At 39.6% G+C, this 144,179-nt stretch overlaps 1 pseudogene; it reads right to left on the bottom strand.

Moving 5' to 3' along the window:
* Nucleotides 1-34,327: 34,327 nt before the first annotated feature.
* On the bottom strand, nt 34,328-35,542 carry LOC128642002 (spindlin-Z-like; annotated as a pseudogene).
* Between the last annotated feature and the right edge of the window lie 108,637 nt (nt 35,543-144,179).

The following is a 144,179-nucleotide window of genomic DNA, read 5'->3' as shown; positions in this document are numbered from 1 at the left end:
TCCTGTAAAACCTGCGTTGGTCTCTCTGCATTCTCTTGCAGGTTGATGTTTGCCTCCTCTGGAGGGCAATGTATTCGTCGCCCATGGCGGAAGTCAGAGGATCTATAGGCTCTTCCCCAGCAGGGACTCTAGGCGTAGGTTCACCTCTACCTGCTGTTTCGCCTGGTGCTGCTGGGGGGATCACAGCTGGTGCTGCCGGAGGGATCACAGCTGGTGCTGCCTGAGGGATGATGACAGGCGGTGCTGCCTGAGGGATCACAGCTGGTGCTGCCTGAGGGATGATGACAGGTGGTGCTGCCTGAGGAATGCTGACAGCTCTATGCTCCTCCTCAGATGCTGGAGCTCTTCCAAGCGAAGCAGATGGTGGAGATCTCCGGATGGACTGGTAGTCCCATTGCCGGCTGGTGTGCACCCACTCAGCCTGGTGGTAAAATCCCTGGCTGGCCTGATATTGGTGGGGGGGGGGGGTAAAGACATCTACCCTTCGGGGCTGACTTGGCTCCCCCTCCAAGCCAAAGGAATAGTCCTCCGGCCAGGGCTTCTGCCAGGTATCCTCTTGCAATGCTGGCGGCATGACATCTGGATTGTCAATAGAGGCACTCCAACCCAGCTCATGCCTGGGAGCATACTCTTGCTGGACTCTCTGGACCGGTGGTTGAGGTGGAGATATTCTTTGTGGCGGTGGTGGAGGTGGATGCATGGGCGTTTGCCCCCTGGTGACTGGAGGTTCTGTGGAGTAGTCAAATGATGAGAGGGATTTGTACAGTCAGATATATATCCATGTGGGCATACAATGTACATGCTAGGGCCTATACACATTCTCATGTCAAACTCTATAACATGCATGTGCACATTGAGATTTGTGATATGAGGGTTTTTAATATGCAAAGTATACATGTATGTGTTTCATACAATAGTTCTGTGTACATGTCAGTGATGGTGAAAATGTGTTCTTTAAGTGACACTATGGTTGTGATGACTATAGTGTCCATTTACTGAAAACTCTACATGTGGCTTGTGGCCTGTGTTACTACGAGACATGTTAGTATTTCACCATTCCACCTCATATCATGAATTTCAATGTGTTAAGTAGCATTAAATGGACCCATTTTTATTCTTTCATGATTCAGCTAGAGCATGCAATTTTAAACAACTTTGTAATTTACTTCCATTACCTAATTTGCTTCATTCTCTTGATATTCTTAGCTGAAAAGCATATCTAGATAGGCTCAGAAGCTGCTGATTGGTGGCTGCACATCAATGCCTCATGTGATTGCCTCACCCATTGATATTTAATAAACTATTTAATTGCATTGATATTTAATAAACAAAGAATAACAAAATAATGAAGGAAATTAGATAATAGAAGTAAATTGGGATGTTGTTTAAAACTGTATTCTCTATCTGAATAATTAAATAAAAAGATTTGGTTTAATGTCCCTTTAATGTGAAATCTAATTGTAGATGTTTTTGTTAGTAGGCCAAATACCATGCTCCTCATTGTGTACATGAATGTGTGACATTATAGGATGTTATATCTCAAATACATATAATACTGGTGTGTGGGATATTACTCACCAGCATGCTGCGCTGATGTTGCAATCCCTGAGTCACGAGCCCCTGGAAGTCCACGGACTGCTGTGATGCTCAGGGACCTATGAATCAGCTCCTGCCACTTGTTATATTCTGCCTCCTGGTGAGGCCCACCTCCTGTTGCCCTCCGGGACATTGCTTCTTGGCCCATCTTCTCCTTGACTCTCCTCTTGCAATCGTTCCACCTTTTCTTTAGGCCATCCACAGTCCTCCTCTGCTGGGACACACCATTAACTGCCTCCTCCACCTTCAGCCAGGCATCTTTACGCCTACGGGCAACTCCTTTGCTCTTCTCTTGGCCAAAGAGGGCGGTATGGTTCTCCAGGACGGCCTGGACTAGAGCGAGGTTTTCAGCAAAGAAGAAGTTGGGGCACCTCATACGCTCCTCGTCCTGGGCCGCCTGGCTCCCTCCCTGGGATGTCCCTGGTGTGGGTTCCTCCCTATCTTCTCCCTCCTCCCCCCTTCTATCCCCATGTGCACCCTCTTCTACTGAGTGTGCCTGGCCTTGGGGCAACCCCACTCCCATCCTCCCTTCTAAGTCTCTCTCTCCCCACCCCACTGACTCCCTGACGGGGACCCTGCTGCTCTTCCTGACCATAATCCTCTCCCTGCAACTCCCCTTCCCTCCTCCCCCCCGCCCTAGCTCTCCCTGACATCCTCACACTACACACACTCACACACTCACTCCCACTTCAATCACACACAATCACAACCAAACACTCAGCCTTTCACACTGTAAAAGATAAATAAAATGTGTAAGGTGTTATACAAAATACAACATTTTTTTTATATGTGTGTATGCAAAATGTGTGCAATATGTAAAAAAGTGACAGTAATGTACAAGCTTAACAAATCCACCAAATCCGACCTAACTAAATATATGCAATGCGCCTCTCTCTCTCTACTCTAACTACTTTCTCCTACTCACTGTAGTGTGCTGTAGCTCCAAGAACCAACCAAACACACAAAAGAAAATGGCGGCTGCGCAGGGGTTTAAGTATGATTTTTGAATGGCGTAATTACGTGGCGCATCTTTTAAAACTGGCGGTTAGTTTCTACGATTCGTTGCCTAATTTGCATAAAACTACACTTTATTGAGACTTTACGTGAACAAAATACTGGCGTAAGTACTTGCGACGACTAAAATGTGTATTTGCGCACATTTTAGCTGATCGCCGGTTTTTCATACTTATGCCAGTTTAGCATCTGACGGCGCAGTATATTGGATAGGTCGAGTTGCGAGGTGAAATTACGGGCTGGCTATTCTAGACTTACAGAGAAGGGGTGGGCATATCCTTATGCTGCAGAAGACTCATTTCAAAACTAAACATAAACCCACATTTTTCTCCTCATACTATCCACATCATTTCCACAACTCTCACCCCTCCAAGAAAATTAACGGGGTTAGTATTCTAATCCATAAATCCATTTCTTTCACCAAGACTCATGTAGAACATGACAAAGAGGGGAGATTCTTATGCATCACAGGGCTCCTCTTTGGCAAGCCTATTACTCTAGCTAACATTTACGCCCCTAATAAATTTCAAAGTAAATTCATTAGCTCCATCATAGCTCACACTAAAGGATCCCTGATTATTGCAGGCGATCTTAACGTACCTCTTAATCCCCTGATGGATTGCTCCAATCCGGACACACAATCTAAAACACCTAATATGCACAACATATGGCAAAATTTTAAATTGTGCAGTTATAATTTTTTCTAGGATTGGAAATGCTAGAAAATGCTGCTGATACCGAATTAATGTAAGTTAAGCCTGAATACAGTGATTTAATAACGACTGGTATCATGCTTACTCTCAGGGGTATTACCCTTATATAAATACAATATAAAATGTTTGCTGGCATGTTTAATCGTTTTTATATGTGTGTCTGGTGATAAAAATTATCGGGGCCTAATTTTTTCCACATGGCTGGCTTTATTTTTGCCTACAGTAGAATCAAAATAATGGAAAACAGCACACCAATTTACCTCTTTCAGTGGGGCACGGAGTAGCAGACTTGCCAAATCTCACCAAAGTCCATAAATTTCAAGAAACTCCAGCCACCAATTTCTTTTAAAAGACCTTTATTCTTTTGTCATGGGTCCCATTGATATACAACGTTTCAAGCCAGCATTAAGCTCTTAGTCATGTACATGACTAAGAGCCTAATGCTGGCTTGAAACGTTGTATATCAATGGGACCCATGACAAAAGAATAAAGGTCTTTTAAAAGAAATTGGTGGCTGGAGTTTCTAGAAATTTATTTTTGCCTAGTAACAGTTTCCTGAGGCTTTCCACTGTTGTAGTATGAGTGGGAGGGGCCTATTTTAGCGCTTTTTTGCGCAGTTAAAATTACAGACTGAGACATCCAGTTTTCCTCAGAAGTCCCATGAATGTTGCAGGACATCTCAAAAGGGCCTAAAGTCATATATTGGGAAGGTATGGCCACAGCAGAGCTGTGGCAGTTGATTGTGACTGTTTAAAAACGTCTATCTCGTTTTTTTTATCCGTTTTTTGAACTAAGGGGTTAATCATCCATTTGCAAGTGGGTGCAATGCTCTGTTAGCTTATTATACACACTGTAAAAATTTAATTTGTGTAACTGCCTTTTTTCCCCGTTTTTCAAATTCTGACAGAATTTGTTTCTCTTAAAGGCACAGTACCGTTTTTTATATTTGCTTGTTACCTTGATTTAAAGTGTTTTCCAAGCTTGCTAGTCTCATTGCTAGTCTGTACAAACATGTCTGACATAGAGGAAACTCCTTGTTCATTATGTTTAAAGGCCATGGTGGAACCCCCTCTTAGAATGTGTACCAAATGTACTGATTTCACTTTAAGCAATAAAGATCATATTCTGTCTTTAAAAAATTTATCACCAGAGGATTCTGATGAGGGGGAAGTTATGCCGACTAACTCTCCCCACGTGTTAGATCCTTTGACTCCCGCTCAAGGGACTCACGCTCAAATGGCGCCAAGTACATCTAGGGCGCCAATAGCGATTACTTTACAAGACATGGCGGCAGTCATGGATAATACACTGTCAGCGGTATTAGCCAGACTACCTGAATTTAGAGGTAAGCGAGATAGCTCTGGGGTTAGACGAAATACAGAGCATACTGACGCTTTAAGAACCATGTCTGATACTGCCTCACAATATGCAGAAGCTGAGGAAGGAGAGCTTCAGTCTGTGGGCGATATTTCTGACTCAGGAAAGATACCTGATTCTGATATTTCTACATTTAAATTTAAGCTTGAACACCTCCGCGTATTGCTCAGGGAGGTTTTAGCTGCTCTGAATGACTGTGACACAATTGCAGTGCCAGAGAAATTGTGTAGACTGGATAAATACTTTGCAGTGCCGGTGTGTACTGATGTTTTTCCAATACCTAAAAGGTTTACAGAAATTATTACTAAGGAATGGGATAGGTCAGGTGTGCCGTTCTCTCCACCTCCTATTTTTAGAAAAATGTTTCCTATAGACCAGCGGTCGCCAACCTTGACACCATCAAGCAGAGATTAATATGATGGTGTCACCCCATCATGCTGCAACTCCCTACAGTGCCTGGCTGGACATCAGTAAAAAAAACACAGAGGAGGAGTTAAATTACAATTTCCCTACGCACGTTGCGTAGTACGGCACAACTTGTGTAGCTAGATTGTATTGTTAACTCCTGTCTGGCCCAGTGCTCAGAGGAAGATGATTTTTCCCACTTTCTGCCTCTGTTTCCAGGTAAAACGTTGGCACTCACCTTTCATCTGTCATTTGGAAGTATTCTCTCAGTTCTGTCACTCAATCAGTTAATTCCAAAAATAATTCTTAAAAATGTGTAAATACATACATTATGTAAACTTAGCTATGGTTATACTAGTTATTTACAGTATGTGTGTGTGTATATATATATATATATATATATATATAATTCATGTTAGTGATCAACGGAATTCAAAATTGTGAGTTTACTGGTCCCTGAGGTCAGAAAGGTTGGCGACCCCTGCTATAGACGCTACCACACGGGACTTATGGCAGACAGTCCCTAAGGTGGAGGGAGCAGTTTCTACTCTTGCAAAGCGTACTACTATCCCTGTCAAGGACAGTTGTGCTTTTTCAGATCCAATGGATAAAAAATTAGAAGGTTACCTTAAGAAAATGTTTATTCAACAAGGTTTTATTCTACAGCCCCTTGCATGCATTGCTCCTGTCACTGCTGATGCGGCGTTCTGGTTTGAGTCTCTGGAAGAGGCTTTACAGGTAGCGACTCCATTGGATGACATACTTGGCAAACTTAGAGCACTTAAGCTAGCCAATTCTTTTGTTTCTGATGCCATTGTTCATTTGACTAAACTAACGGCTAAGAATTCTGGTTTTGCTATACAGGCGCGTAGGGCGCTGTGGCTTAAATCATGGTCAGCTGACGTGACTTCAAAATCTAAGCTGCTTAACATTCCCTTCAAGGGGCAGACCCTATTTGGGCCTGGTTTGAAGGAGATTATTGCTGATATCACTGGAGGAAAAGGTCATGCCCTTCCTCAGGACAGGTCCAAATCAAGGGACAAACAGTCTAATTTTCGTACCTTTCGAAACTTCAAGGCAAGCACGGCATCAACTTCCTCTAATGCAAAACAAGAGGGAACTTTTGCTCAGTCCAAGACGGTCTGGAGGCCAAACCAGACCTGGAACAAAGGTAAGCAGGCCAAAAAGCCTGCTGCTGCCTCTAAGACAGCATGAAGGAATAGCCCCCTATCCGGTAACGGATCTAGTAGGGGGCAGACTCTCACTCTTCGCTCAGGCGTGGGCAAGAGATGTTCAGGATCCCTGGGCGTTGGAAATTATATCCCAGGGATATCTTCTGGACTTGAAAGCTTCCCCCCCAAAAGGGAGATTTCACCTTTCATAATTATCTGCAAACCAGATAAAGAGAGAGGCATTCTTACACTGTGTACAAGACCTCCTAGTTATGGGAGTGATCCATCCAGTTCCAAAGGAGGAACAGGGACAGGGTTTTTACTCAAATCTGTTTGTGGTTCCCAAAAAAGAGGGAACCTTCAGACCAATTTTGGATCTAAAGATCTTAAACAAATTCCTCAGAGTTCCATCATTCAAGATGGAAACTATTCATACCATCCTACCTATGATCCAGGAGGGTCAATATATGACTACAGTGGATCTAAAGGATGCTTATCTTCCCATTCCGATACACAAAGATCATCATCGGTTTCTCAGGTTTGCCTTTCTGGACAGGCATTACCAGTTCGTAGCTCTTCCTTTTGGATTAGCTACAGCCCCAAGAATCTTCACGAAGGTTCTAGGGTCGCTTCTGGCGGTCCTAAGGCCGCGGGGCATAGCAGTGGCCCCTTATTTAGACGACATCCTGATACAGGCGTCAAACTTCCAAATTGCCAAGTCTCATACGGACATAGTACTGGCATTTCTGAGGTCGCATGGGTGGAAAGTGAACGAGGAAAAGAGTTCTCTATTCCCACTCACGAGAGTTTCCTTCCTAGGGACTCTGATAGATTCTGTAGAAATGAAAATTCACCTGACGGAGTCCAGGTTATCAAAGCTTCTAAATTCCTGCCATGTTCTTCATTCCATTCCGCGCCCTTCGGTGGCTCAGTGTATGGAAGTAATCGGCTTAATGGTAGCGGCAATGGACATAGTGCCGTTTGCACGCTTACATCTCAGACTGCTGCAACTATGCATGCTCAGTCAGTGGAACGGGGATTACACAGATTTGTCTCCTCAACTAGATCTGGATCAAGAGACCAGGGATTCTCTTCTCTGGTGGCTATCTTGGGTCCATCTGTCCAAAGGTATGACCTTTCTCAGGCCAGATTGGACAATTGTAACAACAGATGCCAGCCTTCTAGGTTGGGGTGCAGTCTGGAACTCCCTGAAGGCTCAGGGATCATGGACTCAGGAGGAGACACTTCTTCCAATAAATATTCTGGAACTGAGAGCGATATTCAATGCTCTTCAGGCTTGGCCTCAGTTAGCAACTCTGAGGTACATCAGATTTCAGTCGGACAACATCACGACTGTGGCTAACATCAATCATCAAGGGGGAACAAGAAGTTCCTTAGCGATGTTAGAAGTCTCAAGAATAATTCATTGGGCAGAGATTCACTCTTGCCACCTATCAGCTATCCATATCCCAGGTGTAGAGAACTGGGAGGCGGATTTTCTAAGTCGACAGACTTTCATCCGGGGGAGTGGGAACTCCATCCGGAGGTGTTAGCACAATTGATTCATCGTTGGGGCAAACCAGAACTGGATCTCATGGCGTCTCGACAGAACGCCAAGCTTCCTTGTTATGGATCCAGGTCCAGGGATCCCAAGGCGACGCTGATAGATGCTCTAGCAATGCCCTGGTCTTTCAACCTGGCTTATGTGTTTCCACCGTTTCCTCTGCTCCCACGACTGATTGCCAAGATCAAGCAGGAGAGACCATCGGTGATTTTAATCCTGAATAAATAATATTCTCCCATAATTAATCCACCAAGACCAGGCGGGCTTTGTGCCTATCTAGGGAGGCGAAGGATAACACTGTAAAAGTTCTCAATCTTAAAGACTACGTTTCCAAGAATGAAATTCCAGCACTATTTCTTTCCACTGACGCCGAGAAGGCTTTTGACAGACTTGACTGGACTTACTAACAAACGACTCTAAGACGGTTTAATTTTCCCACTCAGTTTATCCAAAAAATAATGGCCTTATATACTAATCCAACAGCTCAGGTAAGGGTGAACGGGACTCTATCAGAGGCTTTTGAAATAAGAAACGGGTCTAGGCAGGGTTGTCCCCTTTCTCCTTTACTTTTTATTTTGTCATTAGAACCTCTCGCAATCAAAATTAGGGCGAACCGTCATATCCAAGGAATACAGGTAGGAGTTAGACATCATAAATTAGCCATATATGCAGATGACCTATTACTAACGTTGACCGACCCTCTTAAGTCTATTACACACGCAATGACAGAACTAACCTCTTTTGGTAAGGTATCCAACTTTTCAGTTAATATGTCAAAATCCGAATTTCTGCCGGTAAGGGTCCCACAGCAGACGCTAGAGGATATTAGGGCGCAATGCCCTCTAAAAGTGCAACCTAGATGTCTTAAATATTTGGGTACCTATTTAACCCCGGATAAGCATTCCACGCATAAATTTAATTATGGGGAGTTGATCAATGAGTTTCAATCCCTGACCTCCTCTTGGTTATTAAAAAATAGCTACTGGTTGGGCAGGATACAAGCCACTAAAATGGTGTTACTACCTAAGGCACTGTATATTCTTCAAACTGTATCTATCCAACACATAGACAGAGAGATTGACACTTTACAAAAGATTATGAATGACTACATCTGGCGGCGCAGACCACCATGTATTAACAAAAGCATTATATACAAATTACCAATACAAGGGGGTCTAGGGATACCTCCTCTCAGTTCGTATAAATTGGCTATATCTCTCCAAAGAGTCTTAGACTGGTGTAGATTCAAGGGAGAACAGTCTAAAGGGTGGGTGCAGATAGAAACTTACCTTGCAGGCACAAATCACCTGGGCAATAAATGTTGGAACTCCCTAGCCCTAAAAAATCCCATTGTCTCCCAATCTTCCATTACCAATGAAACATGGAGGGACTGGTTATCTGTTCTTAAATCGTACCAAAAATATCAACAAAATACTCCCCCCTCATGAATTTATTATTAAATCCTGAATTCCCTCCAGGTCTTAAAGCAGAGAAGTGCGCAGACATCTTGTGCTCATCCTCAATACAGATACACTCATTATTAGAAAACAATAAGTTAAAAACAAAACAGCAAATCGATTCACTGTCTATCCCTTTCTTTGCCTCATGGTTTAATTATCACCAAGCCAGACATTTCATCCTTTCACACAGATGTAAAGCTTATTTCTTAGGGCCTCTTACAGAGTTTGGGCAAGCTTGCTTGAGCGATTCGAAATCTCTTAAATCAGTTTCAACACTATATAAACTAGTACTAGAAAACAGGTTTCCAAAGCTACCATCTTACATGGTAGGATGGGACAAGGAAATGGCCTCAAACACATCGCCTAAGGAATGGCTTTGTCATGATCCGGTGTACATGCGCTCAGGACACAGACCCTCGGGGCAGTGGGAGGGATTTGAAGACACGGACCCCTGACCCGGGGAAGAGTATCCTGGACGTGGATAGATGATATTCTGTGATTCATAGTTGCTAGAAGTTATTGTAGAATAAATGGAGAGTGCAGCATTTGTATACAATATATTCTGAGTTCACTGTGACTTATAGTTAGTTAATAGAAGTAACTGCAGGATTCAATGAGAGAAAAATATAGCAATGTGGAATGTTCAGGCTTCAGAGTAATCTGGTAAAGATTGACACTTAGATGCAAACTAAGGTTTGTTGCAGGTTCACAGTAAATAATATTATATAAAGCTGTATGTCAGAGTTAAAGCACAGCTGCACAGGTACTTAGACAAGCTGCAAGTTTAGGCATTAATTACTGTTTGTGCATTTAGATGCAAACTTGGTTTGTTGCAGGTACACAGTACATATTATTATAAAGATCTGTATGTCAGTAATTAGCAGAGCAGCACAGGTGAAAGTTAGGTTTAAGGCATCAATTACTGTTTGAACATATTTTGGAGAATCACATGAAAGCTTTTAATTGAACACATAGATGCAGAGTTCAGAATATGTTAACATATTTGCAGCAGGATATTTCAGCAATGACAACTTGTAGCAGAGAAATAGTTATAAAGTTCTGAGTAAGATGCTGTTGTAATTAGAGAGTGATGATAACCAAAAGTATGCTTGATTTATAATAAAGTTCTGAGTTTGTTAAGTAGCAGTGTCCAGGAAACAGAAAATGGAATTATTTGGATACTTGCGATTTGATGATTTTAGGCATTGGAATAGAAAATGCTGTAGGTTGAAATAGTTGGTAAATTCAAACAGGAAACAGTCACAGACCTCTGTTGTTCAGGATCACAACTTCAATGTTAATGCCCTGCACATTAGACCTGAGAAGGCTTAAAAAGAGGCTGAGGTAATCAGGTGCATGAATGATTAATCAGGCAGGCAAGCAAGGTGAATGTGAATACTGCCCAAATGCAGCAGTCAGAGAAGGATTTCTTAAAGGGATAGTGACATAGGCTGAGATATGTTACAGATTCCCCTCCTTAAAGGCGACCTCCGGGCGCCCAATACTATCCAAAAGGAGAGAGAACAAAATTGATATGGAGAACTGGTAGTAGGTGTATGGAGGTAGTGAGTCCAATCGGAAATCAAGAAAGGAGGGTTGGAGATCTCTTGAAAAAGTTGAATGACGAAGTAAAGGCCATGTAATTCAGGTATCAAAAGATCTTGACAATGATGAGAGCAAAACTTGAAGTCAACTTTTTTGTAGTCATCGTGAGAATGCATGAACGTAACATACAATGAGCTTCCTACCACAGAATCATCCTGAGGGTAGACAGGCGGATGTTCTTCATGATAGATGACCATGTACATAGCCAATGAAAAGGCAGCCAGTCCTAGAGATATGAATAGGCTTTCCTCAGCTTCAGAAATAGAGATGCAGCATTCTGGATTGATAACCAGATTAACCACCTTTGGGTCAGAGATTTGAGTATCCTCAGAATTAACCTCTTGGCTGAGGATTAGATATACTCCAAAAGAAAAAGCTATAGCCACTTCTAACGCAATAGCAGGGCTTTCTTCAAAGTAGGAGATAGGAGTGTAGAGTGCAAGATTTGTCCAGTTCTTGCTATCTTCTAATTCAATATGAAATGTCTCCTTACTGGATTCAGAATCAAAAGTGTCCTCACTAAGAACAGGTATATGAATGCCCACACCAGGGCAAGGTTCAGGAATATCCTCAGTAGGATCGGGTGAAGGAATGCCCATGCCATGGCAAGGTTCAACTATAGAGAAAGAAAAAGAACCCACTTTAGAGCCAGGAACCATATTCTCTTCTGAGCAGAGGGCAAGGCTTTCTTCAGGGTTTATAAACGAAGAATTAACAAGACCCACTTTACAGCCAAGAACCATACTCGCTTCTGAGTAGAGGGCATGGCTATCTTCAGGATCAAGTATTATTACACCCATTTCTGGGTTAAACAAAGGAATACCCATACCAGAGTCAAAAACAGGAGAGTCCACCTTGATGTCAGGTTTAGTAGTATAATCATGGAAAACAGGAATGGGCACAGGGGAATCTTCTTGAAGAACTTTTGTACAAGTTTCAGGGTCAAGAATGTCCACTTGCGAACTTGGTTCAAAGTTGTCCTCACAGGATTCAGTATCAGGAATTCCTGTACAGGAAACTGATGTAGTAGAAAATGTAGGTTGATGCAAAGTATCTCCCAAGAGAAACAATTTTTTAGATGCAGTAACAGAAGAATTTTGAGAAGATGAAGTGTACTGAAATATGCCACACTCAGGTAGATGCGGAGGAATCGTGACACAAGATTCTGACTGAGAAGTTATCTGGAGTTCAGCAGGCATGCTTATTTGAGTTTGAATATCAGAGCTAAATTCTCCAAGAATTATCTCTGGTAAACTGAAAGGTTGTTTATCTGGAACAAAATTATCTTTTGCTTCTAGCACAGGGTTTACAGGCAATGAGGCATCATGAGAGGGATATGAGAAATCAATATTTAGAAACAGTTTTTGTAGTTGTTGTAGAGTCTGAGAAGAGATACCATTAGATGCTTTAAGAACAGACTGATAGTGACTATAGACATCATCCAGCTCGGTGTTGACAGTGTCAGGAGGCAAGAGAGGGTCTGGTACAACGGAATCTAAAAAAGGGGAATCAGGCTGAGTTTCCTCTTTGCACTTCTGATTTTCTGTGGGCAGAAGGATTTTCTTTTTCTTCTTCTTTTTCTTAGAGAGCTTAGATTTCTTCCCATTATGAGGCTTCTTAGGTTGCTCCCATTGTGGTTTGTAGTAAGGTTGAGAACAGAAATCCTCTTCATCACTGGATGCATAATTCTGATGTGATAAATCAGCATAGTAGTTGAGGGGACCTTTACTCCTAACAGCAGTCTGTAAACCAGATGTCCTTTCTTCCAGCTCTGAATCTGTCCAATCTAACAAATCCATGGTAATATCAGAAATAGGAAGATCAGTATTTCCATGAGAGGTTTCATGATGGGAGCTGTCTGTATCATCCATGTTGTAAATATAACAACCAAGGATGTCATTATAGCAAATAGGTTGAGGTCTTGTCTGAGTTTGTGGCGAATTAAAGTTGCGCTCATACCAGTCTAATGCCAGTTCAGCTGGATCTGTGAATTCATCCTCCATGTTGACATATTCAGAGTCAGAATCAGTATCACCAGGATAGGAATTACAAACAGGAGGAGTAGATGGTTTTCTGGAACAGTAGTCCTGTCTCTTTAAATCTTTAAAGGTCTGAATTTTTTCTGCTGAATCTATGAATGCATCCTATTCAGTTTCACCAAAATGGAAATCACGAACATGAGGAACAGATGAAATTCTAGAATAGTGGTTCTGTCTCTTTAAATCTTTAAAAATCTGATTTTTTTCTGCTGAAGCTATGGTTAAATGCTCTTCATTTTCATAGTCAGATTCAGGATCAGTTTCACCAAAATGGTAAGCACGAAATTGAGGAACAGATGACATTTTAGAAAAGTGGTTCTGTCTCTTTAAATCTTTAAAAATCTGAATTTTTTTCTGCTGAAGCTATGGTTAAATCCTCTTCATTTTCATAGTCAGATTCAGGATCAGTTTCACCAAAATGGTAACCACGAACTTGAGTAGAGGATTGTCTAGAATGGGAGTACTGTGTCTTTAAATTTTTTAAAGTTTGAAAATCTTCTGTTTTTCCTTTAGGGATTGCTTGGGTCTGAGTTATGTTGTAATTTTTTATTTTCCTTTGAGGGTCGGTGCATCCACTACCACTGCGGATCCCTTTTTTGGGCATTAACATTCTGTCATGATCCGGTGTACATGCGCTCAGGACACAGACCCTCGGGGCAGTGGTAGGGATTTGAAGACACCGACCCGTGACTCGGGGAAGAGTATCCTGGACGTGGATAGATGATATTCTGTGATTCATAGTTGCTAGAAGTTATTGTAGAATAAATGGAGAGTGCAACATTTGTATACAATATATTCTGAGTTCACTGTGACTTATAGTTAGTTAATAGAAGTAACTGCAGGATTCAATGAGAGAAAAATATAGCAATGTGGAATGTTCAGGCTTCAGAGTAATCTGGTAAAGATTGACACTTAGATGCAAACTAAGGTTTGTTGCAGGTTCACAGTACATAATATTATATAAAGCTGTATGTCAGAGTTAAAGCACAGCTGCACAGGTACTTAGACAAGCTGCAAGTTTAGGCATTAATTACTGTTTGTGCATTTAGATGCAAACTTGGTTTGTTGCAGGTTCACAGTACATATTATTATAAAGATCTGTATGTCAGTAATTAGCAGAGCAGCACAGGTGAAAGTTAGGTTTAAGGCATCAATTACTGTTTGAACATATTTTGGAGAATCACATGAAAGCTTTTAATTGAACACATAGATGCAGAGTTCAGAATATGTTAACATATTTGCAGCAGGATATTTCAGCAATGACAACTTGTAGCAGAGAAATAGTTATAAAGTTCTGAGTAAGATGCTGTTGTAATTAGAGAGTGATGATAACCAAAAGTATGCTTGATTTTAGTGATGCACCGAAATGGAAATTCTGGACCGAAACCGAATCCGAAAATCCGGGATGCACTTGGCCGAAAACCGAAACTGATACCGAAAATGTATTTTTTCAAATTTTTTTCAAATTATTTTTTTTAGTTTTTTTTTTTTTTTTTGTATAATTAGAGCCAATAAAAAAAGCCCACACTTTTATTGAAAGTAACACACTAAAATTGGACAAAAATATCTTAAAACAATAATATGCTACACAATAGTTTTACCAAGAAAAAAAAAAAAACAGGCAAAAAATGCAATTTTCGACCAAAATGTTTCTGCGACCAAAATTTTGGTGCATCCCTACTTAAAACAATTATAAATATCAATATACTGTATTATTCTTCATTTAGTTCTATGTAACATAATCATATTTAACAGGTTGTTTTTTTTTACCAATTATCCAAATAAAGTATAATCCTAGAAAACTCATTATATGCAGAACAGTAAGTGAAGTAATAAACGTAAACAGCAGCTCTAGGCTAGCATCAAATTTGAAATATGCTACACAATAATTTTACCGAAACTAACAGGCAAGAAAACCGAAAACCGAAATAGCCAAAAATGCCATTTTCGGCCGAAACTTTCTGCGGCCGAAATTTCGGTGCATCCCTACTTGATTTATAATAAAGTTCTGAGTTTGTTAAGTAGCAGTGTCCAGGAAACAGAAAATGGAATTATTTGGATACTTGCGATTTGATGATTTTAGGCATTGGAATAGAAAATGCTGTAGGTTGAAATAGTTGGTAAATTCAAACAGGAAACAGTCACAGACCTCTGTTGTTCAGGATCACAACTTCAATGTTAATGCCCTGCACATTAGACCTGAGAAGGCTTAAAAAGAGGCTGAGGTAATCAGGTGCATGAATGATTAATCAGGCAGGCAAGCAAGGTGAATGTGAATACTGCCCAAATGCAGCAGTCAGAGAAGGATTTCTTAAAGGGATAGTGACATAGGCTGAGATATGTTACAGGCTTGTTAGATTTAAAAAACTAGCGCAATCTGCCCATTCCTCAGGAGCGAAAGAAACAAATATTAAAATTTGCATGTGGTGGTACCTGACCCCAGCAAAACTCAAGCATATATACAAAACAAGATCTGGAACGTGCTGGAGAGGCTGTGACCAAGTGGGGCATATAAAACACATTTGGTGGGATTGCGCACCTATTAAAAACTTTTGGCTAGAGATCTTTAAAGATATCAATCTGGCACTCCATACTCAATTAAACCCAAACCCGGGGATGATTCTCCTTCAGCATACACCTCAGATAGCATGTAAAATAAGCAGACAGCTTTTTCAGATCATGATAAATGCAGCAAAACAAATGATTCCCAGATACTGGAAATCTACCAAACTACCTAATATTAGTTAATGGAGGAGATTAGTTAATTTAGATTTAATGTTAGAAAGATTTCACTACCTAAAAGTAGGTAACCTATGCCTAGATTTAGAGTTCTGCGGCCAAAGGGGTGCGTTAGCTACGCATGCTTTTTTCTGGCCGCACCTTTTAAATTCCGCTGGTATTGAGAGTTCACAGAATGGCTGCGTTAGGCTCCAAAAAAGGAGCGTAGAGCATATTTAACGCAACTTCAACTCTCGATACCAGCGGTGCTTACGGATGCGGCCAGCTTAAAAAACGTGCTTGTGCACGATTCCCCCATAGAAAACAATGGGGCTGTTTGAGCTGAAAAAAAACCTAACACCTGCAAAAAAGCCGCGTTCAGCTCCTAACGCAGCCCCATTGTGTGCTATGGGGAAACACTTCCTACGTCTGCACCTAACACTCTAACATGTACCCCGAGTCTAAACACCCCTAACCTTACACTTATTAACCCCTATTCTGCCGCCCCCGCTATCGCTGACCCCTGCATATTATTATTAACCTCTAATCTGCCGCTCCGTAAACTGCCGCTACTTACATTATCCCTATGTACCCCTAATCTGCTGCCCCTAACACCGCTGACCCCTATATTATATTTATTAACCCCTAATCTGCCCCCCACAACGTCACCTCCACCTGCCTACACTTATTAACCCCTAATCTGCTGTCCGCACGCCGCCGCTACTATAATAAAGCTATTAACCCCTAATCCGCCTCACTCCCGCCTCAATAACCCTAAAATAAATAGTATTAACCCCTAATCTGCCCTCCCTAACATCGCCGACACCTAACTTCAAGTATTAACCCCTAATCTGCCGATCGGAGCTCATCACTACTCTAAGAATTTTTTTAACCCCTAAAGCTAATTTTAACCCTAACCCTAACACCCCCCTAAATTAAATATAATTTTATTCTAACTAAATAAATTAACTTTATTAAATAAATTATTCCTATTTAAATCTAAATACTTACCTGTAAAATAAACCCTAATATAGCTACAACATAAATTATAATTATATTATAGCTATTTTAGGATTAATATTTATTTTACAGGCAACTTTGTATTTATTTTAACCAGGTACAATAGCTATTATTAAATAGTTAAGAACTATTTAATAGCTAAAATAGTTAAAATAATTACAAAATTACCTGTAAAATAAATCCTAACCTAAGTTACAATTAAACCTAACACTACACTATCAATAAATTAATTAAATAAAATACCAACAATTATCTACAATTAAACCTAACACTACACTATCAATAAATTAATTAAATACAATACCTACAATTATCTACAATTAAACCTAACACTACACTATCAATAAATTATTTAAATAAAATATCTACAAATAAATACAATGAAATAAACTAACTAAAGTACAAAAAATAAAAAAGAACTAAGTTACAAAAAATAAAAAAATATTTACAAACATTAGAAAAATATTACAACAATTTTAAACTAATTACACCTACTCTAAGCCCCCTAATAAAATAACAAAGCCCCCCAAAATAAAAAAATGCCCTACCCTATTCTAAATTAAAAAAGTTCAAAGCTCTTTTACCTTACCAGCCCTGAACAGGGCCCTTTGTGGGGCATGCCCCAAAGAATTCAGCTCTTTTGCCTGTAAAAAAAACACATACAATACCCCCCCCAACATTACAACCCACCACCCACATACCCCTAATCTAACCCAAACCCCCCTTAAATAAACCTAACACTAAGCCCCTGAAGATCTTCCTACCTTATCTTCACCATACCAGGTTCACCGATCGGTCCTCGGAAGTGTTGATCCAAGCCCAAGCGGGGGGCTGAAGAGTGACGTCCATCCTCGGGCTGAAGTCTGGATCCAAGCGGTGGCTGAAGAAATCCATCATCGGGCTGAAGTCGGAAGTCCATCATCGGGATGAAGTCTTCAAGCCGCATCTTCAATCTTCTTTCTTCTGGAGCGGAGCGGAGCCATCTTCTTCCAAGCCGACGCGGAACATCCTCTTCAAGCGACGCCTACTCGCCAAATGACGGTTCCTTTAAATGACGTCATCCAAGATGGCGTCCCTCGAATTCCGATTGGCTGATAGGATTCTATCAGCCAATCGGAATTAAGGTAGGAATATTCTGATTGGCTGATGGAATCAGCCAATCAGATTCAAGTTCAATCCGATTGGCTGATCCAATCAGCCAATCAGATTGAACTTGAATCTGATTGGCTGATTCCATCAGCCAATCAGAATATTCCTACCTTAATTCCGATTAGCTGATAGAATCCTATCAGCCAATCGGAATTCGAGGGACACGATCTTGGATGACGTCATTTAAAGGAACCGTCATTCGGCGAGTAGTGTACTTTAGAGCACAGTAGTTAAGAGCTTTATAAACCGGCGTTAGCCCAGAAAGCTCTTAACTACTGACTTTTTTCTGCGGCTGGAGTTTTGTCGTTAGATTTCTAACGCTCACTTCAGCCACGACTCTAAATACCGGAGTTAGAAAGATCCCATTGAAAAGATAGGATACGCAATTGACGTAAGGGGATCTGCGGTATGGAAAAGTCGCGGCTGCAAAGTTAGCGTTAGACCCTTTCCTGACTGACTCCAAATACCAGAGGGTGGTAAAAACCAGCGTTAGGAGCCTCTAACGCTGGTTTTGACGGCTACCGCCCAACTCTAAATCTAGGCCTTAGACTTCTTTGATGACATGCTCTTTCTCTGGGAGTCTTTCACATATGGGTTTAACTAAGATGTTGCATGCAGTCAGCTAATTAATCATACAACATATTAAATTCCTTCTTACTTCCCTTCTCTGCATGGTCATATATGGGTTTAGTTGAAAACTCAATCTATGTCCGAGTGCACGGGGTTCTTTTATTTATAATTTATAATTTTGTAACTGTTTATACTTCAGTTATTTGACACTGTAATGATGAGGCTTATATTTTATGAACATTGTTAAAGGCTGTTGTGTCTATAAATTGCAGTCTTGTATTCTAGAGCTTAGGCATCCAATATTAAGTAAACTTCAAGAAATCCCCATTAGGATGGATAGCCAAGAACTATAGCACAAATGAAAAGAGAGAATTCCACATGGACTGCCTTCATGAGTAATGAGAGTTTTCATAACTCTCAGTTACAGCTGTACAATCTACACAGCCTTTCCTTTTGGAACCAATGTAATTGTGCCTTTACATGTTTGTTTTTTTTTGTTTGTTTTTATTAGTTTGTTATGAAAAATTTTAATAAAAATTGAATATATAAAAAAAAAACTCTATTTGTTGGGAGTCATTTTTGGCACTAAACTTCAAAAAGGATATCGCACTTTATATTGCTTTTTTTAATGATAAATACATAATCCCTAGGTTTTTAAATGATTTGATTTATCAATGAAGTACAACGTATCTTTAACAAAGGAGCTAACTTTAGTAATCTCAGGGTTTTACACAGATTTCAGTAGTTATTTGCTGCTTTTTTTTATCTTGGCTGCCATTTTGTCTCACCTGTTCTCCTTGCCTGTAGCAGAGTGTGTAATGCTGTTCACTACTCCCAGGCTTCCTCTTATGGCCAAACTGGAGGACATCATCAGAGAGAGACAGGTTGCAGTCCAAGGATGATGATTTCATCACTCTCTATTTAAACTGCCTCAGTCCTGCTTGTCATTGCCCTTGCGCTGTCTCTGATCTCTCTGTGAGTTCCTGTGTTCCTATCTCTGTGTTTACTTGGCTTATTTGACATCCCTTCTGGTTCCTGATCCCTGGCTAGTTCCTAACTTCGCTGATCTTTGTATTCCTGCCCCCGGCTCGTCTGACTATCTGATCTGGCTTTGACTCCTGGCTTGTCATTTGGAATTTGGACTTGTTATTATTTTTTGTTATTTTTTTAAATAAAGATGTGATTAATTTAGCATTTACGTCTCTGTCTGTTTCCTGGTACCCTGACAAGTAATTAGTGGGGACTAGATTTTATCTAAAATTTGAGCAGCTGGGCTTAGTAAGGATCCTATTTTAGCTACTATAGGACGCCCAGGTGGATATTCAAGATCCTTGTGTATTTTGGGGATTACATAAAATGCTGCTATGATAAGATGTTTAGTAGTTAATCAACTCTAATTTAACAGCATTGTCTAACAGTTTTTATTTTATTTCATATTAACACTGTGGCAGGGCCTCTATTTAGTATTTGATATACCTGAGTATCACTTAACTGGCGTTGTATTTCTTGTTAATGTTTTGCAGTTTTCATGACAACCAAAGCTCCACCCTTATCAGTGGGTTTAATGGCGATAGAGCTATCTTTAACCAACACTTTTAATGCTATTTTTTTTCCACTCAAGTTAGTCTGTTCTCAACCCACCAATTTTTTATATTGATGCTGTACTACTTTAATAAATGTTTCAACAGCCTGATTAACACCAGTTGGATTAAAGGTACTTTTCTTGGTCCAAAGTCAGATATATCAAGAGTCCATAAACCCTCATTTTAATTCCTTTCAATATTGTTTGGAATCAATTTGTTAGTGTCATCAGAAAAAAATGCTTTAAGTCTCAATGTTCTAAAAAAGCGTGTCAGATCAACAAACATTTCAAAACAATCCGGCTGCTCAATAGCACAAAAGGAGAGTTCTTTGCTTAAAACACTAATGTCTGTGTCACTTAGCAAGTGATTGGATACATTAATTACATTTACCTCCATTTACTTGGCTCCAGATCTGGTGTCCATTCTTCCATTTGCCCCTGTCTCTCCACGTTTTTCTCTTCCTCCTTCTGGTGTCAAAATAAGAGCCCCATTACACTGTTCTTTAAGGCACTGTAATGATTCGTATCAACTAGTATCCTGATTATTATAGGACCACTCAGTCTCACACCTTACCTGGGGTTCACTCAGATTTAACTTATAGGAACCCTGTTGTGCTCATAGATCTGAAGGGTCACTACTGTAGGTATACAGTGTGAAGTTGTAAGGCCAATAACAGAGAAGGTATGCCGCACACTTGAATAAGTAGTATTAGTAAGAACAGTCTATAAGTATCCTGTGAGTTGTTTAAGTTGACAGCTAAATGTATTCCATAGTAAGTTTTCCTTCCATACCATTCAAATAAAATATATACAATTCACCACTCACACAATCACTCAGATCCTAGCAAATGGGTTGCTCAGGCTTCTATTAACCAATATCTCTTATGCACATTTAAGTATAGTGACATCCAGGTTAACTCTGGTAAAAGTTAATAATGGAGGTTAGTAATACCAATCAGCAGTAGTGATGTCCCGAACTGTTCGCCCGCGAACGGTTCACAGCGAACATAGCTTGTTCGCGTTCGCATTTGTGGGCGAACACATGGCGATGTTCGATCCGCCCCTATGTGTCATCATTGTGGAAACTTTGACCCTTTATGTCACAGCCGCCTGACACATTAGAGCCAATCAACATCAGACACTCCCTCACAGACACTCCCAGCTACTCGGAATCCGCCATTTTAGACTCATAACGACCTTGCTTTTTTAATGAGAGGACGTGTTGTGTTTTTGCTCCTGACATTAATAGGAAAAACATAGCTAGGCTAGTGTATTTACAGTCCAGAAGGACTCCACTCATCTCTGCTGCAAGCACAGCACCCCAAAAAGCCCTTTTTAGGGCTATATTTCGTGCCGTTTTTTTTTTTTTCGTTTTTTTTTTATTAGCATTTGCCTGGCTTTCAGCTGTGTGTTTAAGGCTCACAGCATATGCTGTGACTACTGCCACCACTGATATCTCCCTAACAACATTAGTTTAAATTTAACTAACCCAAAAATATAATTATTTTTCTAGTGTAATTTTTTTTCATTTTCTATCAGGCCAGTGTCACACAGCATATACTCTGGTTCATTGCTCTGTGCCAGCCAGCAGCCATCAGTGTTAATATCCGTTTATAACATTATTTTAAATAAAAAAAAAATATATATATATTTTGCTAGTGTAATCTAATTACATTTACTATCATGCCTGTGTCTGTCAGGCTCACTCAGCATTAATATACCTCTTTTTTTTCAGTCTTTTGGTTAATTGGTCTGTGCCAGGCAGCCACCCACCACTCATATCTATTCTCCTTCACCTTAATTTTAATATAAAAAAAAAAAGTTTAAATTTGTTTGCTAGTGTAATCTAATATAATTTTCTATCCGGCCTGTGTGTTTTGCTGACATAGGCCTAGATTTGGAGTTCGGCGGTAAAAGGGCTGTTAACGCTCCGCGGGCTTTTTTCTGGCCGCACCATAAATTTAACTCTGGTATCGAGAGTTAAAACAAATGCTGCGTTAGGCTCCAAAAAAGGAGCGTAGAGCATTTTTACCGCAAATGCAACTCTCGATACCAGAGTTGCTTACGGACGCGGCCGGCCTCAATAACGTGCTCGTGCACGATTCTCCCATAGGAAACAATGGGACTGTTTGAGCTGAAAAAAAACCTAACACCTGCAAAAAAGCAGCGTTCAGCTCCTAACGCAGCCCCATTGTTTCCTATGGGGAAACACTTCCTACGTCTGCACCTAACACCCTAACATGTACCCCGAGTCTAAACACCCCTACCCTTACACTTATTAACCCCTAATCTGCCGCCCCCGCTATCGCTGACCCCTGCATATTATTATTAACCCCTAATCTGCCGCTCCGTAAAACGCCGCCACCTACGTTATCCCTATGTACCCCTAATCTGCTACCCCTAACACCGCCGCCCCCTATATTATATTTATTAACCCCTAATCTGCCCCCCACAACGTCGCCGACACCTACCTACACTTATTAACCCCTAATCTGCCGAGCGGACCTGAGCGCTACTATAATAAAGTTATTAACCCCTAATCCGCCTCACTAACCCTATCATAAATAGTATTAACCCCTAATCTGCCCTCCCTAACATCGCCGACACCTACCTTCAATTATTAACCCCTAAACTTCCGATCGGAGCTCACCGCTATTCTAATAAATGGATTAACCCCTAAAGCTAAGTCTAACCCTAACACTAACACCCCCCTAAGTTAAATATAATTTTTATCTAACGAAATAAATTAACTCTTATTAAATAACTTATTCCTATTTAAAGCTAAATACTTACCTGTAAAATAAATCCTAATATAGCTACAATATAAATTATAATTATATTATAGCTATTTTAGGATTAATATTTATTTTACAGGCAACTTTGTATTTATTTTAACCAGGTACAATAGCTATTAAATAGTTAAGAACTATTTAATAGTTACCTAGTTAAAATAATAACAAATTTACCTGTAAAATAAATCCTAACCTAAGTTATAATTAAACCTAACACTACCCTATCAATAAAATAATTAAATAAACTACCTACAATTACCTACAATTAACCTAACACTACACTATCAATAAATTAATTAAACACAATTGCTACAAATAAATACAATTAAATAAACTAGCTAAAGTACAAAAAATAAAAAAAGAACTAAGTTACAGAAAATAAAAAAATATTTACAAACATAATAAAAATATTACAACAATTTTAAACTAATTACACCTACTCTAAGCCCCCTAATAAAATAACAAAGCCCCCCAAAATAAAAAATTCCCTACCCTATTCTAAATTAAAAAAGTTACAAGCTCTTTTACCTTACCAGCCCTGAACAGGGCCCTTTGCGGGGCATGCCCCAAGAATTTCAGCTCTTTTGCCTGTAAAAAAAAACATACAATACCCCCCCCCAACATTACAACCCACCACCCACATACCCCTAATCTAACCCAAACCCCCCTTAAATAAACCTAACACTAAGCCCCTGAAGATCTTCCTACCTTGTCTTCACCATCCAGGTATCACCGATCCGTCCTGGCTCCAAGATCTTCATCCAACCCAAGCGGGGGTTGGCGATCCATAATCCGGTGCTCCAAAGTCTTCCTCCTATCCGGCAAGAAGAGGACATCCGGACCGGCAAACATCTTCTCCAAGCGGCATCTTCGATCTTCTTCCATCCGGTGCGGAGCGGGTCCATCTTGAAGCAGGCGACGCGGATCCATCCTCTTCTTCCGATGTCTCCCGACTAATGACGGTTCCTTTAAGGGACGTCATCCAAGATGGCGTCCCTCGAATTCCGATTGGCTGATAGGATTCTATCAGCCAATCGGAATTAAGGTAGGAATTTTCTGATTGGCTGATGGAATCAGCCAATCAGAATCAAGTTCAATCCGATTGGCCGATCCCATCAGCCAATCAGATTGAGCTCGCATTCTATTGGCTGATCGGAACAGCCAATAGAATGCGAGCTCAATCTGATTGGCTGATTGGATCAGCCAATCGGATTGAACTTGATTCTGATTGGCTGATTCCATCAGCCAATCAGAAAATTCCTACCTTAATTCCGATTGGCTGATAGAATCCTATCAGCCAATCGGAATTCGAGGGACGCCATCTTGGATGACGTCCCTTAAAGGAACCGTCATTAGTCGGGAGACATCGGAAGAAGAGGATGGATCCGCGTCGCCTGCTTCAAGATGGACCCGCTCCGCACCGGATGGAAGAAGATCGAAGATGCCGCTTGGAGAAGATGTTTGCCGGTCCGGATGTCCTCTTCTTGCCGGATAGGAGGAAGACTTTGGAGCACCGGATTATGGATCGCCAACCCCCGCTTGGGTTGGATGAAGATCTTGGAGCCAGGACGGATCGGTGATACCTGGATGGTGAAGACAAGGTAGGAAGATCTTCAGGGGCTTAGTGTTAGGTTTATTTAAGGGGGGTTTGGGTTAGATTAGGGGTATGTGGGTGGTGGGTTGTAATGTTGGGGGGGGGGTATTGTATGTTTTTTTTTACAGGCAAAAGAGCTGAAATTCTTGGGGCATGCCCCGCAAAGGGCCCTGTTCAGGGCTGGTAAGGTAAAAGAGCTTGTAACTTTTTTAATTTAGAATAGGGTAGGGAATTTTTTATTTTGGGGGGCTTTGTTATTTTATTAGGGGGCTTAGAGTAGGTGTAATTAGTTTAAAATTGTTGTAATATTTTTATTATGTTTGTAAATATTTTTTTATTTTCTGTAACTTAGTTCTTTTTTTATTTTTTGTACTTTAGCTAGTTTATTTAATTGTATTTATTTGTAGCAATTGTGTTTAATTAATTTATTGATAGTGTAGTGTTAGGTTAATTGTAGGTAATTGTAGGTAGTTTATTTAATTATTTTATTGATAGGGTAGTGTTAGGTTTAATTATAACTTAGGTTAGGATTTATTTTACAGGTAAATTTGTTATTATTTTAACTAGGTAACTATTAAATAGTTCTTAACTATTTAATAGCTATTGTACCTGGTTAAAATAAATACAAAGTTGCCTGTAAAATAAATATTAATCCTAAAATAGCTATAATATAATTATAATTTATATTGTAGCTATATTAGGATTTATTTTACAGGTAAGTATTTAGCTTTAAATAGGAATAAGTTATTTAATAAGAGTTAATTAATTTCGTTAGATGTAAATTATATTTAACTTAGGGGGGTGTTAGTGTTAGGGTTAGACTTAGCTTTAGGGGTTAATCCATTTATTAGAATAGCGGTGAGCTCCGATCGGAAGTTTAGGGGTTAATAATTGAAGGTAGGTGTCGGCGATGTTAGGGAGGGCAGATTAGGGGTTAATACTATTTATGATAGGGTTAGTGAGGCGGGTTAGGGGTTAATATCTTTATTATAGTAGCGCTCAGGTCCGCTCGGCAGATTAGGGGTTAATAAGTGTAGGCAGGTGTCGGCGACGTTGAGGGGGGCAGATTAGGGGTTAATAAATATAATATAGGGGTCGGCGATGTTAGGGGCAGCAGATTAGGGGTACATAGGGATAACGTAGGTGGCGGCGATTTGCGGTCGGAAGATTAGGGGTTAATTATTTTAAGTAGCTGGCGGCGACGTTGTGGGGGGCAGGTTAGGGGTTAATAAATGTAATACAGGGGTCGGCGGGGTTAGGGGCAGCAGATTAGGGGTACATAAATATAACGTAGGTGGCGGTCGGCAGATTAGGGGTTAAAAATTTTAATCGAGTGGCGGCGGTGTGGGGGGACCTCGGTTTAGGGGTACATAGGTAGTTTATGGGTGTTAGTGTACTTTAGGGTACAGTAGTTAAGAGCTTTATAAACCGGCGTTAGCCAGAAAGCTCTTAACTCCTGCTTTTTTCAGGCGGCTGGAATTTTGTCGTTAGAGCTCTAACGCTCACTTCAGAAACGACTCTAAATACCAGCGTTAGAAAGATCCCATTGAAAATATAGGCTACGCAAATGGCGTAGGGGGATCTGCGGTATGGAAAAGTCGCGGCTGTAAAGTGAGCGTTAGACCCTTTAATCACTGACTCCAAATACCAGCGGGCGGCCAAAACCAGCGTTAGGAGCCTCTAACGCTGGTTTTGACGGCTACCGCCGAACTCCAAATCTAGGCCATAGAGAGCCTACTGTGTTTACTTGCTGCCCTCCCTAGTCTATGAGCCACGACTCATATGTGTTTAACCTTTTTTTAATTTCCCCCCCAAAAAAATTATTTCAATCATTTTTCTAGTGTAATCTAATAGTATTTTCTATCAGGCGTGTGTGTATCCGACATACAGAGCCTACTGTTTTTAATAGCTACCCTTCCAAGGCTATCAGCCACGACTCATATGTATGTGCTTAACCTTTTTCTTAAAATTTCCAAAAAAAAGTCTTTAAATCATTATGCTAGTGTAATCTAATTGTATTTTCTATCAGGCCTGTGTCTAACTGTCTATCTGACTTACACAGCATACTGTTGTTATAATTGCTGCCCTACGTAGCAGCCAGCCAGTGCGACCACTCATAGAGTGCATTGCACTTCTTAACATAATTTTAATATTAAAATCTAAAATTTTAAAATATTTTGCTAGTGTAATGTAACTTAATTTTCTATCAGTCCTGTGTTTTTGTCACTTACACAGCATACTGTGTTAAATTGCTGCCCTACCTACCATCCACGACTCATATCTGACAGCCTGTCTGCCAGGCCCAAGTAGCCAATTAGTGGCACCAATCACAATTCTTGTAACAGTAATAAAAAAAAAATCATAATTTTTTGGACTGCAAATATTCAGTCTCCTAGTGCCATTGAATTTCATTTACCTCCTGCCTGCCACTGCCAGCCTTTTGTGCCAGGCTGTCTAGCCAACTATTTACACCAATCATAATTGTTGTCACAGTCAGACACAGTCAGTATAGTTATTAATTTAAATAAAAAAAATGTTTAGTGTTGATCTTAATCCTCAGTTTGCTTGTGCCTTTGAATTGCACTTTTCTACAGCCTTCCAAGCCTGTGTGCCAGGCCTACTTAAAAAATATTTACACCAATCATATTTGTTGTGACAGTATTCTAATAATTAAAAATTAAAATTTTTGGTAATAGTTGCTGTGATTTGAATCCTCAGTTTGCTGGTGCCATTGAATAGCACTTTCCTCCTGCCTTGCAGCCTGCTGTGAGCCAGGCCCACCTAGCCAATTGTTGTCAGCAATCATATTTCTGTTAACAGTATTGCAAAAATTGTCAATCATCACTGTTTAGACTGTCAGTAATCAGTCTCCTAATGTCCTTGAATTGCATCTACCTCCTGCCTGCCATCCTTTTGTGCCTGGCCGTTTTTCCAACTATTTACACCAATCCTAATTTTTTGTCACAGTATAGTTACTAATTAAAATTAAAAAAATCTTGATTGTTGATGATCTTAATCCTCAGTTTGCTCGTGCCCTAGAATTGGACTTTTCTACAGCCTTCCAAGCCTGTGTGCCAGGCCTACTTAAAAAATATTTACACCAATCATATTTGTTGTGACAGTATTCTAATAATTAAAAATTAAAATTTTTGGTAATAGTTGCTGTGATTTGAATCCTCAGTTTGCTGGTGCCATTGAATAGCACTTTCCTCCTGCCTTGCAGCCTGCTGTGAGCCAGGCCCACCTAGCCAATTGTTGTCAGCAATCATATTTCTGTTAACAGTATTGCAAAAATTGTCAATCATCACTGTTTAGACTGTCAGTAATCAGTCTCCTAGTTTCCTTGAATTGCATCTACCTCCTGCCTGCCATCCTTTTGTGCCAGGCCGTCTTGCCAACTATTTACACCAATCCAAATTTTTTGTCACAGTATAGTTACTAATTACAATTAAAAAAATCTTTATTGTTGATGATCTTAATCCTCAGTTTGCTCGTGCCTTTGAATTGCACTTTTCTACAGCCTTCCAAGCCTGTGTGCCAGGCCTACTTAAAAAATATTTACACCAATCATATTTGTTGTGACAGTATTCTAATAATTAAAAATTAAAATTTTTGGTAATAGTTGCTGTGATTTGAATCCTCAGTTTGCTGGTGCCATTGAATAGCACTTTCCTCCTGCCTTGCAGCCTACTGTGAGCCAGGCCCACCTAGCCAATTGTTGTCAGCAATCATATTTCTTTTAACAGTATTGCAAAAATTGTCAATCATCACTGTTTTGACTGTCATTAATCAGTCTCCTAGTGTCCTTGAATTGCATCTACCTCCTGCCTGCCATACTTTTGTGCCAGGACGTCTTGCCAACTATTTACACCAATCCTAATTGTTGTCACAGTATAGTTACTAATTAAAATTAAAAAAATCTTGATTGTTGATCTTAATCCTCATTTTGCTTGTGCCTTTGAATTGCACTTTTCTACTGCCTGCCAGCCTGTGTGCCAGGCCCAACTATCCAATTAGTGCCAGCAATCATATTTCTTTTAACAGTATTGCAAAATTTGTCAATCAACACTGTTTTGACTGTCAATCTGCAGTCTACTAGTGCCCTTGAATTGCATTTTCCTCCTGCCTGTGTGCCAGTCCCAACTAGCCAATTAGTGCCACCACTCATATTTATTGTAACAGGATTGGAATTTTTGTTAATCATAACTGTTTTGACTGTGATTCTTCAGTCTCCTAGTGCCATTGAATTGCAGTTTCCTTTCTCCCAGAGTGTGTGCCAGACAGGCCCATTTGCCAAATAGTGCCAAACAATCATATTTGTTGCCACAGTACTTGTAAGTTGTAATATTTTAAAAAATTAACAATTTGTGATTTTTAAAACATCTGTCTTTTTTGTTGTTGTCAGTCTCACAGCATATACTGTGCCCACTTTCACAGTGCCACCACTCAATTGGTGTAATAGTATTGTTAGTGTTCATTTAAAAAAAATTACAGGCAGAGGCAGGCCACCCCGCAGGTTCCGTGGTCATGGTGCTGTGATTCCTTTAGACCCTACAAATATGCACATTGTTCAGACGCCGGGTGCCAGGGGGGACGCAAAAACTTCTGAGGAGGACCAAGTTGAATGGCTAACACAGGACACCCAATCTTCTTCAGCTTACGCTGCTAGTCCTCCTAGCCTTGACGCACCATCTAAGTCCAGCTGTGCTTTGGGCAGGTCTCAAGTGACCAGTGCCACTCTGCCGCCTGTCGCCACCACCAACACTAGCACCACAGCCGCTTCACTTGATCTGTCACAGGAGTTATTGACACATCATTTGGAAGAAATGAGTAATGCGCAACCATCATTGACAGAGGATGTAGATAATAGTGATCAGTCTCAGTCAGGCAGCATTACCGACATGGAGGTACGGTGTGATGATGATGATGATGATGTTGTACCCGCTGCTGCTTCCTTTCTTGATGTTTCAGATACAAGTGAAGCGTTTGATGATGATGTGTCGGTAGATGTCACGTGGGTGCCTGCTAGAAGAGAAGAAGAAGAGGGGGAAAGTTCAGATGGGGAGACAGAGAGGAGGAGGAGACGATTTGGAAGCATGGGGAGGTCGTTTCAAGGAGCTAGTGGAACAGTCAGACAGCATGCATCGTCACCAGGGGTCAGCCAGACAGCACGCCGACGCCCATTAACGCATGCTGTTGCCACCACCAGAATGCCGTCATCACAGAGCTCAGCAGTGTGGCATTTTTTTTGTGTGTCTGCCTCTGACAACAGCGATGCCATTTGCAACCTGTGCCAAAAGAAACTGAGTCGTGGGAAGTCGAACAGCCACCTAGGTACAACTGCTTTGCGAAGGCACATGGTCTCCCATCACAAAGGCCGATGGGAAGAACACATGAGTAGAAGCAGCACACAAAGTGAAAGCCGCCCTCCTGCTCCAGCATCTTCAGCCACGTCAACCAGTGCTGTCCTCCTTGCCCCCTCTCAACCATCCTCCACTCAGTCTCTCTTACGTAGCAGTTCCTGGTCATCTGCCCACAGTCAGGTGTCTGTCAAGGACATGTTTGAGCATAAGAAGCCAATTTCTCAAAGTCACCCCCTTGCCCGGCGTCTGACAGCTGGCTTGTCTGAACTCTTAGCCCGCCAGCTTTTACCATACAAGCTGGTGGAGTCTGATGCTTTCAAAAAATTTGTATCTATTGGGACACCGCAGTGAAAGGTACCTGGAAGAAATTTCTTTTCACAAAAGGCAATCCCAAACCTGTACTCTGTTGTGAGAAAGGAAGTTATGGTATGTCTGGCACACAGCGTTGGGGCAAGGGTCCATATGACCACGGATAGCTGGTCTGCAAAGCATGGTCAGGGCAGGTATATCACCTACACTGCGCATTGGGTAAACCTGCTGACTTCTGACAAGCATGGAATGCGTGGCTCTGCAGAAGAGTTGGTGACACCGCCACGACTTGCAGGCAGGCCTGCTGCTACCTCCTCTACTCCTCCTACTCCATCCTCTTCCATAACCTCTTCCTCGGCTGAGTCCTCTTCAACTTCTGCGTCTTGCTCCACATCTATGGCACCCCCCCAGCTCCCCAGGTACTATGCTACATCCCGGGTACGGCAGTGTCACGCCATCTTGGGGTTGACTTGCCTGAAAGCGCACCAGCACTCCTGACCACCCTGAACGCACAGGTGGATCAGTGGCTGACTCCGCACCAACTGGAGATTGGCAAGGTTGTTTCTGACAATGGAAGTAATTTGGTGGCGGCATTGAAATTGGGCAAGTTGACACATGTGCCGTGCATGGCACATGTGTGTAATCTAATTGTACAACGATTTGTCCATAAGTACCCAGGCTTACAGGACGTCCTGAAGCAGGCCAGGAAGGTGTGTGGCCATTTCAGGCGTTCCTACACGGCCATGGCGCACTTGTCCGATATCCAGCGTCGAAACAACCTGCCAGTGAGGCGCTTGATTTGCGACAGCCCGACACGGTGGAATTCAACACTCCTAATGTTTGACCGCCTGCTCCAACAAGAAAAAGCTGTTAATGAGTATTTGTATGACCGGGGTGCTAGGACAGCCTCTGGGGAGCTGGGGATATTTTTGCCAAATTACTGGACGCTCATGCACAATGCCTGTAGGCTCATGCGTCCTTTTGAGGAGGTGACAAACCTTGTCAGTCGCACCGAAGGCACCATCAGCGACATCATACCATTTGTTTTCTTCCTGGAGCGTGCCCTGCGAAGAGTGCTGGATCAGGCAGTAGATGAGCGTGAAGAGGAAGCGGGAGAGTTGTGGTGTCCATCACCCCCGCAAACAGCCGAATCAGCATTGCTTGCTGGACCTGCGGCAACGCAGGAAGAGGATTGTGAGGAAGAGGAGTCAGAGGAGGAATGTGGCTTTGAGGAGGATGAGGAGGAGGAAGACCGAGCACAACAGTCATCCCAGGGTGCTCGTTGTTGTCACCTCTCTGGTACTCGTGGTGTTGTACGTGGCTGGGGGGAAGAAGATACCATCAGTGAGATCAGTGAGGAGGAGGAACGCGACATGATTAGCTCAGCATCCAACCTTGTTCAAATGGGTTCTTTCATGCTGTCGTGCCTGTTGAGGGAAAGCTGAAGGAGAACGACCTGTACTGGGTGTCCACGCTCCTCGACCCCCGGTATAAGCATAAAGTGCCTGAAATGTTACCAAATTCCCGCAAGTTGGAAAGGATGGAGCATTTTCATAATAAATTAAAAACTATGCTTTACCCAGCGTATAAGGGTGATGTCACAGCATTACGGGAATGTAACAGGGGAAGAGATGAAATTAATCCTCCTCCTCCCACGACCACGGCGGCAAGGACCGGGCGCTTTCCTGACGTCTTGTTGATGGAGGACATGCGTACCTTTTTAACTCCCATGCACCATCAGAGCCTTTCGGGATCCAGCCTTAGAGAAAGACTCAACCGACAGGTAGAAGACAACCTAGCTTTAACTGCAGATCTCAACACTCTCAGGAGCGATGGACCCCTTGACTACTGGGTGTGCAGGCTGGACTTGTGGCCTGAGCTATCCCAATTTGCAATGGAACTTCTGGCCTGCCCCGCTTCAAGTGTCCTGTCCGAAAGGACTTTCAGTGCAGCAGGAGGTTTTGTCACTGAGAAGAGAAGTTGCCTAGGTCAAAAAAGCCTTGACTATCTCACTTTTATAAAAATGAATGAGGGCTGGATCCCGAAGGAACTGACATTGGGCGATACATTTGAATAAAATATGCCTGATGATGAGATGAGCTGACTTGGGCTACAATTGGTACACAGGCTGGCCTTTTTCTTTGGTTATAAAGCCGGAGGACTTGCTTGACTTATCCGCCAACAACTAGTGTTCAAGCCACAAGCTTTTAGGGCACTTTTTAAATTTTTTACAAACATCAATTTTTCTGGCCTCTGCTACAGCAGTTGCTACAACAATACCCAATTTTTTCAGTCATTTGTACATTCCTAATTTTTCTGGCCTCTGCTGCAGCTCTGTGGGTACAAAACTCAAATAAAAAAAATAAGGCACATAACACTAGTGATTAAACTACGAAAAAAATTACGAATTGTACAACTTAGCATTAGCAAACCACTCATATCTGTTGGACCATTAAATTGAACGCAAAATGCCACAAATTTGAAGGAGGAGGACTGACCAAGCATCTTTATCCATCTCTTGGTTGCTTTAAATTATCTCCGTGTTCCATCTATGCCATACCTGTACTCTATTGTGCAAAAGGGTTGCATATGTGGTGTTTCATGCTGTTGTGCCTATTGCGGGTCGTGGCCCATGGTATAAAAAGGCTGAAGGAGAATGACCTGTAATGGGTGCCCCAGCAAATTTTTAGAAAAATGTTCCTGGTTCCTCTCAATTATCTCTGGGTTTCTAAAATGGATGCCATACCTGTACTCGCTTGTGCAAAAGGATGGCATATGTGGTGGTGTTTCCTGCAGGTGCTGGACCCTCTTATAAAAAAGCTGAAGGAGAACGACCTGGAGTGGGAGTCCAAGCATGGTTTTTGGGGCTATTTCACTTTTCAAAAAAATTATCTGTGGGTTTCTAAAATCAATGCCGTACCAGTACTCTATTGTTCAAAAGGATGCCATATGTTCTCTTTACTGCTGGTATTTTGTTTGAGGGTCCTGGACCCTCTTATAAAAAGGACTAAGGAGAAAGAGGTGTACTGGGTGTCCACTCAATTTTTTTTTCTATTTCACTTTTGCCCAAAATTATCTCTGGGTTTGTAAAATCAATGCTGTACCTGTACTCTATTGTTCAAAAGGATGCCATACATCCTCTTTCCTGCTGGTGTTTTTTTTGAGGGTCCTGGACCCTCTTATAAAAAAAAGGCTGAAGGAGAAAGAATTGTACTGGGTGTCCATCAAATCATTTGTTTGATTCAAATTCCCGGTTGCAACAAATTATCTCTGGGTTTCTAAAATCAATGCCTTTCCTGTAATCTAATTTTCAAAAGGATGCCATATGTCCTCTTTCCTGCTGCTGGTTTTGTGTAGGGTCCTGTAGCCTCTGCTAAAAAAAGGCTATAAATAAGTGTACTGGGTGTCTAATCAATCTTTTTTTAGATTTCACGGTTGCAACAAATTATCCCAGGGTTTCTAAAATCAATGCCTTTCCTGTAATCTATTAGTCACAAGGATGCCATATGTCCTGTTTCATGCTGTTGTTTCTGTTGAGGCTCCGGTAGCCTCTTATAAAAAGGCCTAAGGATAAAGAAGTGTACTGGGTGTATATGTTTTTTGAGATTTCACGGTTGCAACTAATGAATGATCTCTGTGTTTCTAAAATCAATGCCTTTCCTGTAATCTAATTTTCAAAAGGATGCCATATGTCCTCTTTTTTTTTTTTTGCTGAATAATCGTTTTTACTGGGATGGGATAAAAAAAATGGAAATAAGTTGTCAATTGTTGTACTATAACAAGATTTCTGACAAAACAGGTACAAAAAGTAACAAAATATTATGAATCAGAAAGTTGTAACAAGAGGGACCAAAGAAAAAAAAGACCCTACATCACTGGGCAGCTGGATAACTGAACTGCAGCACAACACTCCCACACATTATAAGACATAAGTAACACTGGGAAAAATACTTTTACTTGAAATACATACTGATAACTATGTTAAAGTAGTTAGATATACCAAACTGGACTTGTATTGATGAGGAATGAGTGCTTATGAAATACAACAATTACATTTTTATAACCTTTTTTTTCCCCCACTTTGGGAATTCGCCCAGTTTGTCTCTTGCATCCATGCTTCTTTTGTTTGAATTCACCACTACTAGATCAGATTCCTTCTAAAGGATAAATTCCATTATGCAAAATGAGTTGTAATTCACAGAACGTGGTTTGTTTCCTTTTGATGTGGTAATTTTTTTTTTTGTTCTTAGCAACAAAACTGCGTTACTTCCTTTAAGGGGTTGCGGGCTTGCCTGGAATCTGAAGCGTCATATAATTGGACAGAAGTGGACAGGTTTGTCTACATATTTTACATTTAATAAATCCACCTGTTTGGCAATAAGTCAAATATTACATCTACGATGTCTTCACCAAATCGTAGACATAAATATGGAAATCGTCATCAAATTTTATGAAATAAACAGAGGGTTTGGCTTCCACTTGGTGTATTACCATGCCAGTCCTTTTTGAGCCATCTTCTTTGGCATACTCCACTTGCTTTCCTACAAGGCTGTCCACAACTTCTCCTGGTTCTCTTTCTACTGGAGGGGAATCATTAGAGTCTGGCATGATGCAGAGATCTCCTTCTTTCTAGTCATCTAATTGCTGATACATATATAAAACTGGGTCCTTCTCGTAGGTTATATAAAACCATGTGTTCATTATGGGAGCTCTTGCTAAGACCATTCCTCTCCACTCATCCTTAGAACCATCTTCTGTTTCAAACATGTGTTCAACAGCTTTACCAATCATTGCTTCTGCCAAGTGAGCATCACTAATTCGAGATGAAGCAACTCTATCTGGAAGAACTTCAAGAGCAGACACTCGCTCGTCCTTGTGGAATTCTAGTCCATAGACACAATCAAATCCATCATATTTAATAAGATAAAGGGATGGGTTGACTGGCACTTGATCCAATACAGTTCCTTTCCATTGTGTTATTGGGCCACTACCTTCTTTCCAACCATGCTGTATTCTGCAACCTACAATATTCCTCCGGGGCTGGGAAATTGGTTTGCTTGGACCAACATTATTTCGATGCTTCTTGTGAGAAGTCCTTTTTTTCATCATACTGGCAGACACACCTGCATGTGCTGCATCACCTCTGGCTCTCTGACCTGCTGCCTTTCCGAATGGGGTCTTCATTCATCTGTGTATAAAAGGGCAGCAAAGCTGCCAAACTAGGGTAAAAATCCTATTCCTCCAATTTCCCTTTTTTGTTCCAGTCTATACAAAGAAACTGTGTCCTTTTAGTCCACCATCCAAGCAAGATTTCTGTGTTTCAATCCACAGCAAGTGGTTCCGATGTCAGGCTACTCCAACCTGAAGAGTGCTGCATAGACGTAACATTCAGGTTACTACACAGTCCCTCCAGTCCTTGCGATTTGTTGCAGTACTCTGTCTCAATGATATATTATTTTTTTTTTAGTGTCCTAACCTCCTCCCTTTTTTCTGCCTGCCTTATCCGTCATAGGTTTTGTCGGCAGCACTAACAGCAACTAACGCCTCAAGCTCTCCTGCTGAACTTCCAGACCCGGCCCATACCCTCACATTCCAGTTCCTCGTTTTCCTTCATCCTTGGAACCCCTCCCCCCACTACATTTCCTCTGCCAGATCCATATGTCCTCTTTCATGCTGCTGGTTTTGTGGAGGCTCCGGGAGCCTCTTCTAAAAAGGCCTAAGGATAAAGAAGTGTACTGGGTGTATAATCTAATTTTTTTTAGATTTCATGGTTGCAACTAATGATCTCTGTGTTTCTAAAATCAATGCCTTTACTGTAATCTTTTATTCAAAAGGATGACATATCTCCTCTTTCATGCTGTTGTTTCGGTTGAGGCTCCGGGACCCTCGTATTAAAAAGGTCTGAGGATAAATAAGTGTCACGGGTGTGTAATCAATGTTTTTTTCTAATTTCACGGTTGCAAATAATGATCTGTGGGTTTCTAAAATCAATGCCTTTACTGTAATCTTTTATTCAAAAGGATGACATATCTCCTCTTTCATGCTGTTGTTTTGGTTGAGGCTCCGGGACCCTCGTATTAAAAAGGCCTGAGGATAAATAAGTGTCACGGGTGTGTAATCAATGTTTTTTTCTATTTCACGGTTGCAAATAATGATCTGTGGGTTTCTAAAATCAATGCCTTTACTGTAATCTTTTATTCAAAAGGATGACGTATCTCCTCTTTCATGCTGTTGTTTCGGTTGAGGCTCCGGGACCCTCGTATTAAAAAGGCCTGAGGATAAATAAGTGTCACGGGTGTGTAATCAATGTTTTTTTCTATTTCACGGTTGCAAATAATGATCTGTGGGTTTCTAAAATCAATGCCTTTACTGTAATCTTTTATTCAAAAGGATGACATATCTCCTCTTTCATGCTGTTGTTTCGGTTGAGGCTCCGGGACCCTCGTATTAAAAAGGCCTGAGTATAAATAAGTGTCACGGGTGTGTAATCAATGTTTTTTTCTATTTCACGGTTGCAAATAATGATCTGTGGGTTTCTAAAATCAATGCCTTTACTGTAATCTTTTATTCAAAAGGATGACGTATCTCCTCTTTCATGCTGTTGTTTCGGTTGAGGCTCCGGGACCCTCGTATTAAAAAGGCCTGAGGATAAATAAGTGTCACGGGTGTGTAATCAATGTTTTTTTCTATTTCACGGTTGCAAATAATGATCTGTGGGTTTCTAAAATCAATGCCTTTACTGTAATCTTTTATTCAAAAGGATGACATATCTCCTCTTTCATGCTGTTGTTTCGGTTGAGGCTCCGGGACCCTCGTATTAAAAAGGCCTGAGCATAAATAAGTGTCACGGGTGTCTAATCAATGTTTTTTTCTAATTTCACTGTTGCAAATAATGATCTGTGGGTTTCTAAAATCAATGCCTTTACTGTAATCTTTTATTCGAAAGGATGACATATCTCCTCTTTCATGCTGTTGTTTCGTTTGAGGCTCCGGGACCCTCGTATTAAAAAGGCCTGAGGATAAATAAGTGTAACGGGTGTGTAATCAATGTTTTCTTCTATTTCACGGTTGCAAATAATGATCTGTGGGTTTCAAAAATCAATGCCTTTACTGTAATCTTTTATTCAAAAGGATGACATATCTCCTCTTTCATGCTGTTGTTTCGGTTGAGGCTCCGGGACCCTCGTATTAAAAAGGCCTGAGCATAAATAAGTGTCACGGGTGTCTAATCAATGTTTTTTTCTAATTTCACGGTTGCAAATAATGATCTGTGGGTTTATAAAATCAATGCCTTTACTGTAATCTTTTATTCAAAAGGATGACATATCTCCTCTTTCATGCTGTTGTTTCGGTTGAGGCTCCGGGACCCTCGTATTAAAAAGGCCTGAGGATAAATAAGTGTAACGGGTGTGTAATCAATGTTTTTTTTCTATTTCACGGTTGCAAATAATGATCTGTGGGTTTCTAAAATCAATGCCTTTACTGTAATCTTTTATTCAAAAGGATGACATATCTCCTCTTTCATGCTGTTGTTTCGGTTGAGGCTCCGGGACCCTTGTATTAAAAAGGCCTGAGCATAAATAAGTGTCATGGGTGTCTAATCAATGTTTTTTTCTAATTTCACGGTTGCAAATAATGATCTGTGGGTTTCTAAAATCAATGCCTTTACTGTAATCTTTTATTCAAAAGGATGACATATCTCCTCTTTCATGCTGTTGTTTCGGTTGAGGCTCCGGGACCCTCGTATTAAAAAGGCCTGAGGATAAATAAGTGTAACGGGTGTGTAATCAATGTTTTTTTCTATTTCACGGTTGCAAATAATGATCTGTGAGTTTCTAAAATCAATGCCTTTACTGTAATCTTTTATTCAAAAGGATGACATATCTCCTCTTTCATGCTGTTGTTTCCGTTGAGGCTCCGGGACCCTCGTATTAAAAAGGCCTGAGCATAAATAAGTGTCACGGGTGTGTAATCAATGTTTTTTTCTAATTTCACGGTTGCAAATAATGATCTGTGGGTTTCTAAAATCAATGCCTTTACTGTAATCTTTTATTCAAAAGGATGACATATCTCCTCTTTCATGCTGTTGTTTCGTTTGAGGCTCCGGGACCCTCGTATTAAAAAGGCCTGAGGATAAATAATTGTGTAACGGGTATCTAATGAATGTTTTTTTTTATTTCACGGGTCATATAAATGATCTCTGGGATTCTAAAATCAATGTCTTTCCTGTAATCTATTATTCAGAAGGATGACAGTACTACCAAAATACAGCCAATGAAGGGCCTTAGGAAGACTGAGCCAAGGTTGGATTGTAGTATTTAATTAGGCTAATCATGATGGCCATGTAGACCACCACCACCGAGAGTCCTGGAAGTAACAGGGATGAGATGAAAGAGCTAAGAATAGTAGAACTTGAAACAACAGAGTTAGCCATGGGTGTTAGTGCAAAACCGCTTGGCTTTTTTTTGGCTTTGGGTGTCTAATCAATGTTTTTTTCTAATTTCACGGTTGCAAATAATGATCTGTGGGTTTCTAAAATCAATGCCTTTACTGTAATCTTTTATTCAAAAGGATGACATATCTCCTCTTTCATGCTGTTGTTTCGGTTGAGGCTCCGGGACCCTCGTATTAAAAAGGCCTGAGCATAAATAAGTGTCACGGGTGTCTAATCAATGTTTTTTTCTAATTTCACGGTTGCAAATAATGATCTGTGGGTTTCTAAAATCAATGCCTTTACTGTAATCTATTATTCAAAAGGATGACATATCTCCTCTTTCATGCTGTTGTTTCGTTTGAGGCTCCGGGACCCACGTATTAAAAAGGCCTGAGGATAAATAATTGTGTAACGGGTATCTAATGAATGTTTTTTTTTTATTTCACGGGTCATATAAATGATCTCTGGGATTCTAAAATCAATGCCTTTCCTGTAATCTATTATTCAAAAGGATGACAGTACTACCAAAATACAGCTAATGAAGGGCCTTAGGAAGACTGAGCCAAGGTTGGATTGTAGTATTTGGTTAGGCTAATCATGATGGCCGTGTAGACCACCACCACCGAGAGTCCTGGAAGTAACAGGGATGAGATGAAAGAGCTAAGAATAGTAGAACTTGAAACAACAGAGTTAGCCATGGGTGTTAGTGCAAAACCGCTTGGCTTTTTTTTGGCTTTGAGTGCGGCTATTCATGCAGGCCATATAGAGCTGACAGCATTCGGTGTCGTATCAGCTATTAAACTAATAAGAACAGTACTACCAAAATACAGCCAATGAAGGGCCTTAGGAAGACTGAGCCAAGGTTGGATTGTAGTATTTGGTTAGGCTAATCATGATGGCCATGTAGACCACCACCACCGAGAGTCCTGGAAGTAACAGGGATGATGAGATGAAAGTGCTAAGAATAGTAGTACTTGAAACAACAGAGTTAGCCATGGGTGTTAATCCAAGACCGCTTGGATTTATTTTTGTATTGGGTGCGGCTAATCATGCATGCCATATAGAGCTGCCACCATTCGGTGTTGTATCAGCTATAAAAATAATAAGAACTGTACTATCAAAATACAGACAATGAAGGGCCTATGAAGACTGAGCAAAGGTTGGATTGTAGTATTTTGTTTGGCTAATCATGATGGCCATGTAGACCGCCCGTAACAGGGATGAAAGTGCTAAGAATAGTACTAATTGAAACAACCGAGTTAGCCATGGGTGTTAGTCTAAGACCACTCGGCTTTTTTTTGGGTTTGGGTGCAGCTAATCATGAAGGCCAGATAGACCTGCCACCATTTGGTGTTGTAACAGGTATGAAAATGCAAAGAACAGTACTACTTAACACAACCTACTTACCATGGGTCCCAGAGCATATGTTTGGTTGTTATATTTTGTAAGGGTAATCATGCAGGCCATATAGACCTCCACCGATAGGGTGAGTATGAGTAACAGCTATTAAAATGCGAAGGACATTACTAATTAACACAACATAGTTACCATGGGTCGCAGACCAAGAGCAGATGTCTTATTATTATATTTTGTATGGGTAATCATCCAGGCCGTATAGACCTCACCAAATAGGGGGAGTTACAGAGATTAAAGTGCTAAGAATGGTAGTACTTAAAACACAACCTAGTTAAAATAGGTAGCAGACCACATGTCTTATTATTATAATTTTTCAGGTTAATCTGGCAGGCCATATAGAACTCCCCCGATAGGGGGGGGGGACAGGGATTAAAGTGCTAAGAAAATTACTAATTAACACAAGCTAGTTGGGTCCAAGAACGCATGTTTGATTATTAGAATTTATTAGGGTAATTATATATCTAACAAATCTATCTATTTCTCTTCTATCGATTCTATCTAACTATCAATCTATGTATATCTATCTATCCTATCTATCAATCTATCTTCTGTCCGGGATGTTTTGAGACAGCCACTTTGGGAATGTTAGTTGATTTAGACCCATTATGGCTTAAAAGCAGACTCTGCATAAACTATGTAATTTTCCATGGGAGTTTTGCCAGGGATCCCCCTCCAGCATGCAACAGTCCAGGTGTTAGTACCCTTGAAACAACTTTTCCATCACTATTGTGGCCAGAAAGAGTCCTTGTAGGTTTTAAAGTTCGCCTGCCTATTGAATTCAATGGCGGTTCGCGCGGTAAAATTTTAGGTTCGCGACATCACTAATCAGCAGACCGGAACTATATGCAAGTGAAACAGAGAGTATTGGAATGCAAAGTTCAATGTATACAGTGATAACAAACAATACAGTCAGGATGGTTATGAGGATAAACCAAAATGTTACCAGTTCCAGTGATGATGGCAAACAGATCAATTTGTACTTAGCGTATGAGTAGAAGGATGCCTGTGAGGGAGACCGTTGATGCTGCAGAGCAGGAGCACTGAGCGGAGAGCATGTGTGAGCGGCAGAAGCAGAGAGATGCCGGGCGTGATGTCACACGCTGGAAGCCAAACAAACAAGACAGCTCCGGAACATGGCTGTGTTATTGTGGTTAGTAGAAACAACACAGAGTAAAGTGGTAACGTAGTAGGATGCAGGAGGCAGCCTAGGTAGTTGAGGAGAATAAAGGATAAGCAGATCAAATCCCAGCGTAACAGCAGGAAAACGGCTAGGTGTCTTCATAGGTACACAGCATACACAGGTGCACAACAAATTACCAAGCAACGAAGAAACCAGGGAGGAGCCTTAAATAGGGAAGCACAGTTCAGGATTTAAAGACACAGGAACATATAAGCCTAAATCCCTGACAGGCACGTAATGGATATGGATCAATCCGATCCTGTGGATGACTCTGAGGGGCATATTTATCAAGCTCCGTATACAGCTTGAGGCCCCTTGAGGCTCGCCAGAAACAGAAGTTATCAGGAAGTTATGCTCTATAATTTGTCCACCTGCTCTGAGGCGGTGGACAGAAATCAACCCGATTGAATACGATCAGGTTGATTGACACCCCCTGCTAGCGGCCGATTGGCCACGAATCTGCAGGGGGTGGCATTGCACCAGCAGTTCACAAGAACTGCTGGTGCAATGATAAATGCTGACAGTGTATGCTGTTGGCATTTATCGATGGGCAGCGGACATGATACGCTACTTTGTGTCATGTCCGCTCGCACATTGTTAAATATGCCCCTGAGTCTGAATCTACTCCACTTTGAATACGTGGGGCTGTTCTTTGGTTAGCCATACCGGTACCTCTTCGGCGGCCTCAACCTCCCTGATACACATGACCTTACGCATAATCCTGTTCATTCATCGCGTCAGAACATCCAGCGTTTGCCTTGAACGCCCCCACATTATACTTAGTGGTTTAACTAAAAATTGTTGTAGCACTCAGCACTGCCAGTCTGCCACTGAGTACTAGCGGGGGGGGGGGGGGGTGTTATAATATTATTAGAATATTAACTTGTTACTGGCACTGGCAGTTTGTACTTGCACCCCTCCTCACTCACCAGCAGCTAGCTTGCCCATCATAAATAAATTATTTGTAAATTTTGCAGCTTAATTATTTCAGAATAAAATAAATTATGTATATACCCTGTCTCACTAGTTATTTGCAATAGCAGTCAGGAATAATATATTTGATCTAAAATTGTTGAACATCTTTTATATAGACATCTGTGTACAGTCACAGAGCAGCTCTGTCTATATAAAGGTACACAATCTTACATCAGCTATATATTCTGCTTTGCAAATAACTTATTTATATCTTTCTCTATCACTCTGTCTTGTCATGGCTGTGGGACATATCATCTGCACTGGCTGGGTTTTAAAGGCTGGGTTTTAAAAAGTTTTACTAAAGACACACTGTGTTACTGACGCTGCTGGAGACAGTGCACTTTGTTTTAGCACTTGGGGCCCGATCCAATATGCAGCGTCGCCCGCAAAAGCCACCGACGCCGAATTTTGCGCGGGTTTGGTATCCTATACCTAGAAGTTACGCGCGTATATTTCTGCCTTCGCCCGTAGTTTTTTGGCCCATAGACTGACATACAAAACACGCACAGTTTGGTATCCAATATACAGCGTAAGGACTTAAGCGCGCAGATTTTTGAAAATCTACTCCATTTCCATCTCGCCACAAATTGCAGGCGCAGTAACCCTTGCACTAACTAACAAACCAATGTAACTCTCTGAGGGCTTAGCAAACACATACATAATCACATACATATAAGCAGCTGATCTCAAACAGTTAAACCTCTTCTAAGCATTCATAATTCCTCCCCCTGCAAGTGTGTCAAACCAATCACAAACAGCACAACCTCTCACCTGCAGCCTTAAAACACCTGCCAATGCACACCCTCATTAGCCACCATGTTTCCCCTGCATTATATTGCATACTTAGAGAGACAGCATCGTGGGGCACAAGGGGTGCTGGAAGCCCTACAAGCCCCTATTTTGGATGATATACCTGCTGCTGAGGTCCCTGATGGTGCTGTGGCCATCCCTGCTCCTGTTGCTGCTGCTGCTGTCCCTACTCCTCCTGCAGTTGTCCCTGTTCCTGGTGCTGCCCCTGCTACTGTTGCTGCAGCTGGCCATAGACCAGCAGGGCCTATAAGACGAAGGCATCAGCAGAGGGGAAGAGCACCAAGGATACACAGGGTTAGGGTCACCCTGTTTGGGATGACAGAAGTGGAGGTCAGGGAAAAATATCGCTTGACATCTGCAAGCCTCATTGACCTATATGAGATCTTGAAGGATGATATTGACCCTCAAGCGAATAGGAACCGAGCTCTGACTGGTATGCAGATGCTGTTGTGTGTTGTACACTTCCTGGCATCCGGCTCATACCAGTCAACAGAGGGGCTTGTGTCTGGCCTAGCGCAGTCTACCTTCTCCAGGATTTTAGGGGAGGTTTTGACTGCTCTAGATAACCAGACACAGCAATACATTCATTTCCCCCATACCCCCCAGGAATGGAACCGTCTTAAACAAGGCTTCTATCAACTGGGGGGTATTCCCGATGTCATGGGGGCAATTGATTGCACACATGTGCGTATCGTGGTCCCACATAAGGAGCCACTCCTCTATATTAACAGGAAAGGGTTTTACTCATTGAATTGCCAGATGGTCTGCGATATCACTCTGAAATCACACATGTGTATGCAGGCTTTCCAGGCAGGACCGTCTTTAACACAGGGCAAAAGGGGCAGCTGCCCTGGGCCCAGTCTCTGTTGAGGGGCCCAAGAGTCCTAAAAAAAAAAAAAAAAAAAAATTTTTTTTTTTTTTTTTTTTTTTTATGGTTCATACCAGACTGCTGATGTGACATGGGGAACACACACATTCAGTCCTAATACTGTCACAGTCAAAAGTACTCTACTTATATATTTTTTAAAAACTGTGCCAGACCGTGCCGGTGTCATGTGACATGCCAAGCTAGTGCCATGTGCTGTTTTAGATGTGCACTGTGCAGCACTGAATGCAAAGCCCTAACTCGGCATCCAGCCATTTCCCACTGCATCAGAAAAGGTCCTACTGGGGTTACCACTGTTACCAGGTAACTGCTCTGGTGGTGGGGATTGTTTCTGGGTAGGGCTGACTGTAGGCGCATGCAGCAGAAAGCTGGAGCGGCAGGCACATGAGGATTTGAGCATCTGTGCAGCTGCATACACTGCTCTCTTCAGTCTTGAGGCCGTGTGACTCATCTCACACTGTATCCATGCAGCCTTGGACAGACAGCATCCAGTCTACTGGTCCCCTTAGCCCTGCTCTTTCTGCTGTGGCCCTAAGATCAACTAACTGAAGTTTGTTAGGGGAATAGTGCTTTGTAGAAAGGTGTCAGTGGGAAGAATAAGTGAGTGCACACACGCCCCTCCCCATGCAGCATTGTCTAGTTCAGGGTGAGATGGAACTTGTTCCTAGCAAAGAAGTGACATGTGCTGGTGTGGCTGATGTATAGCGTCATGCTGATACTTCACACATTAATGTAAGGTTTATTTTTATAGTAGTTCTGCTGTTCCAGTCAGTAAACTTATATTTGTCTGCACCTCCATGCTTCCTCCTTTACCTTGCTTTGCTCCTGTTGGCTGCCCTAAATCTCTTTAACCAGCTAACCTCACACCAGAATTCATTCAAAAGAATATTAAATGAATCCACAGTGGAGGAATTTATATATTTATTTACTTATTAGTACTGCTTAGGTCCAGTTTCACATATTGCATTTTTTTTTTTAAATGATTAGCCCAGCAGTGGATGATCCATCGCTGGGCTAATAATAATAAAAAAAATTGATTTAGTTGTTTTTTGGGATGTTGGGGTGGAGAGCAAAATTGCATGGGGGGGGGGGCAAGAAAATTTTTGCCCAGGGTCCAATCAATATTAAAGACGGCCCTGTTTCCAGGGAGTGCACATGATTCCTACATCCTGCGCCAGACCTCCTTATTCCATGAAAATGGAACACTCTCAGGAGGATGGCTGCTTGGTGAGTACCTTCATTCTGTCTGTATATTTCTACTAAAGGGACACTAAACACAAAATAATTATCTCATGTTTCAGATAGAGAATACAATGTTAAACAACATTACAATTCACTTCTATTATCTCATTTGATTTATTCTTTAGATATCTTTTGTTGAAAAAATAGCAATGCACATAGATGAGCCAATCATATGAGGCATCTATGTGCAGCCAACAATCAGCAGCTAATGAGCATATCTAATATGCTTGTCAGCAAATGATATCAATAGAATGGAGCAAATGACATAATAGTAGTAAATTATAAAGTTGAAGAAAATTGCAGGTTCTTTTTAACTCATGAAACAAGAAATGTGTGTTTCATGTCCCTTTAAAGGGAAAGTATACTATAAATAGGTTTTCACTTAAAAGGACATTTTCTTAAAATGGCATGTTCTATCTGAATTATTAAAAGGGCATGAAACCCAATATTTTTCTTTCATGATTCAGTTATAAAATAACATTTTAACCCCTTAATGACCGGACCATTTTTCAATTTTCTTACCCTTAATGACAATGGCTATTTTTACATTTCTGCACTGTTTGCGTTTAGCTGTAATTTTCCTCTTACTCGTTTACTGTACCCACACATATTATATACCGTTTTTCTCGTCATTAAATGGACTTTCTAAAGATACCATTATTTTCATCATATCTTATAATTTACTAAAAAAAAAAATTATAAAATATGAGGAAAAAATGGAAAAAAACACACTTTTTCTAACTTTGACCCCCAAAATCTGTTACACATCTACAATCACCAAAAAACACCCATGCTAAATAGTTTCTAAATTTTGTCCTGAGTTTAGAAATACCCAATGTTTACATGTTCTTAGCTTTTTTTGCAATTTATAGGGCAATAAACACAAGTAGCACTTTGCTATTTCCAAACCACTTTTTTTCAAAATTAGCGCTAGTTACATTGGGACACTGATATCTGTCAGGAATATCTGAATATCCCTTGACATGTATATATTTTGTTTTAGAAGACATCCCAAAGTATTGATCTAGGCCCATTTTGGTATATTTCATGCCACCATTTCACCGCCAAATGCGATAAAAAAAAAAAAAGTTCACTTTTTCACAAATTTTGTCACAAACTTTAGGTTTCCCACTGAAATTATTTACAAACAGCTTCTGCAATTATGGCACAAATGGTTGTAAATGCTTCTCTGGGATCCCCTTTTTCAGAAATAACAGACTTATATGGCTTTGTGGGTGCTTTTTGGTAATTAGAAGGCCGCTAAATGCCACTGCGCACCCCACGTGTTTTATGCCCAGGAGTGAAGGGGTTAATTAGGGAGCTTGTAGGGAGCTTGTAGGGTTAATTTTAGCTTTAGTGTAGTGTAGTAGACAACCCCAAGTATTGATCTAGGCCCATTTTGGTATATTTTATGCCACCATTTCACCGCCAAATGCGAGCAAATAAAAAAAAAAACTTTACATTTTTCACAATTTTAGGTTTCTCACTGAAATTATTTACAAACAGCTTGTGCAATTATGGCAGAAATTGTTGTAAAAGCTTCTCTGGGATCCCCTTTGTTCAGAAATAGCAGATTTATATGGCTTTGGCGTTGCTTTTTGGTAATTAGAAGGCCGATAAATGATGCTGCGCACCACACGTGAATTATGCCCAGCAGTGAAGGGGTTAAATTAGGTAGCTTGTAGGGAGCTTGCAGGGTTAATTTTAGAGATCAGCCTCCCACCTGACACATCCCACCCCCTGATCCCTCCCAAACAGCTCTCTTCCCTCCCCCACCCCACAATTGTTACCGCCATCTTAAGTACTGGCAGAAAGTCTGCCAGTACTAAATAAGAGTTTTTTTGTTTTTTTTAAAATAAAAATTATAAAATATTTTAGTTGTGATGGACCCCTGCCTTAGCACCAACCTCCCTGATCCCCCCCCTCCAGCTCTCTAACCCTCTCCTCTACCTAATTACCGCCATCTTGTCTGCCAGTACCCAGTTTGGCCCCACAAACCAAACTTATTTTAATTGTATTTATAACTGTTATTTGTGTTTAATTATTTCTGTAGTGTAGCAGCCCCCCCACAATACCCCCACCCCCTCCCCCTCACAGATCCTTTTAAATATAAAAAAAATAAAATAACTTTTTTTCCCCTTACTTTTTCATTGGTGTCAGTGTGGCTAATGTGCGCATGTGCACGTGCACGCGCGCCCACGTGCACGCGCGCATCGTGCACGCGCGCGCACACGCTCCCTCCTCCCACCGGTCAGAGGCACCATCGGCACCATCACTACCGGTGCAGAGAGGGCCACAGAGTGGCTCTCTCTGCATCGGAGTCTTGTAAAGGGGTATTGCAGGATGCCTCCATATCGAGGCATCACTGCAATACCCTCAGAGCTGCTGGAAGTGATTGTGATCACTTCCAGCACTCTGTTAGACAACTGACGTACCAGGTACGTCCATTGTCATTAACTGATTGTTAATGCATGACGTACCTGGTACGTCAGTTGTCATTAAGGGGTTACATTCCAGTTTACTTCTTTTATTTAATTTGCTTCATTCATCAGATATCCTTTGTTGAAGAAATAGTAATACACATGTGTGAGCCAATCACACAAGGCATCTATGTACAGCCACCAATCAGCAGCTACTGAGCCTATTCAGATATGCTTTTCAACAAACGATATCATGAGAATGAAGCAAATCAGATAATATAAGTAAATTGGAAAGTTGTTTAAAATTGCATGTTTTATCTGAATCATGAAATAAAAAAATTGTATTTCATGTCCCTTTAAAATAGAATTTTGGTCTAGACTAATCCTGGCATAAAAGTAGATTGCTTACAATGCACCAATTTAATGTTTTGGTTAAATACATCTTTTAAATGAAATCCATGTTATGTCCCTTTAAGCACATGATGTACCTGTAGTAATCAGAATACATATGTTACATGACAGGTGACACAGGGTATGGCTGCAGACCATGGCTATTAACCCCCTTGGTGCACCCCCTTACAGAGCCACAACTCAGGTACCGGGAGGCCCACATACGAACAAGAAATGTAATCGAAAGGAGCTTTGGCCTATTAAAATCCAGATTCAGGTGTCTGGATGTTACAGGCGGAGCTCTACAGTATAACCCCAACAAAGTGTGTTCCATTGTCAATGCTTGTTGTATTCTACACATTGCTGTGGACACACGTATATTGGGGGGCATGGAACCAGACCAAGAGCAGCAGCAGCAGCTGGTTCCTATACCTGAGGATGTGGACAGGGGGACACTGAGGGGGGATGAAGTGAGGGATTCTGTCATCCCGGAATACTTCACCTGTAAGTTACTTGTTCATAAGTACAGTAAACTGTAACATTCACATGTATTATGATGTTTGACTGTACCTCACCAACCATTGCATGTGTATATATATCATGTCTTGCAGAATTACATACTGCGGATTTCCACTGCATGTAAGTGAAACTACTACATCCCAACCCCCTTCCCTTAACCACCCTAATTACTGTATATTTCTTATTTGTTTAATTCATGTTTAGGTCAATATGATTTATTGACTATCATTAAGAATGATGAAAATGGATGTTTATACCTTATGTTCACACCTTCTGTAAATACATTATTAGTTAGATATACCCATGTGTCAATTTATATTGGATGTGAGAAACCTTGATTTACATCTTATAAGTGAATATTACTATATGTACCCTTCATACACAACTATGTGATGTGGTTTATAGAACATGAATATGTCATAGAAAGTCAAAATCCTGTGTGAGCACCTTAAGCTACTGCACAGTCTTATGATGTGAATTATGATAGCATAATGTCCCAATATGTATAAATGATCGGACCAAGTTATCTTGAATAAAGACTCACCCAGCTGGAGGATAGATCCGGATCACCGCCAAGTATCACTGCCACAAAAGAGAGAAGCCCGTCCACAGAGAGCGTGCTTTCAGATCCAGGTATACCTGAGGCGACGGGTTGACTCAATCAGAGCCCTTCTTTGCGCCTCCGGCTTTTCCACTGCTCTCCTCCTGGGTCTTACTCCACTCGCGGCTACTCGGCGTCTGACGTCACCGGCACCTCCGTTCGCGGCTTCTTTGTCCTTCAGCTGTTAGATCAATCAGCGGGTGCTGGCTTTATGAAATAGCGGTTTACAGGTAACCAGTGTGCATGCTCCGTTTCAAGGATTCCATATAACAAAGTGATGAGCAACGACTATGGCCTAACGGGCTGAAACGCGTCAGCAATAGTTCTTTAGGTGTTATCCTCACACACCACTATGCCCCCATCTTTTGTTGAGAATATGCTTCCCTAGGGAAGTTTCTGTGACTCATAATAAAAGTTTTATGAAGTACCTTGGTGCAGCTCATCACTTTGTTAAATGAATATGTCATAAACATGATAATAATACCTTTTTTTGGACATTTCCACACAGGTATTATTATATGTTTTAACAATATTACTTTATTAAAACACACCTCACATGGATGTGAATGACAATTATATGGTAAATAACAGAGGACAAGAATTATGGTGAACTATAAGAATATTTATTTTTTTCTTGGCTTCTTGGATGACGGGGCTGAGGTGACTGGAGTGGATCTCCTGTTTCTCCTGGGTTGTGTGGATTCAGATGATTCTGCCGGAGTGCTAGCCACAGATGAGAGGCTGGAGGCAGTGTCCTGCTGGTGTGTGAAGTGCTCCACCAACACACCCAGGAGTTGGTTTTGTTCCCGCCATCTGTTGTCAATCTGCATCTGCATATCTGATATAACTCTCATAATCTGAGACTGGTTTTGGACTACTCCATTTAAGGATGCTGCCATGTCCCTCTGCAGCTCGATGGTATGCTGGAGTAACCTCTGTTGGCTCCTGTGAAACCTGTGTTGGTCTCTCTGTCTGCTCTCGCAGCTTGCTATGAGCCTCCTCTGTAGTAAAATGTATTCATCTCCCAGGGGAGAATACATTGGATCTATAGGCTCTTGAGCAGCAGGGATTGTAGGTGTAGGTTCAGCTCTAGCTGCTGGTGCATCATGGACATCCTCAGCTGCTAGTGCATCATGGACATCCTCAGCTGCTGGTGCATCATGGACATCCACAGCTGCTGGTGCATCATGGACATCCTCAGCTGCTGGTGCATCAGGGACAACTACAGCTGCTGGTGCATCAGGGACAACTACAGCTGCTGGTGCATCAGGGACAACTACAGCTATATGCTCCTCTTAAGATGTTGGAGCTCTTCCAAGGGAAGAGGATGGTGGAGCTCTCCGGGTGGACTGGTAGTCCCATTGACGACTAGTGTGCGACCACTCAGCCTGTCCAGTTTGCATTTCCTGTGCGTAAAAGCCATGACTGGCCTGATATTGGGGGCTAAAGACATGTACCCTTTGGGGCTGACTTGGTTCCCCCTCAAAGCCAAAAGAATAATCCTCTGGCCAGGTATCTTGCCAGGACCCCTCTGACAATGTTGGTGGCATCACGTCTGGGTCCTCAACAGAGGCAATCCAACCCAGCTCATGCCTTTGAGCATACTGTCCTTGTTGCTGCATTCCTCGGACTGGTGGTGGAGGTGGATGCATTCTTTGGACTGGTGGTGGAGGTGGATGCATTTCTCAGACTGGTGGTGGAGGTGGATGCATGCCTGTTTGCACCCTGGTGACAGGAGGTTCTGTGGAGGAGTCAAATGATGAGAGGGATTAGTACAATCATATATATGTCCATGTGGGCATACAATGTACATTGATACATGCCTATACTCATTCTCATGTCAAACTCTATAACATGCATGTGCACATTGTGATTTGTGATATGAGAGATTTTAATATGCAAAGTATACATGTATGTGTTTCATACAATAGTTATGTGTACATGTCAGTGATGGAGAAAATGTGTTCTTTAAGTGACACTATAGTCACACAATTGTATGAAATGAATTAAATGAAATGTATGAATTTTGAATCGTGTAATTACGTGGCGCATCTTTTAGAACTGGCGGTTATTTTTTACGATTCATAGCCTAATTTGCATAAAACTACTCTTTATTGAGACTTTACGTGAACAAAACACTGGCGTAAGTACTTGCGACGACTAAAATGTGTATTTGCAAACATTTTAGTTGATCGCCGGTTTTTCATACTTACGCCAGTTTAGCATCTGACGGTGAAGTATATGTGATAGCTCGAGTTGCGAGGTAAAATTACGGGCGGTGCGGGTTCCCTCGATTGCGCCGAAAACTACGCCGTATATCGGATTGCGCCCTTCATGTTTTAATTTATTGTTGTCTGTCTACTCTGAACTGCCTGCCTGCTGGGCTTCTGCCAAATTCTCTCTCTGAGTCAGAAAATAATGTACTAGTAGTGCTTTACTGCTTCATTGTGTCCTACTTTTTGGCCAAGTGACTAAACTGTTTGCGCAATTCTTGAGTAGTCAAACTTGAAGATATTGTAAATGTAGTAACAGCACACTCACAGTGGGACTGATCCAGCCATCAAAGGGACAGTCTACTTGAAAAAGTGTATTGTTTAAAATGATAGATAATCCCTTTATTACCCATTTACCAGTTTTGTATAACTTGAGGTCTGTTTAAATTGTTTGAACTCTAGAAGTGGCAAATCTGTGTCACCTTTATTCCCTTTAAACCTTTCAAAATGTTTCTAAGCAGAGATTCAGATATTAAACTGTAGAAAATATTGATGTTTACTGTAGTAAACTGGCATGTGTTTAACTTGTTGCACCTGCACCAAATCTTTGTTTTTTGGGCTACTATGTCCTGTTTAAATAGTTTGAACTTTAGAAGTGGAAAATCTGTTTATATAACATTTTTTTTTCAATGTAAACCTATCCTGGCAACATGTGTTGTGTATTAAACTGTATAAAATGATGTTTCTTGTTAACTGCCGTGGCCATGTGTAAGTTGCATTCCACTTCTATTTACCTATTTATTTATTTGGCTAATGTCATTTTAACTTATTGAACTCCTAAATGTGGAAAATTATGTGGCAAAACATCTTAAATTTTTTAATAAAATGTGTTTAACTAATGCAGTTTGTGTGTCTGCATGAAATTTTGTCAATAAAAAAATCTCCCTTATGCCAAAAAGGCGTTTGATCGGTTGGATTGGACATTTTTGACATGCACCTTACACAAATTTGGCTTACCAAAAGATTTTATATCTAAAATTACTGCACTATATACTGTCCCTACAGCCAAAATCAAGGTCAATGGCCTCTTGTCAGATCCCTTCCCAATCCGAAATGGTACTCGTCAAGGTTGCCCTCTTTCTCCCTTGCTATTTGTTTTGTCTATGGAAGTTCTGGCTGCTATTTTACGCTCCTCAAATTTAGTGGAAGGTATTAAAATCAAAACTTCCGAGTACAAACTGGCCCTATTTGCAGACGACCTCCTTATGACGCTCACAAATCCTGTAAGATCCCTCAAGGCGGATCACTCAATTCTCAAGGACTACGGAGACTTCTCTAATTTTTCTATAAATTATGAGAAGTCAGTCATTCTACCAGTTCACGTCACTCAGACAGACTTAATACACCTCCAATATATTGCCCCATTCACATTCAATACTCAATCCTTAAATACTTAGGCATATATCTATCCCCAACTCAAGAGGAGTTAATCAAACTCAACTATGACTCACTAACATCACATATACTCTCAAACACTGAGACTTGGTCCCCTAAATCTATATCCTGGTTGGGTAGAATAGGAGCAGCTAAAATGACATTACTCCCTAAGATTTTATATATTTTGCAGACTGTACCCATCCCCATCCCAAAATCCATGATCCCAAAACTCCAAACAATCATTAATGCTTATATTTGGAAAGCCAAACCACCAAGAATTGCCAAATCAACCCTATACAGAAACACCACCCAGGGAGGCTTGGGGGTCCCAAACATAAGGGAATACAGAAACGCCATATTTCTTTCAAGAATTATAGATTGGTGCTCGATTGAAGAGCATCATCATAAACAATGGGTTAAACTTGAGCATGAACTCTCTGGTTGTACCCAATTGGGCTCTATGTGTTGGACTGATATATATCCAAGACCAAATACCTTAATAACCCAATCATACATGAGACTTTTAATACATGGATAGAGATAGTTAAAACACACCCTAATTTGTCGTCAATACCCTCCCCACTGACACCTATACTACAAAATGATAACTTTCCATTGGGACTCACTTTCACCCCCACAGGTACCAAGGACATTCATCTTCTGTTACCAGCCTATGTATTGACAGAAGGTGACAATTTACTACCTAGACATTCCATGGAATCCTTGAGCAATGGATTTTTCAGTATGTGGTTTCGTTACCTCCAACTTAGCCACTACTTTCAGTCCTCACATAAATCCCCCTAAATAGGCAACGAACACAATTTGAGATACTGTGCAGTTCTTCCTCTTCTAACTTTCACACAATTTCTCGTACATATAAACTATTGACTACACCAATTGAAACCGATTTACCAACATTTACTAAAGCTTGGAATAGAGATTTACCATTTTTAATCCCAATTACAGAATGGCATTCAATTTTCACAGCGGTGAAACGGTCGGCACATTCGGCTAAACTTATAGAAACCAACATGAAATTATTAACTAGGTGGTATCTCACACCACAGAGACTCAAGCATCTCTTTCCTGGTTTTTCTAACCGCTGCTGGAGACAGTGTAGGGAAGAGGGCACGCTATTCCATATTTGGTGGGCCTGTCCTAAAATTCAAGCATTTTGGACATCTATTATACCATGGCCTCTAGTTATCAAGCCGTCAACCGCAAATATGCTGGAATTCCGCAGCGTATTTGTGGCGAGGCTGATTTGCCTTAGTAATCAACCCCTACTGCCCAGCAAAAGTACAATCTAGTGACGTAAGCTTCGATCCACCGGACTCAGTCCGACACAGATCGATGCTTACGTCACTACAGATGTTCCGAATGCAAGTTCAGCACAATCTGACTACTTTTGGTAGTTATTAAACTACTACCAGGTATGCTCGCCACTATTCCGGGCCAGCGTACCTGGATTTCAATCCGCCGCCCTGGAGGCGGCGGATCCCATAGGAATCAATGGGAGTCTGACCATAGCATGTTTGCTGCTGCCCGATATCCCATTGATTCCTATGGGAAATGTCTACACCTAACACCCTAACATGTACCCCGAGTCTAAACACCCCTAATCTGCCCCTCCCCCCTACACCGCCACAACTAAATAAATGTATTACCCCCTAAACCGCCGCTCCCGGACCCCGCCGCAACTATAATAAACATGTTAACCCCTAAACCGCCGCTCCTGGACCCCGCCGCCACCTACATGATACATATTAACCCCTAATCTGCCACCCCCTATAGCACCGCCACCTACATAAACTAATTAACCCCTATCCTGCGGACCCGGACCCCGCCGCAACTAAATAAATTGTTTAACCCCTAAACCGCCGCTCCCAGACCCCGCCGCCACCTATATTAAACTTATTAACCCCTATCCTGCCCCCCCTATACCGACGCCACCTATATTAAAATTATTAACCCCTAAACCTACGTCTTACACTATCCCTAACCCCCCCTAACTTAAATATTATTTTAAGAAATCTAAATAAAAATTACTATTATAAACTAAATTATTCCTATTTAAAAATAAATACTTACCTATAAAATAAAACCTAATATAGCTACAATATAACTAATAATTATATTGTAGCTATTTTAGGTTTTATATTTATTTTACAGGCAACTTTGTATTTATTTTAACTAGGTACAATAGCTATGAAATAGTTAATAACTATTTAATAGCTACCTAGTTAAAATAATTACAAAATTATCTGTAAAATAAGTCCTAACCTAAGTTACAATTAAACCTAACACTACACTATCATTAAATTAATTAAATAAATTACCTACAATTACCTACAATTAAATTAAATAAACTGAACTATAGTGCAAAAACCCCCCCACTAAATTACAGAAAATAAAAAAGAATTACAAGAAGTTTAAACTAATTACACCTAATCTAAGCCCCCTAATAAAACAATAAAGCCCCACAAAATAAAAAAATGCCCTACCCTATTCTATTACCAAGTAACCAGCTCTTTTACAAGCCCTTAAAAGGGCTTTTTGCGGGGCATTGTCCCAAAGTAATCAGCTCTTTTACCTATAAAAAAAAATACAACCCCCCCAACATTAAAACCCACCACCCACATACCCCTACTCTAACCCACCCAAACCCCCCTTAAATAAACCTAACACTAACTCCCTGAAGATCATCCTACCTTGAGCCGTCTTCACCCAGCCAGGCCGAAGTCTTCATCCGATGGGGCAGAAGAGGACATCCAGACCGGCAGAAGTCTTCATCTATCAGCCAATCGGAATTAAGGTAGGAAAAATCTGATTGGCTGATTCAATCAGCCAATCAGATTGAAGTTCAATCCGATTGGCTCATTGGATCAGCCAATCGGATTGAACTTCAATCTGATTGGATCAGCCAATCATTGGATCAGCCTCATTGGCTCATTGGGTCAGCCAATCGGAATTCGAGGGACGCCATCTTGGATGACATCATTTAAAGGAACCGTCATTCATCGTTAGTCCGTCGGCCAGGAAGGATGCTCCGCGCTGAAGGTCTTGAAGATGGAGCCGCTCCTCATCAGATGGATGAAGATAGAAGATGCCGCTTGGATGAAGATGTCTGCCGGTCCGGATGTCCTCTTCTGCCCGGATAGGATGAAGACTTCTGCCGGTCCGGATGTCCTCTTCTGCCCGGATAGGATGAAGACTTCTGCCGGTCTGGATGTCCTCTTCTGCCCCATCGGATGAAGACTTCGGCCCGGCTGGGTGAAGACGGCTCAAGGTAGGATGATCTTCAGGGGGTTAGTGTTAGCTTTATTTAAGGGGGGTTTGGGTGGGTTAGAGTAGGGGTATGTGGGTGGTGGGTTTTAATGTTGGGGGGGGTTGTATTTTTTTTTACAGGTAAAAGAGCTGATTACTTTGGGGCAATGCCGCAAAAGGCCCCTTTAAGGGCTGGTAAAAGAGCTGGTTACTTGGTAATTTAGAACAGGGTAGGGCATTTTATTATTTTGGGGGGCTTTTTTTATTTTATTAGGTGTAATTAGTTTAAACTTCTTGTAATTCTTTTTTATTTTCTGTAATTTAGTGTTTGTTTGTTTTTTGTACTATAGTTTATTTTATTTAATTTAATTGTAGGTAATTTATTTAATTAATTTAATGATAGTGTAGTGTTAGGTTTAATTGTAACTTAGGTTAGGATTTATTTTACAGGTAATTTTGTAAGTATTTTAACTAGGTAGATATTAAATAGTTAATAACTATTTAATAGCTACAATATAATTATTAGTCATATTGTAGCTATCTTAGGGTTTATTTTACAGGTAAGTATTTAGTTTTAAATAGGAATAATTTAGTTAATAATAGTAAGTTTTATTTAGATTTATTAAACTAATATTAAAGTTAGGGGGGTGTTAGTGTTAGACTTAGGTTTAGGGGTTAATAAGTTTAATATAGTTGGCGGTGGGGTCCGGGAGCGGCGGTTTAGGGGTTAAACATTTTATTTAGTTGCGGCGGGGTCTGGGAGCGGCGGTTTAGGGGTTAATGAGTTTAATGTAGGTGGCGGCGGTGTAGTGGGGAGCAGGATAGGGGTTAATAACTTTAATATAGGTGGCAGTGGGCTCCGGGTGCGGCAGTTTAGGGGTTAAACAATTATTTATTTACGGCGGGGTCCGGGATCTGCAGGATAGGGGTTAATAAGTTGAATATAGGTGGCGGCGGTGTAGTGGGGGGCAGGATAGGGGTTAATAGGTATAATAATTAGATCAGCTGAATCCCCGCACACATAAGGGTTATGTAGATAGGGTGAATGTAAATAACGTACCGCCAGTCCAATGGCTTAAAAATAAAAAGCTCCTTTATTTAGAAATCCACATAAAAGGCATACACGCCAGCAAGGTAACAAGGTCAAACGCGTTTCATAGTTGTAACTTCTTCAGTGACCTGCTGCAGAGGCAGTGAAGACACAGCACGCATGGCATTGAGAGAGGCGAATGGAATTGCCAAACAATTGAGCGCTTACTCACGGATTCTGGCACTGAGTTAATAGGTATAATGTAGGTGGCGGCGGGGTCCGGGAGCGGCGGTTTAGGGGTTAATACATTTATTATAGTTGTGGTGGGGTCCAGGAGCGGTGGTTTAGGGGTAATAACTTTATCTAGGTGCGGGGGGCTCCGGGAGCGGTGGTTTAGGGGGTAAAACAGTAGTTTAGTGTGGGTGCTTAGTGACAGGCTATCAAAAAAGCTGCAAAGAAGCCGATGAGCAGCGAGATCGATGACTGTCAGTTATCAACAGTCCGCTGCTCATCGCTCCGTACTTGGTGTGCGGCTTCTTGACAGCTTTTTTGATAACTTTGGAGAACGTATTCAGGTCCTCAGCGGCGATGGTAGGTGAACTTAGGCGAGCGTATTGGGCTTAAGGTAGTATATAGGCCCCATATATACAAAACACCATTGGCACTTCGATGCCTCACGACCCGACTATCTACCTGTTCCACAAATACCCCAAACTTAACTCACAACTACACTATAAACTACTACAAATAATGATTAACAGTGCAAATCAACTAATTCCAAGACTGTGGAAAAAAGAATCAATTCCCACCCTAGCTCAGTGGATACAAGAGATACAACTCAATCTTAAGCTGGAAAGATATCACTATCTTTTAATAAACAAATTAGACACTCATGCAGAAATATTGTTTCTGTAGGATTCTAGACCCACTTAGGGCCCTACCATGACTCCTTTGTATACACTAATCAACTACATACAGACTACTCAAGACGAATCCCTCTACTTTCCTAAGACGATGTTGTGTTCTATGGGTTGTAACGGACTTTCACACTCCAGGCTTAGATGTTAATACTCCTTAATGTCATATTGCGTTGATACCAGAGGTATTTGTTTAGATGAAAATACACGGTTACATGTATGCTTCGACCAAGAATTAATGGACACACATGGAAATTATAACTGTTCAATGTTTACTGTTACTAGTTTACTTTGGTTATTTTGTTACAAAAAAGAAGGAAAAATTGTGAAAATGCAAGGCCCTCAATGTTGGGAACTTTACTGGGTCATCTTTCAAAGGGGTTCTAAAGTTTGGACTCTATTGAACTCCTTATGGACTCACTTATCTGAGATATGTATGGACTCTATATTTAACACAAGGCCTAAGCCTTTAATCTTTGTTTTGCAAATGATCATCATATTTTTTTTTTTACACATGTATGTTTTAAACAGAAATAAACAATTAACAACAAAAAAAAATCTCCCTTATTTTTTTTTAAAAAAAATGACAACCCTAGTTCTATCTGAAGCATGAAAGAAGAATTTTGGGTTTCATGTGGCTTTAAGATGAAGAGTTGGTCACGTCTTAAAAAGTTGCATATTTTGTATAATTTTAAGTGACACTGATTTAAACTATGGCCTAGATTCAATAAAACCCACCTGTGAAACAAATATCTCCACCAAAAAAATTCACTGCAACATTGCGACTCAAAAATTGCGTAATTTATTGGTTCATAATCACCGATCGTCACAGCAACAAGTTTGGAGTTTGTGGGTTTTATAGCCCTTTAAAATACATAGAATAATCAACACTGAAATATGTACAAAAGAAACAGACCAGAGGCTGCACTTCCAGTTTTAATAGGAGTTGAAAAGCCCATAATTGTTTTTAATATTATTTGTCCGTTTTTGTATTATTGTAAATAGTGATATAAATCATTCTCTCTTCAAAACATTTTTTAGTTGGCTGTCACTGGAAGGTTAATGATCTGCTTAGGTAATTAAGGTTTTTAAATGGAAGATATTACATTGCTCTGTTCTGATTTTGAATTAATGGAAAATTATCAAGTTTTGATTTAATATGCCAAGTTGCTTTTATAATTAAACAGAACACACAGGGAGCACACAGAAATAAGGCAACAGCACCTTTATTGAGCAACGTTTCAGGGATCCTGCCCCTTTATCAAGCTTGATAAAGCCCTGAAACTTTGCTCAATAAAGGTGCTGTTGCCTTATTTTTGTGTGCTCCCTGTGTGTTCTGTTTGAAGTGTACATTAGGACCCTGGAAAGGGAGGTCCCCCAGGTTCTGCACCAAGACTTACTCTTATACAATTTATAACAAAATAAACTTTTCAAATATTGCTTATGTGTATTCACTTTCACAGAAGTGTGTTTTTACAAAATAATAACGATACATGTTTTTCATAATATGTATTCGCTCTCACTAATAAAGTAGAACAGGATTTTTAAAATGTTAAAGATATTGGGCTTGATTACAAGTGGTGCGTTAATGTTAGTCTAGGACATGATAAGAAGTATTATAAGTTGAAAGTAAAAGGTTTTGCTTGAGTGCAAACAGAAACTGCGCTAGAATAATTAGCGTGACTGGAGACATGTAAGGGTTCAAAACAACTGTACACGTAACACATCCAAAACTTATCTAAATAAACTTTATACACTTATATATACAATTTTTAATTAAAAAAAATTGTAATTTTAATAAAAATGTCTTATAAGGGTTAAAGGGGATATGGTATATAACAAGGTGTTTGACTGGAAGTGTGTATAAATATGTGTATATGTATATACATGTGTTTACATGTGCATTTATGCGTATATGTGTAAATATGTTTTTACACATATAAACACATATATACACACATGTATACACATACACTATATACACTTGTGAGCCCTTTCCAGTCAACTACCTTTAAAGGGACACTAGATTTTTCTTTGCATAAATGTTTTGTAGATCTATTTATATAGCCCATCTGGGACTGTTTTTGTAACAATGTATAGTATTCCTTATTTTTTATTAACATTGTACTGATTTTCAAACTCCTAACCAAGCCCCAAAGTATCAGATGTAGACCCAATTTTACAACCTCCTGATTGTGTAATGGGTTTTTTCATAAACTGGGGAGGGAGAAAGAGTCTGCTCTTCCTGCATTCACAGCCTCTTTCAGTGGGAGTCCCAGCCTAACCTAATCAACAGTGCTAAAATGGGAGCTTCCAAGTAAGTTTTTAAAGGTTTTATACTGGATTTTTAAATCAGTATCTGTGCATATTCTTTTTTATATTAGTGTCTATTACATGCAATTATATGAACACTGGTGTATGCTGTCCCTTTAAACATGAAACATAATTTTAAATCAAAATGTATATGTTTTATTGTGTTTTGAATAGAAACACTTTACATTACAATGTTCTTTACTTAGAAGAAAATGTTCTTTTTATTTTTAGCTATTTCCATACATATCTGTATAGATAGCCTTTGCTAATGTTGGCATCCTTGGTAAATATGAGCAAAGAAGGCTCTGAAAATTGTCTTTTTTGTTTAACCTTTTGATTTTTTGTTCAAAATATACACAAAAATACTCTGCTCTCATGGATATCAAACAATTGCAAACACAACATAGGTTTATCCAAAAATGTTAAATATACAGTATGTGTGCCACAATTATTGGCACCCCTATGAATTCATATGAGGAAAAATTTATTTGAACTATATTCCCATCAATATTTTACATTTTTTAGTACACCTGGGTGACTAGGAACAGGAAATTGTTCAACGATGACTTTCTGTTTCACATGGGGTCAGTGGCGTATTTAGGTTTTGTGCTGCCCTAGGCAATCAAAATTCTGCTGCCCCCCCCCCCCCAACCCCCCACCCTCCCTAGGTTTTAGGCTGTTTTTTGGCCACAATAATTTTTGGTCAGATTATAATGTGACTTCTTTAAGATTAGGACACAAGGAAGGAACAATTATTTCCCAATGTTGTTAATGTTCACAACTTTTTCACATTCACACATTTACACACACACATATGTATACACACACACACAAACATACATTCACCAATTTGCACACACACACATACACGTATTTACACACACACAAACATACATTCACACTACAAGAGAGAGGGGTGTACTAAGGCACTACTATTAATGTAATACAGGAATTGTATTAACTCTGAATAAACCAGCTTGATATTGTCGCTGGATTATATAATGAAGAGACAATTGGGGTGCTATGTACTTTAATTTTGAACTAGAACAAATCAGTATTATACTGATAAAAATGTACATCTGTTTAGCACTCACATTCCTGTGATAGAATTTTGATGGATATTGACTATAATGAGACTCCTCGGCGGAGTTCTGAGCTAGGATATTAAAATTTAACTTTTATTAGGAATTATTCAAATATATTACAAACGCACAAAGACAAGACTTTTAAAATTAACGTCTGCTGTTGAGATTAGTTTCTTTATTGTGTAAACTCGCAATAGGACTAGGCAGGTAACAAGTGATTTATGGGTTCCAGTGATAAGCTAGCCTATAGCTTAGTAATTCTAAAATAGAATAATTAATGGCTTTTCCTGAGGTATGAATAAATTTTATAATAGTGTAGGTTCTTAGGTTACTAAGATTATGATTGTCTAATATAATACTAGGGTTAGAGTAAAGTGTGTATTGCTACCATTCACCCTATATTTCCATTGAATTAAATAATTCATCTAAGAAAGTATCACCAATCTTAATATGAACCTACAGATCCTTTATTTAAAAAGGTAAGTACAATTTGCCAGTTTAACAATAATAACGGATTTTAGTTTTTATACCTGATATAGTGAGAAAGTATTGCCTTAATTGCCTGGTATTGCAGAGAGTTTTGTTGATTTTCTAGATCAATTGGACTTTTTTCTATATAATCAAAAAACTATGTTAACAATAGTGGATATTCAGCACCAAACTGCCTAAATTATTATGTTAAAACATAATTTATGTAAGAACTTACCTGATAAATTCATTTCTTTCATATTAGCAAGAGTCCATGAGCTAGTGACGTATGGGTTATACATTCCTACCAGGAGGGGCAAAGTTTCCCAAACCTCAAAATGCCTATAAATACACCCCTCACCACACCCACAATTCAGTTTAACGAATAGCCAAGAAGTGGGGTGATAAGAAAGGAGCGAAAGCATCAAAAATAAGGAATTGGAATAATTGTGCTTTATACAAAAAAATCATAACCACCACAAAAAGGGTGGGCCTCATGGGCTCTTGCTAATATGAAAGAAATGAATTTATCAGGTACGTTCTTACATAAATTATGTTTTCTTTCATGTAATTAGCAAGAGTCCATGAGCTAGTGACGTATGGGATAGCAGATACCCAAGATGTGGAACTTTCACGCAAGAGTCACTAGAGAGGGAGGGATAAATAAAGACAGCCAATTCCGCTAAAAAAATAATCCACAACCCAAATCAAAAAGTTTTAATCTTATAAAGAAAAAAACTGAAAACATAAGCAGAAGAATCAAACTGAAACAGCTGCCTGAAGTGCTTTTCTACCAAAAACTGCTTCAGAAGAAGAAAACACATCAAAATGGTAGAATTTAGTAAAAATAAGCAAAGAAGACCAAATTGCTGCTTTGCAAATCTGATCAACAGAAGCTTCATTCCTAAAAGCCCAGGAAGTAGAAACTGACCTAGTAGAATGAGCCGTAATCCTTTGAGGCGGGGTCTTACCCGATTCCACATAAGCATGATGAATCAAAGATTTAAACCAGGACGTCAAAGAAATGGCAGAAGCCTTCTGACCTTTCCGAGAACAAGAAAAGATAACAAATAGACTAGAAGTCGTTCTAAAATCTTTAGAAGTTTCAACATAATATTTCAAAACTCTAACTACATCCAAAGAATGCAAAGAACCTCTCTAGAGAATTCTTAGGATTTGGACACAATGAAGGGACAACAATTTCTCTACTAATGTCGTTAGAATTCACAACCTTAGGTAGAAATTTAAATGAAGTCCGTAACACTGCCTTATCCTGATGAAAAATCAAAAAAGGAGATTCACAAGAAAGAGCAGATAACTCAGAAACTCTTCTAGCAGAAGAGATAGCCAAAAGGAACAATACTTTCCAAGAAAGTAATTTAATGTCCAGAGAATGCAAAGGTTCAAACGGAGGAGCCTGTAAAGCCCTCAGCACCAAATTGAGACTCCAAGGAGGAGAGATTGACTTAATGACAGGCTTGATACGAACCAAAGCCTGTACAAAACAATGAATATCAGGATGATTAGCAATCTTTCTGTGAAAAAGAACAGAAAGAGCAGAGATTTGTCCTTTCAAGGAACTTGCAGACAAACCCTTATCCAAACCATCTTGAAGAAATTGTAAAATTCTAGGAATTCTAAAAGAAAACCAAGAGAATTTATGTGAAGAACACCAAGAAATGTAAGTCTTCCAGACTCGGTAATAGATCTTCCTACACACAAATTTAAGAGCCTGTAACATAGCATTAATTACTGAGTCAGAAAAACCTCTATGACTAAGAATTAAGCGTTCAATTTCCATACCTTCAAATTTAATGATTTGAAATCCTGATGGAAAAAAATGGGCCTTGAGACAGAAGGTCTTGCCTTAACGGAAGTGTCCAAGGTTGGCAACTAGCCATCCAAACGAGATCCGCATACCAAAACCTGTGAGGCCATGCTGGAGCCACCAGCAGTACAAATGACCGCTCCATTAGGATTTTGGAAATCACTTTTGGAAGAAGAAGTAGAGGCGGAAAAATATAAGCAGGATGATAATTCCAAGGAAGCGACAACGCGTCCACTGCTTCCGCCTGAGAATCTCTGGATCTAGACAGATACCTGGGAAGTTTCTTGTTTAGATGAGAGGCCATCAGATCTATTTCTGAAAGTCCCCAGATTTGAACAATCTGAAGAAATATCTCTGGATGAAGAGACCATTCGCCCGGATGTAACATCTGGCGACTGAGATAATCCTCTTCCCAATTGTCTATACCTGGGATATGAACCACAGAAATTAGACAGGAGCTGGATTCCGCCCATACAAGTACCCCAGATACTTCTTTCATAGCCTGAGGACTGTGAGTCCCCCCTTGATGATTGACATACACCACGGTTGTGACATTGTCTGTCTGAAAACAAATAAACGATTCTCTCTTCAGAAGAGGCCAGAACTGAAGAGCTCTGAAAATCGCACAGAGTTCCAAAATGTTGAGTGGTAATCTCGCCTCCTGAGATTTCCAAAACCCCTTGTGCTGACAGAGATCCTCAGACAGCCTCCCAACCTGAAAGACTCGCATCTGTAAAGATCATGGTCTAGGTTGAAAGAACCGAAGAGACCCGTAGAACTAAATGATGATGAACTTAACCACCGATCAAAGATAGTTAAACATTAGGATTCAAAGATATAAAAAGTGATATCCTAGAATCCCTGCACCATTATTCAGCATAAAAAACTGAAAAGGTTTCCTATGAAAATGAGCAAAGGTAATTGAATCCAATGCTGCAGCCATGAGACCTAAAACTTCCATGCATATATAGCAACTAAAGGAAATAATAGAGACTGAAGATTCCGACAAACGGAACCCAATAATTGTCACTTGTCTGTTAGAGACAAAGACATTGACACAATCTATCTGGAAACCTAAAAAAAGGTGACCCTTGTGTGAGAGGAATCAAGGAGCTTTTGATAAAAAGATCCTCTAACCATGACTTGAGGAAACAACAAGTTAAATCGTATGAGATTCCGCAGAACGAAAAGACTGAGCCAGTACCACGAGACCGTCCAAATAAGGAACACTGAGAACCTTGAAAAGATTCTTAGAACTGTCGCTAGACCAGAAGGAAAAGCAACAAATTGGTAATGCTTGTCAAAAAAGAGAATCTCAGAAAATAAAAATAATCTGAAATGAAAAAAAGAAGATATGCATCTATTTTATCTATTGTAAACAAATAATGCATCACTGATAAAAAAAGGCAAAATAGACCATATAAACACCATTCTAAAAGATGGTATACTTATATGACAATTCAAAAAGATTTTCTATCTTTAGAACAATGTTTAGTCTTGAATAAAACCCCAAAACCCATTTCCTAAAAATGGAACTGGAATAAATACCCCAGAAAACTCCAGGTCTGAGCAGCGCTTGAGCCCCAACGGGTGACCAGCCGCGCTTCACCAATACCCAAAATATATAGGTCTGAAACACACTTAAGGAAAGTGTTAGCCTTACTGGAATAGCTGGAATATAATAGAGAAAAAAAAGACTTCTTAAAGACGGTTTTACTCTGAATCTTATTCTGTACCCAAAATCTAAGAAATTTGGAGCGAATAGAAACAAACAAATTTCAAATAAAGTCTTAACCTGCCCTTTACCAGCCAAGCTGGAATACGACACATACATGCAAATTTAGGGAGCTGATTTTGAACTGAAAAAATTTCCAATTAATAACATGTTACTTGGGTAAGATTTTAGGATTTCGTTCCTTAGTAAGAACAACAAAACTAATATAAGCTTAAAGTTTTAGTCTTAGAACTCAATCTTGAAGCCCAGAGTAACAGTTAAGAATTGAATCCAATTATGAACCAAATAATTGATTATCTTGGAAAAAAAGAAATATGGATTTTTTAGAAATCACAAAATTCTTCTAGCTAAAACAGCTAAAGACATAGATTAAACCTCATTTGCGAAAATATTCAATAAAATGAAGACACAAATGAAATTATTAGCATGTTAATCAAGTTAAAGGACCAGTCAACACACTGGACTTGCATAATCAACAAATGCAAGATAACAAGACAATGCAATAGCACTTAGTCTGAACTTCAAATGAGTAGTAGATTTTGTCCCTTTAACAATGCTAAATAAATCATAATCCGATACTTAATCTTAAAGTATCCAAACAGAAAAATGAAGCAATTGCAACATCATCCAAATAAATTACAGGTCCAAGAAAAGTACCTGAAAATAAATAATTTTCCTTAAATAAGATACAACCATCTGAAGGAAAAAAATAAATACTATTTTGCTATAGAAACAATAGCATATTTAGCAGGAGTAGTGATAGCCCCATTAAATTGGGGAACCCTCAAAACTGAAAACTAACTGCCGGCAAAGAATATAATTTAAAACCCTTGAAGAAGGAATAAAAGAAAATTCTCAGCCTATTCCATTCCCTAGTATCAGGAACTGGAAAAAAACCTCTGAAAACACAGAAGATTAATAAAGCAGAAATAAAATGTTAGCTAGTCTTGAAAAAGAACTAGTTACCTCAATATCCAAAATAATCAACACTTTTTCAACAAAGAACAAATGCACTCTAATAAAAATAAAAAAGTAGATTTGTTAGTGTCAATATCTGATGAAGAAAATTCTGAATGAGAAAAAACACCATCAGAGAAGGATAATTCAGTATGTTGTTGGTCATTTGAAACTTCATCAACTAAAAAAGAAGTTTGAAAAAGACCAAAAAATGTTATTAGAAGGCGGGATGTCAGACAAAGCCTTTAACATAGAATCAGAAAAATATTCTTATAAATTTAGTATTAAGTATTTAGTATTAAGTATATCTTGTACATAAGATGTAAAAAGAATAGCAATATATGAAGCATAAATACTAATAGATTCTGCATGTAAAAGTTTATCATGATAACTTATTACAAACCATAGCTAAAGATAAACATTCATAACATTAAAATAAATGAACTTAGCTTTGGTAGGACTGATATCAGTCAACAGGAATCCGTTAGCAGATTCTGATTCAGGAACAGTATGTGAAATATCTTGCAATATGTAATAGAAAAAAACAACATATAAAGCAAAATTATCAAATTCCTTAAATGACAGTTTCAGGAATGGGAGAAAAATGCAAAACAAACAAGCCTCTAGCAACCAGAAGCAGCAAAAATATGAGACTTAAATAATGTGAGAAAAAGTGGAACAAAAAAGACGCCCACATTTTTAGCGCCAAGTATGACACCCACATTATTGGCGCCAAATACAACGGCCATATCTTTTGGTGCCAAGTATGATGCCACATCCTCTGATGCCGAAACCGATGCCCACATTTTTTGGCACCAAAAAAAACGTCTGAATACACATGCGTCAAAAAATGAAGTAACTATGAACAACTTCCGGCGTCAACAAAAAAGTTCGCGCCAAAAATGACGCAATAAAATGAAGCATTTTCTGCCCCCGCGAGCCTAACAGCCCGCAGGGAGAAATAGTCAATTGAAAATTTTCAAGGTAAGAAAAAATATATATTCATATGCATTATCCCAAATAATGAAACTGACAGTCTGAATGAAGGAATACTGATTATCCTGAATCATGGCAAATATAAGTTTAAAGACATATATTTAGAACTTTACATATAAAGTGCCCAACCATAGCTTAGAGTGTCACAAAAAATAAGACTTACTTACCCCAGGACACTCCTCTACATATAGTAGATAGCCAAACCAGTACTGAAACGAGAATCAGTAGAGGTAATGGTATATATAAGAGTATATCGTCGATCTGAAAAGGGAGGTAAGAGATGAATCTCTACGACCGATAACAGAGAACCTATGAAATAGATCCCCTAGAGGAAGACCAATGTATTCAAATAGGCAATACTCTCTTCACATCCCTCTGACATTCACTGCACTCTGAGAGGAAAACCGGGCTTCAGCCTGCTGCGAAGCGCATATCAACGTAGAAATCTAGCACAAACTTACTTCACCACCTCCACGGGAGGCAAAGTTTGTTAAACTGAATTGTGGGTGTGGTGAGGGGTGTATTTATAGGCATTTTGAGGTTTGGGAAACTTTGCCCCTCCTGGTAGGAATGTATATCCCATACGTCACTAGCTCATGGACTCTTGCTAATTACATGAAAGAAATATAGATAGTTACCGCTAAAGACCACAGCTTGTTGCCTCTAGTAAAGTGCATATAAATACTGGGAAGGTGTTGTTTTGTAAATTTTAGCTCGTCTGTTGTTTGAGACTAAAGGAGGTGTAGGGGTTATCTTATAATTTAAAACTATTAAGGCATGCTGCCATCCCCGCAACCTCAGTATTTATATGCACTTTACTAGAGGCAACAAGCTGTGGTCTTTAGCGGTAACTTTTTCCCTGGTATTAATTGGTAACCTGCAATATCAGTAACGCTGCTATATTAATGATTGCTCACTTGGTATAGGCCGGTAAACTCCTTAGTAAACTAGTTTACTTAACCTGTCATTGCAAAGTAAAATAAATTCCTATCTCCAAATCTGGGTATAGACCGGTAATTCCTATGTTTAAACTTAGATGTTATACCCCCACTAAGGCATAAATCAGCTATGTCTAATACGTGATAAAATCACAGTGGAGGGGGCGCAGAATGGTATACAATTCAGATGGTAGTTATTGATAACCCTTAAAGACAATTTAAAACTTAAACAAACTAATGTTATCTTATGAGGTGAAAAATATATCAATATAAGGTTATATAAATCCCTTTTGGAGTATACAGGAAAGAAAATGTCTCTTTTTACAAATAAGTTGATAGCTGAGCGGCGGCTGCCTCCTCTCAACCGGATGAACCAGGCAAGAACTAGGAGAAATAAAAAACAGAGGGGCGCCTCATGTGTGGTATAGTCTGATTGAAGACATAAGAAAAAGCAACAGAATAGCCAAATGAGTACTCACATACTCCACGAGCACACTCATGTGCTGGTAGGGGCAGGCTGTAGATTTAGATGGGTGTGACAGCTCACCCTTTCAAGGATACTTCCAATACTGTAGTTCTGCAACAGGTGTAAAACAAACAGAGAGCACTATATGTGCAGACCATTAAGGATAATACATAGAAATGAGCTTTATAGTATAAAGTGGGTACTCACATACTCCCAAAGCACACCAATGTGCTGGTAGATACAGGCTGCAGATTCAGGCAGGTGTGGCAGCTCACCCAAACAAACGATCTTTTGGTATTAATGCAGTGAAAACAAAGGCAGGTTTAATGCTTCTCAGTAGCTGTGCACTTAATAGTGATTGCAGGCAGATGGTAGGAAATGAGATCCACTCCAAAAGTAAAAATTTGCAAATATTTATTAAAAACAAAAATTTAAAAACAACACCAGGGTTGTTATACAAAGTGGATTACAGGGTCACCCAGTTGGCCCCAATGATTGCAACGCGTTTCTCGGTTGGCAAACCGTTTCATCAGGCATATCATAATCATTCCTACCTCTGCCTTTTATACCCTACAAACAAACAATTGTGTCCATTCTAAGAGGTGTGTTCCTAATTGATTCTCACCTGTGTGAGCTATCAGGTGTCTCTGAGGCTAATTGGTTGTTCACTAGAAAAAAATATACTTTGCAACTAAAAAATTGACTTTGCAAAATAAAAAATTGAAATATTCACCCTTTTGTGTATACCAAGTTGTGCATTAATGTGTTACATGTAGAAGAAAAGAAAGAAAGAAAAAATGTGTAGTAAAATAATAAATATATTCCAGTTATGTTACCAATCAATAATATGGCAATCCCTTTTCTGCTAATGCACACAGAAAAATTGCAAAGGGCAGCTGCATAAAAGGCTGCTGTCTATTTGTGTTTTTTTGGCATTTTTATTTCAATAACAAACTGAATATAAACTTCTTAGTATGTTATAATATTCACCCTTTTGTGTATACCAAGTTGTGCATTCATGTGTTACATGTAGAAGAAGAGAAAGAAAGAAGAAATGTGTAGTAAAATAATAAATATATTCCAGTTATGTTACCAATCAATAATATGGCAATCCCTTTTCAGCTAATGCACACAGAAAAATCGCAAAGGGCAGCTGCATAAAAGGCTGCTGTCTATGTGTGTTTTTTTGGCATTTTTATTTCAATAACAAACTGAATATAAACTTCTTAGTATGTTATAATATTTTTAGTAGGTTGGACAGCAAATGCGCGATCTTGTCCTATTGTGGGATATAGAACGTGAGCAGTTTAGTCAGAAGTCTTTAAATAGTCACTTGTGCAGCAATGTGAAAGAAAAAAAAAAAAAAAAAAAAGTGGAAGTGGAACTGTGATAATACTGTAAGTAGTGTCTTCTGTAGAGTTAGTGCCCTAAAAAGGTGACATTAATATTAATATATGACCATTGATATGGGCCTAAAAGAAAAAAAGATGAAAAGAAAAAAGAAATAAGAGCAAATCCTACGTGTGTGTGTCTATGTGCTTAACAAAGCCAATTTTGCTCAGAACTGCAAAAAACACAGTTCTACACTACACTACATTCTTTTGAAGATTATAGAATGTAGTGTAATGTAAGTTATGATTACAAAGGCCCTAATGGAGGGTCACTAATATATTAAAACTAATTGATGGATAGAGAATAGTGATATTTGGATCTAAGGGTGGATAATGTTACGACCCATACTCTTAGGGATAAGATAAGGGGGGTGATATATGACCGGATAGCTGAATAATAGAAGATGGTGGTGCCTTCTAAAAGGCTGCCTAATCTAATACTTCGTTAAGGCCAGAGGGAAACAAAGACTGGAACTTGAAGATCCAGTATGTCTCCCTCTGGCGCAAATGAGTATATCTATTGGTTCCCATTTTGGAAGGGATGAATTCCAGTGGAGTGATGCAAAAAGTATGATGGTGTCCTTGATGCTGGGTCGTAACATTATCCACCCTTAGATCCAAATAGCACTATTCTCTATCCATCAATTAGTTTTAATATATTAGTGACCCTCCATTAGGGCCTTTGTAATCATAACTTACATTACACTACATTCTATAATCTTCAAAAGAATGTAGTGTAGTGTAGAACTGTGTTTTTTTGCAGTTCTGAGCAAAATTGGCTTTGTTAAGCACATAGACACACACACACGTAGGATTTGCTCTTATTTCTTTTTTCTTTTCATCTTTTTTTCTTTTAGGCCCATATCAATGGTCATATATTAATATTAATGTCACCTTTTTAGGGCACTAACTCTACAGAAGACACTACTTACAGTATTATCACAGTTCCACTTCCACTTTTTTTTTTTTTTTTTTTTTTCTTTCACATTGCTGCACAAGTGACTATTTAAAGACTTCTGACTAAACTGCTCACGTTCTATATCCCACAATAGGACAAGATCGCGCATTTGCTGTCCAACCTACTAAAAATATTATAACATACTAAGAAGTTTATATTCAGTTTGTTATTGAAATAAAAATGCCAAAAAAACACACATAGACAGCAGCCTTTTATGCAGCTGCCCTTTGCGATTTTTCTGTGTGCATTAGCTGAAAAGGGATTGCCATATTATTGATTGGTAACATAACTGGAATATATTTATTATTTTACTACACATTTCTTCTTTCTTTCTCTTCTTCTACATGTAACACATGAATGCACAACTTGGTATACACAAAAGGGTGAATATTATAACATACTAAGAAGTTTATATTCAGTTTCTTATTGAAATAAAATTGCCAAAAAAACACACATAGACAGCAGCCTTTTATGCAGCTGCCCTTTGCAATTTTTCTGTGTGCATTAGCAGAAAAGGGATTGCCATATTATTGATTGGTAACATAACTGGAATATATTTATTATTTTACTACACATTTTTTCTTTCTTTCTTTTCTTCTACATGTAACACATTAATGCACAACTTGGTATACACAAAAGGGTGCATATTTCAATTTTTTATTTTGCAAAGTCAATTTTTTAGTTGCAAAGTATATTTTTTCTAGTGAACAACCAATTAGCCTCAGAGACACCTGATAGCTCACACAGGTGAGAATCAATTAGGAACACACCCCTTAGAATGGACACAATTGTTTGTTTGTAGGGTATAAAAGGCAGAGGTAGGAATGATTATGATATGCCTGATGAAACGGTTTGCCAACCGAGAAACGCGTTGCAATCATTGGGGCCAACTGGGTGACCCTGTAATCCACTTTGTATAACAACCCTGGTGTTGTTTTAAAAATTTTGTTTTTAATAAATATTTGCAAATTTTTACTTTTGGAGTGGATCTCATTTCCTACCATCTGCCTGCAATCACTATTAAGTGCACAGCTACTGAGAAGCATTAAACCTGCCTTTGTTTTCACTGCATCAATACTAAAAGATTGTTTGTTTGGGTGAGCTGCCACACCTGCCTGAATCTGCAGCCTGTATCTACCAGCACATTGGTGTGCTTTGGGAGTATGTGAGTACCCACTTTATACTATAAAGCTCATTTCTATGTATCATCCTTAATGGTCTGCACATATAGTGCTCTCTGTTTGTTTTACACCTGTTGCAGAACTACAGTATTGGAAGTATCCTTGAAAGGGTGAGCTGTCACACCCATCTAAATCTACAGCCTGCCCCTACCAGCACATGAGTGTGCTCGTGGAGTATGTGAGTACTCATTTGGCTATTCTGTTGCTTTTTCTTATGTCTTCAATCAGACTATACCACACATGAGGCGCCCCTCTGTTTTTTATTTCTCATAAATCAGCTATGACATCTTTATGATAGTTACCTAAGGTATAGGCCGGTAAACCACTATATGAACTCAGCAATGCTATTACTATGATATAGACCTGCGAGTGAAACAGGTCAGTCCTTAAAGGTATAGGCCGGTATATCATTATAGAGATTAAATATTGACAACTTATTAAATAAAGGTATAGGCCGGTAACTCAACTATCTAACTGAATACAAGGTAAAAATTGGTAACGGGAACAGAAAACAATTGCCCTGTGATAAAAATCAATAAAAATACTTAGCTTTCTTATGGTACACAACAAGTTAAAGCACAGCTAAAACCGTGCACACAAATATTCCTGCAATAATAAAAACGTTGTAGTTATTTAAAAATCATGTGAAAGCCAAGGAAAGCTTTAAATAAATTAAATAAGAACTAAAAGTGTAAAGCTTTGAACTGAAGAGAGAATCTATACATACAGATTCTCAGGAACTTTAACTTAAGAATCAGATCCGATACTATGTAATCAAATATAGCAACATCATAGCATACAATGTAACATTATGTTTCATTTTATGTGATCACTGACTGCCCAAACTAAGTTTCAAATTATTCTCCAAGTATCTATCAGACATTCAAAGCCAAATATTATCGAGCTGCAATACGATTTAACGACATTGGAAATGCTCATAAAGCTCTTTAGTAGGTATTAGGGTTAACAGTAATCCGCAAATATACTCATACCAGCATCTTCAGTATTCTACACACGCTCCCTACATCCTGAGTTTTTGAATGTACAAATTATACACTGGACGTTATTTTTAGCATTCACTAAAGGGAGAATGTACATTACAATACTGACATCTAGTGGGGAATAAAAACAATTACAAACTATATTTAACATAATAATTTAGGCAGTTTGGTGCTGAATATCCACTATTGTTAACATACGGCTAGATTTAGAGTTTTGTCAGTAACGACCCGCGTATCTAACGCTGGCTTTTTTTCGCCCGCACCTTTTAAATACCGCTGGTATTTAGAGTTCTCTGAAGGACTGCGTTAGGCTCCAAAAAGGGAGCGTATCGCATATTTACCGCCACTGCAACTCTAAATACCAGCGGTGCTTACGGACGCGGCCAGCTTCAAAAACGTGCTCGTGCACGATTCCCCCATAGGAAACAATGGGGCAGTTTGAGCTGAAAAAAAACCTAACACCTGCAAAAAAGCAGCGTTCAGCTCCTAACGCAGCCCCATTGTTTCCTATGGGGAAACACTTCCTACGTCTGCACCTAACACCCTAACATGTCCATATATTATATTTATTAACCCCTAATCTGCCGCCCCCAACATCGCCGCCACCTACCTACAGTTATTAACCCCTAATCTGCCGACCGGACCTCACCGCTACTATAATAAAGTTATTAACCCCTAATCCGCCTCACTCCCACCTCAATAACCCTATAATAAATAGTATTAACCCCTAATCTGCCCTCCCTAACATCGCCGACACCTAACTTCAAGTATTAACCCCTAATCTGCCGACCGGACCTCACCGCTACTCTAATAAATGTATTAACCCCTAAAGCTAAGTCTAACCTTAACCCTAACACCCCCCTAAGTTAAATATAATTTTAATCTAACGAAATAAATTAACTCTTATTAAATAAATTATTCCTATTTAAAGCTAAATACTTACCTGTAAAATAAACCCTAATATAGCTACCATTTTAAATTATAATTATATTGTAGCTATTTTAGGATTTATATTTATTTTACAGGCAACTTTGTAATTATTTTAACCAGGTACAATAGCTATTAAATAGTTAATAACTATTTAATAGCTACCTAGTTAAAATAATTACAAAATTACCTGTAAAATAAATCCTAACCTAAATTACAATTAAACCTAACACTACACTATCAATAAATTAATTAAATAAAATACCTACAAGTATCTACAATTAAACACTATCAATAAATTAATTAAATCCAATACCTACAAATAAATACAATTAAATAAACTAAAGTACAAAAAATAAAAAAATATTTACAAACATTAGAAAAATATTACAACAATTTTAAACTAATTACACCTACTCTAAGCCCCCAATAAAATAACAAAGCCCCCCAAAATAAAAAAATAAAAAAAAAATGCCCTACCCTATTCTAAAATTAAAATAGAAAAGCTCTTTTACCTTACCAGCCCTTAAAAGGGCCCTTTGCGGGGCATGCCCCATGCCTCATCACAGGAACAGCCACGCTCAACAAAAAGTCACCCAGTCCTGAGCCCACTGCCACCTTCATAATGCCTCCATATAAGCCAGGTAATTTTAACAGTTTCAGTTCCAGTGTTAAAGAAAATAATGGGGAATGTGCCTTTCATAAGAACTCTCTCTGTAAAAGAGATGTTATTACATTCTTACAACTAGTTATTCACATTTACAATAACTTTCTGCCATATTGCATACCTTAAATAACACCTGTTTAACATTCTTATTTTAGGAGGGTCTCTAAAACAAGCACCTATGGCAAAGTAATAGTAAAACTCCAAATTGTTCTTTAATGATTCAGATGGATGATACAATTTTAAATAACTTTCCAAATTACTTCTATTATCAAATGTGCTTATTTTAGGAGGGTCTCTAAAACAAGCACCTATGGCAAAGTAATAGTAAAACTCCAAATTGTTCTTTAATGATTCAGATGGATCATACAATTTTAAATAACTTTCCAAATTACTTCTATTATCAAATGTGCTTCATTCTTTTGGTATCCTCTGTTGAATGAGCAGAAATGCACTACTGGGAGCTAGCTGACCACATTGAGTGAGCTAATGAGAAGAGCTAAATATATAGCTATTACCGATCAGCAGCTAGCTCCCAATAGAGCATTGCTGCCCTGAGCCTACCTAGGTATGCTTCTTTTTTTAACAAAGTATATCAAGAGAACAAAGCAAATTAGATAATAGAAGTACATTAGAAAGTTGTTTAAAATTGAATGTCTTGTCTGAATCACAAAAGAAAAAATGTGGGTTTCTTGTCCATTTTATTATTATTTTATAGTAAATTATAAGATATGATGAAAATAATGGTATCTTTAGAAAGTCCATTTAATGGCAAGAAAAACGGTATATAATATGTGTGGGTACAGTAAATGAGTGAGAGGAAAATTACAGCTAAACACAAACACCGCAAAAAACATAATTTATGCTTACCTGATAAATGTATTTCTCTTGTGGTGTATCCAGTCAACGGATCATCCATTACTTGTGGGATATTCTCATTCCCAACAGGAAGTTGCAAGAGGATCACCCACAGCAGAGCTGTTATATAGCTCCTCCACTAACTGCCATATCCAGTCATTCGACCAAAAACAAGCAGACAAAGGAGAAACCATAGGGTGCAGTGGTGACTGTAGTTTAAATTAAAAAATTACCTGCCTTAAAATGACAGGGCGGGCCGTGGACTGGATACACCACAAGAGAAATAAATTTATCAGGTAAGCATAAATTATGTTTTCTCTTGTAAGATGTATCCAGTCCACGGATCATCCATTACTTGTGGGATACCAATACCAAAGCTAAAGTACACTTATGAAGGGAGGGACAAAGCAGGTACTTAAACTGAAGGTACCACTGCCTGTAAAACCTTTCTCCCAAAAAAAGCCTCTGAAGAAGCAAAAGTATCAAATTTGTAGAATTTTGAAAAAGTATGAAGCGAAGATCAAGTCGCCGCCTTGCAAATCTGTTCAACAGAAGCCTCATTTCTAAAGGCCCATGTGGAAGCCACAGCTCTAGTAGAATGAGCTGTAATCCTTTCAGGAGGCTGCTGGCCAGCAGTCTCATAGGCTAAGCGGATTATGCTTCTTAGTAAAAAAGAAAGAGAGGTTGCCGAAGACTTTTGACCTCTCCTCTGTCCAGAGTAGACAACAAACAAAGCAGATGTTTGACGAAAATCTTTAGTAGCTTGTAAGTAAAACTTTAAAGCACGAACCACGTCCAGATTGTGTAATAGACGTTCCTTCTTTGAAGAAGGATTAGGACACAAAGATGGAACAACAATCTCTTGATTGATATTCTTGTTAGATACCACCTTAGGTAAAAACCCAGGTTTGGTACGCAGGACTACCTTATCCGCATGGAAAATCAGATAAGGAGAATCACATTGTAAAGCAGATAACTCGGAGAGTCTACGAGCCGAGGAAATAGCTACCAAAAATAGAACTTTCCAAGATAAAAGTTTGATATCTATGGAATGAAGAGGTTCAAACGGAACTCCTTGAAGAACTTTAAGAACCAGATTTAAGCTCCATGGCGGAGCAACAGGTTTAAACACAGGCTTGATTCTAACTAAAGCCTGACAAAATACCTGAACGACTGGAACATCTGCCAGAAGCTTGTGCAAAAGAATAGACAGGGCAGAAATCTGTCCCTTTAAGGAACTAGCTGACAATCCTTTTTTCCAAACCTTCTTGGAGAAAGGATAATATCCTGGGAATCCTGACCTTACTCCATGAGTAACCCTTGGATTCACACCAATAAAGATATTTACGCCATATCTTATGGTAAATTTTCCTGGTGACAGGCTTTCGTGCCTGTATTAAGGTATCAATGACTGACTCGGAGAAGCCACGCTTTGATAAAATCAAGCGTTCAATCTCCAGGCAGTCAGTCTCAGAGAAATTAGATTTGGATGATTGAAAGGACCTTGTAGTAGAAGGTCCTGTCTTAACGGCAGAGTCCAAGGTGGAAAGGATGACATGTCCACTAGATCTGCATACCAAGTCCTGCGTGGCCACGCAGGCGCTATCAAGATCACCGATGCTCTCTCCTGCTTGATCTTGGCAATCAGACGAGGGAGCAGAGGAAAATGGTGGAAACACATAAGCCAGGTTGAAAGACCAGGGCGCTGCTAGAGCATCTATCACCGTCGCCTTGGGATCCCTGGACCTGGATCCGTAACAAGGAAGCTTGGCGTTCTGGCGAGATGCCATGAGATCCAGCTCTGGTTTGCCCCAACGATGAATTGTGCAAACACCTCCGGATGGAGTTCCCACTCCCACGGATGAAAAGTCTGACGACTTAGAAAATCCGCCTCCCAGTTCTCTACACCTGGGATATGGATAGCTGATAGGTGGCAGGAGTGAATCTCTGCCCAGATAATTATCTTTGAGACTTCTAACATCACTAGGGAACTCCTTGTTCCCCCTTGATGGTTGACGTAAGCCACAGTCGTGATGTTGTCCGACTGAAATCTGATGAACCTCAAAGTTGCTAACTGAGGCCAAGCCTGAAGAGCATTGAATATCGCTCTCAGTTCCAGAATATTTATTGGAAGGAGTGTCTCCTCCTGAGTCCACGATCCCTGAGCCTTCAGGGAGTTCCAGACTGCACCCCAACCTAGAAGGCTGGCATCTGTCGTTACAATTGTCCAATCTGGCCTGCGAAAGGTCATACCTTTGGACAAATGGACCCGAGATAGCCACCAGAGAAGAGAATCCCTGGTCTCTTGATCCAGATTTAGTAAAGGGGACAAATCTGTGTAATCCCCATTCCACTGACTGAGCATGCATAGTTGCAGCGGTCTGAGATGTAGGCGTGCAAACGGCACTATGTCCATTGCCGCTACCATTAAGTCGATTACTTCCATGCACTGAGCCACCGAAGGGCGAGGAATGGAATAAAGAACCCGGCAGGAATTTAGAAGTTTTAATAACCTGGACTCCGTCAGGTAAATTTTAATTTCTACAGAATCTATCAGAGTCCCTAGGAAGGAAACTCTTGTGAGGGGGAATATAGAACTCTTTTCCTCGTTCACCTTCCACCCATGCGACCTCAGAAATGCCAACACTATGTCCGTATGAGACTTGGCAATTTGGAAGTTTGACGCCTGAATCAGGATGTCGTCTAAATAAGGGGCCACTGCTATGCCCCGCGGCCTTAGGACCGCCAGAAGCGACCCCAGAACCTTCGTAAAAATTCTTGGGGCTATAGCTAACCCAAAGGGAAGAGCTATAAACTGGTAATGCCTGTCTAGGAAGGCAAAACTGAGAAACCGATGATGATCTTTGTGTATCGGAATGTGAAGATAAGCATCCTTTAAATCCACTGTAGTCATGTATTGACGCTTCTGGATCATAGGTAGGATGGTACGAATAGTCTCCATCTTGAATGATGGAACTCTGAGGAATTTGTTTAAGATCTTTAGATCCAAAATTGGTCTGAAGGTTCCCTCTTTTTTGGGAACCACAAACAGATTTGAGTAAAATCCCTGTCCCTGTTCCTCCTTTGGAACTGGATGGATCACTCCCATAACTAGGAGGTCTTGTACACAGTGAAAGAATGCCTCTCTCTTTATCTGGTTTGCAGATAATTGTGAAAGGTGAAATCTCCCTTTTGGGGGGGAAGCTTTGAAGTCCAGAAGATATCCCTGGGATATCATTTCCAACGCCCAGGGATCCTGGACATCTCTTGCCCACGCCTGGGCAAAGAGTGAAAGTCTGCCCCCTACTAGATCCGTTACCGGATAGGGGGCCGTTCCTTCATGCTGTCTTAGAGACCGCAGCAGGCTTTTTGGCCTGCTTACCTTTGTTCCTGTTCTGGTTAGGTCTCCAGACCGTCTTGGACTGAGCAAAAGTTCCCTCTTGTTTTGCATTAGAGGAAGTTGATGCCGCACTTGCCTTGAAATTTCGAAAGGCATGAAAATTAGACTGTTTGGCCCTTGATTTGGACCTATCCTGAGGAAGGGCATGACCTTTTCCTCCAGTGATATCAGCAATAATCTCCTTCAAACCAGGCCCGAATAGGGTCTGCCCCTTGAAGGGAATGTTAAGCAGCTTAGACTTTGAAGTAACGTCAGCTGACCATGATTTAAGCCATAGCGCTCTGCGCGCCTGGATAGCAAAACCAAAATACTTAGCCATTAGTTTAGTCAAATGAACAATGGCATCAGAAACAAAAGAATTGGCTAGCTTAAGTGCTCTAAGCTTGTCAAGTATGTCATCCAATGGAGTCACTACCTGTAAAGCCTCTTCCAGAGACTCAAACCAGAACGCCGCAGCAGCAGGGACAGGAGCAATGCATGCAAGGGGCTGTAGGATAAAACCTTGTTGAATAAACATTTTCTTAAGGTAACCCTCTAACTTTTTATCCATTGGATCTAAGAAAGCACAACTGTCCTCGACAGGGATAGTAGTACGCTTTGCTAGAGTAGAAACTGCTCCCTCCACCTTAGGAACTGTCTGCCATAAGTCCCGTGTGGTGGCGTCTATTGGAAACATTTTTCTAAAAATAGGAGGGGGAGAGAACGGCACACCTGGTCTATCCCATTCCTTAGAAATAATTTCTGTAAACCTTTTAGGTATTGGAAAAACATCAGTGCACACCGGCACTGCATAGTATTTATCCAGTCTACACAATTTCTCTGGCACTGCAATTGTATCAGTCATTCAGAGCAGCTAAAACCTCCCTAAGTAACACGCGGAGGTGTTCAAGCTTAAATTTAAATGTAGAAATATCAGAATCAGGTTGCATCATCTTCCCTGAGTCAGAAACATTACCCACAGAAAGAAGCTCTCCTTCTTCAGCTTCTGCATATTGTGAGGCAGTATCAGACATAGCTCTTAAAGCGTCAGTATGCTCTGTATTTCGTCTAACTCCAGAGCTATCTCGCTTTCCTCTAAATTCAGGTAGTCTGGCTAATACCGCTGACAGTGTATTATCCATGACTGCCGCCATGTCTTGTAAAGTAAACGCCATGGGCACCCTAGATGTACTTGGCGCCATTTGAGCGTGAGTCCCTTGAGCGGGAGTCAAAGGATCTGACACGTGGGGAGAGTTAGTCGTCATAACTTCCCCCTCGTCAGATTCCTCTGGTGATACATTTTTTAAAGACAGAATATGATCTTTATTGCTTAAAGTGAAATCAGTACATTTGGTACACATTCTAAGAGGGGGTTCCACCATGGCTTTTAAACATAATGAACAAGGAGTTTCCTCTATGTCAGACATGTTTGTACAGACTAGCAATGAGACTAGCAAGCTTGGAAAACACTTTAAATCAAGTTAACAAGCAAATATAAGAAACGGTACTGTGCCTTTAAGAGAAACAAATTTTGTCAGAATTTGAAAAACAGTGAAAAAAGGCAGTAAATCAAACGAAATTTTTACAGTGTGTATAATAAGCTAACAGAGCATTGCACCCACTTGCAAATGGATGATTAACCCCTTAGTTCAAAAAACGGATCAAAAAAACATTTTTTAACAGTCACAACAAACTGCCACAGCTCTGCTGTGGCCCTACCTTCCCCAATAAACGACTTTGGAAAGCCTTTGAGCCCTTTAGAGATGTCCTATAGCATTCAGGGGACTCCTGAGGGAAGCTGGAGTCTGTAATTTTAACTGCGCAAAAAAGCGCTAAATTAGGCCCCTCCCACTCATGCTACAACAGTGGAAAGCCTCAGGAAACTGTTTCTAGGCAAAATTTGAGCCAGCCATGTGGAAAAACTAGGCCCCAATAAAGTTTTATCACCAAAGCATATATAAAAACGCTTAAACATACCAGCAAACGTTTTATATTGCAAAATTATAAGAGTATTACCTCTGAAAGTAAGCATGATACCAGTCGCTATTAAATCACTGTATCCAGGCTTACCTTACATAAATCCGGTATCAGCAGCATTTTCTAGCATTTACATCTCTAGAAAAAATTATTAACTGCACATACCTCATAGCAGGATAACCTGCACGCCATTCTCCCGCTGAAGACACCTCTCTCCTCAGTCATATGTGAGAACAGCAATGGATCTTAGTTACAACCTGCTAAGATCATAGAAAACGCAGGCAGATTCTTCTTCTATTTACTGCCTGGGATAAAATAGTACAACTCCGGTACCATTTAAAAATAAAAAACTTTTGATTGAAGAAAAAAATAACTTTATTTCACCACTTCTCTCTTACTACCTCCATGCTTGTTGAGAGTTGCAAGAGAATGACTGGATATGGCAGTTAGGGGAGGAGCTATATAACAGCTCTGCTGTGGGTGATCCTCTTGCAACTTCCTGTTGGGAATGAGAATATCCCACAAGTAATGGATGATCCGTGGACTGGATACACCTTACAAGAGAAATGTAAAAATAGCCTTGGTCTCAAATAGACAGAAAATGGAAAAGTGCTGTGGTCATTAAGGGGTTAAACTCTCTGATCACATTGGTTATTGGTAAGGTGGCAAGCAACCGTACTGTGAGTGATGTTGCCCTCTGCCCCTTGCTGGGCCTTTAGGGAAGAGCTTCTGCGTTAGATTTAAATTTTTCCTAATGATTCCCTGCCCAAAAAATATTATGGCCAAAAAAGGCCTAAAACCTGCAGGGAAGCAGAATGAGTGTCTAGGAAAGCACAAAATCTAAATACGCCACTGGCTGTTGGTCTAGTGGCATATCAGGTTAGCATTCAAGTGAACTGCTTTTTATAGCTCATCTTAAGTTGATGGGGAAAAGTTAGCACGGTCGCGGTATCCGAAGTCCTAAGATTAGCGTACCTGATTTTTACTTTCAACTTGTAATACACACAAAAACCCGGCCACGTTAAAATTTAACTGAGTACAATTAGTGCACAAGTGAACAAATATTTAGGGCCAGATTACAAGTAGAGCGCTATTTAAAGCTCCCACTCAAGCATGAATTGTGCTAGAAGAAAGTTTTTTGCACACATCGGGTTTTGCTCGCATTACAAGCTGAAAGTAAAAAGTTATCGCACACACGCTAACCCAACAAGCGTAAAAATCCAAACTTAGAATATTGCACGCACGATAATGTATTTCCCATAGAAGTCAATGTAGTAAAAACGTTGAAAAAAAATAACACCCTACTCATGTGCAAACCCGATCGCATATTCTCAAGTGGCGACATGAAAATATGAATATAAAAGAATGTGTTCTATTTATTCATAAATATATATATATATATATATATATATATATAACATAATTTATGTAAGAACTTACCTGATAAATTCATTTCTTTCATAGTGGCAAAAGTCCATGAGCTAGTGACTTTGGGATATACATTGCTACCTCACTCATACCTTAGTTTAACCTGTAGCCAAGAACTGAGGAGTAAAAAGCATACAAAAAGAGGAACTGGAAAAAATAAAGTGCTTTATACAAAAAATCATAACCACAAAAAATAGAGTGGGTCTTATGGACTCTTACTACTATGAAAGAAATCATTTATCAGATAAGTTCTTAAATAAAATATGTTTTCTTTCATGTAAGTGGCAAGAGTCCATGAGCTAGTGACGTATGGGATATAATACCCAAAATGTGGAAAACCACAAGTCACTAGAGAGGGGGGGATAAAATAACAACAGCTAAATCCGCTGAGAAATTAAATTCAAAATAATTAAGTTTTCTTTAAAAAACTTCAAAAGAAAACTCAAATCAAAGGTATTAGAATCAAACTGAGACAACTGCCTGAAGAACCTTTCTACCAAGGTTGCTTCCGAGGAAGCAAACACGTCAAAATGGTAACATTTAGTAAAAGTATTCAAAGAAGACCAAGTTGCTGCTTTGCAAATTTGATCAACTGAAGCTTCATTCTTAAATCAGATAAGGAGACTGACAAGAGAGAGCAGACAATTTGGAAACTCTTCTAGCAGAAGAGATAGCCAAAAGAAATAACACTTTCCAAGAAAGTAGTTTAATATCCAAAGAATGCATAGGCTCAAAAGGAGGAGCCTGCAAAATCATCAAAACCAAATAGAGACTCCAAGGAGGAGAAATAGAGTTAAAAACATGTTTGATACGAATCAAAGCCTGAACAAAACAGTGAATATCAGAAAGAGCGGAAATGTGTCCTTTCAAAGTATTTGCAGACAAACGCTTATACAAACCATCCTGAAGAAACTGTAAAATCCTAGGAATTCTGAAAAAATGCCAAGAATAATTATGAGTAGAACACCATGAAATATAGGTTTTCCAAACCCAATGATACATTTTCCTTGAAACAGACTTACGAGCCTGTATCATAGTGCTAATCACTGAGTCAGAGAAACCTCTATGACAAAGCACTAAGCATTCAATTTCCATGCCTTCAAATTTAGAGATTTGAGATTTTGATGGAAAAACAGCCCTTGAGACAGAAGGTCTGGTCTTAAAGGAAGTGGTCAAGGCTGGCAACTGGACATCCAGACAAGATCCACATACCAAAACCTGTGAGGCCATGCTGGTGCTATCACAAACACATGAGATTGTTCCATTATAATCTTGGAGATCACCCTTGGAAGAAGAACCAGAGGCGGAAAAATATAAGCAGGTTGGTAAAACCAAGGAACTGCTAAAGCATCCACCATCTCCGCCTGAGGATCTCTGGAGCTGGAAAGGTATCTTGGAAGCTTCTTGTTTAGACGAGAGGCCATCAGATCTATTTTTGGAAGACCCCACATCTGTACAAGATGAAAAAACACATCTGGATGAAGAGACCACTCCCCCAGATGTAAAGTCTGACGACTGAGTTAATCCGCTTCCCAATTGTCTATGAATCGCAGAAATAAGACAAGAGTTGGATTCCACCCAAAAAAGTATCCAAGATACTTCTTTCATTGCTGAAGGACTGCGAGTCCCTCCTTGATGATTGCCATATACCACTGTTGTGATATTGTCTGTTTGAAAATGAATGTAAAGTTCTCTCTTCAATAGAGGCCACACCTGAAGAGCTCGGAAAATAGCATGGAGTTCTTAAATATTGATTGGTAACCTTGATTGGTAACCTTGCCTCTTGAGGTTTCCAAACCCCTTGTGCTGTCACGGACCCCCAGACAGCTCCCCAACCTATAAGACTTGCATCTGATGTGATCACAGTCCAGGAAGGAAGAACAAATGAGGCCGCTTGAACAATAAGATGATGGTCTAACCATCAAGTCAGAGAGAATTGAGTGTTGGTACTTAAGTATATCAGTTGTGATATCTGAGTATAATACCTGCACCATTGGTGCAACATGCAAAGTTGTAGAGGTCTCATATGAAAACGAGCAAAGGGGATCGCGTCCGATGCTGCAGTCATGAGACCTAAAACTTTGCACATAGCCACTGAAGGGAATGATAGAGACTGAAGGTTTAGACAAGCTTAAAATAACTTAATTTGTCTCTTGTCTGTCAGAGAAAGAGTCATGAATACTGAATCTATTTGCAAACCTAAAAAGGTGACCCTTGTCTGAGGAATCAAGAAACTCCTTTGTAAATTGATCCTCCAACCATGTTCTTGAAGAAACCACACTAGTTGTTTTGTGTGAGATTCTGCTAAATGAAAAGATTGAGCTAGTATCAAGATATCGCCCAAATAAGGAAACACCACAATACCCTACTCACTGATTACAGATAGAAGGGCACAGAGAACCTTTGTAAAGATTCTCGAAGCTGTTGCTAGGCCAAATGGAAGAGCGACAAATTGGTAATGCTTGTCAAGAAAAGACAAAAATCTGTGAAAGGGAATCACAAAAGAGAGGGCGCCTCCTAGTGCAACATTGCAAGAGTAAAGGCACAGAATAAACGATTATGATGATGTTATACTCACAAAGAGAGCAGCACCCATGTGCTGATTGAGACAGGCTGGGGAATCACAGTGACCCAGCTACACTGATCCTAAGCAGGATAATAAACTCCAATGTATCCAAGCAAACAAACAGGCTGAGGCTTCCATAAAAAGTAGCAATTTATTGATACAATTGTTAAAAGTTTAGGGGATGCAAACAGTTACACCCCAATAGGTAAAACAAATGTTAAAAAACAGTTGCAACGCGTTTCTCAGCCAGGCTGGCTGCTTCCTCAGGCATCCAACCCCAGAAAGCTGTTCTCAACCTTTAACTACCTTCTACGTCCGCCTGCATCCCTGCCCACTACCAACCTCACTGCTCAGATTATTGCTGATCACTTCAAAAATAAAATTGACACCATTATAAAAGAGATTTGCACCTTACAAGCCTCAAACCCATCAATCCTACCCACCTCTTCTATTAACAAAACTCTATGCTACTTCCCTCCTGTAACAGAGGAAGAAGTCTCTGCACTCCTTTCCTTGGCTCATCTCACAACCTGCCCACTTGACCCTATTCCTTCACGACTTATTCCCTCTCTCTCTGCTTCATTAACCCCTACCCTAACTCATCTCTTTAACCAATCTCTCACCGCTGGCACATTTCCTGACACATTCAAGCATGCGTCAATCATACCAATCCTAAAAAAGCTCTCGCTTGACCCCTCCATGCTTGACCCCTCTCGCTTGACCCCTCCATGCCTTCTAACTGTCGAGCGATCTCCTTACTTCCCTTTGCTTCAAAATTATTGGAAAGACTAGTCTATAATCAGTTAACTCAATTTCTCACAACTAACTCCTTACTTGATCCACTACAATCTGGTTTCCGCCCTAAACACTCAACAGAAACCGCTCTTGCTAAAGTAACAAATGACCTGTTATCAGCTAAAGCAAAAGGCCATTACTCCTTACTAATTCTTCTTGACCTGTCCGCAGCTTTTGACACAGTTGACCATCCTCTCCTCCTAAAAATACTACATTAATTTGGCATCCATGACACAGCCCTCTCCTGGTTTGCCTCATATCTCTCAAACCGCTAGTTTTCAGTTTTCTTTAACACCATATCTTGTTATCCTATGCCTCTCTCAGTTGGAGTACCGCAAGGCTCTGTCTTGGGCCCCTTGCTTTTCTCTCTCTATACACCCTGCCTTGGAAAACTTATAGCCTCCTTTGGATTCCAGTACCACTTATATGCTGATGATACCCAAATCTATCTTTCCTCTCCTGATATCTCTCCCTCTTTACTCAACCAGATTTCTGACTGCCTCTCTTCAATTTCCTCTTGGATGTCTTCACACTACCTCCAACTCAATCTGTACAAAACTGAGCTTATCTTATCCCCCCCTCTTCGAGACATCCAACACCTGACATTTCTCTGACGGTTGGAGACTCTATTCTCAACACCTCACCCCAGGTCTGCTGTCTTGGGGGTCACACTAGACTCATAACTCACATTCAACCCACATATACAAACCTTTACCAAATCCTGCCATTCACACCTACGCAACATTTCCAGAATTCGTCCCATCCTTACCCAAAAAACTACAAAAATACTTATTCATTCCCTCATTTTGTCATGCATTGATTATTGCAATCTACTCCTAAATGGCCTTACAAAACACCGCCTCTCCTCCCTCCAATCTATTATGAATGCTTCTGTTAGACTCATCCACCTAAGTCGCCAATCTACATCAGCTGCTCTGCTCTGCCAGTCTCTACACTGGCTCCCCATATACTCCAGAATACAATTTAAAGTATTAACCCTAACTTACAAATCACTCAACAGTCTAACTCCCAACTATATTTCCTCTCTCATCGTTAAATATTCCCCATCCTGTCCTCTTCGATCAACCTCCGACCTACGTCTGTACACTCCTGTTATCTCTACATCCCACTCCCACCTCCAAGACTTTGCACATACTGCTCCTGTCCTCTGGAACTCTCTACCCCGCTCCATAAGACTGTCTCCAACCTTGTATAGCTTAAGACACTCCTTGAAAACTCAACTATTCAGAGAGACTTACCATCTCTCCTCCATCCCTCATCCGAACCAAACTAATACATGTACATGAACTGCCTGACTCACTGCTGCAACTTCAACCAATGTAACAAGCTACCCCAACCTTATGTCTCTGCACCCTATACCTATAGACTGTGAGCTCTCCAGAGCAGGGCCCTCTTGCTCCTGTACTAGATTTGTTTTGTATTTTATCACAAATCTTTGTCATTGTATACCCCTATCATTGTACCCAGCGCTACGGAATTTAGCGGCGCTATACTAATAAATGATAATAATAATAATAATAATATCAGCATTCCAAGATTTAAGACATAAAGCTCTTCTAGGCTCTAAGAATATAGCCAGTATGTAAATATGTTTTTCTAAGATAGGATTCAATCTTCCTATCTAAAGGATCCTTAAAGGAAGTACTATCTTCCATAGGAATAGTAGTATGTTTGGCCAAAGTAGAAATAGCTCCATCAACCTTAGGGACTTTTTCCCAAAACTCTAAATTAGCCACAGGTAGAGGTTAAAGCTTTTTAAACCTAGAAGAAGTACCAAGTTTAGACCATTCCTTAGTAAACATATGAGAGATAGCATCTGGAATAGGAAAAACTTCAGGAGTAACATCAGAAGTTCAAACGTTTCCTATTCTTGTTATCAGGATCACTAGATTCCTCAACACGCAAAGTAAACAATACTTTCTTTAAAAAAGAACAAATATATTCAATCTTAAAAAGAAAAGTTGATTTATCAATTTCAGTCTCTGAAGTAGGATCCTCTGAGCCAGAGAAATCCTCATCAGCAGAAGATACTTAAGTATGCTGTTGATCAATACAAGCTTCATCAGATTTATGAGAGTTTAGGAGACCTTTTACGTTTATAGCCTTCTATATAGCTGCAGCAATATAATCTTTTATATGTACAGGAATATCATGTACATTAGATTGTGAAGGTTTAACAGTAGAAGTATTTGTACTTATAGAAACATTATCAGCATGTAATGATTTTTCGTAACAAGTGCCACATATTTGAGCTGAAGAAGTAAGTTCAGCTAATTTACAACATACACACTTAGCTTTGGTAGAATTGTGTTCAGGCAGCTTAGTTCCTACAGTAACATCAGAGGCAGGATCAGTCTGAGACATCTTGCAAAATGTAACAAAAAAGAAAAAATAACATTTAAATAAAATATCCAAATTCCTCAAAGTAGCAGTTTCAGGAATAGGAAAAAATGTTTATGATAAAAATAAGGCAATAATCAAAAGCAAGCAACTTAATAATAATCAAAAGCAAGCAAGAAACAAATGAGAGCAGAGATCAAAGAATTTTGCAAATGCAGAAAAAACTTTTTGGCGCCAAAGCTTTAACAAGTGAAATGACGAGACTCACATCATAACAGGCGTGATTTTGCGCCAAAAAACATTTGTAACAATAAAGTAGCAAAAAATTACATGACTTCACGCCAAAAGTTGCAATAAAAAGTAACATTCTGCGTCATCGCAAGCCTAAGCCCACGAAAATTTTTAAAGAAACAGTCTCCAAGTTACAACTAACTGGGAACCCCAGGTAAGTCTAAAAAAACTCCCATAAACCTAATTTCCATGCTGAAACTGTTAGACTGCAAAAGGGAAATACACAGACCTGACTCATGGCAAATATATACAATATACATTTAAAATTGTAAAAAATAAAGTGCCAAACATAGCTGAGAGTGTCTTAAAAAATGATATATACTTACCAGAAGACACCCATCCACATATAGTAGACAGCCAAACCAGTACTGAAACATATCAGCAGAGGTAATGGTAGAGGAGTATAATGTCAATCTGTAAAGGGAGGCAGCAGATGAATCTCTGCGACCGATTACAGAGAGCCTTAGAATAGATTTCCCATAGGTGAAAACATGTGGTCATCAGGCAATACTCCCTTCACATCTCTCAGACAAACATTGTACTTTGAGAGGAACTGGGCTTCAATATGCTTAGAAGAGCCTATCACAGAAGGAAATCAAGCACAACTTGCTTCACCACCTCCACAAGGAGGCAAAGTTTGTAAAACTAAGGTATGAATGAGGTAGGAGGTGTATTTATAGGCATTTTGAGGTTTGGGAAACTTTGCCCCCTCCTGGTAGGAATATATATACCATACATCACTAGCTCATGGACTCTTGCCACTTACATGAAATAAATATATATATATATATATATATATTATGGTTTTTTTGCACAAATACTGTATATATTTATACCTTTGTACATAGATGATTATACAGTATATAGGAATAGATATATACAGATATATGTAGGAATATCTATGTATAAATACATAGAACATATTTTGCTATGTGCAGAACATAGGAATGTGAAATATTAACAGTAAATGCACACTATAACACTATAAATATTAATATTGCATAAATATGCTTTTACATGTTTTTATCTACTTGACTGCAAAGGGCTCTAATGCACCTGAGACCTCATAACTTTGAGCCCTTATACCTTTTTTATGAAATATTTTCTTTTAAATAATATTTATTAGATGTGTTATTATGAGTGTAAGTGTACTTTTTCCATGTATTATTTATGTGTTTTGTGATCCTTTTTTGGTTTTGCAAACTCTGAGGGCGCGCTAACCAGACGCAAATAAACTTAAATTGTGCTCAAGCTATCGTGTTTACTTGTAACTTGTAATACGAGTGAAAAACCACACGCGCAAACACCCATGATAAACCCCCTTTCATAACTGTTATCGCACCACTTGTAATCTGGCCCTTAGTACGTCACTTGTAATCTGACCCATTGTCTAATATCTATTCACCATTACAAGGAAAGTATTTCAAATTAACTTCTCTTCATTATTTCTCTCTTCATTATTTTTTCAACTATAATGAGAATATATATATATATATATATATATATATATATATATATATATATATATATATATATATATTAGATATATACATAAATTATTTTTGTACTGTTCACTACAACTTTGTTTATTAAATGTTTGTTAAAAACAAAAAAAGCTGCTTTGATTTCTGAGTTCCTTAAAGGGATAGTTTACCCAAAAATGTTCTCCCCTTTAAATTGTTCACAAAGATCCATTTTACCTGCTGGAGTTTATTCAATTGTTTACAAGTAGCTAATTTACCCCTATTTCGGCATTTGAAATAGCTGTTTTAGGGCTACAAATCTGCCTGTTTGTGGACGCACAATAAATAACCAGCCATTACAATCAGATCTCCGATTAATTTTATAAACGTGCTCCAAATGCCCCAGTGAGGAGAGCGTGTGTCTCATGACATGGTGTCAAAGGTTTGTACCTGCGCTTCTACTTTCTGATTAATTACGATGTCGAAATTCACTCCATCTGAGCCATTTGATTTCTCCCAGCCTGCAGCATGGCCCACTTGGCAACAGAGGTTTGCACGCTTCACAATTGCGTCCAAGCTGGACAAGGAGACTGGTGAAGTACAAGTTAATTCTCTTCTATATGATATGGGTAAAGATGTGGAACCAGTTTATGTGTTGGTACATATTACATTTAAAAGATGTGGAACCAGTATATAATGCTTTTACATTTCGTGAAGGGGAAGAGTTTCATTTTGAGATAGTTATGAATAAGCTCAGTGCCCATTTTGTGCCCAAAAGAAATGTGATTCATGAGAGAGCCTGTTTTCACAAATGGGCCCAACGAGTGGGGGAATCTATGGAGTCTTTTGTATGTAGCCTTTTTGAACAAGCAGAGTTCTGTGAGTTTGGGGCCGCCAAAGAGGAACAAATCAGAGACAGAATAGCCATAGGCATTGCAGACGCTGGGGTCTCATTAAAGTTGCAGTTAGAGGCTGAATTAACGCTTGATGAAGCTATTCAGAAGCCTGCAAGAGTGAACTGTTGAAAAAGCAGCACATAGGCCCAGAAACAGGTGGGTACAGCAAGCTTGTTGCACGCGGTGTAACCGCACCCACAAAACAAATGTCATATGCCCTGCTAAAGACAAGAGGTCCATTTTAAAGTGGTTTTTCAGAACAGAGTCTATTAAAGAGATGCAGGTAGACAGCAAGTAAGAAACTCAAGAAGTGTCTTTTGTGGGTCTGTAGTAGATCAGTCCGGCTCAGATGAAGACTGGTGTGTTACCCTCACAGTGATGGGAGCCAGGGTTGCTTTCAAGATTGACACAGGAGCAGATATCAAAGTTATGTCCCTTGTGCCATACATGAAACTGTTTCAAGAGCCTCAGCTCGAGAAAGTCACGACTAAAGTTCACAGTCCTGGAGCCCGCATTGATTGTGCCGGGAAGTTTCTTGCTAGCAGTACAAGTAGAAGAAATTTACCATATGGGTACATGTTATTAGAGGGCAGTGTGTTAATAACCTTTTGAGTTGGAGAGCAGCCTGTAGTCTGAGCCTTGTTGCAAGGGTGAATGAGATCACGGAAGACATGTTTGGAGAATTGGAGCCAGTCCAAATATCCCTAAAAAGAGATGCAGTTCCATATAGTATCACCCCCCCTCGGAGAATTTCATTTCCACTTTTGCCACAGGTGGAAGCAGAACTCTTGAGAATGAAGAGTATGGGAGTTATCGAAGAAGTTGTGGAAGTAACTGACTGGTGTGCCCCCCATTGTGCTAATTGCGAAGAAGAATGGGAAGGTACGCATCTGCATAGATCTGAAATGGCTAAATGAGGCTATGAAAAGAGAGAGATATGTATTGCTGACATTAGAATATATAGCTCTGAGATTGACAGGGGCAAAATTCTTCTCTACACTTGATACTTTCAGTGGATTGTGGGAGATAACCCTAGAACCAAAGAGCCGCAAACTGACTACCTTCATTACATCAGTAGGTCGGTTTTGCTTCTGCAGACGCCCCTTTGGCATATTCTCTGCTCCTGATATCTTTCAAAGAGAGATGAGCTACCTCCTAAGGGACCATAAGGGCACTGTAGTCATCATGGGTGATATCCTGGTGTATGGGTCCACTCTGGAGGAACATTATCAATGATTGCAGTGTGTGCTACAGACTATAAAAGTCTGCTCTGAAATTGAACAAAGAAAAGTGTTATTAGGAAATCTGAATTATGCTACTTTGGGCACATCATTAGTAGATATGACAGTAAGGCAAACACCATTAAAGTCCTTGCTATAGAGAACATGAAAAGACCTTCAGATGTACATGAACTGAGACAAATATTGGGCCTTGTGAATCACGTAGGCAAGTTTCTACCTGACCTGTCTTCAGTACTATATCCTATCACCGAATTATTGAAGAAGGATGTTGCTTTGGTCTGGGGGCCTCCACAAGAGGAGGCCTTTGCCTGAGTCAAGACCATGCTAGCATCTGCCCCTGTGTTGGGGTTTTATGACCCTTCCAAAAAAACTGTGGTCAGTGCTGATGCTAGCAGTTATGGGCTAGGTGCTGCTCCTCTACAGCTGAATGGGAATAAACTACAGCCCATTGCCTACTGCTCATGTACACTGATTGCAGAAGAATTGAAGTAGCCAAATAGAGAGAGTGTTTGACTGCAGTTTGGGCCTGTGAGCACTTCCAATGCTATCTGGTGGGCCTAGAGAGATTCAACCTAGAAACCGACCATACCGCTGGTTCCTCTAATTATTTCTTATGATATTGATAAGATACCCCTTAGATGTCAGAGACTCCTGATGAGGCTGCTCAGATTACACGTTCAGGCAGTGCATGTGCTGGGGAAACAACTGGTAGTGGCAGACACACTCTCCAGGCTCCTGCTGAAGGGTCCTCGACTGAGTCAGAAGTAAAAGTCTATGTGGATTCAGTACTGGCATCCAAATCTATCTCTTCAAGGAAATTAGAGCAGATAAGAACGGAGACACGTCTTGACACAGATCTTCAGGAAGTTATAAAGTATATAAAGGTAGGCTGGCCTGAGAGCCGGGCAGCCTGGATGTCGTTGAGCTCTTACCAGTCAGAGAGGGCACAGCTCACAGAACTGAATGGTTTGTTGTTGTTTCAAGATCACATTGTCATACCTGTCAGCATGGGACAGGAAATGCTGAGCAGAATTTAAGATGGCCACTTGGCATTTTAAAGTGCAGAGAAAGGACAGCTATGGCAGTGTGGTGGCCTGGGATCCATACAGACATCGCAGGATACATTTCAAAATGTGCCTTTTGCCAGGAACGTCGGCCTACTCAAGAGGAGAGAGACCTTAATTTCCACCCCAGTGCCTGCAAGCCCCTGGCAGATCGTTGCGAACTCAATGGAAAGAAATTGTTGTCAACTACTATTCCAGGTACCTTGAGATCACACCCTAGTGAAGCCCTAGTCTGGCTGTCATCACCCACCTGAAAAGTATGTTCACCTGGTGGGGCATACCGATGGAGTTAGTGAGTGATAATGGGATGCAGTTTGCTTCCATAGAGTTCAGTTCCTTCAGCAGTTAATATGATTTCTTTCATTCTACTTCAAGTCCGCATTACCCACAGGCCAATGGAATGGCCGAGAGGGCAGTTCAAACCACCAAGTTCATTTTGAAGCAATCAGAACCCTTTCTAGTTCTCCTAGCTCATAGGGCAACTCCTAATCAAGCCACGGGTTATAGCCTGACACAGCTGATGCTAGGGTAACAGATCCACACCACGTTACCTTCTGTGGGTGAATTTGAGTCCATTTCCCCTATACCCTGTGAGGAAGTTCTTAGGAGGGATGAAGAGATGAAGAGAAACTACTGATTCTTTTACAGCAGGAGACATTCTGTCCAGCCCTTACCAGATCTGAACACAGGCCAGAGGTTCAGAGTTAATTTGGATGATGAGAAAAAATGGAAGACACCAGCCACAGTAATAGGGCGCTCCCAAGAGCCAAGGTCATATGTAGTCCTTACAGAAGGGGGGACTGTCACCCGCCGAAACAGGAGACACCTACAGCCAGTACCTGAGGGATTAGGAACTGATGGGTTGGGACCACAGTCGGTGGGATTCCCAGTCATTAGAGGTGCACCCTCTCCGCAACAAGATTCTGGTGGGGATACCCCACTACCTCCATTGGACTCTCAATTCAGCTCTTGCAAAACGACATCAAGTGGAAGAGTTGTGAAACTTCACGCTCGCTATCGAGACTAATACTGTAGTTAGAACCGTGACCAGAAGAATGGGCAGAATAATCCCATAGTCACTGTGGACTAGGGTAGTCTACCCCGATGTCCAAGTCAGGATTGTATTTTCATTTTTATATGTGTTCTTATATATTGTTGGTTGTTATATTCAGAAAAAAATGTGGTTTTGTCCTTTGAAAGGGGGAAGATGTGAGGAGAGTGTGTGCGTGTGTGTGTGATGTCACAGGAAGTGGGTGTGGCAGTAGAGATCATTGTATTCAGTTGCAGCCATCAAGCTGTATACATGGCAAAGTCTGTTAACTTTGATGCTACAATAAAATGGGGTTATACCTTCTCCCTTGTGTCCTGTATCTCATGACAGCCCCCAAAATACAAAAATTTAAATTGTAGCATTTTTAATTTTTTTTAATAAAATAACTGCACTTGGCAGTTTTGGGATGTTAGAAAAAAAACAGCACTGAAAATTGCCTTTACATTGCGGTCTATTGTAACTGTGTGTTCCCAGTAAATATATATATGTATATGCTTATATACATATATATTAATGTGTTAATATGTTTATATATACAAATTTTAACACGTAAATATATATGTATAACTCATATATATTTACAATTTGCTGCCATCGCTGCATGACTTACCCCCTTCGCTGCGCTAGTTCTCATGCCATGACTCACAACATGAAAACGAGGCTCCCACTGGAGCCTATGAAAGCATACTTTCGTGATCGCAATGCTTTCCCGCAAATATCACTTTCACTAAAGAGATACTTAGCGCTCCACTTGTAATCTGGCCCTTAGCCTGTGTTATCCCCACCTATACTGAAAATTTCTATACTAGAGTCTATGCTATTGATAAGCCTATGTAAACACAGTGAGCAGAAGAAATTACACTCTCAGTGAGGGTGCAGGATAGTTAAAGGGACAGTAAACTGTAAAATTGTTTTTATATTAATGTATTTTCAATGACTTGTTATACCAGCTGCAGAGTATAAAAAGTATTAGAAATTGCATTTTCAGGTTTATTTGTGTATACAGTATGAAGTACCTGATTTTGTGCTTTTAACACACAGCCGATTACAATGGGTTGAGTGTAAGGTAATATTATATCTCATTATGTTATCACTTTGTGTACACATACTTGCTTCCTTATCTTATATTTGCTTGGAAAACTAAAGCTCAATACATAGAGAAAACAATGAAAAACTATCCTGCACTACACTGTGAGTTTAATTTCTTCTGCTGGCTGTGTTTACTTAGGCTATTTAATAGCTGAGACTCCAGTATAGAAACTTTCAGTATAGGTGGGAAACCAAAGGCTAAATCAGCTATTTCAAAGGCCAAATAGGGGTAAAGGAGCTACTTGTAAACAATTTAATACACTCCAGCAGGTAAAATGGATTTGGAACAATTTAAATGGGGGGAAATTTGGGGCGAACTGTCCCTTTAAGTAATAAAATATTCATTTTCCATTGTTCTCTCCATGTATTGAGCATCGTTTTACAGACAAATATATCATAATAAATCCTGACATTACCTGCAAAATCAACCCATTGTAATAGGCCATGGTTTAAAAGCACAAAACCAGCTAATTCATATACACAAATAAACCTGAAAATGTAATTTTTACATACATTTTATACTCTGCAGCTGGTATAAGTCATTGAAAATACATTATTATAAAAAAGAAAATTACAGTATACGGTCCTTTTAACCATCATATGGACCAGTCTCTCTCCTCTTTAGTACTCTTATAGGGAAGCAGCCAAATATTTTGACAGGCTACATTCAGGCACACCTATCGATGTTTAATAAAAAATTATATTTAAAATAAAAATAAAAAAATGTAGTCTCTATCTGAATCATGAAAGAAAAAAATGTGGGTGTAAAAACCTACATTTTTTTTCTTTCATGATTCAGATAGAGAATACAATTGTTTTTTATTTATTTTTAAATATATTTTTTTTATTAAACATCAGATAGATGGTTACAACAAATGAAAAGACATTTCCAATGTGGAAAACAGTAAATACAATAGTATACATCAGTTAACGATATCCTGTAGCATCACTGTTCATGTCTAAAGTCCAAAGAGTTCCACTGGGTTCCTCCAGATCAGTCTAGATAATTATCCAACCATCAACATTTACTTTTTTTTTTCTTAAGGATATAACAGTAAAAACAACCTGTATTCTTGAGAATGGCACAGGGTGTAAAAGAATAAATTGCATTAAACTCAGTGTTAAAAGCAAAGGTACAATATAACATATGTGTCAGTTATCTTTTCCAAACATTTAAACAACTTTAACAAATTTTGCAAACTTGTAGCAATCAATAATCAATAAAGCTGTGAGAGATCCTAAGATGCACCAGATCTGTTCATTCCCATATATTCCACTCTCCCCTCAAGTTTGCCTCCAGCATATATATAGTGTTTCTAAAAGGAGTCAACAGCTGTCTTTTGGCGGACAAGTCCAGCATATCTAGATATAGCTACCACTTATCTAGGAAGCATGGAGTCCTTGCAGAAACATCAGACATAGTATCAAACTGTTCATAGGTTACATATTTGAATAACATTTGTTTGAAAAACACAATAGAGAGTGCTTTCTTCTGCAGCCATTTGCAGAAAATGCATTTCCTAGTTATTAATAGGACAACTGACATTAATCTCCGGTTGTGTCTCCTACAAGGCAGCTTGTCTTAGAATAATATATGTGACATTGTAAGTAACAGCTGTTGGCACAGCATCCTAAACATTCAGTGCGAAATTTGGCTCCAATATCTCCTAACTTTAGGACAATACCCCAGGTAGTGCAGGAAATCGGCATCTGGGAAGGAGCATTTCCCACATACATTAGAGAAATCTTTCCTCCATTTGCTCAGTCTACTGGGGGTGATGTAGTCTTGATATATCATTCTAATCTGGGATTCCCTGAGTTTAGCAGCCAGGGTAGCGGTCCAGGTCAGTTTGAGACTATTGTATATGGTATCCGTGGTTTGAAGTCTGAGTGTGTGCTTATTCCACGTGGTCATTAAAGGGACACTGAACCCAAATTTTTTCTTTCATGATTCAAATAGAGCATGCAATTTTAAGCAACTTTCTAATTTACTCCTATTATAACATTTTCTTCCTTCTCTTGGTATCTTTATTTGAAATGCAAGAATGTAAGTTTAGATGCCGGCCCATTTTTGGTGAATAACCTGGGTTATTCTTGCTGATTGGTGGATAAATTCATCCACCAATAAAAAAGTGCTGTCCAGAGCACTGAAACAAAAAAGAAGCTTAGATGCCTTCTTTTTCAAATAAAGATAGCAAGTGAACGAAGAAAAATTGATAATAGGAGTAAATTAGATAGTTGTTTAAAATTGCATGCTCTATCTGAATCACAAAAGAAAAAAATTGGGTTCAGTGTCCCTTTAAACCCTGTCGTGAAGCAAGTAGGTTAGTCTGTAATAGTAATTGGTATGTTGGGCATATGGCAAAGTTATTTGCATGAAATAGGCTATATATAGGTCCTAATGGGGTAACATCCCAAAACGTATCACAAATACGCAAAACCTGGTTTGTGTAGTGGCGCAGTTGAAAGTAAGCAAATCTCTGATTAGGGTGAACAGAGTAGGTTCGGCATATAATGTGGAAGGGCAGAACTGATTCTATGTCTAGATGTTTGGTTACTAAACGCCAGGTCAAGAGTATGTCTCTAAACATCGAGGGAGTTAGTAGAGAGGGTGGTAACTCTGTCCGAGTGGCATGTGGTATGAAGGCTAGTGAAAGTTGTTGTGGTAGTGTCTCCTCTAAGCCAGTGAGAAGTGTTGTATAGTTAGTGTCCAGTCTAACATAAATTTTGTCAGAGATGCCCAGTTGTAATAGAAGAAGTTGGGCAGCCCTAGTCCACCTTTTGAATAAGGCAAATATAGTTTTGTAAGGCTAATCCTTGGTTTGCTTCCCTTCCATAGGAAGGCCCGGGTAGTGCATGACAGTGTGGATAGGTCATATCTCTGGAGCCGTAACATTAGCATTTTCATAGGGTACTGGAGTTTAGGGAGAATGAAAAATTTTCTTATATGTATTCTTCCTGTTAGAGAGATTGGTAGATTTTGCCATGTGTTAAGGTCACTTTTGATTTTGTGAAGAATAGGGATAAAGTTATGTTCATACCATTTATGGGAATTGGCAGATACATGTATGCCCAGGGAAGTAAGATGTATGTTGACTTCGCAAAAAGGGTAAGGGAATGGGTGTTCTGTTGGAATTTTGTTTAACCACAAGATTTCCAATTTGTTAACGTTTACTTTATACCCGGAGAATTTCCCGAACAATGTGATAGCATCTAAGATTTGGGGAACATAAGATTGAGAGTCTGAAATGAAGAGGAGCATATTGTCCGCATAGAGCGCTATTTGTAGTGTATGTGAGTGGAGGTCAGGGCCGCCATCAGGGGGTGATAGGGGTGACTCCTGTCAGGGGCTCAATGGGCCAGGGGGGCCCCATGAGGCAAATTTTTTTTTTAATTTTGGCAGCCACCAGTGGGTACTACAGCAGAGTGCTAATTGAGCATGGGAAATGCTATTACAAGGAGTAAAGTATTAGTATTTGAGATGATTTTTGAGTGTGCACTAAACCACTATGCACAGTGTGAAACAGACTAGGCACTTTGTTTGTACAGTGTGTGCCTGAGTCAGACAGCAGATCCCTTTCATTTGCAGAGGAGGCAGGACTTACTTAGCAAATGTTTTTTATTTATTTGTGCAATTTCAGATTGTAACTTCAGTGTGGTAGTAGTTGTATGGTGGGGCCAGGGGTCCATAAAAACACATTTATTTAGCAATATGTAGCAGTGTATTTATGATTATTTGACAATGCTGTAGAAATTCTATATTTAAAGCCATTTAGAAATGTTTCCTCCTCAATACACAAATGGTAGGTGCCCTTTTGGCAGATATTAGTTTTTTTTATTACTATATATATTTTCATTACATTCCAGTTTACTTCCCCTTTATGCAAGGACTTTCCAGATGCAAGGAGGCATGTTATCTAAGATTTTTACATCTGCATAAAATGTTACTCTCAGACTAAGATTGCTCAGTGTTTGAAAGGTTAACTTAACACTGTTCAGTTTACACTACAGCTGACTTAATTTTGAAATACATACCAACAAGCCTAAATCCTGCATTTAACCAGATCTAATGGTATGAGTACCACAGCTTATGGTTTCACTAAGACCATACAGAGTACAGCATTTTCAAAATACATAAGTACGGCTGACAGATGGGAACATTTGTACACTATATTTGAAGTGGTGCTCTTGGTTGGGGAAAATGGGGAAAAAAACAAACAAACATATGTCAACCTTTTAAAAGTACTTTTCTTCATCTAGCCATCTACCCAGATCATTAATGTACAATTTTGAATTCACAGAATTATTTTTATTTACACATTTACAAATATGATTCTTTAAAAAGTGTTCTCTTAATTTCTGCAATTTTTTTATCGTGCATGTCACACACTGTTGATTTAGGGGATGCAAGGTGCATAAATGTTTCCTCCTGTGAGTGTTTTTGTGGGTGTCTGTGTTTATGTCTTTGTGCTATGGTTTGTGTCTCTATGAGTGAGTATGTATTTTTTTTCTGTGGGTCTCTCTGTGAGGGTGGGTGTGTATGTCTTTGTGCATTTTCTATGGATGTCTGTAAGGGTGTGTGCATATGCCTTTGAGCTTTTTCTATGGGTGTCTATGTGAGGATGTGTGTATGTTTGCCTTTGTGTATTTTCTCTGGATGCCTCTGTGAGGGTGGGTGTGTATGTCTGTTTTTTGTGGATGTCTCTGTGAGGGTGTGTGTGTGTGTATGTATGTCTGTGTTTTCTCTGGATGTCTCTGTGAGGTTGTGTGTTTTCTGTGGGTGTCTCTGTGAGGGTGTGTATTTTCTGTGAATGTCTCAGTGAGAGTGTGTGTATGTAGGTCTTTCTGTGTTTTATGTGGTTGTCTCTCTGTGTGTGTATGTCTTTATGTGTTTTCTGAGGCTGTCTCTGTCGGTGTTTCCTTGGGTGTATGTGCAAGTTTGAGTTTGTGTGTGTGTCTATTGTCTGTTCCTTTTTAGGACATTTTGACCTTACTACTGATTATTCACATCTTTCCACAGACTTTGAGACTAATGAGACCTTTACGGAAGTCACCAATCCACCATTTAACCTTTAAATTATTGTTTAGGTAGTTCAGGGCCCTTCCTTTCAGCCACTGCATGCTGTTGTCATCATTTAGTTGGCATCTTCCTTTACAAAAAGATAATCAGAACTCCATATTTTGTTTTCTAAATCTCCTTGTTTTACAAAACTGTAGTCTACCTCATTACTTGTCAGGTCAATGTAATCAAGTGCTTAGTGTCTGTTTGGGTGTCTGTGTCTGAGTGTGTTTGTTTGCGTGTCTGCTAGAGTGTCTATATGTGAATTCTTATGTGTGAGTGTGTGTTTCAGTGTATGAGTGTGTCTGTATGTTACTACCTTTACAACATTTTCAAGTTTAAATAGACACTTAAGAATAAAGTGCATATACGTTTTAGTCACCTGGTCAAAAATTGCACATGTCAAAGGGGGGGCCCTGATCAATGGTTAAGTCAGGGGCCCCAAAATTTCTAGTGGCGGCCCTGGTGGAGGTTATGCCAGGAAAAGTAGACGTAAGGTATACTGCCAGGGGTTCCAATGCCAGATTAAATTAAAGCTGGGACAATGGACAACCCTGCTGGGTGCCTCTCTGGGGGGCTACTGTGGGGGGAGTATATATTGTTGCTCAGCAAGTAAGCAACAGGGTTTGAGTAGATGTTCCTAATAAATTCAGCAAAACAACCATGTATTCCAAATTTCCCCATAGTGTGAAATAGATGATACCACTCCACCCTTTCAAAGGTCTTCTCTGCATACAAAGAAAGCAGGAAGGCCTCTGGTCGGTCTATCACAACCTCTCCCAGTTTTTCATTCCAATAATGGGCTACTGCATGCAAAATACACCGAATATCAGTGACCGGACAACGTCGGGCTACAAAGAGAGTTTGGTCAGTGTGTAAGACATGTGGTAAAATGTGTTAGAGATGGTTAGCTTTCAGTTTCATTATTCATTTATAATCTACGTTGAGTAGAGAGATGGGTGTTTACCTGATTTATGTATGACCGATATGTTTGCTGTGGAAAAATGCGTAGAAGGTTATTGTTGGTGTGAGAAATAGCGGTTAAAAAGATTGGTTAGGATGGGGGAATCTTGGTCTGTGAGCAAGTGATAAAATTCTGTGGGGAGTCCATCCGGTCCAGGAGTTTTCCCAAGTGCCATTGATTTAATCGTTATGCGTAGTTCGTCTATGTCAATCAGGGCATTCAGGCTGTTTATTTGATCTGTAGATAGTTGGGGGAGGGCCAACCTTGTCCCAAAATTTGGTTTGAGCGTCTGTGTTAGTAGGTTGTGCCGTGTATAGTGTAGAATAATATTTTGTGAATTCAGTAATTATGTCATTTGGGTCGTGAGTGAGGGAGCCGTCTTTCTTAGATGTCGAGATGCCTCAGATGGCTTGCTTAATTTTAATCAAGGTAGCTAGTTTTTTACCCATTTGATTGCCATGTCTCAGAAATCTAGCCTGCTTTTTATTCTCTTGGTATACAGTATTCTGTAGAAGAAAGATGTCCCTGTCTTTTTTTGCTTGGAAGTAGGCGAGTCTGTGTGCTATGGTTGGGGACTGACAATAGGCTGTGTAGGTTTTGGTTAATGTATCCTCGTATAATTTTTCCTTACTGTCATGCACATGTTTCTTTCTAGTAAGGTATCTCCTCTCAAGACAGTTTTAGCCGTTTCCCAAAATAACTCTGGGGTTGCTATGTGTGTTGAGTTGTTAGATGTGAAGTCATCTCACTGTTTGATAAGATACATATGGAAGTCAGGGGATTTGAGTAGGTGAGTTGGAAAGAAGAACACTCATTTGTTGGAGGAGTGTGGGGCTGGAAAGAGTCTCAGGGAGATAGGGGCATGATCTGATATAGTAATATTATGGATTTTAGTTTCAGTGATCAAGAGTTTTAGGGAGATTGCGGTGAGAAATAGATCAATGTGTGATAGTGTGTTATGTGCACGAGATGCACATGTAAAATCACGTCCCGTGGGATTCTGTTTTCTCCAAATGTCACACCCAGAGCTGAATATATAAAGTCAAAGACTTTGAGTGAGTATGCAGTGGAGGTAGGGGACGGTTTCTTAGGGTTGTAGCTACTAGGGTCTCTAAACCTGTCTAGCAATGGGTTGGGTGTTAGGTTAAAGGCACCAGCAAGAATAAGATGGGTGTCTATGAAAGGGGCCACATGTCTTGTTAGGGTTTGCCAGAATTCTAAGTTACGATGGTTAGGGCCATATTTATTGCACAAGGTATACCATTTATCCTGCCATTTGAATTTTACAATGACAAATCTCCCTTCAGGGTCAACTATCTTGATGTCTAGCTGATATTGAAAGTTTTTATGAAAAAGCACCGCTGCACCTCTACTGGAGTTGTTATAGGGGGCAGCAATTACTTCTGTTATCCAGTATGTTTTAAGTTTTGCATGTTCACTTTCATTGAGGTGGGTCTCTTGTAAACACATTATATCTGAGCAAGATTTTTTCAAATAGGTCAGAACCGATTTTCTTTTAATAGGGGAATTAATTCCCCCTATGTTCCAGGATAAGATCTTCACTGTCATTTTAGGATTTTAAGGGTTATCAAATGGCAAGAGCCAAAGAGTGGTATCAGAGAGGGGGTGGGTGGAGCTATCCAGTAGAGGCGAGCATGTACTAGCGCGAAATCTAAGAGGTCAACAAGTTTCACAGCCATAGCATAGCATAACCACATAACAATAAACAGTAAACCATTAAAAAAGCAAAACACACAAAATTTAACATACAACCTTAATACGATCCATGCCATGTCGGGTCCTTGAGTAGGTAGGAGGTCCCTTATCCCCTAAGAGGGGTACATATGTTGTAAGCTTGAGTAGCAATAGTTATCAAGAAGGGTCCTGTTGAAGAGTTTATGGTTGTGATGAGAGGTTTTTCTCTTGGTCCAAGAAAGCTTGGCATATTTAGGTGAATCAAAGAATCTGGGCCCTTTTGGGGTGCTGAGGTGCAGGCGTGCTGGATACAATAAGGTAGCCTGGCGATTTTCCTTGTGGAGGGATGTGCACAAGGGTGCAAAATCTTTCTTTCTCTGTTGAACATCAGATGAATAGTCCTTTCTGCAGGTTGTCTAGTTTGGCTAGAAGCAGAGAGTTCAACTGGTGTTCCGAGGGAGATACTTGGGTATTTGAAGTTGTGGCTGTAGATGGAACTGTCGGAGATGAGGGTAGGGGTCAGACATCCCTTTGTTCTTTTTTTCTTGATTTTTGGTCCTGTGAGACATCTTGTTAGGGGTGAGGAACCTGTCCATGAACAAGTTCTCATTCAGAATGCATTTATTCAGGTTGAAAAAGGCAGATTTTCAATTAGTAGGCTAGCACCAGTGTATTTATCAAGTGACTGTTATGTACAGGAGAGTACACTGTGGTAAGAGACAGAGTTCATATGACCACAAAGTAGATATGCCACAGTCTTGCCGTGAATTAACTTTCAGGGTCTTTGGTAGTACTGTGCCGCTTCACAATAGTAAGGGCCTGAAAGCATTTCCAAGCTTAGGCAGGATTTAATAGCCCAGGTCTTGATCTTGAGTAGAGGTTTATAGAATATGGGTGTGGGAGTAGGTTCTGAGTAACAAGTGATCCCGTCAGTGCTTTTGCTCTATTAAGCTTATGTTTGTTCCGCTTTCCCCAAGTTGCTCTGTGAGGTGGTGTTAGTGCACTCAGATTCTCCGATTATGTCCTTAAATAGGTGGTAATAGCTGAGGGCCAATGTCCCTATGTGGTGTCAGAGGGCTGTACTGTCAGCAGGACTTTATTTCAGGGTCGTGTAAGCCAAATATGAAGCCCACATGGGTCACTGAGCTGTGGGACGGCTGTCATAGGGGAGCACCGTGTCCATACTATGTGAGCAGCTAGATTCACTCACCAGCCTTGATGGATCAGGTCGATCAGTTGAGTCGCTGTTTAGGTCCCAGTTAGGAACTATAACTAGGTTGGAGCCAGCCGACCATTGCGTGGGCCACGTGGCGATGTGTGTGCGATGGAGATCGCTGGTCTGCGGTCCTTCCGTGGTGAGGGAGGTGGTGGATAACCTCTCAAAGTGTGACACTGAGGAAAAGTAGTGTCTATTGTTGCCAGCCAAGGATGCTTTGAGGACCAGTATGGCAGATTTTAGTTACAATGTTTCCAGGAGCTCCTCTTCACGCCGCCATATTCGAGGCCGCCCACCGGAAGTCAAATAATACAATTTTAAACAACTTTCCAATTTACTTGTATTATCTAATTTGCTTTATTCTCTTGGTATCCTTTGTTGATGAAGAAGCAATGCACTTCTTGGAGCTAGCTGAAAACATTGGTGGGCCAATAACATGAGGTGTTTTTGTGAAGCCACCAATCAGCAGCTCCTGAGCTCTTTTCAACAAATGATGCCAAGAGAACAAATCAAATTAGATAATAGATGTGAATTAGAAAGTTGTTTAAAATCACATGCTCTATCTGAATCATGAAAGAAAAAAATTGGGTTTCATGTCACTTTAAATCTATCAATGTCCTAATCTACTAAAATCAAAATAAGCATGGTCAGGCCTTGCAGCACTAGTCAAGTTAGGCAATGTATTTCCATATACTAAGTCTGTGGTTCCTACTTAACAGAACATTTCTTGTCCTTTGCACTGGAGCAACGCCTCATATAACCAGAAAATGACTCTCTCACATCTCTTTCTCAGTGAAAATTTAACAAAAATATCCATAGAAGTGTAAATCAAACCTGGCACCTACTAGACTGGAGTAACTTTTAAGAATCTGTTTGATGGGGGGGGGGAATAATAAATAAATAAAAAAAATACTTTATCTTATTTGAAGCACATTAACAAAATTGAACTGATAGAAAAAAAATATCACTCTAGCTGAAAAGGGCTGCAGGGTCATAAGTCCAAACTGTGGTGTGATGTGGATGATTGACTCATAGCTGCTGCAGGGCCATGCATTTTTTTTGGGTTCCAGTCTGGGAATGTGGCTAACTGGGGTTATAGAACTGTAAGGCCTGATCTAAAGTCTAATGTAAGCATGTGACTGAAGGGGATACAGGACCATTGGGTCTGATCCTAAGTCCACTTATGTGGACATGTGTATGAGAGGAGCGGCAGGGCCCTAGAGTCTTTTGAAAGTATGTGGCTGACATGGGTAATAATGCCAGGGGGCTGATCCGAGGTCTGATGCAGACTTGTAGCTCACATTGACCAGGGTTTCTTATCTGATTATTATTATCATCATGTATCTCTATAGTGCTTCCAAAATTATGTAGGCTAATTCCATGTACCACACTTTAGTATGTTTGTGGAGGAACGTTGGAATCCTTAGTCATAGTGGTAACTGACAACCTTATCAGTCTGCTCCTTGTCCTCTAACAGAGTGAAGAGATAAAATCCTTACCACTGGAAATTAAAACCAATCAGTAGCCTGAACTGATTACAGTTCTCTGGGAATGTAAGCTACAACTACGTTATCTATCAGGTATGTGAGGTCTGCAATTAAATGAAACCACATTTCATATTAGAAGCCTAGTACACCATTTAGAGCTAAAATGTATCACCTGTTTAATTATTCATATCTTTTGTATTGTGTGTGCAATTACTCTTTGTAGACCCTTTATTGTGATTTAACAGCACTTTTATTATAGGTGGCTATGAAAACTATATTTTTTTCCCTGTCCATTAATATGTGGCTGGTACAGGGCAAGGACTTGGTCCTCCAAACATAACACACAGTAAAACAAATGTTCCATTTTCTGTCAGTTATACTGGAGGTGCTGTGACATGGTTCCTCAGACCTAGATGTTTCATTTAGTGGGGCAATGCTTTCTTACATAATTGTGAGGAAAAAGACAGTCTACACCATAATTTATAAAAGATAGATAATCCCTTTATTACCCATTCCCCAGTTTTGCACAACCAACACAGTTATATTAATATACTTTTTACCTCTGTGATTATCTTGTATCTAAGCCTCTGCAAACTGCCCCTTTATTTCAGTTCTTTTGACAGACTTGCAGTTTAGCCAATCAGTGCCTGCTCCCAGATAACTTCACGTGCACAAGCACAGTGTTATCTATATGAAACACGTGAACTAACATCCTCCAGTGGTGAAAAACTGTTAAAATGCATTCTGAAAAGAGGTGGCCTTCAAGGTCTAAGAAATTAGCATATGAACCTCCTAGGTTAAGCTTTCAACTAAGAATACCAAGAGAACAAAGCAAAATTGGTGATAAAAATGAATTGGAAAATTGTTTAAAATGACATGCTCTATCTGAATCATGAAAGTTTATTTTGGCCTAGACTGTCCCTTTAACTTTTTTTCCATACAAAATATAGGGGGGGAAATGATCAAGATTACAAGTAGAGAACCTGTCTACCTGCAATCACCACCTGCGATGCAGCATCGCATGGCAAAATATAATATTGCACAAGCGCTCTTGTGTGCAATCCCACCCCCTGCTCTCACACAATCAATTATGTGACAGCAGAACATGTCAATCACCCCACACAAGCAAAGTTGAGGTGATTTATCCCACAGTTTTTGGTGTGGGGGAGAGGCTAAAGAAGCAGCTTCTGCTTCTTAAATTTGTGGATGCAGCTGCAAAGCCTCAAAGGTTGCAAATGCAGCTTAATAAATCTTCCCTGTAGCGTTTAAACTATTTCTCTATCACAATCCCCATTCTATTTAAAGGGACAGACTAATCAAAAATAAACTTTCATGACTCAGATAGGGCATGTAATTTAGGCTCATATGATAATGTCTAAGCCCTTGAAGGCCGCCTCTTATCACATGCTTTTTTATTTGCTTTTCACAACAGGGGAGTGCTAGTTTATGTGAGCCATATAGATAACATTGTGATCACGCCCATGGCTTGTGGCTAGGGTAACCATATTGCCACTTTTCAAAAGGGACACATATGAAAAATACATATGTCAGGGTTGTTTTCAGGGCTGTTTAAAGAAATGTTTTGTATAAAGACCCTGGCATGTATTTTTCATATGTGTCCATTTTTAAAGCGGAAATATGGTCACCCTACTTGTGGCAGACACTGCACTAATTGGCTAAAACGCAAGTCAATAGATAATAAATAAAAAGTCATGTGATCAGTGGGCTGTCTGCAGAGTCTTAGATACAAGGTAATCACAGAGGTAAAAAGTATATTAAAGGGACATTAAACCCCAATTTTTTATTTCATGATTCAGATAGAGAATACAATTTTAAACAACTTTCTAATTTACTTCCATTATCTAGTTTGCTTTATTCTCTTGATATTCTTTCATGAAAAGCATATCTAGATATGCTCAGTAGCTGCTGATTGGTGGCTGCACATAGATGCCTCATGTGATTGGCTGACCCATGTGCATTGCCATTTCTTCAACAAAGGATATCTAAAGAAATAAGCAAATTAGATAATGTAGGTAAATTGGAATGTTGTTTAAAATTGTATTCTCTGTCTGAATCATGAAAGAAAATACTTGGGTTTAATGTCCCTTTAATATAACTGTTGGTTATGCAAAACTGGGGAATGGGTAATAAAGGAATTATCTAACTTATAAAACAATACACATTCTGGTGTAGAAATGAAACGTGCATGGGTGCATTTCAATTTGAAATATAAGCATTTTTGCAATATACTTTTTTTTTGTGGCATATGTACATATCCTGTAAAGGCCCCTGCACCTGTATTCAAACACCACTCTTTCTCAGAGAGTCAGCAGTGATTTGTACGACACAAATCAAGCAAAAGCAATACACCACGCCAGCTCTCTCAGCAGGCATTGGTGCACGAGCCCTCACAGGATATGTGCGTATGCTGCAGAAAAACAGTAATAACTTTCATTTTTGACCTTTCTATCAATTTATTTTAAGTGAGCCAGCTTTGTATCAAGATTTAAAAAATGACAGAAATATAAAAGTGAGATAAAACAATTTTATCTTATCCTTTGGCATTTATTCACTACCAAAAAGAACAATCGAAATTAAATAACAGAAGTTATGAAGCAGTGGTCTAAAGACCGGTTCTCCATAACCTGACTGCCTGCTCTAAGGCGGCGGACAGAAATCAATCCGTTTGAATACGATCGGGTTGATTGACACCCCCTGCTAGCAGCCGATTGGCTGCGAATCTGCAGGGGGCAGCATTGCACCAGCCGTTCACAAGAACTGCTGGTGCAATGATAAATGCTGACAGCGTATGCCACTATGGGTATTCATGCCATAGAAATGATAGAGCAAAGAGAGGAAACGGCATTGTAATTTATGTTGACAATTCCACAAAGTACACCCCCTTACAAAAATCTAGCTCTCCTGCCACCTTTGATTTCCTTTCTGGCACAATTGAGATCCCATGCAGTAAATCAATAATTGTTGCAGGAATCTACCGCCCACCTAGCTCCCCTGTACATTCTCTTTCTGACATAGCACATCTCCTTAGTGAATCCATAACTCAAACCCCAAATTGTGAAATTTTGGTTTTTGGAGATTTTAATATTGATTGACAAACTAATAAATGACACGCATCCTGGGGAAAAAAATGTGGATCAGGCCCCCACTAAATCAACATAGACCCAATATAGAGAAGTTCAATTTTAGACCTGTACCCATCAATGTCGTTAAGAAACACCTTAATAATCTAAAAATTAAAAACCAGTCTGGACCTGATCAAATCCCAGCAATGCTGTTGAAGCTCAGTGCGGCGGCAATTGCTAAACCTGTCACAACCCTAATTAACGAATCCTTGGTGTCTGGATACATACCCAAACTTTGGAAAACTGCAAGAGTAGTGCCTATCCATAAAAGTCGGGAGTTAACCTTGGTTTCTAATTATCGCCCTATATCTTTGCTCCCAATATTGTAAAAAAATCTTAGAAAAATGCGTCCATACGCAACTATGTGAGTATTACCAACAATCTAACTATCTGACCCCTGATCAATCAGGTGTTCGCCCGAATCACTCCACTACAACTGCCCTCCTAAAAGTTTGCAACGACATCCAAACTGGCATGGAACAAGGAGACCTAACTGGAGCTATTTTCCTTGATTTTGCAAAGGCCTTTGACACAGTAGACAACGACATACTACTGCTCAAACTAAAAAACTCTGGTATTGCTGATTGTCCGTTAACCTGGTTTTGATCATATGTATCGGATCGATCACAATGTCTCCATTTCTGACAGTGACTCCCTCCCTCTCCCAGTCACGTGTGGTGTTCCCCAAGGTTCCATTCTCAGCCCCCTACTATTCACATTAATGATAAAGGATCTGCCTAATGTCTGCAAATCCTCAACTGTACACATGTACGCAGACGACATGGTAATCTATGCAAACAATTCCGATCTGTCGCAGCTTGAAGCAGTGCTCCAAGACCAGTTCACAGAGGTAGAAAAGTGGATCTCAAAAAACAAACTCTTCCTAAACACTGACAAAACTGTCACAATGATCTTTGGAACGGGACCTAAATTACACAAATTACAAAATTCCCATCTACGCATCAAAACAAAATCCAATAGCATGCTGACCGCAGTCCACTCTTTCAAATACTTGGGTATGTTGTTAGACCCCAATCTATCTTTTGGCCTCCACATAGAAAAACTTGCATCTAAACTTTATCCAAAACTAGGTGCCCTGTACAGAAACAAATCCTGCCTCAGCCCTACAGTAAAGGAAAAGATTGTACAGCAAATGCTGATGCCTATCATGGATTACGGGGATGTAGTATATGCACCTGCACCGCAAACTCACCTTAATAAACTTAATACACTGTATAACTCGTTCTGCCGCTTTGTGCTACAATGTAACTACAGGACCCACCATTGTGACATGCTAAAAGAACTAAACTGGCTGTCGCTGGAATCCAGATGCACCCTCCAGCTTTCCTGCCTTGTATTTAAGAGCCTTTCTGGGAAGCTCCCACCCTACCTGAGCAGAATGCTATTCCCACCTCCTATAACCTCCGATCCAATACCAGCACATTATTTAGTTTGCCTCAATACAAAAAGAAAGCAGCTCTATCCTCCTTTTCCTTCAGAGCGCCACAATTATGGAATAACCTCCCACACACTTTCAAACATTCCCCAAGCCTAATATCCTTTAAGAGATCCCTCTCTACATATCTCAAAACAGAATGCACCTGTCATGGTTGATTATATATTTCCTACCTGTTCTATGTTAAATTTTGCATTTATTATGTATTAATATTCGGCTAGATTATGAGTTCGGCGTTAGCTTTAAAAAGCAGAGTTAAGGGGTCCTAACGCTGCTTTTTAACGCCCGCTGGTATTACAAGTCTGGCAGGTACAGGTGTACCGCTCACTTTTTTTCCGCGACTTTTCCATACCGCAAATCCCCTTACGTCAATTGCGTATCCTATCTTTTTAATGGGATTTTCCTAATGCCGGTATTACAAGTCTTGGAAGAAGTGAGCGGTACAGACTCTACCTCCAAGACTCCTACCGCATATAAAAGTCAGTAGTTAAGAGTTTTATGGGCTAACGCCGGAACATAAAGCTCTTTACTAAAGTTCTACAAAGTACACTAACACCCATAAACTACCTATTAACCCCTAAACCGAGGCCCCCCACATCGGTCTGCAGATTAGGGGTTAAAATTTTTTATTTTAGTGTTTGCGGACATCGCCGCCACTATAATAAATGTATTAACCCCTAAACCACCGCACTCCCGCCTCGCAAACACTATAATACATTTTATTAACCCCTAATCTGCCGTCCCTAACATCACCGCTACCTACCTACAATTATTAACCCCTAATCTCCCGCCCCCAACGTCGCCGCTATTATAATAAAGTTATTAACCCCTAAACCTAAGTCTAACCCTAACACCCCCCTACGTTAAATATAATTTAAAAATCTAAATAAAATTACTATAATTAAATAAATGAATCCTATTTAAAACTAAATACCTATAAAATAAACCCTAATATAGCTACAATATAACTATTACTTACATTGTAGCTATTTTAGGATTTATTTTTATTTTAAAGGCAACTTTGTATTTATTCTAACTAGGTACAATAGTTATTAAATAGTTATTAACTATTTAATAACTACCTAGCTAAAATAAATACAAATATACCTGTAAAATAAACCCTAACCTAAGTTACAATTACACCTAACACTACTCTATAAATAAATTAATTACCTAAATTAAATGAAACTAATTACAATTAAATTAAATAAACTAAATTACTAAAAAAAAAAAAAAACTAAATTACAGAAAATAAAAAGAAATTACAATTTATTTAAACTAATTACACCTAATCTAATCCCCCTAATAAAATAAAAAAGCCCCCCAAAATAATAAAATTCCCCATCCTAAACTAAATCACAAAGTAATCAGCTCTTTTACCAGCCCTTAAAAGGGCTTTTTACCTGTAATCAGCTCTTTTACCTGTAAAAAAAAGAAATACAATACCCCCCCAACATTACAACCCACCACCCACACACCCCTACTCTAAAACCCACCTGACCCCCCCTTAAAAAAAACTAAAACTATCCCATTGAAGATCATCCCTACCTTGAGCCGTGTTCACCCAGCCGGGCACCAATGGGGCAGAAGAGGACATCTGGGCCGGCAGACATCTTTATCCAGGCAGCATCTTCTATCTTCATCCTTCCGTAGTGGAGCTGAGCCATCTTCTATCCAGCCGACGCGGACCCATGCTCTTCAATCGAAGTCCTAACGAAGAATGAAGGTTCCTTTAAATCATCCAAGATGGCGTCCCTCAAATTCCGATTGGCTGATAGAATTCTATCAGCCAATCGGAATTAAGGTAGGAAAAATCTGATTGGTTGATTTAATCAGCCAATCGGATTGAAGTTCAATCCGATTGGCTGATTAAATCAATTAAAGCCAATCGGAATTCGAGGGACGCCATCTTGGATGACGTCATTTAAAGGAACCTTCATTCTTCGTTAGGACTTCGATTGAAGAGGATGGCTCCGCGTCGGCTGGATAGAAGATGGCTCCGCTCCGGAAGGATGAAGATAGAAGATGCAGCCTGGATGAAGATGTCTGCCGGTCCGAATGTTCTCTTCTGCCCCATCGGTGCCCGGCTGGGTGAACATGGCTCAAGGTAGGGTGATCTTCAATGGGGTAGTGTTAGGTTTTTTTAAGGGGGGATCGGGTGGGCTTTAGAGTAGGGGTGTGTGGGTGGTGGGTTGTAATGTTGGGGGGGTATTGTATTTCTTTTTTTTTTTACAGGTAAAAGAGCTGATTACTTTGGGGCAATGCCCCGCAAAAAAGCCCTTTTAAGGGCTGGTAAAAGAGCTGATTACTTTGTAATTTAGTTTAGGATAGGGAATTTATTATTTTGGGGGGCTTTTTTATTTTATTAGAGGGCTTAGATTAGGTGTAATTAGATTAAACTTCTTGTAATATTTTTTGTAATTTAGTGTTTGTTTGTTTGTTTTTTGTAATTTAGTTTAGTTTATTTAATTGTATTTTATTTTAGATCATTGTAGTTAATTTATTTAATTCATTTATTGATAGTGTAGTGTTAGGTGTATTTGTAACTTAGGTTAGGATTTATTTTACAGGTAATTTTGTAATTATTTTAACTAGGTAGCTATTAAATAGTTAAAATAAATACAAAGTTGCCTGTAAAATAAATATAAATCCTAAAATAGCTACAATGTAACTATTAGTTATATTGTAGCTATATTAGGGTTTATTTTATAGGTAAGTATTTAGTTTTAAATAGGAATCATTTATTTAATTATAGAAATTTTATTTAGATTTATTAAAAATAGATTTAAGTTAGGGGTGTTAGGGTTAGGGTTAGACTTAGGTTTAGGGATTAATACATTTAATATAGTAGCGGCGACGTTGGGGCGGCAGATTAGGGGTTAATAATTGTAGATAGGTGGCGGCGACGTTGGGGGCGGCAGATTAGGGGTTAATAAATATAATATAGGTGTCGGCGAGGTTAGGGGCAGCAGATTAGGGGTTCATAGGGATAATGTAGGTGGCGGCGGTGTCCAGAGTGTCAGATTAGGGGTTAATAGTATAATACAGGTGGCGACGATGTTGGGGGCGGCAGATTAGAGGTTAATAAGTGTAAGATTGGGGGTGTTTAGACTCTGGGTTCATGTTAGGGTGTTAGGTGTAGACATTAAAAGTATTTTCCCATAGGAAACAGTGGGGCTGCGTTAAGAGCTGAACGCTGCTTTTTTGCAGGTGTTAGGTTTTTTTTCAGCCGTCTCAGCCCCATTGTTTCCTATGGGGAAATCGTGCACGAGCACGTTTTGCCAGCTTACAGCTACCGTAAGCAAAGCTGGTATTACAGGTAGAAGTGGCGCTAAATTTGCTCAATACTCACTTTTCTGAGGCTAACCCAGCCATTCAGAAAACTTGTAATACCAGCGTTGTTTAAAGTGAGCGCTGGAAAGAAAAGGAGCGTTAGCACCGCAAGTTTTTACCGACAAAACTTGTAATCTAGCAGATTGTTTTTGTATTTTATTGTATCAATGCAATGTTTTGTGTACCCAGGACATAATTGAAAACGAGAGAAATCTCAATGTATCATTCCTGGTAAAATATTTTATAAATAAATAAATATCGGATCATATCCACTCGCACCATAATAAATACTATAAATAGGCCTCTCTCTATTTAGTGAATAATATGATGTTGAGATGCTATGTTCAGCAGACAGTAATTAGCAAAAACAACAACAAAAATAATAAAAAAAAAATTCACATGACAGGTAATTAAATATAGGTGATTAATGATTCACAAGTAAGTTATCATTTTAAATGTTATGAGTGAAATAACATTAATAATATATAGTTGCCCATATTCTCTACTGCATAAGCTTGAAATGTACTTTCTCAGCCATACAACTGATTTCATGCTTAATGACTAAATGCACAACATTAAGTGATAAATCTTATTGTAGCAGTTTAGCTAACCCCTTCAGTGCTTTGCCGTTTTAAACCTTGGTGCTATAGCTGTTTTGGCTATTTGCACTCATTGCACTTACAAATTTCAGTTTATTTCTGTGAAGTACCCATACAAATCATATCTTGTGGGGGCAGAAAATGAAAGCAGTACTTTCTAGAAAATAAATTTATTTTGTAGAAATAACGAAATTCAGAAATGTAAAAAAGGGTATGTTTGTGTACCATCTTCTATAGAATATGTGGTAAATATCAGCATAGGTCCAAGTATTCCAAACACATTTAACATCAGTTTACCTTCCCAAAACACTAAGGGCCAGATTACAAGTGGAGTACAATATAGAGCATATGCAAGCGCAATATTTGTGCTCCACTCAGCAATACCAGCGCATTGCCCGGAAGCCAAGCGTTTACGAGAGCACACATCCATAGGTTCCTATGGGAGCCTAGTTTTTATGTAGGCAGCCACTGCAAACCACCTAGTATAGCGCAGTGGGAAAATCGCACAGTGTTGGGCAGCAATAATTAAATATATATGTATAGACTTATATACATATATATTTATGTGTTTATATATTCACATCCCCTCACTTTAACCCCTTATAATTGATTTTTTTTATATAAAGATACTCACATATATATATATATATATATATATATATAAATGTACTGTCCTCTTTATTTTCGGTGCAATTGAGGCAACTTTTCATTTTAACCAGAGGTCTGATCAGGCAAATTTGCCCCTTTACGTGCACACTCACGCTTTTACGGGCGCACGTTAAGATAGCGCCTCACTTGTAATCTAGCCATAAAAAAGTAAACTAAAAATAAAGTCTATTATTTTTGTCATTTTGTACCATCTGGCATTTTTGTAGCAAATTAGGAGGAATTAAATATCTAAACATATAGGGCTAGATTACAAGTGGTGCGCTAACGCAAGTGATATTCGAAAATAGCACCTGCATTAATTTGAGCGCATATTACACTTTGTAATGAAATATGTTCGCATGAGCGCAATCAAATTTAACACAGATCAGGTTAGCGCAACTGAAGACCTTGCGTAAAGGGTTAGGGCTAAAATAAAATTGCACCAAACACAACATAAATATATTGAAATAAACAGTTACACTCATATTCACACTATCTGATAAAAAAAAATATTCATATAAATATTAATAAAAAATGTTTTTAAGAGTTCAAAGGTATATGGTATATAACCATGTATTTGACTGCAATGGGCTATAATATATATAGTTGTAATCAAAATTATTCAACCGCCATTGCAAATCAGGTTTATTGTCAAAATTCACAGACTTTCAGCTGTTTGCAATGAACAAATCAAACAAAAGCAATTGAAATAGTTCAACACAATGGGGCATATCTATCAAGTTCCGTATGGAGCTTGAAGCCCAGTGTTTCTGGCAAGCTTCAACGATCGGGTTGATTGACACCCCCCTGCTAGCGGTCGATTGGCCGCGAATCTGCAGGGGGTGGCGTTGCACCAGCAGTTCACAAGAGCTGCTGGTGCAAAGCGGAGAGGGTATTGTTCTCCACATTCAGCGAGGTCGATCGGACCTGATCCGCTCTGCCGGATAAGGTCCGACAGAATATTGTTGAATAGGCCCCAATGAATGCTCAAAGCCCAAATTCAACTGAAAATGCAACTTCTAAAGAATTCTGCAGTCTCAAAATTATTTAACCCCTTCATGGCAAGCATCTTTAGTACTTCGTAGACCTGATGCAAATGAGATGCATGCAAAAGACACCAGCTTCTGGCAGTTCCTGAGGAATCAGCTCATTCCTCATGAGACTTGAGCAAAAGCGCTAAATAGTAATCTAGCCCATTTTATACACACACACATATATATATATATATATATATATATATATATATATATATATATATATATATATATATATATACACCGTATATTTATTTATTTATTTTTTTTTTTTTTTTTTTACACAACGCAAAATCCTGATTTCATTACAGGGTGACAACCTATTTTCACAAATGTGTTCATGTACCTACGCCTGTCCAAACTCATTTAGCATAGTAAAAACTAATTTAAACAACCCATCAAACATAAATACTGACATCCAAAAAAACATATAAGTATTTATAGTATATTTTGCAAAATGTAATCTATTTACAATCACTTAGTTATGTCATTTTTGGATGCATGCAGTTCTTTATTAGCTCAGAGAAACATGAATATAGTTCTGACATCAAAAACACAACAACAAAATTAGTCTAGCAGTTGCTGATTTTGATCATTAGTAAGAGGAAGGCTGTAAGGACATGAATACCCTTATTTGAATGAGAGTTATGACATATTTCTAAGGTAAGGAGTGATAAGTCACCAGAACTCTCCAAACTGAACTAATGTTAGATATTACATGTCAGATACAGGACTGCTAATTTGAAAGAGGAGATTAGCTGCTTTAAAATAAGGGTGAGTGTTATGTTTCTCCCTCATGATTTTTTTCCCAATGCCTACTATCACGTGATCAGTTTTGCCATGGTGAAACCATTGTAGCCACCTGGGTGTGTTGCCCTTCATTTGAAAAGATAGGTCAATTTTAATTAAATCATAGGGGAAGATAGGGGTTCTGCATCTTCATCTTTTATGAAATTGGTGTGCGTGATCTCGGACAAAAATGTTTTGGGGCAAATGCGAGTATTATCCTCATATAGGCTGAGTAGCTTCTCTGAGTGGTCTGGGTATACGGTAGCAGGCGGTACTTGCTCAAATGCCTCTGCGAGTACGTGCATTAAGTTGCAGAAATGAGTATCTATAAGTGCTATGAGTTCCTTCTCCCACAAGATCAGCGCCATCTTGAAGTTCTCGGGTGACCAGCTTGCTCAGCAGTTTGTCTTGTAAACAGGTGATAGCGAGCTTTTGTATGCTCCCGGACTCATGCCTGAGAAATATGTGTGATTGGGAGTCGTCTCTAAGTAACTTTGGACCAAAAAATAAAGTATAGAAATCCCTTTAGTATATCCAGAGCAGGGAGCTCAATAAGGATGCGACCATCCGCTTCTGCAGCTAACTCCGCCCCCCCTCCAGTAACTTTTTAGTTTGGAAATAATTCCTATTAAAAATTAAATACTTACCTGTAAAATAAACCCTAAGCTAGCTACAATATCACTAATAGTTACATTGTATCTAGCTTAGGTTTTATTTTTATTTCACAGGTAAGTTTGGATTTATTTTAACTAGGTAGACTAGTTAGTAAATAGTTATTAACTATTTACTAACTACCTAGTTAAAATAAATACAAATTTACCTGTAAAATAAAACCTAACCTGCCTTACACTAACACCTAACCTTACACTACAATTAAATCAATTACATAAATTAAATAAAATTAACTAAATTACAAAACTAAAAAAACCCCATTAAATTACACAAAATAAGAAAAGAAAGATATCAGATATTTAAACTAATTACACCTAATCTAATAGCCCTATCAAAATGAAAAAGCCCCCCCAAAATAAAAATAAAAACTAAACTACCAATAGCCCTTAAAAGGGCCTTTTGCAGGAAATTGCCCCAAAGAAATCAGGTCTTTTACCTGTAAAAAAAAAAATACAAACAACCCCCCAATAGTAAAACCCACCACCCACACAACCAACCCCCCAAATAAAATCCTAACTAAAAAACCTAAGCTCCCCATTGCCCTGAAAAGTGCATTTGGAGGGGCATTGCCCTTAAAAGGGCATTTAGCTCTTTTTCCGCCCAAACCCTAATCTAAAAATAAAACACACCCAATAAACCCTTAAAAAAGCTTAACACTAAACCCTGAAGATCCCCTTACAGTTTTTGAATACCCGACATCCATCCTCAACGAAGCCGGCAGAAGTCCTCAACGAAGCGGCAGAAGTCTTCATCCAACTGGGCAGAAGTCTTCATCCAACCGGGCAGAAGTCTTCATCTAGACAGCATCTTCTATCTTCATCCATCTGTCGTGTAGCGGGTCCATCTTCAAGACATCCGGCGTGGAGCATCCTCTTCAATCGACGTCTTCTTGAACAATGAATTCTCCTTTAAGTGACGTCATCCAAGATGATGTCCCTTGAATTCCGATTGGCTGATAGAATTCTATCAGCCAATCAAAATTAAACGTGATAAAAATCCCATTGGCTGATGCAATCAGCCAATAGGATTGAGCTCGAATTCTATTGGCTGATTGGAACAGCCAATAGAATGCAAGCTCAATCCTATTGGCTGATTGCATCAGCCAATAGGATTTTTTTACCTTTAATTCCGATTGGCTGATAGAATTCTATCAGCCAATCAGAATTCAAGGGACGCCATCTTGGATGACGTCACTTAAAGGAGAATTCATTGTTCAAGAAGACATCGTTTAAAGAGGTTGCTCCGCGCCGGATGTCTTGAAGATGGACCCACTCCATGCCGGATGGATGAAGATAGAAGATGCCGTCTGGATGAAGACTTCTGCCCGGTTGGATGAAGACTTCTGCCGGCTTCATTGAGGATGGATGTCGGGTCTTCAAAAACTAAGTGGATCTTCGGGGGTTAGTGTTAGACTTTTTTAAGGGTTTATTGGGTGGGTTTTATTTTTAGATTAAGGTTTGGGCGGAAAAAGAGCTAAATGCCCTTTTAAGGGCAATGCCCATCCAAATGCCCATTTCAGGGCAATGGGGAGCTTAGGTTTTTTAGTTAAGATTTTATTTGGGGGGTTGGTTGTGTTGGTGGTGGGTTTAACTGTTGGGGGGTTGTTTGTATATATTTTTTTACAGGTAAAAGAGCTGATTTCTTTGGGGCAATGCCCCGCAAAAGGCACTTTTAAGGGCTATTGGTAGTTTAGTTTAGGCAAGGGGTTTTTTATTTGGGGGGGGGGCTTTTTTATTTTGATAGGGCTATTAGATTAGGTGTAATTAATTTAAAAATCTGATCATTTCTTTTTTATTTTGTGTAATTTAGTGGGGGGTTTTTGTAATTTAGTCAATTGTATTTAATTTATGTAATTGATGTAATTGTAGTGTAAGGTTAGGTGTTAGTGTAAGACAGGTTAGGTTTTATTTTACAGGTAAATTTGTATTTATTTTAACTAGGTAGTTAGTAAATAGTTAATAACTATTTACTAACTAGTCTACCTAGTTAAAATAAATACAAACTTACCTGTGAAATAAAAATAAAACCTAAACTAGATACAATGTAACTATTAGTTATATTGTAGCTAGCGTAGGGTTTATTTTATAGGTAAGTATTTAGTTTTAAATAGGAATTATTTAGTTATTAATAGTAGGTTTTATTTAGATTTATTTTAATTACTTTAAAGTTAGTGGGTGTTAGAGTTAGAGTTAGACTTAGGTTTAGGGGTAAATAAATTTATTATAGTGGCGGCGACATTGGGCGTGGCAGATTAGGGGTTAATAAGTGTAGGTAGGTTGCGGCGACATTGGGGGCGGGAGATTAGGGGTTAATAACATTATGTAGGTGTCGGCGACGTTGGGGGCGGCAGATTAGGGGTTAATAATATTTAACTAGTGTTTGCGATGCGGGAGTACGGCGGTTTAGGGGTTAATATTTTTATTATAGTGGGGCGATGTCCGGAGAGGCAGATTAGGGGTTAATAATTTTATTTTAGTGTTTTTGATGTGGGAGGACCTCGGTTTAGGGGTTAATAGGTAGTTTATGGGTGTTAGTGTTCTTTTTATCACTTTAGTTATGAGTTTTATGGTACGGCTTTGTAGCATAAAATTCATAACTACTGACTTTCAGTTTACTTTATGGATCTTGAAGTTTTAGGCTGTACCGCTCACTTTTTGGCCTCCCAGGCAAACTCATAATACCAGAGCAAAGGAAGTCCCATTGAAAAAGGACTTTTTGAAAGCTGCAGTAGTTACGTTGCGTTATGGCCAAAAAAGTGTGCGGTGCCCCTAAACCTGCAAGACTCGTAATACGAGCGGGAGTGAAAAAGAGCCTTAACGCTGCTTTTTCACCCATACCGCAAAACTCGTAATCTAGCCGAATGTGAATTATAGAAAAGAAAATTTCACTAATGAATAACTTCCCTTGTGCAGGTAGAGAACACTGCCAGCCTCAGTCACTACTCCACCGTTATTAATGTAATTGTCATAGAATGGCATTCCTCTCCTCCTCAAATCAAGCAATCTGACCTTCCGTCTTCTTGAGATAGCCTCAGAGAGAAAGGATCCCAATATTGCAGTATAGTCAAGCGAAAATGATGCAATAAGTGCGGTATACTCACAGAGGATGAGTTGAATCAAATGTCTTTATTCAGAAACCAACTGGAAAAATGTAGTAAATAAAAATCCAGCTTTACTGAAATTTAAAAAAAAGTTTACACAATAAAAAATCTTTTACATAAAAAATGCTCAACCGAGCTCTCCCCCATGGGAGTTTTGGCCCATGAGGCAGGTCTCCACTAGCAGGGTGTGTCCGGGCAGCGTTCAAGATCGGACGCAATTTCTGGAGTGCCTGCCATAAGAAAACTAATCCGCCAAGTAGTGTTAATCTATTACTTCATCCTTGGATAAATTCAACATTTTCTATCACTATAAGCCCTGCTGAAGAGAATGATACTTCCATATTTCCATAGCACACTAACAACAGTGGCGCAGTCCCCAAGCTTCATCCTTCATGTCTGTATGGCGGTATACACATAATAGTCGGTGCAATGAACATATCTAACCTCTATATTAGTTAAACTATCCTTACAGCAACAAAGTGCTATATACATTATTTCTATACTGTACATTGAAGCATTGGGACCATGAAATGGACTCGATAGAGACATTTCCTATATGAAGCATATATAAGAGGCCAATTAAAGATAAGTGTCTGTGTACCTTTTACTGGGCACAATTAATACTCAAATGGTATTGTGATTGTGCCACATTCCACTTTTTTATGGAGCTTTTTATTATATGTGCAAATGTCTATTTTCCTCCACGTGGATAGAATTAAGCTAAATATTGAGTACTAGTGAAGGCGCACTGACATCTAGTGGACACGTGAAATAACACTATTGCTGCAACACAAGATATCAATATTTCTTGAAGATTCTCTTGGGACTTACCATACCATTTGCATAGATTCCTTTCAGAGGGCTATCAAGTTAATAGTTAAAGGGCCATAATACCCAAATGTTTAAACACTTGAAAGTGATGCAGCATAGCTGTAAAAAGCTGACTAGAAAATATCTCCTGAACATCTCTATGTAAAAAAGAAAGATATTTTACCTCAAAAGTTCCTCAGTAGCCACATCCCATTGTAAAGGATTTCTAAGCAGCATATTAGTATGTCTGTCCTAGGACAGCTGAAGGGATGAGCCTCGTGCATTCTCATATTATTTCACCAATCAGGTAAAGGAAGTTTACAATGAAATCTCATGAGAGTCAAGTCAAATCTCATGAGATCACAGTAAAAGTTCATGACCTCAGCACTGCTGATGCTGATTGGCTGCTGTTCATTTCTTCGTTGTTAATTTTTTTTTTTTTTTTACCTGTAGCTGGGAGCAGGTGAAGTATAACTTCTTACACAGAACTTACTCTGCTGAGCTGAGGAGATTGTGAGGTAAAATATCTTCCTTTTTTACATAGAGATGCTCAGGTGATATTTTCCTGTCAGCTTTTTACAGTTATACTGCATCAGTTTCAAGTGATTTAGCATATTAGTATTATGTCCCTTTAAGATATAAATAATATCTGCTACAATGTCTACCAAAAAATTACCTAATGCTGAAAAATCAGGGAAATCTTCTGTCATGAACCAGTATTTTAAAATAACAAAAGGGGATAAACAAATAGACTCCCTAGTTCAGGAGGAAACAGAAGATGAAGATACTTCCTCACAACAACAAAACTTATCCTCTAACTCACAACCTCTCACCAGAGCAGACTTTAACCTGCTAGTATCCAAACAAGATATGCCCAAAAATTTTAATAAATTATGGGACAAAATTGACAACATGCACAAATCAGTTTCTGCAAGCCTGGCAGACATCAAGCAGGAAATAATGGACCTGGGCTCCAGAGTTGATGCACTAGAAGAGTCCAAAGACACATTAATGGATGATGTAGAGACTACAGTAAACCAAGTGTCCCAACAAACCAATGACAATATCACACCTTCTATACAAGCTAGAGGACATGGAAAATAGAAGTAGAAGATGCAACATCAGAATAAAGGGAGTCCCTGAAGAAATCAACGCAGAGGAGTTACCAGCTTACCTTCAACAGCTATTTACTATGCTTGCAGATGTACCAATTGACACAGAAATAGACCTGGAAAGAGCTCACAGAGCATTAAAACCCAAACCTAAACCTAATGCCCCACCACGAGATGTAATAGTGGCCTTTCTTAGGTTTCCTGAAAAGGAAAAAAATCTTCAGAACAGCAATGAAGCAGCCAAAACTTAAATTCCAAAGAAATGTATTGCAACTATACCAAGATTTAAGCATCAGGACATTACAAAGAAGAAATGCTCTGCGCCCATTAACATCAATGTTACGCAAACAACAGATCACCTATAGATGGGGGCACCATTTTGCCCTAATTATAAACAAGGACAATGTAATATACACAGTTAAAGAGCCCCAAGATATTCCAGATATATGTGCAGCAATAGGCCTGGAGGCCCCAGAACAGTTGACAATGCCCAGCAGTGAGGAACCCACTACATCTGCATCCCAACAAGGAAAATCACAGAGATCCCTCTGGACAAGAGTTCCTAAGAAAAAGACAAAGAATACGTGACAGACATCTATTCATGGAATATTAGGAACCTTACACCCTACTTAGTTCAGTGGAGACTTTGTTACTGAGTCTCATTGTTGTGCCATACAACAAATCATAACTTAGAATTTGTTGAAGGGATAACACTTACCACTAACATTCTCACATTTCTCGACTCTTTTGCAATCACCCCTGTGAGTTAGGTCTCTACCTTAAACATAAGACTTCTCAGGTTTACAATATAGAGGTATATGTGGAATATTGGACTGAACTTTACAAGCTAGCGCCTAGATTTAGAGTTTTGCGGCCAAAGGGGTGCGTTAGCTATGCATGCTTTTTTCTGGTCGCACCTTTTAAATACCGCTGGTATTTAGAGTTCACAGAAGGGCTGCGTTAGGCTCCAAAAAAGGAGCGTATAGCATATTTACTGCAACTCTCGATACCAGCGGTGCTTACGGACGCGGCCAGCTTCAAAAACGTGCTCGTGCACGATTCCCCCATAGGAAACAATGGGGCAGTTTGAGCTGAAAAAAAACCTAACACCTGCAAAAAAGCAGCGTTCAGCTCCTAATGCAGCCCCATTGTTTCCTATGGGGAAACACTTCCTAAGTCTGCACCTAACATGTACCCCGAGTCTAAACACCCCTAACCTTACACTTATTAACCCCTATTCTGCGGCCCCCGCTATCGCTGACACCTGCATATTATTATTAACCCCTAATCTGCCGCTCCGTACACCCCCGCAACCTACATTATCCCTATGTACCCCTAATCTGCTGCCCCTAACACCGCCGACCCCTATATTATATTTATTAACCCCTAATCTGCCCCCCACAACGTCGCCGCCAGCTACCTACAATAATTAACCCCTAATCTGCCGACCGCACAGCGCTGCTACTATAATAAAGTTATTAACCCCTAATCCGCCTCACTCCCGCCTCAATAACCCTATAATAAATAGTATTAACCCCTAATCTGCCCTCCCTAACATCGCTGACACCTAACTTCAATTATTAACCCCTAATCTGCCGACCAGATCTCGCCGCTACTCTAATAAATGGATTAACCTTTAAAGCTAAGTCTAACACTAACACCCCCCTAAGTTAAATATAATTTAAATCTAACGAAATAAATTAAATCTTATTAAATAAATTATTCCTATTTAAAGCTAAATACTTACCTGTAAAATAAACCCTAATATAGCTACAATATAATGAATAATTACATTGTAGCTATTTTAGGATTAATATTTATTTTACAGGCAACTTTGTATTTATTTTAACCAGGTACAATAGCTATTAAATAGTTAATAACTATTTAATAGCTACCTAGTTAAAATAATTACAAAATTACCTGTAAAATAAATCCTAACCTAAGTTACAATTAAACCTAACACTACACTATCAATAAATAAATTAAATAAAATACCTACAATTACCTACAATTAAACCTAACACTACACTATCAATAAATAATTAAATACAATACCTACAAATAACTACATTTAAATAAACTAACTAAAGTACAAAAAATAAAAAAGAACTAAGTTACAAAAATAATTTTTTTTTTGCAAACATTAGAAAAATATTACAACAATTTTAAACTAATTACACCTACTCTAAGCCCCCTAATAAAATAACAAAGACCCCCAAAATAAAAAAATGCCCTATCCTATTCTAAATTTAAAAAGTTCAAAGCTCTTTTACCTTACCAGCCCTGAAAAGGGCCATTTTCGGGGCATGCCCCAAATAATTCAGCTCTTTTGCCTGTAAAAAAAACATACAATACCCCCCCAACATTACAACCCACCACCCACATACCCCTAATCTAACTCAACCCCCCCTTAAATAAACCTAACACTAAGCCCCTGAAGATCTTCCTACCTTATCTTCACCATGCCAGGTTCACTGATCCGTCCTCCGAAGTCTTCATCCAAGCCCAAGCGGGGGCTGGCGATCCATAATCTGGCTGAAGTCTTCTATCAAGCAGCGGCTGAAGAGGTCCAGAAGAGGCTCCAAAGTCTTCATCCTATCCGGGAAGAAGAGGAGATCCGGACCGGCAACCATCCTGATCCAAGCGGCATCTTCTATCTTCATCCGATGACGAACGGCTCCATCTTAAAGACCTCCGACACGGATCCATCCTCTTCTTCCGACGTCCAAATGAAGAATGAAGGTTCCTTTAAGGGATGTCATCCAAGATGGCATCCCTCGAATTCCGATTGGCTGATAGGATTCTATCAGCCAATCGGAATTAAGGTAGGAAAATTCTGATTGGCTGATGTAATCAGCCAATCAGATTCAAGTTCAATCCGATTGGCTGATTGGATCAGCCAATCAGATTGAGCTTGCATTCTATTGGCTGTTCCGATAGAATGCAAGAAGAGGATGGATCCGCGTCGGAGGTCTTCAAGATGGAGCCGTTCGTCATCAGATTAAGATAGAAGATGCCGCTTGGATCAAGATGGTTGCCGGTCCGGATCTCCTCTTCTTCCCGGATAGGATGAAGACTTTGGAGCCTCTTCTGGACCTCTTCAGCCGCCGCTTGATAGAAGACTTCAGCCGGATTATGGATCGCCAGCCCCCGCTTGGGCTTGGATGAAGACTTCGGAGGACGGATCAGTGAACCTGGAATGGTGAAGATAAGGTAGGAAGATCTTCAGGGGCTTAGTGTTAGGTTTATTTAAGGGGGGTTTGGGTTAGATTAGGGGTATGTGGGTGGTGGGTTGTAATGTTGGGGGGGGGTATTGTATGTTTTTTTTTACAGGCAAAAGAGCAGTTTTCTTTGGGGCATGCCCCACAAATGGCCCTTTTCAGGGCTGGTAAGATAAAAGAGCTTTGAACTTTTTTAATTTAGAATAGGGTAGGGCATTTTTTTATTTTGGGGGTCTTTGTTATTTTATTAGGGGGCTTAGACTAGGTGTAATTAGTTTAAAATTGTTGTAATATTTTTCTAATGTTTGTAAAAAAAAATTATTTTTGTAACTTAGTTCTTTTTTATTTTTTGTACTTTTAGTTAGTTTATTTAAATGTAGTTATTTGTAGGTATTGTATTTAATTATTTATTGATAGTGTAGTGTTAGGTTTAATTGTAGGTAATTGTAGGTATTTTATTTAATTTATTTATTGATAGTGTAGTGTTAGGTTTAATTGTAACTTAGGTTAGGATTTATTTTACAGGTAATTTTGTAATTATTTTAACTAGGTAACTATTAAATAGTTATTAACTATTTAATAGCTATTGTACCTGGTTAAAATAATTACAAAGTTACCTGTAAATAAAAATAAATCCTAAAATAGCTACAATATAATTATAATTTATATTGTAGCTATATTAGGGTTTATTTTACAGGTAAGTATTTAGCTTTAAATAGGAATAATTTATTTAATAAGAGTTAATTTATTTCGTTAGATTTAAATTATATGTAAGTTAGGGGGGTGTTAGGGTTAGAATTAGCTTTAGGGGTTAAAAAATGTATTAGAGTAGCGGTGAGCTCCGGTCGGCAGATTAGGGGTTAATGCTTGAAGTTAGGTGTCGGCAATGTTAGGAAGGGAAGATTAGGGGTTAATAATATTTATTATAGGGTTATTGAGGCGGGAGTGAGGCGGATTAGGGGTTAATAACTTTATTATAATAGCGGCGCGGTCCGGTAGGCAGATTAGGGGTTAATAAGTGTAGGCAGATGGAGGCGACATTGAGGGGGGCAGATTAGGGGTTAATAAATATAATATAGGGGTCGGCGGTGTTAGGGGCAGCAGATTAGGGGTACATAAGTATAACGTAGCTTGCGGTGGCGTGCGGACGGCAGATTAGGGGTTAAAAAATTTAATTAGAGTGGCGGCGATGTGGGGGGACCTGGGTTTAGGGGTACATAGGTAGTTTATTGGTGTTAGTGTACTTTAGAGCACAGTAGTTAAGAGCTTTATGAACCGGCGTTAGCCCAAAAAGCTCTTAACTACTGACTTTTTTTTGCGGCTGGAGTTTTGTCGTTAGATTTCTAACGCTCACTTCAGCCACGATTCTAAATACCGGCGTTAGAAAGATCCCATTGAAAAGATAGGATACGCAAATGGCGTAGGGGGATCTGCGGTATGGAAAAGTCGCGGCTGCAAAGTGAGCGTTAGACCCTTTCCTGACTGACTCCAAATACCAGAGGGCGGTAAAAACCAGCGTTAGGAGCCTCTAACGCTGGTTTTGACGGCTGCCACCCAACTCTAAATCTAGCCGTAGGAGATTCAATCCTGTTGATACCAAACAAGCTGGCAAAGATAATACCAGGACTTTAGTTTAGCTGGCTTATATATTGTAACATTTTTGAATAGTCCTTATAGATATAGACAGCTAGACAATAATCTCTAACGGCTAGATTTGGAGTTTTGTCGGTAACGACCCGAAAATCTAACGCCGGCTTTTTTCTGGCCGCACCATAAAAATAACTCTGGTATTGAGAGTCCACATAAAGGCTGCGTTAGGCTCCAAAAAAGGAGCGTAGAGCATTTTTAACGCAGCTTCAACTCTCAATACCAGAGTTGCTTACGCAAGCGGCCAGCCTCCAAAACGTGCTCGTGCACGATTCTCCCATAGGAAACAATGGGGCTGTTTGAGCTGAAAAAAAACCTAACACCTGCAAAAAAGCCGCGTTCAGCTCTTAACGCAGCCCCATTGTTTGCTATGGGGAAACACTTCCTACGTCTGCACCTAACACCCTAACATGTACCCCGAGTCTAAACACCCCTAACCTTACACTTATTAATCCCTAATCTGCCGCCCCCGCTATCGCTGACACCTGCATTTTATTTTTAACCCCTAATCTGCCGCTCCGTAAACCGCCGCTACTTACATTATCCCTATGTACCCCTAATATGCTGCCCCTAACACCGCCGACCCCTATATTATATTTATTAACCCCTAATCTTCCCCCCTCAACGTCGCCTCCATCTGCCTACACTTATTAACCCCTAATCTGCCGACCGCAAAGCGCCGCCACCTACGTTATCCTTATGTACCCCTAATCTGCTGCCCCTAACACCACCGACCCCTATATTATATTTATTAACCCCTAATCTGCCCCCCTCAACGTCGCCTCCAGCTGCCTACACTTATTAACCCCTAATCTGCCGAGCGGACCTGAGCGCTACTATAATAAAGTTATTAACCCCTAATCCGCCTCACTAACCCTATAATAAATAGTATTAGCCAATCAGATTGAGCTTGCATTCTATTGGCTGATCGGAACAGCCAATAGAATGTGAGCTCAATCTGATTGGCTGATTGGATCAGCCAATCGGATTGAACTTGATTCTGATTGGCTGATTCCATCAGCCAATCAGAATATTCCTACCTTAATTCCGATTGGCTGATAGAATCCTATCAGCCAATCGGAATTCGAGGGACGCCATCTTGGATGACGTCATTTAAAGGAACCGTCATTCGTCGTTCAGTCGTCGGCCAGGATTGATGTTCCGCGGTGGAGGTCTTCAGGATGCTGCCGCTTCGCTCCGGAGGGCATTTTTTTATTTTGGGGGCTTTGTTATTTTATTAGGGGGCTTAGAGTAGGTGTAACTAGTTTAAAATTGTTGTAATATTTTTCTTATGTTTGTAAATATTTTTTTATTTTTTGTAACTTAGTTCTTTTTTATTTTTTGTACTTTAGCTAGTTTATTTAACCCCTTAATGACCGCAGCACTTTTCCATTTTCTGTCCGTTTGGGACCAAGGCTATTTTTACATTTTTGAGGTGTTTGTGTTTAGCTGTAATTTTCCTCTTACTCATTTACTGTACCCACACATATTATATACCGTTTTTATCGCCATTAAATGGACTTTCTAAAGATACCATTATTTTCATCATATCTTATAATTTACTATAAAAAAAATTATAAAATATGAGGAAAAAATGGAAAAAAACACACTTTTTCTAACTTTGACCCCCAAAATCTGTTACACATCTACAACCACCAAAAAACACCCATGCTAAATAGTTTCTAAATTTTGTCCTGAGTTTAGAAATACCCAATGTTTACATGTTCTTTGCTTTTTTTGCAAGTTATAGGGCCATAAATACAAGTAGCACTTTGCTATTTCAAAACCACTTTTTTTCAAAATTAGCGCTAGTTACATTGGAACACTAATATCTTTCAGGAATCCCTGAATATCCATTGACATGTATATATTTTTTTTTAGAAGACATCCCAAAGTATTGATCTAGGCCCATTTTGGTATATTTCATGCCACCATTTCACCGCCAAATGCGATCAAATAAAGAAAATTGTTCACTTTTTCACAATTTTTTTCACAAACTTTAGGTTTCTCACTGAAATTATTTACAAACAACTTATGTAATTATAGCATAAATGGTTGTAAATGCTTCTCTGGGATACCCTTTGTTCAGAAATAGCAGACATATATGGCTTTGGCTTTGCTTTTTGGTAATTAGAAGGCTGCTAAATGCCACTGCGCACAATACGTGTATTATGCCCAGCAGTGAAGGGGTTAATTAGGGAGCATGTAGGGAGCTTCTAGGGTTAATTTTAGCTTTAGTGTAGTGTAGTAGACAACCCCAAGTATTGATCTAGGCCCATTTTGGTATATTTCATGCCACCATTTCACCGCCAAATGCGATCAAATAAAAAAAAACGTTAATTTTTTCACAATTTTAGGTTTCTCACTGAAATTATTTACAAACAGCTTGTGCAATTATGGCACAAATGGTTGTAAATGCTTCTCTGGGATGTCCTTTGTTCAGAAATAGCAGACATATATGACTTTGGCGTTGCTTTTTGGTAATTAGAAAGTCGCTAAATGCTGCTGCGCATCACACGTGTATTATGGCTAGCAGTGAAGGGGTTAATTAGGTAGTTTGTAGGGAGCTTGCAGGGTTAATTTTAGCTTTAGTGTAGATATCAGCCTCCCACCTGACACATCCCACCCCCTGATCCCTCCCAAACAGCTCCCTTCCCTCCCCCACCCCACAATTGTCCCCGCCATCTTAAGTACTGGCAGAAAGTCTGCCAGTACTAAAATAAAAGTTTTTTTTTGTTTTTTTCTAAAAGAAAAAAAAAAGCATATTTACATATGCTGTGTTTAGGATCCCCCCTTAGCCCCCAACCTCCCTGATCCCCCCAAAACAGCTCTCTAAGCCTCCCCCTCTGCCTTATTGGGGGCCATCTTGGGTACTGGCAGCTGTCTGCCAGTACCCAGTTTGCACACAAACAAATGTTTATTTTTTTATTTTTTTTTATTTTTTTTGCAGGGCACCCCACGGTCCCCCACGGACCAACCCCCACCACCTAAATGACTCCTAAGGTTTTTTTTTACATTCTAAGTCCCACTTTTATTTTGTTTTGGGACACATTTTTCTGTAGTGTAGCGGTTCCCACCCGCTCCCTCCCAGTGCACGCGCCCGCCCCCGCCCCCTCGTGCACGTGCGCGCGCCCGCGCGCGCCCCCGGACTCCCCCGCCCACGATCCCGCCCCCCTCCACATGACCAGGGCCATCGATGGCCGCCACCCACCTCCCACACCGGCTCCCACCCACCAACGATACCGGCCATCGATGTCCGGTGCAGAGAGGGCCACAGAGTGGCTCTCTCTGCATCGGATGGCCGTAGAAGGTTATTGCAGGATGCCTCCATATCGAGGCATCACTGCAATAACCGGAAAGCAGCTGGAAGCGAGCAGGATCGCTTCCAGCTGCTTTCCACACCGAGGACGTGCAGGGTACGTCCTCAGGCGTTAACTGCCTTTTTTCTGAGGACGTACCCTGCACGTCCTCAGTCATTAAGGGGTTAATTGTATTTATTTGTAGCAATTGTATTTAATTAATTTATTGATAGTGTAGTGTTAGGTTAATTGTAGGTAGTTTATTTAATTAATTTATTGATAGTCTAGTGTTAGGTTTAATTGTAACTTAGGTTAGGATTTCTTTTACAGGTAAATTTGTAATTATTTTAACTATTTTAGCTATTAAATAGTTCTTAACTATTTAATAGCTATTGTACCTGGTTAAAATAAATACAAAGTTACCTGTAAAATAAATATTAATCCTAAAATAGCTATAATATCATTATAATTTATATTGTAGCTATATTAGGATTTATTTTACAGGTAAGTATTTAGCTTTAAATAGGAATAATTTATTTAATAAGAGTTAATTAATTTCGTTAGATTTAAATTATATTTAATTTAGGGGGGTGTTTGTGTTAGGGTTAGACTTAGCTTTAGGGGTTAATACATTTATTAGAATAGCGGTGAGCTCCGGTCGGCAGATTAGGGGTTAATAATTGAAGTTAGGTGTCGGCTATGTTAGGGAGGGCAGATTAGGGGTTAATACTATTTATTATAGGGTTAGTGAGGCGGATTAGGGGTTAATAACTTTATTATAGTAGCGCTCAGGTCCGGTCGGCAGATTAGGGGTTAATAAGTGTAGGCAGGTGGAGGCGACGTTGAGGGGGGCAGATTAGGGGTTAATAAATATAATATAGGGGTCGGTGGTGTTAGGGGCAGCAGATTAGGGGTACATAAGGATAACGTAGGTGGCGGCGCTTTGCGGTCGGCAGATTAGGGGTTAATAAGTGTAGGTAGGTGGAGGCGACATTGTGGGGGGCAGATTAGGGGTTAATAAATATAATACAGGGGTCGGCGGTGTTAGGGGCAGCAGATTAGGGGTACATAAGGATAACGTAGGTGGCGGTCGGCAGATTAGGGGTTAAAAAAATGTATTCGAGTGTCGGCGATGTGGGGGGACCTCGGTTTAGGGGTACATAGGTAGTTTATGGGTGTTAGTGTACTTTAGAGTACAGTAGTTAAGAGCTTTATGAACCGGCGTTAGCCCAGAAAGCTCTTAACTACTGACTTTTTTCCTGCGGCTGGAGTTTTGTCGTTAGATTTCTAACGCTCACTTCAGACACGACTCTAAATACCGGAGTTAGAAAGATCCCATTGAAAAGATAGGATACGCAATTTACGTAAGGGGATCTGTGGTATGGAAAAGTCGCGGCTGAAAAGTGAGCGTTAGACCCTATTTTGAGTGACTCCAAATACCGGCGGTAGCCTAAAACCAGCGTTAGGAGACTCTAACGCTGGTTTTCACGGCTAACGCCAAACTCCAAATCTAGGTGTAAGTGAGAAGTTTTAAGTTAAAGTTAATGTTGAAAGGTTGAATGGTTGATATAACTGATAGAATTTATTGATAGGTTACCTATAAGTTTATATGACCCCTTCCCTCCTGTTAGTAACTGACAGGAAGTATAGCAAGTTAATTATATATGGATCTTCAACTGCAGATCTAGATGGAATGTTTCACTCAGCACCTGCTTATCATATGTAGATGAGAAGCGTATGGCTTGGAGTGAATTATTATATCTTAAAAAGAACAGAGTGACACAGGTTAAAACCTGGAGCAGTCTCTTACAGAATCAGCTGTTAGAGAAAACAGGAACCCAAGGGGTTAATTAATTCAGGTAGGAGTTTAAATAACAAGGAACCATTCAGTCACTGTTTCACTCTTACCGGAGAGTGGTCTTTAGCTATCCGTTGTAACAGCTGATCTTTCAGATTAGGACAGAAGAGAAATCCTCAGGCAGCGTGTGAACGGTTAGAACTGAGGAGCTGCGCTGATAGTAATTAGTGATCCGGTGAAGCAGGTAGTTTCAGGAGTGAAGAAAGATTTGCACAAGCAATATAAAAGTTCAAAACGATATTCAGAATTAAATCCTGTTGTAACAAAAGGGTAATCCAAAGAGCACAATATGCAGTGTTAGCTCAGCTACTAAACTCATTAACTAAGCACCTGTCTGCCCTCAGGAAATGGTTTAAGTAAGGTAAAAAGGTGCGGCTTCATAGTTAAGGTGGAATTACAGAATTCTCAGATGTTAGACAGTTAAGGTGGAGAGATGAGTTCTGACATGACCCCCCCTTCAGGCAAGCCTTCCCAAGGCTTGCATCCTGGGGCGATCAGGGTTCCTCCTGTGGAACTGAGCAACAAGTCTTGGAGCATTCACGTGAGATGATGGTTCCCAGGTATCCTCATCTGGTGGATAACCCTTCCATCGGACAAGGTACTGGAGTTCACCTTTAGTAATCCGAGAATCAAGTAATTCTTTCACTTCGTATTCTTCTGCATCCAGAATCGGTGGCTTGGGTGGTAAAATCTGTGTGCCAGAGGAGGAAGCTGGTTTGATCAGAGAAACGTGGAAAGTGGAGTGGATGGCCAGAGAGGGAGGTAATTGAAGTGCTACTGCATTTTGATTGATGATTCATATAATCTGAAACGGGCCTATGAACAGACTGGCTAATTTTTTGCTTGGGATTTGCAATCTTAAATTTTTGGTCGAAAGCCATACCCAGTCACCGACTTCGTATTGAGGTGGTGGTCTTCTTCTCAGATCATAATATTTTTTCTGGGCGTTTTGAGCAGATTGCAAATGTTTTTGGAGTAATTGCAAATTTTGTGTCATCCTATCAGCTATATCATCAATTTTGGGACTTGGAGAACTGGTGGTTGTGAGAAAGGACATTTTTGGATGGAACCCATAGTTGGCGTAGAAGGGAGTCATTCGAGATGAAGAGTTGAGTGTGTTGTTGTATGCAAACTCAGCGGTTGATAAATAATTCATCCAGTCTTCTTGGTGGAATGCACAATAGGATCTAATGTACTGTTCTAGCCATTGATTCAGACGCTCTGTTTGGCCGTTCGTCTGTGGGTGATAAGCTGTGGTGTACCTATGGTTTATTTGTAGTTTCTGACATAGATTCCTCCAAAACCTGGAGGTAAACTGAGTCCCCCTGTCGGTGGTCAGAATGGTTGGTATGCCATGTTGTTTCAGAACATTATCTATAAATAACTGGGCTGTTTCTGCGGAGGTTGGCAGTTTCCGATATGGGATGAAATGGGCCATTTTTGTCATCAAATCAACAACTACCAATATCGTGTTCATTCCAAGTGAGAGAGGCAAATCGACGATAATATCCATGCCCAGGTGGGTCCATGGTTTATCAGGAACTTGTATAGGCATTAATAACCCGTATGGGGGTCTTCTTTCTGATTTCGATGTGGTACAAATTGTACAATCTTGTATGTATTCCTTGATACTCATGTTCATCTTAGGCCACCAATAGTTCCTTGCTATCAAATCCTTCGTCCTGGAAATTCCTGGATGGCCAGAAAGAGGAGAGTCGTGGTGTTCCTTGATTAGCTCTTGTCTTAGAGTCTGGGGTACATAAATCTTGTCTTTGATGTATCCTATACCATCTGAAGCGGTATGGAGTTGTGATGGAGTATCCAAGTCTTGGACCAAAGCCTCTTTGAGTTTAGAGGCGAAAGTTGAGGTGATACCAATGTATCTATCATGTGGTATGATTTCCTTTGGATTGTGGTCATTTAGTGGCTTTGGGTCCTTCCGGGATAAGGCGTCAGCCTTACCATTCCTTGAAGCGGGTCTGTATATGATCTGAAAATGGAATCTGCTGAAATATAGACTCCAGCGAACCTGTCTGGCAGAGAGTGTCTTGTTCCTTTGGAGAAATTCCAGATTTTTATGATCTGTATATACTATTATGGGTAATCGTGTTCCTTCTAAAAGATGTCTCCAATGCTCAAATGATCTTTTAATGGATAACAACTCTTTCTCTCCTATTGGGTAGTTGATCTCCGGAGGAGACATAACTTTAGAATAAAATGCTACTGGATGAAGAGGATGATTCAAGTCTTCTCTCTGGGATAAAACTGAACCTAAAGCGTAATCTGAAGAATCCACTTCTAAAAAGTATTGCAACTCCGGATTTGGATGTCGGAGTATCGGAGCAGAGGTTAACGCAGTTTTCAATGTGAGAAAGGCTTGAGCCGCTGATGGATTCCACAAAAAGGGTGTTGTGCAGCCCGTAAGGGCAGTTAGGGGTTTAGCGATAGCGGAATAACCTTTGATAAATTTCCTATAATAGTTACTAAACCCGAGGAAGCGTTGAAGCTCCTTACGGTTAGAAGGTGTTTGCCAATCTTTTACCGCTTCCACCTTGTTATCCTGCATCTGTATTCCCTCTGGGGATATATCATATCCCAAAAAGGAGATCTTTTCTGTATGGAAAAGGCATTTTTCTGCCTTGGCATACAATCTATGTATTTGTAATCTTGATAATACCCATGTGACGTGTTTAATGTGATCCTCCAAGTTTTGGGAGTATATTAAAATGTCATCGAGATAAACTATCACACATATGTCAAGAAGATCCCTGAAAACATCATTGACAAAATGCTGGAACGTTGCCGGAGCGTTACACAGACCAAAAGGCATTACCAAATACTCATATAACCCATATCTCGTTCTAAATGCTGTCAACCACTCATCTCCCTCTCTTATGCGTATGAGGTTGTAAGCCCCCCTGAGATCGAGCTTTGTGTAGATCTTAGCTTGATGTAAACACTCTATAAGTTCGGGGATTAGGGGGAGAGGGTAACGATTCTTCACAGTAATTTTATTAAGCTCCCTATAGTCAATAATTGGCCTTAAAGTCTGATCCTTGTTCGTCACAAAGAACATGCCGGCTCCGGCAGGGGAGACAGAAGGTCTGATAAACCCCTTCTTTAAATTATCATCAAGATAGGACTTTAAATGACTTAATTCGGGCTGGCTCAATGGGTATAGATGTCCATATGGGACACTAGATCCTGGTATTAAATCAATGGGACAATCGTAACTCCGATGCGGAGGTAAGCTCTCAGCCTCTCTTTTGCTGAAGACTTCTGCGTATTCAGCATAAATCCTAGGGATAACTGTAGTTTCTTCTGCACAATGTAGAGTATGTATGTCATTATAACACAACTTACGGCAATGTGTGGAATCTAATGTGAGTTTTAATGTTTTCCACTCTATGTTAGGCTCGTGTAGTCTTATCCACTGCATACCTAAAACTACGGGAAAGAGTGGGGAAGGAAGTACATCAAATCGTAAATACTCATGATGATTGTCCTGAGTAATGACTAATAGAGGGATTGTGTGATGGGTGATAGGACCGCTTGATATGTAAGACCCATCAACTACTCTGATAGACACAGGAACAGACTTTTTTTCAAGTGGGATTTTATTAACATTCACATACTCCAAATCAATATAAGCCCCATAAGCCCCAGTGTCAATTATAGCCTCTGTAGTCGAACGCTTTTGGTCCCACTGCAAAGAGAGAGAGATGGTACAGTAAACTGGGTTATATTGAATATGAGGCATAGTATTGGTCATAATGTACTTACTCTTTTTATTTCTCTGCAGAACAGGGCAGTCTTTAACAGTGTGTGCTGGATTAGCACAATACAGACACAGAGCCTGGGCCTTCCTTCTTTGCTTCTCCTCCAAAGATAAAGGACCCCTTAACATGCCTATCTCCATCGGTTCTTGAGGGGCAGCAGCACTGCTGAGGGATTGGTTAGGTGCAGAGGTTCTTTTATACGTAGGTTCTGAGGAGTGGCGTTCGCTCTTTCTCTCCCGTAGTCTCCGGTCTATTTAAATGGACAGTCTCATCAACCCTTCCAGGCTGTCAGGAAGTTCCACTCGAGCTAACTCATCTTTTACTTGATCAGAGAGACCTAACCTAAACTGATTTTTTAGGGCTATGTGATTCCATTGGGAATCTGTAGCAAACTGCTTAAAATCAGTTATATATAATTCAACTGATCTGTTGCCCTGTTTCAAAGCCCTCATCTTTGTTTCTGCAGTTAACTGTGAGTTGGTGTCCAGATATAACTCATCCATGGCAATCAGAAAATCATTTAAGGAGTTGATGATAGGGTTGTTGTTTTCATAAAATGAATCTGCCCAAATTCTTGGCTCCCCTCTGAGGTAAGATATTACTGTGAGCACCTTTATTTTATCATTCTGGTAGGTCTTTGGCTTTAAAGTGAACATAAGTAGACAGGCATTCCTGAACTGTCTATACATACGTCTGTCCCCTGAAAATAAATCAGGAGGGGATATCTGTGGTTCTGGGCATGCATCAGGTGGTACCACTTTAGCAGATAGGGAGTCCTTGATGACCTTCCTTAACGTTTCATTTTCAACTTGAAGATTACTTAGAGCCTGACCGAGTTGGTCTACCCTCTGAGATAAGCCATAAACAACTTGAGGTAGATCCGCTGGATCCATTATTTGGGTTTAGTTAATCTGTTAGTAACTGACAGGAAGTATAGCAAGTTAATTGTATATGGATCTTCAACTGCAGATCTAGATGGAATGTTTCACTCAGCACCTGCTTATCATATGTAGATGAGAAGCGTATGGCTTGGAGTGAATTATTATATCTTGAAAAGAACAGAGTGACACAGGTTAAAACCTGGAGCAGTCTCTTACAGAATCAGCTGTTAGAGAAAACAGGAACCCAAGGGGTTAATTAATTCAGGTAGGAGTTTAAATAACAAGGAACCATTCAGTCACTGTTTCACTCTTACCGGAGAGTGGTCTTTAGCTATCCGTTGTAACAGCTGATCTGTCAGATTAGGACAGAAGAGAAATCCTCAGGCAGCGTGTGAACGGTTAGAACTGAGGAGCTGCGCTGATAGTAATTAGTGATCCAGTGAAGCAGGTAGTTTCAGGAGTGAAGAAAGATTTGCACAAGCAATATAAAAGTTCAAAACGATATTCAGAATTAAATCCTGTTGTAACAAAAGGGTAATCCAAAGAGCACAATATGCAGTGTTAGCTCAGCTACTAAACTCATTAACTAAGCACCTGTCTGCCCTCGGGAAATGGTTTAAGTAAGGTAAAAAGGGGCGGCTTCATAGTTAAGGTGGAATTACAGAATTCTCAGATGTCAGACAGTTAAGGTTGAGAGATGAGTTCTGACACCTCCTAACGAGGTGTATAATATGTTATATTGGGGAGGTGTGTATCTCTGAACTCTCCCAGATTTACTTCACCTTACACAGTTTAAGTTAACTTAAATGTATATGTTAATTGTTATTTATTTATTTTTTTTGGTATATTAATCTCTACTTTTCTTCTCCTTCAGATGCTACTAGCATTAACCAAATTTCTCCATCAAACGTTCCTATCTCTTTGAGAGGGTTTTCTCTGGCCGACCACCGGACTTCTGCCTCAATACTACAAGGTATCAAAATCCACAACATACAACAATCTAGGGTACTTAAAGGGCCATAATACCCAAATGTTTAAACACTTGAAAGTGATGCAGCATAGCTGTAAAAAGCTGATTAGAAAATATCACCTGAACATCTCTATGTAAAAAAGAAAGATATTTTACCTCAAAAGTTCCTCAGTAGCCACATCCCATTGTAAAGGATTTCTAAGCAGCATTTTAGTGTGTTTGTCCTGGGACATCTGAAGGGACTAGCATCGTGCACTCTCATATTATTTCACCAATCAGGTAAAGGAAGCTTACTATGAAATCTCATGAGAGTTAAGTGAAATCTCATGAGATCACAGTAAGAGTTCATGGCCTCAGCACTGCTGATGCTGATTGGCTGCTGTTCATTTCTTCATTTTTTTAAATTTGTTTACCTGCAGCTGGGAGCAGCTGAGTATAACTTTTTACACAGAACTTACTCTGGTGAGCTGAGGAGATTGTGATGTAAAATATCTTCCTTTTTTACATAGAGAAGCTCAGGTGATATTTTCCTGTCAGCTTTTTACAGTTATACTGCATCAGTTTCAAGTGATTTAGCATATGAGTATTATGTCTCTTTAATATAAGTAACAAGGGAATGACTACAAGTACGAACAGTATCATACTTAGCATTAGGCATGACAATCACATAAAATATAATTATGACCTAATATTGTATTACTTTCTCACAATGTGTAAATTACGATCTCCCTACACACGTTGCGTAGTACTGCGCAACTTGCGTAGCTAGATTGTATTTTTAACTCCTCCCACCTGGCGTGCTGCTCAGAGAAAGATTGCTTTCATTATAAAGCCATCAGAGGTTGATATAGTCTTGGCTTGAAATAGTGGAATTAAAGTATATAAAAAAAAGAAAATCGGGGGGCGGAGCTAGCCAGCAAGCAGGAAAGAAGCACTTAGCTGGAGCTCTGGGCTAAGAGAATAAAATTAAGTGTTTTCAAAGTTCTTTAGACCCAAATAGCAGTGTACATTTGGTCCTGTGTGCTTCCAAATACTACTGAGAGGCAGCAGGACAAATTTCAGGCGTTTTTAAGCCATTTTCGAGTGATCCGATTTTCAGGACCAGGCCAAAATCAGGAAAGGCTGGGGATGCGGCCTACCCCGGACCGGAGACAGAACAGCAAAGGGCCAAATTCATCATATATAAACTCCTAACCATCCGACCTCTCAGACTACACAGATCTGACCCTTGGCTCAGATGCAGCAAGCCAAAATTAAGCTTTAAAAGGTGAGCAGCTTACCGGAAGGTTTTTCATCAGAGGAGGTGAGGGAGGCCTCAGGAGTCATTGCTGGGAAGTGAAGACTGAGAAGATCAGACAAAAAGAAGGTGAAAAGAGCTTCTGGAAATCACATATATGCTCTGGAGACTACATCAGGGACCAACAACATAAGGGTGAGTGGCGGGAAAATCGCCATTTCTTTTTTCTTCTCTCTGATACATCATCACTATTAAGACTGAACTGTACATCCACTCAATATATCAATCTTTCACAAAATTTTACATTGAGAGTGAGTGGGCATTATAAACTGGCTCATTTTCTACAATATAAAGAGAAGATATTGGGGGAAATTCCCAGAGCATATAACATCTAAAAGCTGCAGACTGATTAACTATATGCCTAACTAGGCAATGAGCATGAGAAGTCACTAATAACAGATTCAGGGCTCTTAACTTAAGTAGTTCTAAGTTTGCCACAGCAGGTAACATCTCACATCTCACTAACCTGACTCTGCACCTTATCAAGGCGAGAGTGGGACACTTTTAGCGAGAATATCTGTGGTAAAAGCTGTCACGTGGACACTAGAACGTAAGGCCCTGGGATACTAAAAAATACCTTCAGCACTTTAGAAAAAGATTTAAACTCTGCAATGTTTGGTTAAGCTTATAAAAATTCAACCTGGAGTAGTCTTACAGAGACAATGAAGTTATAATCTGTTAAAATGCTGCCCAGCAACTAACTTATGTTTTTGTAAAACGGATGGAGGAGGAAAGGGAGGCGAGGTGAGCAAAAGAAAATACAGGGGTCGTGTTTTCAATATATCTGTAGCCCAGATTAACTCTATAACATATTTTCTGAAAGAGGTCACTCTCCAAGATGAAGAGCAGGAACCAAACAGTAAAGGACTGCTTATCTAAGTCGCAGCTTAAACTTAAACTCATAGATAAAGCGGCCTCTCCAACAAAGCTACCTACTGAAGTAGAATCAACAGAAGAGGATAGCCAAATAGGAAAAGATATTCCAAACAATGAACTGTTAACCCAGATCAAATCCTTCTTCCATGAAGAGTTGAAAACAGCAATACATGACCTCAAAAAGGACATAAGAGAAATAGGGGGAAGGACAACAGAATTGGAAAACAAAATTGATGATATCACGGAAGAGATTCCCCAAATCAAACACACCCTGTTAGACCATGCTATATATATCAAAAAGCTTGAAGAGCAGGTGGAAGACTTAGAAAACAGATCTAGAAGATCAAACCTGAGAATCAGAAACCTCCCAGAAGATTACAAAAATCTCCAAGCGGATGTTACGGAAATATTCCACCAACTAATTCCAGATACAGAAATCAACATGCTGCTCTTCGATAGAATCCACAGAGCTCTCACCAGACCCTCCCAATCCAAAACCAGAGACATTATAGTTAAACTACATTATTATCATGTCAAGGAGATGATTTTGCAGGCAGCAAGAAAAGCTAAGTCGATCACCTATGAGGGACACAATATCCAAATATATACGGATCTATCTCCCATAACACTGAGAAAAAGACGTGAAATGAAACCGATTGTAGAAGCACTTAACAAAGAGAAAATAAGATACCGCTGGAACTTTCCCTTCAAGTTGATCTTTACTCACCAGAATACCTTGTATTCTTGCTCGTCACTAGAGGAGGGACAAATGACACTCAACAAACTGGATATAACAATGGAAGAACCCACAACGCAGTCCACACAGCAGACAGCGAGAAGACCACCCCAGAGAGAATGGACTATGGTCACTAAAAAAGGTAACCCAAAAAAATCAAGACCAACTACACCCTCCAATGAAGACCAGAACTCCAACAGCGAGGAGAATCCTCCTGTCCATTGAAGAAGACATCCTTATGGAGTCAGGATGAGAAGATCATTAAGAGTAACTTTACCTCACACAGTTGGACTAGGTATATGGTATAATTGAAGGAGACAGTCCACGAATGGTAATTGAAAAGTGTATTGTCTCTCTCTCCTTTCTTTTTTCCTTTTTCTCTTACTTTCTCAACTTATCTCTATCCTTCATTCTCCTTTTGCTGGTATGTTCTCTCCCTCAAGGTATAATATCTGATTACATCCTTATGGAACTAGGGTGAGAAGATCCATAAGAGTTTGAACATTACCTCACACAGTTGGACTGGATATAAGGTATAATGGAAAGATACATTAGTACACGAGTTGTAATGGAAAATTGTATTGCCCCTCTCTTCTTCTTTTCTTTTTCTCTTACTTTTCATACCGATCTCTATCCTTCACTCTCTTTTTTGCTGATATGTTTTCTCCCTCAAGGTATAATGTCAGATTATAGAAAATAAGAAAGTTATAACATGACTATTCCAGAGTTGAATACTGACCAGAAGGTCAAAAATTTCGCAGGTGCAGTTTGTGGCACCCAGTTTGAATGTTATATTTAACTGTTTTATGTTTTATTGTTCAGTTCTAAAGGTTCAGGCACAACAGTCACGAAAAACAGGTTCATTAAGACACTCCAAATATGAAGGTATCCTCCTAGTGTGCAAAGGTCCCACATCTCCGGCCCGTATAGGCTACAGGTACCAAGGTTTCCTAGATGTTATTCAGCTTAAAAATAAAAAGTTACCATGCAGATTAAGATAATCTCACATAATGCCAGGGGCCTTAATTCCAATATAAAAAGAAAGAAAGCCATTATAGAGTATAAAGCTCAAAAAGCTAGCATAGTGATGATTCAGGAGACCCACTTCACCTCCACCACAACACCCAAATTTTGGGATAAACTTTTCCCTATTAAATATCATGCTATCAATAAAAAGAAAAAATGTGGTGTTTCTATACTCCTACATGCCTCTCTTAACTTTAAGGAGGAAGAAATAATCACTGATAAGGAGGGGAGATACCTCATAGTAAGGGGATTGATACACAATACACCAATTCTGTTAGTGAACATTTATGCTCCTAATGATCACCAAGGGCCATTTTTCACCAAAATAAGTAAGCTGCTAATATCCTGGAAAAGACACAAAATAATCATGGGGGGCGACTTTAATATGACTTTAGACGATAAATTAGACAGGACAACAACGGACCCACAAAAGAATAGAAGACAGACCCCAGACCAGCAAATCTTAAGAGATTTATTATTAGACCACAACTTACTAGACAGCTGGAGAGCAGTAAATAGAGGAGCCAAAGAATACACCTACTATTCATCAGTACATGGCACACGCTCTAGAATCGACTTAATTTTAATAAGCCAAATCATACTCCCTCTAGTTACAGAGGCTACTATAAGCAGCTGCGTATGGTCAGACCATGACATGATGACATTAGATCTAGAAGGAGTGTTAAATCCAGGCAGAATAAGATCCTGGACCCTACACCCCAAAGTACTTCAAAATGAAGTCTTTAAACAACAAATTGAGAAGCACATCGATGAATTCATGAGAATAAATGAGGGTTCCACAGCTAATCCAAACATAATTTGGAGTGCTCTGAAAGCTTCGATTAGGGGTTTGATTATAGCTGAATCCTCTAAAGTTAAAAAACAATATAACTCCACATTAGAAAAATTGAGGAAGGAGATTTCCACGATTCGAGAACAAATAATGAGAAATTCTAAGGGAGGGCTAACTAAATTATTAAAAAAGAAAAGTGAGGAACTTAACCTAATGCTTGATAAAGAGGCAATCTCCTCCTTCAAAGCAGTCGATACAAGATACTACACATATGGTAATAAACCTGACAAATTATTAGCAAATAAATTAAAAGATATGACCAGAGCCTCCACCATCCCACAAATACAATTAACAAATGGATCAGTAACCAATGATCCCCTGCAGATAGCTAATGAGTTTGCCAACTACTACAACTCACTCTATAACTTGCCACAACCCAATATTGCAGTAGATAAACAAAAAGAATTAGATAGGTTCCTGGAGAGTAGCTCACTAAAAAAAATCCCCCAAGAGGATCTAGATCTGCTTAATGCACCTATAACAATTCAGGAGATAAACCAAGCCATTAAAGGATTAAAGAGAAATAAAGCCCCGGGTCCGGACGGGTTCCCAGGCTCTTTTTATAAAGATCTTCAAAAATCGGTGGTACCACATCTAGTAACTATTTTTAATAATATTTTGCAAGGTACAGACATACCACAAGATATATTGACTGCGAGGGTGACAATTATCCCAAAGCCGGGGAAATGCAAACAATATTGTCAAAATTATAGGCCAATTTCACTAATAAATCAGGACCTCAAACTTTTCACCAAAATTTTGGCAAATCGATTGGCTACCCCCATCACAAATTTAATAAATACTGACCAAGTGGGATTCATAGCTCAAAGAGAAGCCCCAGACAATGTAAGAAAGATCATAGACTTGATAAATTTTGCAACAAATAAAGGAATGCCTTCTCTGCTCCTTACTCTGGATGCGGAGAAGGCATTTGACAGGATCAATTGGGATTACGTGCTAGCAGTCCTAAATAAGGTAGGAATCAAGGGTCCATTTTATATGGGGTTAAAAAAGTTGTACTCTACGCCGGATGCGTTTATCAGACTCTCGGGATATCAATCGAAGCAAATCAAGATCAGGAATGGGACCAGACAGGGCTGCCCACTATCACCGTTGTTGTTTGCATTATGTATTGAACCACTAGCACAGAAAATTAGAGACAACCCCAATATAACAGGAATCAAAGTAGGTGAAAATGAATACAAAATATCACTGTTTGCGGATGATGTCATCCTCGCAGTCACTAAGCCCCTACTTTCCCTACCAGTAATATACTCAGAGATAGGTAAGTTTGGTTCACTATCAGGATACAAGGTGAATGAAGGTAAATGTGAGGCCTTAGATATTCATTTACCTAATCACACGAAAAAATTACTGGAGATTAATTTTACCTTCTCTTGGGCAAAGACATCCATCAAGTATCTGGGTATTTTCCTTTCACGAAATGTGCATAATCTATACAAAGAAAATTAC

This window comes from Bombina bombina, chromosome 1 (genome assembly GCF_027579735.1).
Source record: "Bombina bombina isolate aBomBom1 chromosome 1, aBomBom1.pri, whole genome shotgun sequence".
NCBI classification, from domain to species: domain Eukaryota; kingdom Metazoa; phylum Chordata; class Amphibia; order Anura; family Bombinatoridae; genus Bombina; species Bombina bombina.
The sequence above is the reverse complement of the archived record's forward strand: the minus strand, read 5'-3'. Positions and strand labels throughout refer to the sequence as shown.